This window comes from Pelophylax lessonae (assembly GCF_965119305.1).
Source record: "Pelophylax lessonae genome assembly, chromosome: 1".
In the NCBI taxonomy this organism is placed as follows: Eukaryota; Metazoa; Chordata; class Amphibia; order Anura; family Ranidae; genus Pelophylax; species Pelophylax lessonae.
Window position 1 is genome coordinate 125,084,713 of NC_138768.1, and position 144,179 is coordinate 125,228,891.

A 144,179-nucleotide genomic window follows, 5' to 3' on the forward strand; every position below is an offset into this window, starting at 1 on the left:
TCCTCCCTCTGAGATCAGTCAGCTTTAAAAAAACTTATGTATGTATGTATGTATGTATGCTAAGCTACCATTTTCATAGGAAATTTCATTTAAGGGGAATGATCTTGTATTTAACAATTACATCAGTTTTGTCATAACATGAACCTAGGCATTAAATGCAACCCGGCTACTTTCAGCAGTGATCTATAACATCCTATAAATATTTGTGAATTCAGAATTGTTCACTGTAGGGATTACATAAGATGCTGTGTGTGAGCGGACATATTGTATGTATGCAAACACTAGCCAGACGGATGCAGAAACTTGACAAAAATCACTAATGCATAATATTAAGATGGCTAACTACGAGAAAAGAAGCCTTATTTATTTGAATTTACTCAGCATTAGCAGATTCTTAAGACTGCTTTGACTTAATCCAGAGGAATACGTTGTCCTATTTCCTACGAGGGTGAAATCTGCTGCAAGGTCTTCTATACAAGGTCAGGGCCAATGATAGAAAGATTGGTTTGGATTTACCTGAAACCACAATCCAAGTTACTTGTCATCAGGAGGTAGAGACATCAGCCACTAGATTAGATTAGTTTACCCTGCAAGCACAATATCCCATCCTACTGACAGTATGATTTAGGCCCCTTTTACACGAACCCTCCAATTGGGTCCGCCTGTCCATTTTTTAGGCGGACACAATCAGAACCTCTATTCTCCTAACTGGAGCAGCGGGTGTAAACAGACCATCCAATACAATCAGCTAAAAACAGTAAACAGACCATCCAATACAATCAGCTAAAAACAGACGAATAAGGATCTGTTCCCCTTCCCTCCAGTGGATAGGATCAGATGGCAGTTGGGTGTAAATGGATAGAGGAGAGTGGGCTGTGTCCGTATATGCAGTGCGGATAAGGACCTGTCATCCACCTGCTCAGCGGGGATCAGCAGACACATCCCCTGCTGAGCAAGCAGATCACAGACGGGAGTCCGCCCCGTGTAAAAGGACCCTTATTTCAGTCTCGTCTGGGCCTCTGTTCTGTCTAGGTAGAACAATTCAATAAAGCAGCAAGTACTCGAAGAGTAGTCATTATTATGTACAGCTAGTACAAGTACAAAAAGCCAAAAGGCCAAGGACTTATTTATAAGTAGTTCTAACTTTAATAGAATAGCTCCTTATGTTTTGTCGCTTTAAATGCCTGCCCAGCAATCTATCACTAATCTTCAATTACTCAGCGCATTTTAAGTTTACTAAATGCAAAGAAAGATTCAGCCAAGCCTAAAGCTGCAAATCATAGTTCAGACAAAGCTGCTTATATAGCTTAAAAAAGGAAACTTTACTTTTTTTAAAGGTTTTTTGGACATTCACAAGAAAGTGGTCAGCCTAAAGTACATTTATATGGTGTGTGTGTGTGTGTGTAAATGTTTTCAAAACCTTGTCCATATATACAGATATATATATAGCTATATTTACTCCTTATTATGCACGATGTGCTCCCTACTTAGCAGTGCTAACAGAGGCTGTACTTTACAGTTTCTCATTCTCTAAATGCAAGACATTCAGCCCACTCAGACTGACTGAACACAAGCAACTTGCTAACTGGCAAGTTAATCTGAGTACCTTTTTAGAGATGCCCTCTACACCTACTTGAAAGAACCTACAGGACTGTACAAAATTATTACAGTCATTACAGAACACAGACATGAAAATCACATAAAAAATGCCATTCGGGTACATGTTTCAATGACAACTCAGAATAGGTTATGGAAATACACTGTAGTTTCCCTTTAATATTACACAATCTATCACTATGTTCATTCACTTCACTAGCATTTCTGGGTGGTGGTGTAAGAGTTAAGTCACTGGCAATAAGGAGTTCTTGTTCATGGTGAAAGTCCATGGTGAAAGTCCATGGTGTCACCTGGAGAGATTTTCAAGCATGTTTGAAACCCTGTACTGTAGTAGCAGCAGAAGAATGCTCAGAACTGAGGTCTGATGCCCTGACAATCACACTGAAAAACGTGCAGAGGTCAGATTTATGGCAGCAACTAATGTTTGAGCTAAACCAGAAGGCTGGCCTAAAGTCATGGTGAAATGGTCACATTTCAGCGTAGGGTTGTATCCAGTATTGATGAACAATACTGATCGAGGACAAGGTGACAATTTATAAAGGTTATATCTCAGGCGTATTGTAACAGAAATGACCTTAGTACAAATATTTGTCTCCCTGATTTTTTCGCTTTAATGACTCTACAAAAAGCTATGAGGTACCACTCTTTACTGGAGTTACTGCAAAAATGGCTGAAGTATGCGAGTCATAGGAGCCTGATAATAAGTATAGGATACATTGGACTGCAGGTGTGCAGTGGGAGCTTCATGCTGCTAATCCACACTATGCAATTACACCAGAACCATACAGTGAAATGTTTATCCTACATTGGTAAAGAATACTTTGCATAGTTGTTTAACCATTTTGTAGTAATTGAGGAAAGAAAAAATATTGTACAAATGACAAAAGTTACAATTTCATGCATCCAGCTTCAATTTACCCTATGGGGGTTCTACAGGAAGGGAATAGGACAAGTTAAAAATAATTCCTCCTAAAGCAGAGCGCTACCAAAAGGACAGTGCAGACAGACATTGGCATGATAAGCACTTTGTAACATTTTCATAGTTTTAATAAAAGTCATTCCTAACCGTTTCAATCTCTTGCATCTTTCACACACGGTGCCCATCAGGTGGACTCAGTTTTTCTCAGCGGGGGATCGATCCCCTGCTGAGCAGGTGGATGACAGCTGTGTCTCCGCGCTGTGTACATCTCTATGGGGGAATCGAATTGGAACGGACAGTCAGATCCGCCAGATGGATGGAAAATAGGGTTTCCATCAGTCTGGTTTTGACAGATCGGATCGGATGTCAGCAGACATGTCTCCGCTGACATCCGATGCCCCATAGAGATGCATGGGGTGTCCGTTCAGATCCGCTAAAAAAAGGGACAGGCGGATCCGAACGGACTCCATGTGTGAAAGGGGCCTAATTCACAATAAACAATTTTTTGTAAAGCTGCAAAAAAAGAAATGCATTATTCCTCCCATGGACACTAACTATGGAGCACTAGTTCTCCCATTATTTGACCCAAAAGATACCAACAATGGGGCACTATTCCTCCCACTGACACCAATTAATGGAGGGGGGCTCTATTCTTCCTATATTGACACCAATGATGGAGGGGGGGCTTTATTCTTCCCACTGACACCAATAAAGGGTTACTATTCCTCCCATTTGACACCAAAAATGAGGCACTATTCCTCCTATTGGCACCATGATTGGGAGGGGGGGGGTACTTTTCTTCCCACTGACACCAAAGATGAAGCTCCATTCTTCTTACTGACACTAATGAAGGAGCACTATTCCACCCATATAACACCAACAAAATCAGAGGTTCCAAAGGTGAACTTATCCTTTAACCACTTGCCGACCAGCCACCGCAGATATATGGCAGCAGGTCGGCAGGTTCCCGCGAAGTCGTACCCATACGTGGGGGCGCGCGCGTGCCCATTCGCCAGCAGGGAAGCTGATCTATGGGGCCGGCGACCGGGATTGCTCTCCATGGAGACAGAACGGCGGTCTGCCGTTGTAAACACGACAGACCGCTGTTTTGGTAGTAATGAACACAGGGATCCTGTGTGCCTCTTATTTAGGAACACAGATCTCTGTGTTCATTCAGCAACTCATCCCCCCCCCCCCCCCAGGAACACATTTAACCCTTTGGTGTTAACCCCTTTTCTGCCAGTGTCATTATTACAGCAACAGTGCATATTTTTAGCACTGATTACTGTAGTAATGTCACTGGTCCCCCCCAAAAGTGTCAAAAATGTCAGTTAGGTGTCCGATCTGTCTGCCCCAATACCACTAAAAATCGCTGATTGTGGCCATTACTAGTTAAAAAAAAAAAAAAAAAGAAAAAAAGAAGAAGAAATAAAAATTACATAAATCTTTCCCCTAGTTTGTAGATGCGATAACTTTTGCGTAAACCAGTCAACATACACTTATTGGGGGTTTTGTTTTTACCAAAAATATGTAGCAGAATACAAATTGGCCTAAAATGATGAAAAAATGTGATTTAATTTTTTTTTTTGGGAATGTTATATAGCAGAAAATAAAAAAAAAAACTTTTTTTTCCCAAAATTGTTGCTATTTTTTTGTTTATAGCACAAATAATAAAAAAAAAAAAAAAAAAAAAAAATCGCAGCGGTCATCAAATACCACCAAAAGAAAGCTCTATTTGTGGGAAAAAGGGACACCAATTTTTATAGGTACAGTATCGCACAACCCCACAATTGTCAGTTAAAGTAACGGAGTGCTGTATCGTAAAAAAAATGGCCTGGTCATTAAGGGGGTAAAACCTTGTGGTCCAAAAGTGGTTAACTTCAATATCCAATTTTAAACATATCAAAATATCACCCAATACACCTTAAATTATAATAAATGCATTACTGAGGCATGAAATCAAAAAAATTTTAAATCCATCAAACCCAGCTCTGCCCACTTTCGCAATGGTGTCATACCCGGCCGTGAGTGACGTCACTGCAGAAGTGAGCTGAGCAACTTAGGGATAATGTAAGTTTCCAATTAAGTGCTGTGTACATACCACTGTGAATACCACTTAACCGGAGAATCATTTGTCTGCTTTTATTCCTGCCTATTGTAAGTGGGATTTTAAGCAATTTAATAAATACAGTTCTTAACGACTTAAGGACTGCCCCATAGCTACTGCTACAGGACAGCCGCTCTGAGCAAGATCACATTATATATATATATATACACAATTTTGCCTTGGGAGCATGTTGCTCCTGCTGTGATCAGCAGAAGCCGATCCCGCCAATCGTTGAGGGCAGAGGCTTGACTGAGCTCCTCTTATGTAAACAAGGCAGAGCTCCATTCTGACAGTTGGGATGTGTTGGCTTTTCTCGCCCTGAGGAAATTCGATTTTTTAAAACATTTTTAATATATGTTTTATAACAGAAAGTAAAAAATGTTTTTTTTTTTTTCAAAATTGTCGGTCTTTTTTTTTTTTTGTTTATAGCGCAAAAAAATAAAAAAACACAAAATGGTGATCAAATAACACCAAAAGAAAGCTCTATTTGTGGGAAAAAGTCATACATTTTAGTTGGGTACAGTGTTGCATGACCACGCAATTTTCAGTTAAAGTAACGCAATGCCGTATAGCAAAAAATGTCCTAGTCATGAAGGGGGTAAATCTTGCGGAGGTCAAATAGAGAGCACTAGATGACCCTATTTGTTTTTCTATGAGAAATATTGGTCTCTAATAAAAACGAGACTGAACTGGAAGTGGTACTGTGAAAGGGGAAAGGCTGGGGAAAACCCTCCAATATATATTATATTATATTATATATAAAGTGGAACCTTGGTTTACGAGTATAATTCGTTCCAGCAGCTTGCTTGTAACCCAAAACACTTGTATATCAAAGCAAGTTTTCCCATAGGAAAGCATTGAAACTCAGATGATTCGTTCCACAAGCATTTATAGTAATATAAAGATATGCTGTTATATATAAAGTAGTACATTACTGTACAGTATAAGTATGCCATCTCCTCTGTTAAACATTGTGTCCCTGTGTCCGTGCTGTACATAACAGATGCCGATTATACTGTATTAGTGCTTGTCTGGCTGTTCACTCACTTCACTGCAGCCCTCTCCTTCCTCCTCCCCTCCTCCTCAGATGACGTCAGAAGGAGTGATCGGCCCCTCCCGCCGGGTAGAGCACAGAGCCGAGGTGAGAGAGAGGCAGAGAAACGAGGAGACATATACATACAGTAAGTGCAGGGACACTCTGAAACAATATAAATCGGCATGTTTATACACTGTACAAGCACTGGGACACATAATGGTATGTGAGAGAGTGCATTTACAGAGGAGATGGCATGCTTTTAGAGCAGTGGTCCTCAACCCTGGTCCTCAGGGCCCACTAACAGGCCAGGTTTGCAAGATAACTGATATACATCCCAGGTGATATCATTTGCTGCTCAGTGATTGCAGTACTCTAGTCTGCATCTAGCCAAGGTAATACTCAAAATCTGGCCTGTTAGTGGGCCCTGAGGACCGGAGTTGAGGACCACTGTTTTAGAGTATAAAACTGCTCGTATATCAAGACAGTGCTCGTATATCAAGACAGTTTTTTTAAAAAAATGTTGCTCGTCTTTCAAAACGCTCGTAAACAAAGGTACTCGTAAACCAAGGTTCCACTGTATAATATATATATATGAACATGGGGAATTGATGTTATCCTCAAAAAGCTGTCTGACCTCCTGTATCTTAAGAGGGCCATCCTTGAGGTTAAGCATTCCGTTTGGACACACACGTGGGGCAGGTGGTGGAGAAACCGGGTGTTGGCTAGAGGAAGAAAGAGGTTTGTCATGTTGTTTGAACTATGGACACAATCGGATTACAGATTTTATTTTTTGGACTGATGGTTTGATGCATTTTATTTGCTTTCATGAATCATTACTGCATTTATCACAATTTAAAGTGCATTGGGTGATATTTATATTCAATTTTAAAAAAATTATCAAGACATTAATTGATTTTTATTACTGTATTTGATACATAATATAACACATAATTTATTCAGAATCAATTTAAATCTTGCAAGTTGTAGGGAGTGCTGCACGATTTTACATACCTTATGTATTTTTTTAGGTGTTGAGGGTGTGAAACACACACGCGGTGTGATGGCATAACTCCCAAATAGTTTTACTGCACAGTGAAATGCATTCATATACATCTTTTTTGTAACATGGTAAACAACTATTTAACATACATGAAAACAAATCAAATGTGAAACTGTTAGGCAGCCAATAAAAATGTTAAATCAAATTAGAAATGTTATTGGCCATTAGCAGGTTTTGTATACATTTATTCACAAAATAAAAGTCTCACTTGTCAGGTAGGTAAAAGGCAGAATACTACTTCTCAGATGTAAAGATTTAAAACTAGGAAATACTGCACACAGCCTGAAAAAGGAAAGAACTTCATATCCTCACAAGGCAATCATTTGTGATCCAACAGAAAAGAAACACCGGCATGTATATAAAAAGAGCTCGAATCATGGTTCTACTATAATGGATATGCCAGATTACAGGAAAAAAAAAAAAAAAATCAATGACAGGATCTGAAACTGTCTTGGCTATCGTTAGCAGACGCTTCAAAGCATACAGCAGGAAACGCACTTCCACTAGAAGTTACTTTTAAGAAAACAAACAAAAGAACAATGCACTGCATTAAATAAAACCAGTAAAACAGAAGGGCTTAAAAAGACATCACAAACACACAAAGAAAATAAAAAACACAAAAAGGCTAAGGTGACCATTGAATCCACATCCGCTGTACACCTGCCAGTCTCAGCTCACTATAAATGCTTGCTGGGACTTGTAGTTATGCAAAATCAAGGGAGTCGCAGGTTTCCCACCTTTTGCTGTAGAGAATTCAGCATAAACACTGATTATGTTTCCCTTTCTGACTTCCGCCAATGACAAAACTATAGTAACCACTCTATACCAGTAGGTGGCATACCTATATTGCGTGAGCAAAGATTAAAACAGACAAAGGTCAGCAATGCTGCAATCTTTGTCACATGACCTATTCTGACAAATATATACATGCTTGAACCTGGTTTGCCTGGTCCACACAATCGAAACAGAGAGTAGACACAATACTTTAGCTTGCTTCTCTTTAGGACACATGTCAGCTCCATTTGTGCTTCAGTGTTAAATAAACACAGCTGACATGGCAACTGATTGGGACATATATATCCACATCACTGTTGTCCCTACCGCAGGGCAGATGCTGCCTAGTGTATTGTTCTTAAAATAAACTACATAACATTACAAAATGAGCAATTTCAGAAGTAAAAATCAGAAAATACTCTCTCTATTTAGGACCTTATTAGCACAATTCCAATCTACTAACGCCATATTCACACTAGAATAATCCACCAGATATTATTTATACAATGTTGGGTGCAGAAGACTGCAGGCTGAAAATAAGGATAGGGAGGGGTGTACAAGAGATCCATTATTGGTTCAGACCATGCACAACCAATATGCCCATGAAGTGCCTGAGGTGCCTGCAATCATATGTGACATTCCGATTCAAACTGGCACTAAAAGGGCCTGAATGTAGCAAATACACATGGCAAGTGCAATTTATAGTCTTTTAGTGGGTGCTGCAAACACGGCTGGAGGAGAGGAGCGTGACTGGACAGAGATAACTGGTAATGGTCACTTGCAGCTGGCTCTCTTACATCTGGTTACCCTTGAAAGCATTCTGGGCAGCATTGTTTGCGGCTGAAGAAGCAGCATTGGCTGCGGCAGTCTGCACGGTTTTGTTGGACATCACCCCTGTAGCAAATTCTTGTTGGGCCTTTTCGAAGCTGGCACCTGTTGTCCGGTACAGTCCATGTACCTGTAAGATAAGAAAAAAAAAAGTCACAAAAGTAAGCAGTATTAGATAGATTATAATAAAGCATTTATATTAGATGTTGCAGAATTCAAATGTTTTTGACTCTTCGAATGACCTTCAAATACCAACAATGCCAAGTAAGAAAAATATTAGAGTTTTTGGTTTACCTGCAAAAATCTTTTATTGGAGTATATCACATGGAACAGGGTACAAACTACTTTCTTTATGCTACCACCTTCAGTTAAATGGACACTGGCTAAAAAAAAGGCAAGATTACCTACAGAGGCATAACCCCCTCCCAGCTCAGCTTAATACCTAATTTTGTAGCAAACAATGAGGAAAACAGATAATAGGGGAAGGATACCTATGTCCTGTGATGTACTCCAAGAAAGGATTTTACAGGTAAATAACTAATCCTAAAATTCTTAATCGTACATCACAGGGTACTTCATGACTACTTGGAATGTCCCAAAGCACTGAACATCAAGGGTGGGCAACACAGCAACAAGGCCAAACTGCCGAAAAACAAAAACAGAATACAGGGGAAACCCTACTAGAATACAATCTGCAAGTCTCTTTTCCCCAAACCAGCATCCACATCAACATCTGAAAGTAAAGGTGTAAAGAAAGGACCAGATGGCAGCCTAACAAACTTGAGAAACAGAAGCTTGATACTTAATAGTTCAGGAAACACCGCAAATCCCGATAGAATGGTCCCTAACCAGGAAAGGAAGAACCTTGCCTTTAATACCAGAAATGAGATAACAAATATACCTAGAATAGCCTAACCCTTGCAAGTATCCTCAGGAAGAACATATAATAAGTCAGACTGTTGAAACAAAGCTGTAGACTTTAAATAAATTCTAAGAGTCTGAACAACCTCCAAAGAGTGAAGCACCTTCTCTTTAGGCTGCTTAGGATTTGGACAAAAAGATGACGACAAGAGAATCTTATGAAGAGGCTCAAAAAGAGAAGTCCAAATTAGGGTCCACGTGAGACAAGGAGAACAGCAAAAGCAGAATGTTCCATGTGAAACTCTGCATAAAGGTCTTTACTAAGGAAAAAGACATGGTTTCTAAATCATATCTTTCTAATAAAAAAGGTACCTGAAAAGCCAGAAATCTCTACACAAGAATGAGCTTTGAAAAAATGCTCATTCTAGTGTGAACTGGCCTTAAAGTAGGATGGAATATTGGAACCCGAGACAGCAAATCTAAAAAGCTTGCAGCTCATCTGCCTAAAGGTTCACAATGTCTGCATACCACATCCTCCTTGGCCAAGCAATTGTGATTGGAATCATCAGAATGGCCTCTAACTTTATCCTGCACAACAGGCAAGGAAGAAGCTGCAGTGGAGAGAAAGTATAGATCAGGAAAAACTGATCCCAAGGAGTCACCGGGGGATCTACCGCAAACGCACAAGGAGCCCTGGTCTGGGACACAAACCTTTCTGGCTTCTTGCTGAAACTGGAAGCCAAGAGATCCACGTTCTACATTCCCCACTGCAGGCAAATCTCAGTTAATACTTCTGGGTGAAGGGCCCATTCCCCAGATTCATTTGTTGATGGCTGAGAAAGTCCACCTATCAATTTTCCACATTATGAATGTGCTAGGTGGAGGGGGATGGAATGTAAAGCTCTGCCCAAGACAGGATCTGGTATACCTTGGTTCTGAGCAAGGTTGATAACGAATGTATGCCACTGCCGTACTATTGTCCAACTGCACACTGATGGGAAGACCCCAAATACTTAGCAGACCAGTGTAGGAAAGCCAGCTTAATCGCCCAAAGATCCAGGGCATTAATCATTGACTATCTTTCCCATGACAACAACGTTCCCTGAACACTTCCCAGGACTGCCAGGCTGGCTTTTGTAATCAAGACCATTGAATTCATGAAAGGCAGGGTCTTCCAGCATCTGTGTAAACTCCAACCATTCCAGAGGTGACCTGGTCTTGAGAGCTAGATGTATTGTCAGATCCAGGGACTCCTGATGCTGGTCTCAAACCAATAAGATATTGGAATTTTGAGTTTAGAGCTCTAGAATGAAACAGGGCATATGGACTGCATTGATTTACAATTCATGTGCTATTTTTATGGGATTTTTAAGGCAATTCAAACATCAATATATATTAAAAAATATCTTTTATTTTTTCACTTAAAGGGTAGAAATATAAAAACAATTTTCCAAATTTCATGAGGTTTATTGTATATACAATGACAAGTGAACACAATGACATCAATCATAAGAAGCATCCGGGTGGGGATATCCTCCCCTTTTGGAAACCATCTTCAGTTGTTTTCAACTGATAATGGAACTGAACAGCAAGAAGCTGGGGAATACCACTCCTATGCAATCTGGATGCTTCTTATGATTGATGTCGTGATCACATGTCATTGTATATACAACAACCCTCATGAAATTTGGAAAATTGTTTTTAAAATTTCTACCTTTTAAATTAAAATAATAAAACCTATATTTTTTTAATATATTGATGTTTTAATTGCCCTAAAAAAACTGTAAAAAGAGTAAATTGTAAATCATAAAGAAGGGTTGATGGCAATTACACCCTCAGCCATATGGGTTTTTTCCATGGGACTGCATTGAAGATGGCTACCATCTTCCACAGCACCATCACACAGACCCAAATCAATAGATTTTCCAACAACCTCATTGACTCCACCTGGAATCCAAGGGACATGCACGTCTACTGCACAAGCAGTACTCTGCCCTGTGCTCTGTCGAGAACTATGGAAATATTGTAAAATACTCCAGAAGCTGCCAAATGGCAGGATCTCCTTGCATACTGTTCTCTAAAAGGTAGCATGCTCGTAGCTGAAATTTTGAGTGCTTGGCAAATGCCCACCGCAGCCACTATAGGCTGCAAAGCCACTCCCACCAAAGAGGACAAAACCTTAAAACGGGCTTCTGACCTCTTACTCTTGACGTCTTTTCAGATCAGTATTTCATCCACCAGGACCTGCTCCATGAGGTACTGTTGAGCAAAATTGTTCCTTGGTAAAAACACCTTTTCTGAATGGTCCCAATTGGCATGCATCAATTCCACTAAAAGACAACAAAAGAAGGGCGCACCGACCTTGTGCATTACCACTAAAAAAAGGTTTATTAAGATCCAAAGACAACACATATTATACTCACAAAGGAGTGATGATATCACACATAAAAACACAATGGAACTGGTCATCTCCAAAGTATCCAGGGTACCCCTGTACTGGATGACCTGACGGTGTCAGCAACTGTATTGCTGGGCTGACACATTTCGAGGGAGGACCCTTTTCCTCAGAGCCAAAAGGTGCTACTGACCCTGTCAGCCCAGCCATACAGTTGCTGACACCGTCACGTTATCCAGTACAGGGGTACACTGGATACTTTGAAGACGACCGGTTCCAGTGTTTTTTTATGTATCATATCATCACTCGTTTGTGAGTATAATATGTGTTGTCTTTGGATCTTAATAAACCTTTTTTAGTGGTAATGCACAAGGTCGGTGCGCCCTACTTTTGTTGTTGTCTTTTAGTGTACTTTGGGTACCCTTGGTCCAGAAGGGGCAACAAGACCTCGAGCGGCGCATACTAAGACCGTATGTAAAAGCATTTTGCCTTCATTACACACGACCAGAGCGCAGGAGAATTTTTTTTTCTTTTCACATCTACATCAATTCCAGCAAGTAAGGGAGAACAAGAAAAGATTTGGATGTTAATGCAACCACCAGGACCCAAATCCAGTGGCTCTGGGAAAGAGACTCCAGAAAGGGTAACTTCAAGCTAGTTTTCGGCACCTCTGTCAAGGAATCCCACTGTGATTTTCTGTGTATGAAAAAAAAAAAACCCAAACCCTGAGACTCCTCCTGAGAGAGCTCATCTACAGAGGATTAATAAATAAAAAAGCAAGGTACTCACATTAAAAACAATATAAACAAGCAATATATCCCCATCAGTGGATGAAGTCACGTGTCTGACGCAACACGTAGGGCACCAGTACATCGGAAAGGGAGGCGAGAACGAACTCGGGGCTCGTGGATATATTGCTTGTTTATATCGTTTTTAAAGTGAGTACCTTGCTTTTATTGTAATAAATAATTCTTTACAAACAGGATTACGCTATAGACCTTTTACATCTGGGTGTTGGACGCTCAACATGTTTTGCAGGGATACCACTGCGCTTTTAGCACAGTTATAGAGCTTAATGTGGAAGACACAATATTTTGTGTATATGTCTTTTATAAAAAAAATGCATGTTTTAAATTGGTTTGAATAAAACTGAATTTTATTGAAAGAATTTGTTAAGTTTTGTACATTACCAATTTGGTACAACTGTTAAGCCTATACATGAAATGTACATGTAATAAAGAGCATATGTACATGAGTGTGTAAAAGGCATTTCTAGAAACCAATAGTAATGCACATGGGCAGCTTTAAATGCTAATGTTGCCCGCAAACATCAGAGAATGATTAGAAGTACAGGCACAATAAAACCATTTTAGGATGTCCACAGGCATAGCTTCTGCCCTAAAAGGAAGGTTCAGGTTAGTCAGGCGTTCAAGCAGACATTTTCTACACTACTTTATCCCAGAAAAAGCAGCAATTAGATCAGGTTTTCTTGTAAAACTATAATGGTTTGGGGTCAATTTTGTGTGTTTAACACGATATACTTTCAACTTAGGTTTTGTATCTATAGGTGTAAAATCTTTGTCTTCTAAATACATTTAATACATGACAAAGGATTCCCAGTGCACTATGCGTTCTCTAAAGTAAAGGAACATCAGTCTCCATTGTGGCTGGTTTTGCCTGAAATAAACTTTTGATTGAATGGTTCGAATCTCAGCCGGTTCAGCAGGGACTGGGCGAGAATTCGAGCCATGTATGGGCAGTCTGATTGTACCCAAAATGATTGGATCAACTTGGGTACAATCAGACTGTCAGATTTCTCATGTAATTATTGCCAGCCGCTAGCAATATACACTGTGTGTTCTCCCGGCGGGGATGGCTCCCTCCACCAGGAGAACATTAAAGCTCTGCGGGAGCGAATTCCCCATCAATACTGACTGCTGATTGGGAAATCAGCAATTTTCTTTCCTGCAACCTGTGATTGCAGAAGAAAATCGTTCCATGTATGGCCGTCTTAAGCCATTGCGCTGTGTATACAATGGTCTTTTTACAAAAGACTGCCAAGTAGTCTACAAGACATGAATAGGAGACCACAGATCCACTGGCAGTGGTATAGGAACAGTCCAACCATACTCCGAGCAACCTCACGCAGGAATGATTTGAGCGAAAAGGAACAAATAAGGAGACTAACTTATATATACTCCATCACACCCCATACAACCAATAGGGCTCTTGTGTAAGGGCAGGATTTATTAATTTAGAGAGCACTTGAATCCCCCTTTTCAACCAGGCAGAGATGTTAACATTCCAGACAGACAAGCATGGGACAAACCAGGAACCTACAAGAAAAAACAGGCAACAAGGAACATAAAATTTGTTTTTTTTTTCTAGGAGGCAAACAGGGGAGTTCTACGTTTATCTGATATTCACTTTCTCCCACTGACAAATTAGTTAAACAATTTAGATTTAAAAGTACAGCTTTACCAGCAGATGGGTGGGGAAGCCCTGGCCATAATGTGCAAGGATACACAGTACTGTACAATATGGCAGACTTGCATACTAGTAAAGTCTTTTCAAACGACAACAGCGTGTCCACAAGCCACTTGAATTTACTGTGCAAAAGGTTTAGGCAGGTGTGAAATAATGCTGTAAAATTAGGAATGCTTTCAGAAATAGAAGCATCAAGAAATTGGCCACCTACTTACTAATTGCTGCCACAGCGTGCAACAGCCGGGGCCTGGAAAAAGCCTGCTGTTTAGTTTGCAGAGGTGAAGAGCATCCTGACGATCCTTATGATCAATGAAAGGATCACAAGTATCCTCCATGACTCCCATGCTAAGTTTCTTAAATTGTGGGCCCCGTGTCGGTCTTAGGGCTCTTTCACACGGGCGGTCCGATCAGATCCGCCTGTCAGTTTTTTAGGTGGATCTGATCGGATGTCCCATTCAGCCCCATGGAGCAGCGGATGTCAGCGGTGACATGTGCGATGACACCCGCTGCCATCCGCATCCGATCCTGTCCGTGAAATCCGGATGGATGGAAACCCTATTTTCCATCTGTCCTGGGGATCGGATGAGAGCGGATTGGCGGTCCGCTCTCATCCGATTCCCCATAGAGAGCAGCGGGGGCTGTGACACCTCCCTCTCCGCACTGCAAGCAGAGACGGAGCCGTCATCCGTCGGCTCAGCGGGGATCGCGGATGGTTCCCCGCTGAGCAGCACGGATCCGTGTGAAAGAGCCCTTACGCTCTTCCAACCTTGCACCCAATATATTTGGGCCTCCCTAGTTGATCTATTCCACCTCCCAGCCTGGGGGATCTTTTTTTCGACTTTCCCTCTTCTGCCTTTTCTTCTTCTACTTTTCATCTCATCCTCCTGACCCTTCATGGGGATAATCCCAATGAGGAAGATTTTAAATAATTGTAATTGAAGCGCGTTTAAAGTCCTTTTTGGCAGGAATACGATCTTGGAAATTCCTATACAAAGTTTGTTACCTACCATTGTTTAAAGACATCATTTACTGTAGTTGGGGTCATATACCAGAGTTCATATTTTAAACTGTATGTGTTTTTGATCTAAAAATTTGTATCAATAAAAAAACTGGATTTTTGACTTACCATAAAATCCTTTTCTCTTAAGCTCATTGACAGACGCAGAGTCCATATCTTGATATCTGTAGGGTATACTGCCCCCTGCAGGAGTAGGATACTAGGCAGAAAAAAAGTTCTGGCCACACCTATGGGCAGTCCCAGGGGGTATACCCTCTCTCTCCCTGCTACAGGATGTCAGTTTATGTAACAAAGCAGTGTCAGAGAAATCATACCAACCCAATTCAAAATAGAGGGGCGGGTACTGCGTGTGTCAATGAGCTTAAGAGAAAAGGATTTTACGGTAAGTCAAAAATCCAGTTTTCTCTGTTGCTCATTGACAGACGCAGAGTCCAAATCTTGATATCCGTAGGGACGTCCCAAAGCAGTGCCATAAATGAGGGGTGGGATAACAAAGAAACCAATCCAGAAGGCCAAAACAGAGCCAACCAGAAAAAACAGAGGACTCATCGAAACAAACAGATGAGACCCACCTGAAAAAAAAAACCAAACAAACATAGAACCCCCGAGGTAGACCAAGGGTCCCCTCAAACAGCAGCCTGCAAAACCTTGCGGCCAAAGGAGGCATCTGCCGATGCCAGCACATCAACCTTATAAAACTTAGTAAAGGTATGAACAGACGACCAGGTAGCTGCCTTGCAAACCTGAAGCACCGATGCCTGATGGCGGAAGGCCAGGAAGCACTAAGAGCCCGAGTGCGCCTTAACAGGGAACGGAGGAACCTGACCCTTAATAGAATAAGCCTACATCACCGTCTGCCTGATCCATCTGGAGATAGTCGCGGCAGACGCAAGTAAACCCTTTCTAGGGCAATCCATGATCACAAAAAGCAAATCAGACTAACGAAAGGAGTCAGTAGTAGCCAAGTACACCCTGATTGCCCGAACCACATCCAAGGAGTGCAACGCAAACTCCCAAGGATGACTGGGCTTAGGACACAGGGAAGGTAACACAATATCCTCATTCAAGGGGAAACCACCTTAGGAAGGAAGGACGGATTTGGACGAAGAACCACCTTATCCCTATGAACCACCAGATAGGGGGAATGACAGGACAACGCAGCCAGTTCAGACACCCTGCGCACCGAAGTGATAGCCACCAAAAAAGGCCACCTTCTGGGACAAGGTAAGCAGGGGAATCTCCCTAATATTTTCAAAGGGAGAACCGACAACACCAAATTAAGGTCCCAGGGCTTTAAGGGCGAGCGCACCAGAGGAACCAGGTGCCGCACCCCCTGGATGAAATTCCGCACCAGGGAATGAGTGGCCAATGGCCTCTGGAAGAAAATCGCAAAGTCTGAAACCTGACCCTTGATAGTGCTCAAGGCAAGCTTCTGCTCAACCCCCCATTGAAGGAAGGCCAAGACCCGAGCCACCGAGTAAGAGCGTGGAGGAACCCAGAGGGACGCACACCACGCAATATAAGACTTCCATGTACGATGATAGATCTCTAGAAGTCGCTTTCCTCGCTTTAAGCAGAGTAGGAATAACTGAAGCAGACAATCCCCTGTCCTTCAGCACCTGGCTCTCAACAGCCAAGCCGTCAAAGCCAGCGTCCGTAAAGCAGGATGGAAGATCGGCCCCTGAGACAGCAGATCCTCCCTGAGAGGAAGCCGCCAAGGAGCGTCCGCGAACAGCCTGACCAAGTCGGCGTACCAGGCCCGACGAGGCCAGTCCGGAGCCACAAGAATGACCGGAATTCCTTCCGCCTCTATCCTGCGAAGAAGTTTTGGCAGCAACTTGAGAGGAGGAAAGGCATACAGCAGCTGATTCTGCCCCCACGGGGCAACCAGCGTGTCTGTGGCATCTGCCAGAGGATCGCGGGAGCGGGATACAAACCTCTGCACCTTCCTGTTGAGCCGAGACGCCAACAGATCCACATCCGGGGTGCCCCAACGAAGGCACAACTGGTGAAACACTTCTGGATGAAGAGACCATTCTCCTTGATCCAAGGTCTGACAGCTGAGAAAATCCGCCTGCCAATTTTCCACGCCTGGAATGTGAACAGCGGAGAGGGCCGGAACAAAACGTTCCGCCCAACGTAGGATGCCGGCCACTTCCACGGCTGCCAGAACACTCTTGGTGCCCCCCTGGTGATTGATACAAGCCACGGCCGTGGCATTGTTCGACTGAATCCGCACCGAGCAGCCCTGAAGACGCTCGGTCCAGTGAACCAGGCAAAGCCTGATAGCTCTCAGTTCCAACACATTTATCGGCAACCTGGATTCATCCCTGAGCAGAAAGCCTGCCGAGAACCCCTCCCCACCCAGATAGACTGGCATCCGTGGTGACAATCGTCCAAAAGATCGGATGAAATTACTTCCCCTGACTGAGCATCGGAGACTGAAGCCACCAAACCAGGGACTCCCTGGTCCGCTCGCTCAACCGGATTGTCCAGGGAATCGGGATTCCGGTTCCATTTGAGAAGGATCCCCTTTTGGAGGGTCCTCATATGAAACTGAGCAAAAGGTACCGCCTCAAAAGATGCCACCATCAGTCCCAGAACCCTCATGCAGGTCCGAAGAGACGACCAGTTGGCGGACAGCAACAGCTGAGTCGCCGACTGTATTTTCTGGAGTTTTTCCGCAGGAAGAAACACCTTGGCCAAGGACGCATCCAAAGTCAGGCCCAGATAGTCCAGCCTCCTGGAGGGAACCAGGGATGACTTCTGAAGGTTCACAGCCACCTGAACTCTTCCAAAGAGGTCATGGTGATCTCCAAGTTTGACAACAGAGCCTGTGGAGACTCCGCACGGAGGAGGTCGTCCAGTTAGCCCAGGAACGATATGCCCCACTGCCGCAACAGCGCCAGAACTGGCACCAAAACCTTTGTGAAGACCCGGGGAGCCGAGGCGAGACCAAAGGGTAACGCCACAAACTGATAATGGTCCTCTCCCACAGCAAAGCGCAGAAAACGTTGGTGTCCTGCATAAATGGGAATGTGAAGATAGGCATCCTTGATGTCTATGGAGGCCAGAAAGTCCCCCTGATGCAGGGAAGCCACCACCGTGCGAATGGACTCCATCTTGAATTTTTGCACCTGGACAAAATAAATGAGCGACTTCAAGACCAGAATTGGACGCGCCTTGCCCTCCTTCCTGGGCACCGTGAACAGATTTGAGTAAAAGCCCCAAAAACGTTTCCCACTGGGAACCGGAACTATTACTCCCTGTTGTACCAAGTCCTGCACTGCCTCCAACAGAGCCCTTAGTCGATCAGGGAACAGTCGCACATTGGAAGGGAAGAACCTTACTGGTGGAACAGACCGAAACTCGATCTTGTATCCCGACCGTATGACCTCGTGTACCCATTTGTCTTGAATCCTGGAGAGCCACGGGAGAGCCACGGGTCCGGGTCTGACATAAGTGGGGGCGCACCTTCAGGCCGAAGCGGACTTGTCCTCATGTCTGGAAGGACCGGAGTTCTGCTTACCAGACCAGGGTCTCTTGAAACCCCCCCGAGGGGGCCTTGAAGGGCTTCGCCTTATCGCCCGCCCCGGTGGAACGAAAAAACTTCTTGTGGGCTGAGAAGGAAGATCCCCGTCTGCGACGAGGTTCCTTACCCTTGGCAGCCTGTGGGAGAAAAGTGCTCTTCCCCAGTGAGACCTCTGATAATATCATCCAAGGTAGCACCAAAGAGGCTATCCCCCTGAAAAGGGAGATCGATCAAGGCTTTTTTAGAAGCCTGATCCGCCGACCAGCACTTTAACCATAGCATGCGCCGGAGGACCACCGCCGAAAACAACAAACGCCCCAGCAGTGGGGCAGTATCCAGCGCGGCGTCACAAACAAACTGCAGCCCCTGCACTATCTGGTCCAGCAACTCCACCACGGCAGGAGGGAAGCTTCTCCCCTCCAGGTCACGGCGTAACAACTTGGCCCATTCCTTCAATGTTTGCGAAACCAGAGCAATGGTAAACACTGGTCTGAAGGCCGACCAAGCCAGGGAGAACATAGTGCGGGACACAGATTCTGCCCTATGATCAACCGGATCCCTAAAGGACGGGGAATCCTCCACCGGGATAACAGTAGCCTTATTAAGCCTGGAGACCGGCGGATCCACCGAAGGCGGCACCGTCCATTTCTTAAGGAGGGACTCTTCAAACGGTTAGCGCCTAGCAATCTGTTTAGGCATCCCATGGGGGCGTTTTGGACGGACCCACTCTTTCTTAATGATATCGTCAAAGCATGTGGGAAAAGGAAAATCCTTTGTCACCCTAGAGGGCTTGTGAGTGCCAAAAGCAACCTGCGTATCAGTCGCAGCTGCATCCTCCAGCTTTAGGGTCTCCCGGACAGACACAATCAGCGCGTCCACCAGCGCCTTGTCTTGCGCGACAGCGGAGGCAGAAAGGTCATCCTCACTATTAGAGGATACGGGGCGCGAGACAGCAGCCCCAGAGGGGAGACCCGCGTCAGCAGCGACCGGATCAGAATCTAAGGCATCAGAGGATCAAGGGGTAGGCGGGGGTCGCTTTTTAGCCCCCCGCCCCTGACAGGCCACCTCCACCCAGGACACAAAGGACTCCTGGACCGCAGAAAGCGCATCAATGGTGAGCTGGGAACCGGAGGGCCCTGCGGCCACCTCGAGGGGATGAGGTGGGGACACATGTGCAGCAGGGTCCATGGTACACCACAGGAACCTGTCAGCAAATTATGAAAAAATGAAAAATAGTTTTTTTTTTAAAAATGTCTCCCAGCGCTACAGCGCCCCCCAGTGGCCAGGCAGCATGCCTAGAGACCCCCGCAGAGAGAGAGAAAGAGAGACCCCCAAAGGCTCACCACCCAGATGCACCAGAAATGTCCCAGAGGTCCGCTCAGCAGCGCTGTCCGCATGGAAAGAAAGGCCTGAGGAGCGATGTGCCTGGGTCTAGGGAGGGGCTCCACCCCCTCCACGCCTCCAGGAACTCCCACTGAAGCCCAGCTCTGAATAGGAAAACGAGCTGGGTGTACCAACATGGCCGCCGCCATGTACTACACGAGGAGGCTACAGAAAAATGGCAGCCCAGCGCACTGCGGTGGGTAAGGGGTCCCCCCCCCCCCCAACACAGACTGACGATCGATCGGTGGGTAGGCCCTGGGGAGCCAGTAAGGAAGACCCCCGCACAACAGCCGTCCGCAGTGTCGGGACCCCCCACCACCCCTTAGTGGCCTGCATGAACAGCCAGTCACCCCACACAGATGGGGGGGGGGGGGGGGGAGGGAGAGGGATACCATAGGTGGGGGGTGCACAGGGGAACAGAGGGGAATCCAGAGAAAAGGGGGTCCGGCTGTCCCAGGGAGGGGCCGGCGTCCACCCCAGAGTCAGCCATAAGGAAAAGGGGGGAACATGTACTCACCATACCGGAACAGTGCGGGCGCCACTCCAGACAAAACCACTCGCCGCTCAGTGGGGGGGTGTAGGCCAAAAGGAACGCTGCGACTCGGTCGCAGACCGGTCGTATGCGACCTGGCGGGACGTTTAACCCACGGGCCAGTCCCTGTCCAGTGGGACTATGTCGCGGCCGACCCAGCGCGGAGCTAGGGCCTGCACACGCTCGTAGGCCGGCTGGGGTGACCACTGGATTTCAGCATCCAGCCCGTCGCCCAGATCCAGCATAATTGCTTGTAGATCTCACAGGAACAATTCGGAGAAAAAAAAGCTAGCTAAAAAAAGGAAATATCTAAAAAAGCTTGCCAGGACCAGAGATCCCAGCAAGGAACTTAGGTCCTTACTCCTGACTAGGCAGAAAAAAAACTGACATCCTGTAGCAGGGAGAGAGAGGGTATACCCCCTGGGACTGTCCATAGGTGTGGCCAGAACTTTTTTTCTGCCTAGTGTACTACTCCTTTAGGGAGCAGCATACCCTACGGATATCAAGATATGGACTCTGCGTCTGTCAATGAGCGACAGAGAAATGTTTATTTTACTTTTCGGTACATTGCTAGATTTGCATTCTGCATTAAAGCCCTTGGGAGAAACTTTATTGTATTTGCAGTATATTTAACAGAGCGAGCAGCACCTAAGCCATCCAGGCTTGTGGGCACTTTTTGCTATCTTTTACCTTTGATATTGCAAAGCAGGGCAGTTTCAACTTGATTCAGCATTACATTCCTTCCTCATAGCAACTAGCAAACTGTGAAGGTTCTGTAATAGGCACATGGGAAACTTCAAGAGCCAGTTATTAAAAGTTAATTATGTAGATGCATTGGCCTAAAATACCAACTTAGCCAGAAACCAAAAGTTTCAAGGGAAGCGGAGTAAATCTATGAAAAAGATGTATGTATGCACTTACTCCTTTGTTACCGTTTAACTAAATGAAAGCTCATTTCCACAAATCAAATGACACAGACCGGTAATGATGCACCAACCCTGAAGTCACATAATATCATGACCTTCCATTCACCCAGCTGTATACAGGCTTCTCCTCTGACACCTGGCTGGTAATTTCCAGAAACAAACCACAGTACACAATCTGAGGAGAGCCTGGTATATGAATGTATCCCTTACTACCAAAATGTTTAAGATACTCACAGCTTTATCAATATTTGCCTATACAAGGATGAGACAAAAATGAAGAACATTAAAGAAAAGATTGTGCTTCCTGCACCAACCAATAACCTCTTAATACATGCACGGTAAAGAGCTTGATTCTATGGGCATTACTATTGTGTCATTTGATACATGTGGAAATGTGATGAGAAGTGTCCACAGGTATACAACACAATAAATATCTGACTGCAAGGATATGACATACTTTATATAAGAGTTCTCTCAAATTAGCAGACATGATGTTGCCAAGTATAAAGAATGAAAGTTCTTTTAAACCTCAGACATGAAATATGAACAAAGCATTTCCCTCTATAGTGGGTACTTGTCTCAATCCAGAGCACCAAGTGACATTTCTCTCTGCTGCTCGTTCCTCTGCTATCTGCACAAGTCACTTATGACAAGCTTTCCCGACACCAATGAGGAAAACAAAAAGGTGACAGGGAGGGATGTCCAGCAGATTACTGCCTTAAAGGGGTGTGTCCCTTCCCTCCGATCAGGGCTCAGAGTTACCCTCACTGACCTCTGTAGAGTAACTACAGCTCCCCACCCCCTGCTTTTCAGAGCTAAGAAATTATGTGTAAATTCTGCACTTTCAACTGATGTGGAGAAGGCAGAGCAGCAGGTAAACAGGTACAACTTACCTATGTAGGAGGATCTCTTTAATCTCTGTGTATCAACTGAAGCCTGTTACCTCACTAGGTATATGTAAGGGCTTACAATTACTTTATTTCAACTATATATAATTACCTTTACAGCCTTACCTTTTTAAACATTGCTAGTGATATTACTGCAGAAGCGGTGAATAGGGCAGCAATTATAATCATAATTATCCCCACTGGAATATTCTTGTTCAGTGCAGTTAATGCAGAAATCCAGCCACTGAAAAAAATGATTCAGCAATAAGTACCCTAATTCCAGACCGATGCTTTGTTGATACTACATCATGTTCAATATTGACCACTAACAAAAAGCTGGTTTATTTAAGAATTGTTATCAACTTTTGCAGACATTTTAGAGAAATTACAGCAATAAAAAACAATCATCATATACACAGTTTCATTACTATTTAAAGGACCAATAAACTCTTTTTACTATATTTAAATCTGACAAAAATGACACTGAATTTGGTTCTTCTATTCACCAGCAATATTATGAATCAATACCATGGTGTGTTAATATTTTTAGTGTGCATGTGCTATAACTTAATGTGACTGTTATGGAACTCTTAGAGAAAACCTAAGTTACTCTACTTAAAATAATGGGGATATTTGACTTACCGCAAAATCAAGTTCATTGACGGACACAGCACTCTAGTATTCAGAGCCATAGGGATGTCCCTAAGCAGTGCTAAACATGAGGGGTGGGACAACAAAAAATCCAAAGGCTAAACATAATAGCTAACCAGGTAAACAGGAGCTCAAAAGAAAACAACTGGAGCCCAACCTGAACAATATACCCTCAAAGAGGGAACAGACCAAAGAGGGAACAGACCCTCTAACAGCAGCCTACAAAACCTTGCAGCCATAAGGAAGCATCCGCAGATGCCAACACATCCAAATTTTGGGAAAGTGCACCGACGACAAGGTGGCCGTCTTGCAGACCTGCACCACTGACACCTGATAACAGAAGGCCCAAGAAGCACTAAGCGCCCGAGCAGAGTGTGCCGTTACAGGGAAAGGAGGAACCTGACCCCTGATAGAATAGGCCTGAGTCACAGTCTGTCTGATCCATCTGGAAATGGTCGCAGAAGAAATGGACAGCCCTTTACGTAGCCCATCTGTGCTCACAAAAAGTGAGTCTGACCTCTGAAAATACTCAGTGGCTGCCAAATCACCCGAACCACATCCAAGGCATGCAAAGCAAATTCCTTAGGATGTTTGGGCCTTGGACACAGGGAAGGCAACACAATGTCTTCATTCAAATGGAAATTTAGGGACTACCTTAGAAAGGAACAACAGACATGGGCGAAGAACCACCTTATCTTTATGGACCACCAAATAGGGGGTTACGACAATGTAACGCCGACAGCTCAGACACCATGCGTGCAAAAGCTATAGCCACCAAAAAGGCCATCTTCTGGGACAGCGTAAGCAGGGGAATCTCCTGAATATTTTCAAAGGGAGGCTTCTGAAAAACTGAAAGCACAAAGTTCAGATTCCAAGGTGGTAGAAAAGACCCCACCAGTGGAATCTGAGCTTTGAATAAAAGTACGCACCAAGGAGTGCGTGGCCAGGTGGGGGGGTCACTGAAAGAAGACCGCCAAGGCCGACACCTGGCCCTTGATGGTACTCAAGGCCAATTTTTGCTCAAAACCTCATTGAAGAAAGGTCAGAATCCGAGCCATGGAAAAAGAACGAACGAGATTGAACTCCAATCAACTCACACCATGAAATGTATGCTTTCCACGTACGATTGTAGATCTTCCTAGGCGTTCAGCAGTGTTGGAAATCACTGACCCAGGCAAATCTCTATCCTTCAATATCTAGCTTTCAACAGTCAAGCTGCCAAAGCCAGCGACTGTAAAGCAGGATGGAAGATCGGCACTTGGGACAGTAGATCCTCCCTGAGAGGCAGTCTCCAAAGGGACCAGGTCGGCATACCAAGACTGACGAGGCCAGTCTGGGTCCACTAGAATGACTGGAATCAGCAGATCACGGGTGCAATGAACTATGAGAGAGCTCACCAGCACACTCGAAGTTCTTCGAGAACTACAAGCTGTCTGCTGCAGTGGAGAAAGGGAAACCTGCTCCAGTGACTATGCCTTGTCTGCCTTAACTTGATTTGTGTGTTTACCTGCAAAATCCATTTCTTGGAATACATCATAGGACACCGAGCAGGCCTAATAAACATGACTACCTGGTTTATGAGCCACCTATAGATGAATAGACACTGGCAAGGACACTTATATAACCCCGCCTCTCAACGAGAGCATCCGTTTTTAAGCAAGCAATAACCCCAACCATGATGTACTCCAAAAAATATATTTTATAGGTAAGCACAATAGTTGGACTTTGTCTTACCGTAAAATCTTTTTCTCTGATGTTCATTGACGGACACAGCTCCAGAATGTTCTTGACCATTGGGTTATGCTGCCCCCTACAGGAGTAGAACACTAGGCAGGAGAAAGCTTTACCACACCTATGGAGCAGTCCCAGGGGGTATGCTCCCTCTTCCTGCTATAGGCATTCAGTTTTGTTGCAAGCAGTGTCAGAAGAAAAAATAACCCAACTCAATAGAGGGGCGGGTGCTGTGTCTATCAATGAACATCGGAGAAAAGGATTTTACGGTAAGACAAAAATCCAACTCTTTTGTTTATTGACAGACACAGCGTCCAAATTTTCTTGATCATTGGGACTTCCCAAAGCAGTGTCAAACATGAGGGATGGGAATAACACAGCAGAAAAAAAATCTTAAAAGGTTAAACCTAGCCAACCAGGTAACATGGAGCTCAACCAGGAACAACTGGAGCTCACCTGAAAAAAATACACCCTCAAAAGAGGACCAAGTCCTCTCAAACTGCAGCCTGCAAAACTTTGCGGCCAAAAGCAGCATCCACAGATGCCAACAATCAACTTTGTAAAATTTTGTGAAAGTGTGCACAGACGACCAGGTGGCCGCCTTGCAAACCTGCAGCATTGAAGCCTGAAGCCGGAAGGCCCAGGAAGCACTAAGCGCCCATGTAGAATATGCCTTAACAGGGAAAGGAGAAACATGACCCCTGATAGAATAGGCCTGAGTCACCGTCTGTCTGATCCATCTGGAAATGGTCGTAGCAGACGTGGCCAACCCCTTGCAAGGTCCATCCGTAAGGACAAAAAGTGAGTCTGTTTTCCTAAATGACTTGGTAGCTGCCAGGACACCCTGATTGCTCGACCCACATACAGAGAATGCAAGGCAATCTCCTTAGGATGCTTAGGCTTAGGACACAGGGAAGGCAACACAATGATGGAATTCATTCAGATGGAAGCTAGAGACAACCTCAGGAAGGAACGACTGACAAGGGCGAAGAACCACTTTATCTCTGTGAACTACCAAATAAGGTGAACGACAGGTCAAAGCTGCCAGCTCTGACACTCTGCATGCGGAAGTAATCATCACCAAGAAAGCTACCTTCTGGAACAATGTAAGCAGGGAAATCTCGCAAATAATTTCAAAAGGCAGTTTCTGAAGAACCAACAATACCAAATAGAGGTCCCACGGAGGCAACAGAGACCGCACAGGTGGAGCCAAGTGGCAAACCCCCTAAACAAAGATGCAAACCAAGGAATGTGTAGCCCAAGGACATAGAAAGAAAATCACCAAGGCTGAGTCCTGGCACCCAAGGCCAGGTGCTGTTCCACACCTCCTTGGAGGATTGCCAAAATTCGAGCAACCGAAAAGGAACGGGGAGAAACCCAGAAAGACAACACACAATGTACAGCTTCCAGACACAATGGTAAATCTTCCTAGAGGTAGATTTCTTAGCTCTTAACAGATTAGGAATCCCTGAATCAGACAACCCCTATCCTTCAGGACCTGGCTTTCAACAACCAAGCCTTTAAAGCAATCCACTGTATAGCAGTGTATTGGTCCTTGGGACAGCAGATCTTCCCTGAGAGGAAGCTTTCAAGGAACGTCAGTGACCAGCAGCACCAGATCGGCGTACCAGGCCCGGCGAAGTCAGTCCGGGGCCACCAAGATGACTTGAATCCCTTCTGCCTCAATCCTGCGTAGGCTTAAATTAGACAATACTGACCCCATGGGCCCAGCAGCGCGTCTGTGGCGTCCGCCAGAGGATCCCGTGATCGTGCCACAAACCTCTGCACCTTCTTGTTGAATCAATAGGCCAACAGGTCTACCTTGGGAATGCCCCACCGGGGACATAACTGGTGAAACCCCTCTGGATGAAGTGACCATACCCTGGTCCAATGCCTGTCGAATGAGGTAATCCGCCCATCAAGTTTCCACCTCTGAAATGTGGTTGCTGGATTGAGCGTTCTGCCCATCGTAGAATTCTGGCTACCTCCGGAGCCGCCACAACACAACTTGTGCCCCCAGGTGATTGACATAAGCCACAGCCATGGCATTTGAGGATTGAATTTCCACCAGACAACCCTAAAAGACAATCCGTCCAAGATCCAGACAAAGTCTAATCGCTCAGAGTTCCAGTACATCGATCGGTAGTCTGGACTCCTCCAGTATCCAGACCCCCTGAGCAGATTCTTTGCCGAGGATGCCTCCCAACCAGACAGGCTGGCATCCGTGGTGAAGCCTGTCCAATAAAAGGGGAGAAAGGATTTGGCCTGTCTAAGCAACGGAGAATGAAGCCATCAGATCAGGGACCCTCTCATTCCCCGGCTCAGCCGGATCAGATTGTCCAGAGACTGCAGATTCTTGTCCCATTTGACCAGAATCTCCCTTGCAGGGACCTTGTGTGAAATTGTGCAAAACGAACCGGCTTAAAGGTAGACACCTTCAGGCCCAGCACCTGCATGCAAGTCCGGAGGGATAACCGTCTGCTGCACAACAGAAGATGAATTGCAGCCTGCAATTTCTGGAGCATGGCTAGAGGAAGGAGCACTCTGGCTAAGACCCAGATAGTCCAGTTTTGTGGAAGAAACCAGAGCAGACTTCTGAAAATTCAGAATCCAGCCGAACTCCCCCATAATTCAGATAGGGATCCCAAAGTTGTTCACCAGAGCAGGAGGGGACTTACTTGCAGCTGCTTAAACGCCCATCATGCGCTTAAAAGGCTGCCAGGAACCTGGTCCAGCATTTCCAGATCTGCCATGCCGGAACACGTGCATACGCTCTTGCGTATCCTGGTCACGTTCATGCACGCCAAACTGGACAAAAAAAAAAAAAAAAAACACCCTCTGGAAGGCCATCCATTCTTGTCCAACTAGTAGAAAGTATGGATGTCTACATGTCAGAGCATCCGCAGGAAAACTGGATCAGCAAGCTGACGCTAGAACAAACTGACCTCACAATACATAGAGGAAACAGCATCCTCTAGTGTGGAAACTGGAAAGGACAGGCAGCACCATAGGGGAACGTTTACTAGGACCAAGGCTACCCTGGGGACTCTATTTCCACAGCAGCATCCGAATGCAGGAACCAGGATCCAATCTTTGCCCATCAAAGCAGGCAGTGTCTAATCAACCTTCAGAGACTCTATGCCTCAGGGGTCCACTGGGCTGGACCTTGCAGCACCTTGCCAGAAAAAAGTTTTGGTCAGTTAGACTCCACAGGGTTTCTGTTATTGCCGGACCAGTGCCGAAAAGTCGCATTACAGGCAAAATTCCACGTGCCATCCAGTTCCAAAGCGGGCCCTGGGTACCAACCATCCTCTGATCCTTTGATGCCTTGAGGGACCTTGTAAAGTTCATGCAGGGAGCTGCACATCTGTGATCATCACCTTCAGGCACCAGCAAAAAAAGATGCTCTCGAAAGGCGGGGTTATATAGAGGAGACTTCCTGTTTTGGTTTGCCAGTGTCTATTCACCTATAGGTGGAGCATTACGTAGGTGTCATGTTTATTAAGCTTTCTCTGTTTCCCGTAATGTAGGTGTAGCACCCTCCTAGGTAGGTGCTAATGAGAGAGTATAGTTTTGAGCTCTGTCTGCTTACCAGAGAAGCTGCCGGTTAAATCTTCATTGCTCTCTGCCTATCAGGGAGCAGGATCTAGTAGTGAGGTCTGCTGAATGTGCTCAGTATGCGATTCATTCAGTCTGAAGAATATTTCACGCTGGTTGAATAGGGAGGCATGTTGGACAGTGGGAGGAAACCTGACGATTGGGTGCATAGACTTTTGAAACAGTCCTGGTGATTGGAAGAGGGCAGGTCGTCTCGGTGCATTCTAGGATACTGTACAAAAGCCAGGAGCACATGTGCTGTGGGGTCTTTGGCTGGAGTCCTGGAGGGAGAGGGGCGGCTGCCTCCTCCTCTGTAGAGGTGTCATGCGGTCACAGGTGGTTGTCCTCAGGACCAGAGAAGTGGTTGAGAGAGCTGAACCCTGAGGTCTAGGAAAGCTGACTGAGAGGGGAGACACTGGAGACCCTGGGACTGCAGTATCATGAGTACAGGGACTCATGTCAAAGGGCCTGACCTGAGGGGGGACACCCCTGCTCGTGGGATAATCAGTGGACGGGTGTCAGCAGAGGAAGAGAAAACTAGATTCTTGACTTACCGTAAAATCCTTTTCACTTAAGTTCATGGACGGACACAGTTCTCTGATCCATATCAGTAGGGTTATACTGCCCCCTACAGGAGTAGGACACTAGGCAGAAAAAAAGTTCTGGCTACGCCTATGGGCAGTCCCGGAGGGTACACCCTCTCTCTTCCTGCATAACATGTCAGTTTTGTATCAAAGCAGTGTCAGAAAGGAACACCAACCCAAATTAAAATAGAGGGGGGTGGGTACTGCGTCAGTCAATGAACTTAAGAGAAAAGGATTTTACGGTAAGTCAAAAATCCAGTCTTCTCTATCATTCATTGAGGGAAGCAGTTCTCTGATCCATATCAGTAGGGAGGTCCCAAAGGAGTGCCATAAAAGGAGGGTTGGGAACAGCAGAAAAGAACAAGGCCCCAAGGCTAAACATAGCCGACCAGGCAACATAGGCCCACCTGAAACAAACAGTAAACACCCTCAAGGAAGGCCAAAAGCCATCCAGACAGCAGCTAGCAAAAACTTTGCGTCCAAAAAGAGGCATCTGCCGATGCCAGCACATCCACCTCAAGGCCAGTCCGGAGTCACAAGAATGACCGAAATCCCTTCCGCCCTGATCCTGTGAGGGATTCTTAGCAGCAACTTGAGAGGAAAAAGGCAGACAGCAGATGATCATGACCTTGGCCCATCCGTAACGACTCTCAGCATTGTTCAAGTTGAACCTAGCGAATGTTCTTGCCTATAACAGAACCCATGGTGCCACCATTACACCCGCCAGAGGGTCCCGGGAGCAGGCCACAACCCTGCACTATCCTGTAGATGCGACCCCAACAGATCCATGTCCGGAGTGCCCCCAACAAAGGCACAACTGCTGGAACACCTCCGGATTAAGGGATCATTCCCCTGCATCCAAGGCCTGTCGACTGAGGCAATCCGCCTGCCAATTTTTCCACACCTGGAAAGGGAACAGCAGAGAAAGCAGGAACAAGGCGCTCTGCCCAAGGAAAAATGGTCACTTCCAAGGCTGCAAGGACACCCTTGGTGCCCCCTTGGTGAATGACATAAGCCACGGACTAGGCGTAGGAGATTGAACGTGCACTGGACAGCTGCAGGTGCCCAATCCAGTGAACTAGGCAAAGCTGGATCGCTCTCAGCTCCAGGACAGTAATCGGTAACCTGGATCCTCCAGGGACCATACTCCCGAAGCAGAGAATCTGCCGAGGACTCTACCCCACCCAGACAGGCTTGCATCTGCGGTGACAATTGTCCAGTAAAAAGGGGAGGAAGGAGTCCAGATCAAGACTCCCTGGTCACCCAGCTCAGCCCAGAGAGTTTGGATTCTAGTCCCATTCAAGAAGGATTGCCTTCTGGGGGATCCCCGAGAGGGCGTGAGCGAAAGGGACCATCTGAAAGACGGCACCATCAGCCCCAGAACTCGCATGCAGGTCCAAAGGCAAGACCGTATGCGGGACAGTAACAGTCGAACCGCAGTCTGAAGTTCCAAGCGTTTTATTCCCCAGGGTGAAAAGCACCCTGACTGAGGACGAGTCCAAAGTCAGACCCAGATAGTCCAGTCTCATGGAAGGGACCAGGGATGATTTCTGAAGGTTCAGAACCCACCTGAACTCCACCAGAGTGCTTATGGTAACTTGCAACTTGGTTGACAACACCGTAGGGGACTCCATATGGAGAAGTAGATTGGCCAGGAAACCAGCCCGCTTCTGCAACAGTGCCAGGACCGGAGCCAACACCCCTGCGAGGACCCGAGTAGCAGAAGCGAGACCAAGGGGTAATGCCACAACTTGATAGAGATCCTTCCTTATGGCAAAAAACAGAGAACCCGTAGGTGTCCCGAACATAACAGGATGTGAAGGTAGGCAGCTTGATGTCTATGGAGGCCAGGAATCCCACTGATGTACAAAAGCCACCATCGTGCGAACAGATACCATCTTGAATTTTTGAACCGCACGGAACCATCAAAGAGCCAGTAGGTCCAGCTTGTTGAACCATAGCCTGTACTGCTCCACAGAGCGCCTGCAAGCGATCCGGGGACAGCCATACATTGGAAGGGAAAACCTCACCGGGAAAAAAAAAAACGGATCGAAACTCGATCTTGCAACTGGACCGCATGACCTTCTGAACCCAGCTGCCTGGGATCCGGGCCAGTCGCAGGCCCGAGAACCGGCAAGGTCGCCCCCCCCCCACCCCCTAGATGGGTGAGGGCGCACCTTCAGGTCGAGTAGGCCTGGTCCGCAGGTCTGGAAAAAAATTGATTTTTGTAAAATCTTACCGTAAAATCCTTTTCTCTTAGGCTCATTGACAGACGCAGTCCTCTTGATTAATATCAAATTGGGTTATACTGCCCTCTACAGGAGTAGGACACTAGGCAGAAGGAAAACGTTCTGGCCACACCTTAGGGGCAGTCCCAGAGGGTATATCCTCTCTCTCTCTGCTACAGGATGTTAGTTATGTCACAAAGCAGTGTCAGAGAATTTAACCCAACCCAACTCAAAAGTAGAGGGGCGGGTACTGCGTCTGTCAACGAGCTTAAGAGAAAAGGATTTTACGGTAAGATTTTACAAAAATACATTTTTTTCTGTCGCTCATTGACAGACGCAGTCCTCTTGATTAATATCAAATTGGGACGTCCCAAAGCAGTGTCACAAATGAGGGGTGGGATAACAGAAATCAGAATCCAATCTAGAAGGCCCAACCGGTGCCAACTAGAAGTTTTAAAGGCTCATCAGACAAAAGGATGAGACTCAACTGAAAACCCAACAGAAAAAAACCCTTGAGGTAGACCAACGGTCTCCTCAAATTGCGGCCTGCAAAACCTTGCGGCCAAAAGAGGCATCCGACGATGCCATCACATCAACTTTATAAAATTTTGTAAAGGTATGAACCGGCGACCAGGTAGCCGCCTTGCAAACCTGGACCACTGACGCCTGATGGCGGAAGGCCCAGGAAGCACTGAGCGCCCGAGTGGAGTGCGCCTTAACAGGCAAATGCAGGCAATCCCTTTTTGGGGCCATCCGTGATCACAAAAAGTGAATCCGTTTTACGAAACTAGTCCGTAGTTTTCAGGTATACCCTGATTGTCCGAACCACATCCAAGGAATGTAACGCACACTCCCGAGGATGACTGGGCTTAGGACACAAGGAAGGTAGCACAATATCTTCAGTCAGATGAAACTCTGAAACCACCTTAGGAAGGAAGGATGGATTCGGACGAAGAACTACCTTATCCCTTTGAACCACCAGATATGGGGAACGACAGGATAATGCGGCCAGTTCTGACACCCTGCGTGCAGAAGTAATGGCCACCAAGAAGGCCACTTTCTGGGATAATGTAAGCAAGGGAATCTCCCTAATATTTTCAAAGGGAGGTTTCTGAAGAACCGACAACACCAAATTAAGATCCCAGGGCGGTAAGGGCGCGCGCACTGGCGGAGCCAAGTGCCGCACCCCCTGGATGAAATTCCGCACCAAGGAATGGGTAGCCAAAGGTTTCTGAAAGAAAATTGCTGACGCTGAAACCTGACCCTTGACAGTACTCAAGGCCAGCTTCTGCTCAACCCCCTGTTGCAGAAAAGCCAAGATTCGGGTCACCGAATAGGCACGTGGAGGAAATCCAAGGGATTCACACCACGCAATATAAGACCTCCATGTGCGATGATAGACTTTTCTGGAAGTCGCTTTCCTTGCTTTAATTAAAGTAGGAATAACTGAAGTTGACAATCCTTTGTCCTTCAGCACCTGAGTCTCAATAGCCAGGCCGTTAAAGCCAGCGATTGTAAAGCAGGATGGAAGATCGGTCCCTGAGACCGCAGCCCTGAGAGGAAGTCTCCAAGGAGCGTCCGCGACCAGCCTGCCCAAGTCGGCGTACCCGGGTCGACGAGGCCAGTCCGGAGCTACCAGGATAACTGGAATTCCCTCCACCTCTATCCTGCGAAGAAGTTTCGGCAGCAACTTGAGAGGAGGGAAGACATACAGTAGCTGATATTGTCCCCACGGGGCGACCAGCGTGTCTGCTGCGTCCGCTCGAGGATCTCTGGAGCGGGCTACAAACCTCCGCACCTTCCTGTTGAGCCGAACTGCAACAGATCCACCCCCGGGGTGCCCCAATGAAGGCACAGCTGGTGAAATACCTCTGGATGAAGAGGCTATACCCCTTGATCCAGAATCTGACGGCTGAGATAATCTGCCTACCGATTTTCCACCCCCGGAGTGAATATCGCGGAGAGAGCCGGAACAACCCGTTCCGCCCAATGAAGAATGCTGGCCACTTCTATGGCCGCCAGGGCACTCTTGGTGCCCCCTTGGTGATTGACATAAGCCACGGCCGTGGCCTTGTCCGACTGGATCCCAACCGGGCTGCCCTGAAGCTGCTCGATCCAGTAAATCAGACAAAGTCTGATCGCTCTCAGTTCCAATACATTTATCGGTAACCTGGATTCTATCGGAAGAAATGACTTCCCCTGGCTGAGCATCGGAGACCGAAACCACCGGACCAGAGACTTCCTGGTCCGCTCGCTCAACCGGATCCGATTGTCCAGAGAATCGGGATTCCGATTCCATTTGAAAAAAATCTCCTTTTGGAGAATTCGGGTATGAGACTGGGCATACGGTACTGCCTCTAAGAAGGCCACCATCAGTCCCAGGATCCTTATCCGAAGGGAAGACCAGTTGACGGACAGTAACATCAGAATCGTTCACTGAATCTTCCGGAGCTTCTCCGTAAGGAGACACACCCTTACCAAGGATGTCTCCAAAGTTGGGCCCAGATCTGTTCAGATGGACTCCATCTTGAATTTTTGTACCCGGACAAAATGATTGAGTGCTCTTAAGTCCAGAATTGTACGCACCTTGCCCTCCTCTCTGGGTATTGTGAATAGGTTCGAATAGAACCCCTGAAAACGTTCTGCTCAGGGAACGGGAACTACCGCTCCCTGTTGCATCAAGTCCATTACTGCCCCCCGCAAAGCTCTTAAGCGATCCGGGGATAGTCGAATGTTGGAAGGGAAGAATCGCACCGGTAAAAGTGATCGAAACTCGATCTTGTATCCCGACCGTATGACCTCGCGAACCCCTTTGTCCGGGATTCTGGAAAGCCATGGATCCGGAAACCGGTGAAGACGTCCCCCCACCCCAGAGATGGGTGGGGGCGCACCTTCAGGCTGTATTGGTTTTATGTTCAGGTTTGGCTGAGCCGGACTTTTGTTTACCCGACCAGCGCCTTTTGAAACCCCCTGAAGGGGCTTTGGAGGGCTTCGCCTTATCGCCCGCCCCAGCGGAACGAACAAACTTTTTATGAGCGGAAAAGGAAGGTCCTCGTCTGTTACGAGGTCCTTTACCCTTAGCAGTCTGTGGCAAAAAAGTGCTCTTGCCACCAGTGAGATCCTTTATAATCTCATCCAAGGTGGCCCCAAACAGGCGATCCCCCTGAAAAGGAAGATTAGCCAAAGCTTTTTTGGAACCCTGATCCGCCGACCAGCACTTTAACCACAACACACGTCTGAGGACCACTGCTGAAACAGATGCACGCTCTAGCAAGGGAGTGGCGTCCAGGGCGGCGTCACAGATGAACTGTAGCCCTTGTATAATCTGCTCTAGCAAATCTGATACTGCCGGGGGGATACTTCTCCCCTTTATGTCACGGCGTAACAATTTGGTCCATTCTGTCAATGTTTGTGAAACTAAACCAATGGCAACCACTGGCCTAAATGTTGACCCTATCAGGGAAAAAATGGAGCGGGATTCCGCTTCCACTTTTCGATCCACCGGATCCCTAAAGGACGGAGCGTCCTCCAACAGGATAACATTGGCTTTATTTAGTCTGGAAATCGGTGAGTCCACCGCTGGTGGTACCGTCCATTTTTTAAGGAGGGATTCCTCAAACGGATAGCGCCTAGCAAAGCGTTTGGAAATAGCAGGGGTTCGTTTCGGACGATCCCATTCTTCTTTAAATTAGATTACCAAAACATTTGGGCAAGGGAAAAACCTTCGCCATTTTGGTAGGCTTGCTGGTACCAAAGGGAATTTCAGTGTCAGCTACCTCTGCCGGTGTAACCTCAAGACTTAAGGTTTCCCGGACAGACATGACTAGTGCGTCCACCAACGCTTCCTCTTGCGATATGGCGGAGGCAGAAACGTCCTCCTCACTGTCTGAGGAGACCGTACCCGAGACAGCAGCCCAAGCAGAGGGACCTGCAGCGGCAGTGACAAGCTCAGAATCCGTATCTGAAGTGTCAGATGAAATAGGGGTAGGCGGGGGTCGTTTTCTTGCCCCCCGTCCCTGACAGGCCACCTCCACCCGGGATACCAAAGACTCCAAAACTGCTGATAATGCATTAATCATAAGTGGGGCACTGGAGAGTCCTGTGGCCACCTCGAGGGGATCAGGTGGGGATACATGTGTGGCAGGGTCCATGATTAATCCAAGACACTTGCCAGCAAACAAACAAAAAATATTTGCAAAGAAAAAAAAATTTTTTTTCTTTTTTTAATCCCCCAGCGCAACAGCGCCCCTCAGTGTTACCTGCTTTGGACCCCACAGAGAGAGAGAGAGAGAGAGAGAGAGAGAGAGAGAGAGAGAGAGAGACCCCAAGGCTCACCACCTGATGCACAGAAACAATTGCAGCCCCTGCGCCAGCTGATCCAACAGCTCCCCCAGGGCAGGAGGGATTTGCCCCACATTAAGTCATTGCCCATCAGGCAGAGTGTGCGTTGCAAGGGCAAACATGAGCACTGTTTCCAGTTCAGACTCCGCCAGGGAGTACAGATCGCGGGCCGCAGCCCGCGCCGTTCTATCCCCAAGTCCTTAAAGGACGGGGATTCCTCCACCGGAGCAACGGCAGACCTATTCAGCCTAGAGACCGTACGTCCACCAAAGGCTGAACAGTCCTCTGTACCAGAGACTCCCAAAAGGGTAACGTCTAGCAGCCGCTTAAATACCCCAGGGGAACGTCTCAGACGGTCCCATCCTACATGAGCATTCTAGCAAAATAAGCTGCTCCGGATGGCATGTGATTGCCAGATGCTACCTGCACCCCAGGCGCAGCCGTCGCTGTGTCCTCCAAATTGCAGGGTGTCACGCACCAAAACAGCCAGTGCATCCACCAGCCTGTATCAAGCATGGCAGGGGAAGTAGAAATGTCATCATCATCATCCGAGGAAACAGACCAGGCAGGGAGACCACACATCTGCGGCGGCTGAGTCAGACTCAGAATCCGAGACATCAAATGAGGCAGGGGTAGGTGGAGAACACATTTCAGCGCACCTCCCACCTCCACCCGGGTCCAAATGCTTCCCGAACCACCGAAAATGCATTGATGGACAGTGGAGATCTGGAAGTCCCTGCGGCCTCCATGAGGGGGCTCAGGTGGGGACACATGGCCTGCAGGGTCCATACTGAACCTGAGGAACCCGCCAGCAAAATAAATGCGGCCCCACAGCGCTACAGCCGGCCCCCGGGAGGTAAGGCCCACGCTAATGAACCCCCACAGAGAGGAAGAGACTACCCTTATGACTCACTGTCCCCAGATAAGCAATCAGATTAGGAGGGTCTCAGCGGTGGCTCAATAAGAGAGAGTGAGCCAGGGAACTGCCCGGAGTGAAGGGAAACCCAGGAGTGTTCCCAGGGAGGGGGGGCCTGCGTCCACCCCAAAATCCGCCAGGGAAGGGGGGGGGGGAGGGGGGAATGTTTACTCACCATACCGGGAACACTCAGGTGGGTGCCATCTCCTGACAGGACCCCACGCCACCCAAGTGTGGGGGCTGTCGGCCAAATAGGAACACTGCGACATAAGCCTAGACCCTGTCGTGTGCATCCTGGCGAGACGTTTAACACGCGGACCAGTCCCTGTCCAGTGGGACTATGTCGCGGTCAACCCAGAGCGAAGTTAAGGCCTGCATGAGCTCACTGGGGTAAACACTGGATATAGAGATCCAGCCCGTCGACCAGCCCGGTATAGCTGCTTGAAGATCTCACAGGAAAAAGCTAGCTAAAAAAAAAAATCTACATAAAAAAATAAATAGTTTTATGCCAGGACCAAAGATCCCAGCAAGGAACTAGGTCCTTACTCCTGACTAGCCAGATTAAAACTGACATCCTATGTAGGAAGAGAAAGGGTGCTCCGGGACTGCACATTGGCGTAGCCAGAATTTTTTTCTGCCTAGGGTCCTACTCATGTAGGGGGCAGTATAACCCTACTGATATGGATCAGAGAACTGCGTCCGTCAATGAACGATAGAGAAAGAGAACACTGGGGAGAGTGTCCCGACAATAATTATTTGTTCACCGAGTCGTCTTAGGAAAAAAGAGACTCAATCCAAGTTCATCCAAAGTGGCAGGGTGAATCAATAGCCTGGCTGTATCAGAAGATAGGAGTCCTCAACATTGTCTATATTTAAATTGGAGTATCCCACTAAACCACAAACCAACCAAATACCCCTAGATTGAATATTGGAGTGAGCCGAGTGAAGGAATTAAGGACTTGTATCTGTCATGACTATGTGCTGGTAACTCAGGGGGACCCATAGAGTGAATAACTGAGAGTCCTTACGGGGCAGTGCTACGTAGGAAAAAGGATTTTTACATTTCCTCATACACTTTTTAATGTACACTGTCTATCTGGATGAACAAACTGCCATGCACATGCATTAAAGTTACATCGACCCTGCCTAACCAATTAAGATGACCGAAGTATGAAAATCCAGAAGAGGCCAGCAAGAGGACTTTGGTACCTGCAGGGGAGAGCATAAACATAGCTTTCTTAGAGTGGAGGCGTGTATATTGTATACCCCAACTCCAGGAATTAAAAAAAAAAAAAAAAAAAACACCTTTGCAGTGGGGCCACTGCTCATTGTGTCAAGGGGTTAAAATTGTAGGCTCTAATACCTTACACTCCTGCTCTGGTCAGCCCAAGTGCTCTCCTCCTCTTCTGGAAGTTTTTGTCTGTTGACTTTAACCCTGTTTTGTATGCTGAGGAGGCTGAAGTGCAACCAAAGCCGGATGCAACTTACAGAGTAGGTTGCGGGGGACCAGTCCAAGTGCTTAAAAGGACACTGCTAGAGCGAGGTAGAAAGCAAGTATTAACACCTTATTCATGCACTCCAAGACATAATAGGCATTTAATCCTTGCAGTGTGGAGGGTTACCACGGCAAGGATAGATTTCCCATAAATTCCTGGAGTTGGGCTTTACCTCATACTATGATTGAGAATGCCATGAGTAATGTTAACATTAAACATCTTGCACTCTGACAGGTACATTGGTTATGTATCACTACAAGAACAGAGTAAGAAGGTACAGAACTGATCCTAAAATCTGGAGCAAAAGAAAAGTGAAGGTGTTTAACATAACAAATTCTTTATTATAACAGATGTACAGAGCATTCAAACCCCAAAACAAAGTTAAATATTGTAGCTTAGCAATTCTTAGATATGGTGACTACATTCGTTTTCTTTTCACTTTTTCCCTTTATTTTCATCTGGCCAGTATGTTCATTTTTAAATCCCTTTAACAGACCATCAGAATTGGCAGTTAGAGGGTTGAAACAAATCATTTAACACCGACACGGTTGCTTACAATGCACAGATTTTGTTCATTTATGTAAAACCTTTATCCAAAAAAAACAAAAAAAAAAAAAAAACGGTTTGCTGTAACTGCTTAAAAAGTGTTAGCTTGAGTTCAGCTTAAAATGTGCCTACCTAAATCTGCTAGTGCTAGTACATCTAATACTCCCCTCTCCCCAGACTGAAAATGCTGATTGTCCAAATTTGTTTCCGTTGTTCTTCCACCCAGAATCAAGACACCCCCTAGATGGTAAGTGCATTACTAGCCAGATCACCAGGTTAAAATAAAAAGAAAAAAAAACAAAAAAGGAAAACTAAAAACAGCCACCTCATGGAAGGACTGGTAAGCTGCAGTATATTACATTTTTGTTTCTGGGTTTAGATGCACATCCTTCTATTGTCAGTGAAAAAATAAAAAGGGCTTTTTTATTAGTACTGGTTCTCCCTCTTCCCTTGGCTTCAAAACCCTCAGAAGCCTGCAGGTGACATTTAAAAATCTTACAAGGAGGAAGATTTGTGTTTCGTGCATTAAAGCGGAGTTCCACCCTAAATTTATACTTACCTCCATCTTCTCGCTCCGGGTCACCTGAAAAACAAATGGATAATCGCAATTTTTTTTTTTTTACTTACCTCGTATAGAAGAAAATATACTTACCTTACTTCCTCCTCCTCCCCTCGGCCTCCCCCCTGAACGTCATCGCTCCCAGGAATCAATGCGCCTGCACCGTCCCCGACGTCAGTTCCGGTGCGCGCGCGTCATTCCCTTCTAAACAGAAGCCCAGAAGCTGTGCAGGGATGACGCTGCGGCACCGGAAGTGACGGTGGGGCCGGTGCAGTGCATCGTGGGACCGAAGAAGACGGAAGAGGACGCAGAAGAGGATCACGCTGGCTTCAAGCTGCCCACACCTGAGATGGCAGCGCTGGACAATACTTTTTCAAGGTAAGTATTTCTCCTAAAAGGTAAGTGCAACCTGGGACAGATCAGAGGCTATCCATTGTGGAATGTACTAGCCCTGACTGTCCCGGGGGTATTTTTATTAAAAAAAGTATTCCCAGGGTGGAACTCCGCTTTAACTTATAAGTAACCGATTAGTAAAACTTTACATTTTGTATTTTCAACAGACTTGCAATAAATAAAAAGCAATGAAAGAATTTGGCAACTATAATATGCATATCCACTTTAAATATTCAACTGTTTCTTTAGAAATCCATCCCAGTGTAACGCAATGCTTGGCAGCAGTACAGCTGTAAGTATTCCTGGGTGTAAAAACAAATTTAAGTGGAAGTTTATCTAAAAATTCACCTTCGTTATCATCCATAAAATATTTTCATATGATACCTGCAACTACTACAGAAATGCTCATGCAAAAAGGACCTCAGACTGGGGGGGGGGGTGGCTTACAGGCCTGTATCAAGATATTGTGCACATTTCAGAGACTTCTAGTTATTGGGCACAACCCTTTAGGGCTTGTGGGTGAGGTTCCTAGTCCTCAGAGGGCTACACCTTTTTATTTCTGTAGAGACTGAAGACAACACAATTACCTATTACAGATATTTCAATACTGTATCTGGACATTCACTTTTTACTCCTATAGCTACTGTATCTGTAGGAAAAGGGGAAAGCTATACCAATACCAAAACAGTGATTTTAAGCTTGATAGCAAAGTTCAAGTAGACCTGTCTTGAGGGACATAGGGTGATACCTTGGCTGAACACCATTTTGAAATGCCAATTGCCTGGTTGTCATAATGACACACCAGATTCCATACAATTTGTCACTGCCCAAAGCTTCCTATCACCTCCAAGTACTGAAACAAGAGGCTCAGCATGACAACCTTGCAACTTGTTCTTTAAAAAGGAAAGTGTGGCAATGTCAGCATCCATGCTTTTCTCATAGTAGGTTTCTTTTAAGTTCACATGTGGTAAATGAACACTTCGCTTAGCATTACATCTTTAATGTAATAAGTATGGATTTAGATGACTCAAGAGATCATCAGAAACATTCCAGCTCTAATTTTTCAGACCCAGGAACCATACCCAAATAAATGACTTACCAGTTACCCCAGCCTTTAAATCCAGCAGCTTGAAGGACATGCACAGCAAACTGACAGATATACACAAAGAAGAACACAAAGAACCTGAAAGAACTGTCACTCCTGCAGAAAAACAAAGGATGGGACATTATAATATATTCAGACTAGGAAGGGGAAGGGGGAGGGGGGTTAAAACACATCTATAAAAAGGGACATTTGGTTTAAAGTCACAAATAAAGATAACGCATGGTTTACAACTTATAGAGAATTCAATAGTGACATGTAATTAAAGTGGGCTCATCATGTTGAATAGGAGGTCTGCTTTTTTTCTCCAGCTCCCTGCACCCACCAACAAAAATGGCTTTTAGAATCAATTTGTAAACAACCCTGTTGACCCCTGCCCAAAAAACGGTTTAAAAATGGCTTTTGTAATAGGGAAAAATACCTGGGGTTAGAATTTTCCTTCACTACCTGTGCTTAAGCCTCCTCAAAATAAATCTACGTGGTAATGGTTGTCACCAAAACAAGCCTTAACTTAAGTTGGCCATAGATGGATTGAAATTAGATCTGTTCAACAAAGATCGCCCACATTTCGAACCCTTGTGTGGCTGTTCCTGCTTGACAGAACAGGAATGTTGGAAAATTTTTCTCAATCAGCGGCTGCATAGAGTTGGAGGATTCCTCTACCCACCTCACTTGTGTGGATGGAGGAATCAACTGGTTGCTGAACAAAAAGCGGTAGTAAACCGCATAAGAAAAAAAACAAAAATACGCACCAGGCAGGTTATTTCATAATGTGCCAGTATGCATCACATACTAGCACATTATGACAGACTTGCCTGAAAACAAAGCCAACCAGCGACGCGCTGTCACCGCTGAAGGCACTTCAATCGGCGCTCCGGAAGCCATCCGGTACGGACGATCTTTGTGTTATCAACCGCTTGTTTTCCACTGCTTATTTTATCTTCATTTTATACACGATCGCCTATTCCATGAGGGTCAATGGGGCATTGGATATGAAATACATTCCATAGTGAAGCTACCAGAGGATCTCCTGCTCTGCTATGCTCTGCTCCTGACACAGCTTGTATCTGAAACCCTGGCCGCTGTCAAACAAAGTCCGGCCTCCTGGACCGGCTCCTATGATAGACAGCACACTGGTCCAATGCTGGGGAAAGTGAAGTATTGCAACGTCCATCATTGAAGCCAGTCCAGGAGATGGGACTTTGACAGCGGCTGGCATTTTAGATACAAGCTGCGTCACAGTGGGAGATCCTTTCTGTGATCCAGCTGGCACTCCTCCCTGTGATCCCTGTGCAGAGATAGGCTGCATTCATGGACACCGATGAGGCTGCGCTGATGGGCACTAATGGACTGCATTGATGGGCACTGATGAGGCTGCACCGATGGGCACTTTGAGGGCACATAAAGAACCGCTGGGACATCACCACCACACATGGTGTCAAGTATGGGGCCACTTCCGGACAGGTCACATCCGTTAACGTCACTTTCTGTTCCATGCAGACCAAACCTCAACACGTTTCAAGAGATCCCTTGAAATTCCTGTGTCTTGTGTTAGGCTTTGTGGTCATGCTTTATTAGTTCATATGTTGTGTAATATTGCAAGAGTTGTTCTGGTGAACAATTTTCTTATTTTATTGCACTATTGGAGCGTTTCTTTTTTACATGATATGTGGTAACCTATCCTATGGGAAATAGAGCTTATGTGGAGTGTTGACCTGTGAATATAGGAGAACCATTGAGGGGATATTTCTACAAGCATGTATTGTATCTATTACAGGCATATCTATCTGGCGAGTCATACTGGACTGGGGAGAAAGTGTATCAGTCACAAGTGGCGTCATCATTCGGAAGAGGATTTATTATTTAACTTTTTTCACTTATTGAAGTACTTTCTCTACACAGTTTTTTAGACTGTGCAAGTTGTAGCATTGGTGTTTTATTAATCTAAGGACCTTTATATTTTTTTTGTATGAGAATTTTATTTTTAGTATTATTGTAATGCGACAGCGTTACTGTTAACCGAATACTGAGGCGTTTGGTTGCAGGTAAAACATCCATTTTATTTGTTATGAAGCCAGTTAAAAAAGTAGCTTTTTTTGGTGAAAGCAATGGACCCCAGGTATAGGTAAAGTTGAGATTTTTTTTAAAGCTACTGTCACCCAAAAAAAAAAAACCCAAAAACAAAAAAAGAAAACAGTTCCTAAAGACGCCCGCAGCCCTCACGCCTATGTCAAAATCCTAGCTGTTCTATCAGGCAAAGCTCCAGCACCTTTACTGTTATTTGGGATAGCCCCCACTTGCTTTTGATGGACCTACAACAGCGAACATGAGTGTGCATAAGGCAGGATGGGGTGGGTGATCTTAAAATAGCACCACATCGTTTTCCTTGGAGTTTGACTGAAGCAGCAAAGACTGCAGGCAGTTCTCTCCCATATGGCGTTTGTCTGCAGCAGCTGAGTTCTCCAGCTATTTTTATTCAGCATTTTGCAGAAAGGATCAGGGAGAACACCGATACCTGCCATTGTAGTTTTTGCAGCAGTTGAGCAGAACGGAGGGTTTATTTCACCACTGAAGCCCCAATAATATAAGAGCTTAGCACGTGATTCAACCTGGCAGTGACTATAAACTTTTTTAAAGACCTTCAGAAAAGTAATGGCTTTAAAAAACAAGTACAATATCAGCTTAAATTGTGTACTGTACCTGAATGCTCCATAAATTGGTCTGTACCAGCAAACAAATGAGCAGGGAGTGAAAAGCAAAAACCACAGGATCGCCAACCCAAAGTCAACCCCTCGGGTTGTATCAACGCAGAACCAGGCCAGGCACCCGAAAATATTTACAAAAAGAGTGACTGTATGAACTGTAGAAAAAAAAGCAAAGAAAAAAAAGTTAAAACCACAAAAACCAAAGTTGATTTCAGTGATTAATTTACGGTGACATATCTGAAAGATCCTCTGCCTTGTCTTTGCCTCAACATGCATATAAAAATTTTGTGACTGGAGGGGAATCACAGGACAAAGAACTCCAGGCACAGACTAAAAACACCCAATCTAATAGCGAATATTTCTAATGAAAAGAATGTAAAATGTTAGCAAAATTGTCAAAAATATTATTTATTAGTATATTCTCAGAGTTACCTGAACAGTACAAAGAAAGTGGCAAGATTATGCATTGTGAGCCAGTCAGGCTTAAAGTGTATCTAAACCCAAGGGCAAAACTGTAATATACTGCCGCTTATTAGTCCTTAGATGTGGTGGCTAAATTAGTTTTCACTTTTAGGCTAATAACATTTTAAGCAAGTGAAGAGAATATATGTTGATATGGCAAGAAATGCAGTGCCCTTATCCCTATTATTTAAGCCAGCGTTTCCTTGAATTATGAATATGAGCGATACAAGCGAGCCTTAAAAAGGCATACATACAATGCAGACATACAAACACAGCCTTGTTAAAAATTGCAGTACTGCACTGCCAAGTCCTGCCTTGTAGGAAGAGGCGGAGAGATCAGGACTAAGGAAGCCGCCTACCCCTTCCACTGCTTTCATTTCACTGTCCTGACTGAGCTCCTGCTGCGCTAATGTACAGTTCAGCCAAGGAGCGGAAGCTGTCCGATATGACAGCCTCGCTCAACCAGAATGCCGGAGCACCCCTGACAATTTCAAGTGGCATCCCAGGGTGTTGCGTCACCCCAGCTGGGAGAGGCTGGTGTAAGCTATTAGTCCATGAATATACCAATATACCATGAATATCAATATACCATGAAAACAAAGGCAGACATGTTGGAGGTCAAGCCAGTACAAGCCTGGCCCTCTCCATATATAGTGTAAGTAACTCTACCCATGGGCTGAACATGTGTTATTTGCAGGACAACCAGATGAAAATAGAGGAAAAAAAGACCTGAAAAGGAAGAAACCTAGTGCAGACACCACGTCTAAGGACTAGAACGCTAAAGTGTGTTACATTTTTGCTTTGGGGTTTAGATATGCTTTAATTGCTATGCATAATGATTGGTATATGTCCAGTGAGCTAGAAAGATAAATAGGATGCTGTTAAAATGTTCAGTAGTGAAATGAGATATCAGCACTTGGCTATACAATATGACAGTTAAACGTACATAAAAAAGTGTGTACGTGTTTGTCTGAGTGCGAATTTACCCCATGTTCTCTGGTACTTCTCTTGTTCTTGTCCCCCGAACCACCCTCTTCAAATCCTCTCCTCCACATATTAGCTGTTGTCATACTCCCTACCCTCCTAAACTGCCTGATATGATACTCTCCACACGTCTCTACTGCAAAAAACTGGAAGCACTCATACCCTCAACATTTCTCTTTTGCATATACTGTCTTATGTTTTTGAAAAATCTGTTGTGCTCACAGTGCAATAGTGAATGACATGTTGGTCCAGTTAAAGCTGTAGTAAACCCTGCCTTTTAAGTTGTACCTACAGGTAAGGCAATAATAAGGTTTACCTGCAGGAACAATGAATATCTCCTACATGCACCATTCAGGAGATAGTCAGATGTGTAGCAGCTGGTGATGTCACCTGCGAATGGGCAATGCACTCGGAAAGACGGGAATGACATCATCACAACTTGGCCATTCAAACGGCCGAAGGAAGACCTAGTGAAGATGGAATCCCCGTCACTGGTGACAGTATGTTGCTAGAGGGATCGGTTTAACAGGTTAGTCCTTTATAATGTGCTAGTATGCAGTGCATAATAGCCCATTATTATACCAAAGTGATTCTACAGGCTCAGTTATTTTTTATGCACGCGGGCAAAGAAGCATGCTTGCTCCCAGGACGCGTGGCGTGGCCCCAACCCCTGCTCCCTCTTCACTGGCTGTGGTTGACAGCAATGTCTGCTGTGTCCGAGTCAATGAGAAGAGAGAGAGCCGAAAGAGCCTCTGCTCTTGTGCACATTGCTGGAGCTACTTGAAGGTTTTTTACCTTAAAGCAGATGCTCCGCTTATCTGCCTCCTCCCCCCTCCAGTGACACATTTGGCACCTTTCAGTGGGGAGGGGGCAGGTGCCTGTTTTTGACAGGTACCGATCCTGACTTCCGAAAGACCTCACCGCGGCAAGATAACTCTGAATTTCCACCCCCCCCCCTCCTCCTTCCCCCGCCGCCTGGCAATTCAGAAAAATGCAGCACACTTTGCGCATGTGCAGTAGGGAACCTGCTGTGAAACAGAAAGGCTTCACTGCAAGGCATTGGCGGCGGCAGCAGCACCCGAGAGCCGTTGGAAACATTAGGTGGGGTGCCGACATTACTGGATTCCAGGACAGGTGTCCTAATATTAAAAGTCAGCAGCTACAGTATGTTTAGCTGCTGACTTAATTTTTTTGTGGGGGAGGGGGGGCTGGACCTCCTCTTTAATGCAAAGAATGCATTAGGGTAAAATTTCTACAGCCTTCAGAACCACTTTAACTTGCAGGGGACCAATTTTTTTTTTTTTGGGTCTACAGTGTGTCCAATTCACCATCACCTGTCTGGTTAATAATTATGGGCCCCAAAATGTATGGAAATTATTTTAACTTTAGGTGTTTTGCCATTATGAGTTGAACCTACAATTAACAAATCCAGATCCCCAACTTACTCTGCAGTGTATAGAAAGCTGAGAGTAAGGTGCAGAACAAAGAGCATTGATTTTTTTCCACTTGACTAAAACTTGCAAACATGCAAAAACCAACATGCCTCTAGATACAGGAGCCGAGGAAACAAATGGTAAAAGTTTACAGCTCCAGTCAGTGCTTTGCTATTCTTACTCAATACTACACACATTCCCTGATTGCTGACTCCATAGAAACCCACCCCACCCATGTGGATTGTACTAGGGGAAAACCAAGAATTAATGTGCATCATGGACATAACAGACCATGTCTTCCTGCCATACTTACACATCCACAGGTAGTACATAATCTTCACAGTCTTCTGAAATTCCACAGGAATATCCACTGAGAAGTCCTGGTAAAAACATGGACCGACTGGGAAGTTTGTAGGAAGTGGTGGCCAATTATTCTTTCTTCCTATAACATGAAAATGGGCATTATTTTATTATAGACGAAGAAGCAACCATCCAGCCAACAGCTAAATACACAGGTAAAGTAGAGCTTCAATTTTAAGAACATTTTGTAAACTTTTCCCACCTAACCACCCTGAAAATGCGAAATAAGAATGTGTACCTCTAATCAATAAACACTGACTTCGGCTTCTATAAACTTTAACATCAGCTTTCAATCAAATTGCGCAGTGCAGTACAACACCTTCTTTGCCTGCCCATACATTAGCATGAATGAAGCAAAATACACGCACAAAGTGACAAGGGTTTTAATAATTTCCCACTTTATCCAAATCTGCACCCCCCCAGTGGTGGGGTTGTACTGAATGTTACTAATAACTGTACGTTCCTATGCAACATTCTCCCATGAGACCTGAACAGCTTCATGATATACTGCCACAGGGTAGGACCCTTATTCTCTGGATTCACAGGAAGTAATGTGAATGGTGCTGGACAATAAAGAAGCCTGACACCTTGCTGGGGAGGGGGGTTGCAGCATCAGAGATAGGATGGGTACTGCAGTGAGTTTTTTTCTTTTTTTCAGACCATTGCTTACAAAAATGAATGGAGTTGGGCTTACACATTAAATCCAACCAATGAAGGCCACATTGTTTATTAGCAATAACACAAATTATGTGATAGTGCCTTCTTCTATAGAAATCGATGCAAAGATGACACAGACTCACCGCCAGGTTGGTTTAGACTCTGGATCTCCCGTTCCCTGCGATCCAATTCTGCTGCTTTCCTCTCCAACTCCTCTTGTCGTTTCAGGAGTTCAGCTTGGGCCAGAGCATGTTCCTAAGGATAATTCAACATAGGGTTACATGTAAATCAGGATTTGACAGATTTATCTTAGAAAGTTATTACAACTGCAAATAAAAAGGTATACTAACTTTTGCAATTTGAGTATATGCTGGAGGCTCTTCTGTAGGCTTCATTATAGCTGGCTGTGTGCTGGGGGCTGCCGTTGGCATTTTTACTTTCGCTGGTGGAGGCTTAAAAAAAAAAAAAAAAAATAGTCATATTTAATATTCAAAGTAACATACAACCTGCTGTGCAAATGAGCAGGTAACAAAGATTGGCAAGTCCAAATTTTATGAAGTGGGGCCTGATTCTGGGGCAGGCAACAGATATCTGTAGTAGTGATCGACCGATATTGTTTTTTTTAATCCCGATACCGATATTTTGGTCATTGGATATCGGTATCGGCCGATATTTTCAGACATGTAAAAAAAAAAAAAAAAATTATTTTCTAAAAGGTACTCCTTGTGGAGGGATCTGGGGGGGTAGCTCTAAAAGACCCAAACCCCTCCTTGGCACCGAAAAGCATTCAAAACACCAAGTTTGGCTGTTTGTTGTCAATGTTGTCAATTTTTTAAATTCGGCGCAGAGTACCCGGAAGTGATGTCATGACATCACTTACAGGTTTTTTACATGGAGACCTGGGTCTATTCTTCAGCGGCGGTGGAGGTAAGATGCCCAGGTCTCCCGGTGGGACTGGAGACCCGGGCGAGCCGCGGGTGGCGGCAGGAGGGAGGGAGGGTGGGGGTACGTCCTCTCCCGTTCCTTGTAATGACAGCTGCGCGGCTTCTCAGCCGCATCGGTTGTCATTACAAGTCAGCTGACCTTCGGCTATGGACCCCGGTACCGGGGTGATGCCCCTAGCTGCCGGCATCACTCCGGTACATGCACTTTCCCTAAATAATCGGCAATATCGGTAACCTCAGGGGCCGATTCGGATATATCGGGGAAAGTTCATATCAGCCCCCGATATATCGGTGTTGCCGATATCGGTCGATCCCCAATCTGTAGGACTTTTAAAAATACCTGGCAGAATGAAGAGGGCAAGGGCAGGAGGGGTAAAAGCTTTATGGTGCAAACATGCGCTTATCCTTTAAAACTCCAGAGGACTTTTAGCACCAATAAATTTGCACCTAGGTTCCCAGCACAACTCATGGGCTACACAAATTAAAGCGAAGTTTCAAGCTCCAACAAATGCATTACATGTTTAAATGTATCAGGTGACTGAATCCCACAGTCTCTGAAAATAGATGAGGGTAGGGAGTTTGGTCTCAGCTTCTATAAAGGGATTCTCAAGTGAAATGTATTGAGGGATTAAATCAAATAGTCTATGGCAAGGAATGGGAGGGTCTTAACCCAGGAATGTTTGGCTATAGATTGTTGAGCAGACAGTGCTGAGTATTGTAGTAGGTTCGCCCAGTTCTAAACTGGAAGAGAAGCCTTAGCAGAACCAGGATTTGTGACTATTGAAATGTATTTTGGTGCCTACACTTTAGCAGTATCATATTTTTAAACACTTAAAAGGATAGGTTAATCTTTCCACCCATTTTTTTTTTTTGAGGGCACTATTTTTTAAAAGAGGCAGCTGTGCGGGGCCCTGCCCACGTCATTCCCCAATTCATTCAATGGAAATCTACAAGTACTGACAGCTTTTGCAGCTGTCGGCTTGTAGTTTTCAAGTACAACCATGGTGCTTGTTGAGCTCTCTCGTAGTCCATGCTCTCCACCTGTCTGTGTGTATCTGCCTGTCTGTACGATATACAAGCAGACACACACAGACAAGTCTGCAGGAGTCCTGCATGGCACCTGCAATCTGCGGATCGTGGGTGCACTGCTTAACCGGTTGCCGACCGCCGCACGACTATATACTGCGGCGGTCAGCCCCGGCCAGGCAGAGTGACGTATCGGTACGTCACTCACCTGTCACTGACTTGCGAGCCTATCGCGGGCGGGCGCGCGCCCGCCGAGGCGCGCGCCCGCCGCGGCTCGTTCACAGGCAAGTCAGTGCGTGTGACCGGCGGACTCGATGTCCGCCAGTCACACTGCGATCGCTCCTGTGAAGGGAGAAAGACAGAGCAGCTTGTGTAAACAAGCTGCCTGTCAGTTCTCCCTGTGTAAAAGTAAAGATCTGACCGTTCTACTATGTAGAACGGTTGATCTTTGCTTTTACACCAATAGGAATGTCCCTACACAGTAGAAAGCACGCCCCTAGGACACACTTAACCCCTCCCTGTCCGATAAAGTTAACCCCTTCCCTGCCAGTGTCATTTTTGCAGTAACAGTGCATATGTATAGCACTGATTACTGCAGTAATGTCACTGGTAACCCCAAAAGTGTCAAAAATGTCAGTCAAGGGTCCGATCTGTCCGCCGCAATGTCGCAGTACCGAAAAAAAAATCGCAGATCGCCGCCATTACGCGTTAAAAAAAAAAACACCAAAAATGACAAAAATCTTTCTCTTTGTTAGTAAACGCGATAACTTTTGCGCAAACCAATCAAAATACGCTTTTTGCGATTTTTTTTACCAAACATAGGTAGCATAAAACAAATTGGCCGAAAAATGTTAAAAAATTTTGATTTTTACTTTTTTTTTTGGGGAATTTCATATAAAAAAATGTGAAAAATATTGTTATTTTTGCAAAATTTACGCTCTTTTTTTGTTTATAGCGCGTGATCAAAAAATCGCACAGGTGATCAAATACCACCAAAAGAAAGCTCTGTTTGTGGGAAAAAAAGGACGTCAAATTCGTTTAGGTACAGCGTCGCATGACCGCGCAATTGTCCGTTAAAGTCACGCAGTAAAAAAATCGCAAAAAAACCCCTGGTCCTTTAGCAGCCAAATCCTCCGGGGCTTAAGTGGTTAACAGGCTCCAAGTAAAAAAAAAAAAAAATAAAATAAATGCACATTTTTTTTTTACCTGCAAAAGGATGCGCATTTATTACATTTTTTTTTAAAAAAGGTAAACTTAACCATCAAAGTGCCATTAAACCCTCAATTTTTAAGCACTTTCAATAGCCGATTTATTCACTTACATAGTATGCAGGTGCTACATTATTTAGTCCTTGCCCAGCTTAAGTGGGTGCCATGACCGCTGCACCCCAGGTATCCTTTTTTAGAATGACTCTTTTCTCTTGTAGCATTCGATAGAGTAACCCTTGAACGCAAACACTAAAGTTGTGTCTCTCTAAATTGTGTGCATGAATGGAAACACACAGCCCTATAGCCTAGGATGGCAAGGTACTCCCCTGCTCCTCCCATCTCCCCTTCTCCAAGTAACATTCTGAATAAGGATTTCACAACTGTCCACGGATAACTCTTTCCTAGAAGAGAAGTGGTGAAGGGAAGCAGTACTGAGAGAGCAGGAGCAAGCAGCAATAGATAGGGTAAGAATTTAAACTGATTGTAAACGAACACCTTGTAAAACAACCCATTCAGTTTAAAAAAAAAAGTAAAAAAAAAAAAGAAAGGCAAACATTTGTGTATAGATATAAAAAATACCTTTTTTCCCTTTTTTAGAAGTAATCACGTTCCCTCTGTATTGGAGCTGGGGGGAGGAGAAGCAGCAGCAGCACACTGAGCTTCCCAGTGAATGCTGTGCAGGGGGGGGGCTGTCTGATCATTGGAGGAGAGCAGCCTGAGTTGCCAGCATAGCTAAAGAATTGACCACAGTGTGTTTTCCTACTTAGTGTGGTCAGTTTTTAATCAGAAAGCAAGGGGACTAGCAGGAATGTCAGGGATTTTACACAAAGTAAGCAATACAAAGAGAACAGGGTACTTTCCCATACAGGTACATGGTACAGCAGGCACATATCAGGAATATGAAATGGTGGGGTAACAAACGCTTTAAACAAAGAGTTTACCGGGGAATTTTATTTGTGTTAAGTAAAACATGCTGAGAGGTTAATACTACTGGAATTCAACGTGACCATGTCTCTTTCACAATATGAAGGTGGAAGCTTAACATTACACAAATTCCACAGAAACACAAGGGAAGTGATTACCTTTGCTAAATTCATTCCTTTTAACATTCTGCAAAAACTGCAGATACTCTTTGAGAGAATTTATGGAGCAGACTTACGGTTTTGGAATCCGAAAATGGATTATACTCTTCTAACCCGGGGGGTACATTTCTGGTCACCTGTGTAACTGAAGGATCCTGTAGGAAAAGTGACATTTAGTATATGACTGCAAACTACTATCGTATACTTACAGAATATGTGTCTGTCAGTGGCTACCTGCAACTATTTTTTTTTTTTTTTGCTGCAATAAATGGATTAAAACGATCTGAAATGATTACGAATAATTGTCGTTCCAACCTGCAGCCAGTGAAACTGCTGTGTAATGACCACAACCACATAGGTGCTGAAACTCCATTCGCTATGCAGCTAGAGCAGTGGGCACCAACCTTTCGGACCTCACAGAATTTTGAACCCCACGGACCAATAACATGAATTGTACATGCTTTATACACACACAATGCTCTGGCTCGCTGGCACACTTCCCCTGGAGCACACTGCAGCCATATACACACAATGTTGTGGCTCCCCCCCCCCCATCCCCCTCGAACTCTGCATCACACTGCTGACTTACACAGACAGCCATGTACTCAAGCTCTGTGCTCATTCCCACAATTGGTGATCAGCACGGCCACTGAAATTTCCCTCCTTCTTTACCTCCCACTCTCTGCACTACTCCAGGCGCTTCCCTCTGAGTTCACAGGAGCCGCAACTACAAAAGAGGCATAGGGTATCAATGTGCGTTGACAGTGCTGACTGTCAGCGTGCACTGGGAACAACACTGTAAAAAAGAAAAAAAAAAAAAAACATTGGCCGGCCAACGTTTATACACCCGCCACACTGATGATTTGTAGTAGAACCCCTGGGGACCACCAAAATTTTCTCATGGACCATCAGTACTCCATAGACCACCACTGAACTACATGGTCCAAATGCTGTGGCTTCTCTGGAATTAGATTAAAGGCCCCTCCATGATGAGCAATAGATCCCACATCTTTATAATTTTTAATGACATGTTTTTTTGTGAGTTAAACGGAGCAGGGGGGCCACTAACAAATACGTAACCCAGAACAAACTAGCACAATAAAACAAATTGGTTCTCAAACTGCTGACACGAGTGAAGTCAAAGAGACAGTTTTACAAATTCTGGGTATCAAACTTTTTATCTGTCTTGGCAGCAAAGCTTATAAATCAAGCAGAAACCTTTCCCTGGCACATTTCCATTTTCTAATCACAGTCACTGACCTTCCCAATCATTATTTATTCAGCAAAATGTTGTGCATGGCCTATGTGCTCTTAATAATAAAAAAATAAATACATTTGGAAAGGCATTCTTTATTGTCCATATGATAAACACAGCCTCAAACTGGTGGGGATAGGAAAACATAGATAAACCTTTACTACAATGGGAGTAATAAGTATTCAGAGATTACTTCTGCATCAAAGAAATTACTTTGAAATACTCAAGGTTTTAATCAGTAAAAGAAATTTGGCATTTTGTACTCCCAAACAAAAAAATTACATCAGCGAGTACAGGGCCACAATTATCGTTTGCTAAAAAGGACCTGACTGGTGGTTGTGGGTTACACAGGTCAAATAAATGTTGAAAACTGAGGCCACAACAGGGGCTCTGGATCTACACCTAGGCCCGCAAAAGGTCAGATCATCAGGACCAATAAACAAAACCTACACCCAGTTCTGCAGAAGGTCGGGACATCAGGTCCTTTAAAGCTGGAACAATAAACAAAACCTACACCCAGTTCTGCAGAAGGTCGGGACATCAGGTCCTTTAAAGCTGGAACAATAAACAAAACCTACACCCAGTTCTGCAGAAGGTCGGGACATCAGGTCCTTTAAAGCTGGAACAATAAACAAAACCTACACCCAGTTCTGCAGAAGGTCGGGACATCAAGTCCTTTAAAGCAGGACCAATAAATAAAACCCAGATCTGCAAAAGGTAGGGAAATCAGGTCCTTTAAAGCAGGACCAATAAACAAAACCTACACCCAGGTCTGCAGAAGGTTGGGACATCAGGTCCTTTAAAGCAGGAACAATAAATATGAAAACCCTGTGATATTTTTATTTTTGAAATTTGACAAATGGAAGTAGGTATTTCACACTTTTACTGTAAGTAGATATTTATGTGACCATTTCATAAAGAAATGCCGCCATATCAGTGATAAGGAAAGTGGTGATAAAAAAGGCCTCTACCTTTTCAAGTAAATTGTTTTGCACATGTACTTATTGTATCACATCTTTGGGACAATTCTGCAATAAAAATGATCTTTAAATAGGGGTTCTGCGGTCTGCTTACATAATCTGCAACTTCTCTCCAACCACTTTGCATAATGTTTTATATGTACTGCGATTCTGTACATGGCAAATATGCTGCAGAAAGTCTGGCTACAGCCATTTTAACTGTGGGCAGCAGATGCTGCTGACGGTTCACTTCCTGGATTTACACACACACACACACACACATATATATACACATATATACATACACACACACATACATACATATACACACACACACACACACACACACATATATATATACACATACATACATGCATACATACACACACACACACACACACACACATATATATATACACATACATACATGCATACATACACACACACACACACGCATAGACAGTCACACTGCTGCTTACCTGCACAATTCTCCTCTCTTGATGAAAACTCATGGATCTCTGCAGTCTCCTGTTATCTCCACCCCCATCCAGCTCTCATTGGCTTTCCTATGACTCATCCCTCCCTCCCTTGCTGGCAAACTGGCATGAGAGTTAGAGAGAGCTGTGCATGATGTCATTAGCCTAGGCTAATTACCAGACAAGAAAGAGAAATTGGGCTGTAAAAGATATTTACTGGTTGAAAAAAAAATGTTTAACTATCCAAAGGTAAAACAGCAAATGGCTTTTTTACCATCCTCCAACAGCTTCCCTTTTAGCTGTAGAGGCAGCAAACCGGGGTGTTCACGTCACAGCAGGAGTTCTACCTTATTGCTTACAGCGGGTTTAACACCTGCGGAACTGGATCCTTTCAAGTGAATGGGGACTCAAAGGGAACAGCCCTGTGTGCAATGCACAGGTTGTGGTGCACTAGTGTGGGGTACAAGGGGTTAAGGCAGGCCTTCTCACCGCCTGTCAAATGCTCTCTGAAGAGTGTAATACTCTTCACAGACCAAATCAAGAGTGATCAAGTCCTCAAACTTCTCCAGTTTGCAAAAGAGATGCTTGCTACAGGTCTATAAGAGTTGTGACATTCTTTTACACCCTCACTGACTTGTACATGAATCTGTCTCATGTCCCGCCACCTTTACCAATTCCAGGGAGTGTTTCCCAGTGTAAAGCTGTGACAAAGCGACAGAGGACCATTTGCCACTAAGCACAATGAATGTTTCAGGGCTCCAAATTTTGTTCTTGCAGCAATGTACATCTTCAATAAGAGGAAAACTCTGATCAAAGCACACAATCACGTTACACAAGTTTTTATATTATACAGTTTACTCCTCTGTGCTCATTTAGTGCACATCACAGCAGAAAAATTAGAACAGGAAGGCTTTTTTGTTTTTACTTTTGACAGCAATACGTGATCTGAACAGTTTACATAGACAGTCTGTTTAAAATGTCCCTGCATTTTCCTAGAATTGAAGTGGAAGTCTAGTCTAATACAATCTACACTTAAACCAGCCTACACCCCCATTCTAAGCCCTAAACTAACTACCCTGTAAAGCGGGGGGGGGGGGGGGGTTCATTTTCCCAGGGCGGCCACATGAGGAATGGCGACTGTTGTGGAAGGCTGAACCTAATTCTGCTCATTATTAATTTTGGACTTGGGAAGGTCCATAGGTATGTAAACATATGGAAAACAAACACCTGGCACTGGGAATATTAGGTACCAAATATGTCTCTTTCAGATGGGCAGTGGGGGAAAGGTGGTAGGTAAAAATCTGTCTGTGCCATGGTACAACTGCCAGACCCCCCCCCCCCCCAGGAAAAAACAGCTGGACGCTGTTGTTCACGTGCCGCAGCATTTTTTAACTCGATCGCTTGTCGAACGCTCCTATTAAAATTAATTGGGCTGCTCCACAACCGTGTGCAATGCGTGGTAGTGTGACATTAGAAGGTTAAATCAGCCAGTGAGAAGGCGATATAACACCTCCTCACCACCTGTCAAATGCCCTCTAAAAAGCACTGTGATTGGAATGAAAGAGAGGGAGAGCTCTACAGTACAGTGGGGATTTCCAGAGATCCTGAAAAGGAGTGAAGAACAGGTGCATGGCTCCTGTGGTTTGCAGCATGTAGGCACTAATGCAGGTAGAACTTGGCCAGGTAACAGATTGGCAAGAGAGTATTGGGAGGTCTTCTAGGCAACGATCTTCCAGAAATCAGCCTCCTAGCTCTTCCATCCAGCTCCTCAGGCTCTCGCCCTCTAGGTCCTGCAGCTGTCCCCATGGACATCTGTCAGTGGCCCTGCTGAGAGTGGAGGCATGGAGGGCCGGATAGAGACAGCCAAAGTGCTGGATGCGGCCCTGGGGCTGCAATTTGCCCAGGTTAGAGATGCACGATTAATCTTTAAAAGATTGCGATTGCAAATAAACCCCCCCACAAGATCTTAATCCAGCATTTCCACGATTCATGTAACAGATTCAGAGCAGTTCCCTGCTCACAGCTGTCAAAAAAAAAAAAAGCAGTCAGCAATGTTTATCAACAACATTGCTCAGCAGCTAAGAGCTGGTTCACACTACCACTACCAGAAAGTCGCCCCGTGACTTGAAGAGACTTGGAAGAGACTTGGAAGAGACTTGGAAGAGACTTGGAAGAGACTTGGAAGAGACTTGGAAGAGACTTGGAAGAGACTTGGAAGAGACTTGGAAGAGACTTGTGCACTACTTTGAAGAAGTGTGGAATGCCTGGCTAATCTCTTTCTTCTTCCTGGAAAGTCTGATAACAAGGCGTGTCAATTAACCACTTAAGCCCCGGAGGATTTGGCTGCTAAAGGACCAGGGGTTTTTTTGCGATTTTTTACTGCGTGACTTTAACGGACAATTGCGCGGTCGTGCGACGCTGTACCTAAACGAATTTGACGTCCTTTTTTTCCCACAAACAGAGCTTTCTTTTGGTGGTATTTGATCACCTGTGCGATTTTTTGATCACGCGCTATAAACAAAAAAAGAGCGTAAATTTTGCAAAAATAACAATATTTTTCACATTTTTTTTATATGAAATTCCCGTAAAAAAAAAAAAGTAAAAATCAAAATTTTTTAACATTTTTCGGCCAATTTGTTTTATGCTACCTATGTTTGGTAAAAAAAAAAAAAAAAAAAAAAATCGCAAAAAGCGTATTTTGATTGGTTTGCGCAAAAGTTATCGCGTTTACTAACAAAGGGAAAGATTTTTGTCATTTTTGGTGTTTTTTTTTTTAACGCGTAATGGCGGCGATCTGCGATTTTTTTTGCGGTACTGCGACATTGCGGCGGACAGATCGGACCCTTGACTGACATTTTTGACACTTTTGGGGGTACCAGTGACATTACTGCAGTAATCAGTGCTATACATATGCACTGTTACTGCAAAAATGACACTGGCAGGGAAGGGGTTAACTTTATTGGACAGGGAGGGGTTAAGCGTGTCCTAGGGGCGTGATTCTAACTGTGTAGGGACATTCCTATTGGTGTAAAAGCAAAGATCAACCGTTCTACATAGTAGAACAGACAGATCTTCACTTTTACACAGGGAGAACTGACAGGCAGCTTGTTTACACAAGCTGCTCTGTCTTTCTCCCTTCACAGGAGCGATCGCAGTGTGACCGGCGGACATCGAGTCCGCCGGTCACACGCACTGACTTGTCTGTGAATGAGCCGCGGCAGGCGCGCGCCCGCCCGCGATAGGCTCGCAAGTCAGTGACAGGCGAGTGATGTACCGATACGTCACTCTGCCTGGCCGGGGCTGACCGCCGCAGTATATAGTCGTGCGGCGGTCGGCAACCGGTTAAGATAAGGAGGCGACTCCCATTGAAGTATATGGGACAGTCGGATCACAGGTCGCCTCAAAGTAGTACAGGACCCTTTTCTGAAGTCGGAGCAACTTCAGTAGTGCCAATTAAGACGGCACTGATTGATTAACATTGCTTTTGTTATGTCAAGCTACCTGGGGCAACACAAGTTGCCTCACAAGTCGCGCTAGTGTGAATGGGCTCTAAAAGAAATAAAAATAAACATTGCATCTTTCTGTTGTTCATTTACAGATCAAAGGGATGAACTTCGGTATGCAAATTAAGTTTGGTTTGTTTTTTTTTCTAAATGGTTTCTCTGTTTAACCACGTATTAACCCTTATTAACTCCTTATTCTCCTCCATTTAATTATTATTTTTAAGCTGATTTTTTTTTCTTTTTTTACTAACATTTATAAACTATTTATAATTAAAACTTTGTTTTTTGTTTATTAATATTTTTACACATTTCACACTGAAAAAAAGCGCAAAATTAAAAATACATTTATTTTAAAATGTGTAAAAATAACTCTTCAATGCTTTGTGCCATTTCGGACAGCTGAAGTGTAAACAAAAAAGTTGCGGTAGCTATTTGGTAATTTTTTTATTTCTTTACACGTTACATTATTTTTCATTACACTTCTTTACATTTGATTGAAGTAAAGAGTATTAGGTCTTATTTTATTGCCATCCTGTTTAACCACTTTAATACAGGGCACTTCCCTCCCTTCCCGCCCAGGCCAATTTTCCCCTTTTAGCGCTGTTGCATTTTGAATGACAATTGCGCGGTTATGCAACACTGTACCTACACCAAATTTATGTCATTTTCCCCCCACAAATAGAGCTTTCTTTCGGTGGTATTTGATCATCTGTGCGATTTTTATTTTTTGCTAAACAAATAAAAAAAGACCGAAAAGTTTAAAAAAAAAAAAAAAAAAAATTTTGTTTATGTTATACAATTTTGTAAATAAATAATTTTTTTCCTGCACTGATGAGCACTGATGAGACTGCACTGACAGGCACTGATGAGGAGGCACTGATGGGGTGGCACTGATGGGGTGGCACTGATGGGGTGGCACTGATAGGCGGCACTGATATGCAGCATTGGTGGGCACTGATAGGCGGCACTGCTGGGCACTGATAGGCGGCATTGATGGGCACTGATAGGTGGCACTGACGGGCACTGATAGGTGGCACTGACGGGCACTGATAGGTGGCACTGATAGGCGGCACTGGTGGGCACTGATGGGCACTGATGGGCGGCACTGATGGGCACTAATGGGCACTGATAGGCGGCACCGGTGGGCAATAATGGGCACTGGTGGGCGACACTTAAGGATGGCAATGATGGGCACTTGTGGGCAGCACTGATAGGGAGGGCACTGGTGGGCAGCACTGATGGGGTGGGCAATGGGGGGCTCCCTGAGCCCTGATTGCCATCCCTGGTGGCCATAGTGGGCATCCCTGGGGTCATAGTGGGCATCCCTGGGGTCATAGTGGGCATCCCTGGTGGATCTAGTGGCATCCCCCCCCCCGAGGGTCTGCACTGGTAATCAATGATCTGATTACCAGTGCCGACCCCCCCCCTGTCAGGGGAGCCGCCGATCGGCGCTCCTTTACTCGTGCCTGTCAGGCACGAACTAAGGAAAGCCGATCAACGGCTGTTCCTATTTACTATGTGACCAGCCGTGATTGGACACGGCTGATCACATGGTAAAGAGCCTCCGTCAGAGGCTCTTTACCGAGATCGGAGATGCAGGGTGTCAGACTGACACCTCGCATCACCGATCGCCGCTCTGCGCGCCCCCGGGGGGCGCCCAGAGCGGAGTTATCCTGCCGCCGTCATATGACGTCCGGTCTAGGCTTGTGACGGTATCAGATTTTCATGCTGCGATTAATTGATTAAGGTTTTGCCACGGTATACGGTATTATCACGGTATTCTTTTATTAAATTTAAATTATTAAATTTCCACCTCACTTCAATTTCATTGCTGAATTTAGGGGCTTTGGTTCACTTATGCACATTATTATATAGTCAGTCAGTACAGACTCTGTGAACCAGGCCTAAAATAGGTCATCAAGCAGTGTCTGGCCTAACTGGTGATAACTGGTCCTGGCGCTCGGCTCCGATCCGATGGCCTGGTCATTAAGAGGGCAAATCCTTGTGGTCAAGAAGTGGTTAAACCTGAAGGAGGTGTTGTTTATAAATGACTTTACTATTGCTTTAGGCCTGGTTCACATGTATGCGGGTTGGTGGTTCACATGTATGCGGGTTGGCGGCCCACATTTGCACAGGCATAGCAGCCCATTGATTTGAACGGGCTGCTATGCCCTCATTTTCCGCAGAAAAAAGGTGCATGCAGCATTTTTTTAAAATTCAGTGGCCTTGAAATCCATCCTGCTTTTGCACCATGCGACTAACCTGAAGTTCCTGCTCTGGCAAGCTTTCTGCATTTTTTGTAGACACTGCTTGATGGCTATATAATAATGTAATGTGGGCTGCTATGCGTGTGTGTGTGTATATATATATATATATATATATATATATATATATATATATATATATATATATATATATATATATATATATATTTATTAGAGCTGCACGATTCTGGCCAAAATGAGAATCACGATTTTTTAGCTTGGAATAAAGATCACGATTCTCTGTGTAACAAAAAAAAAAAAATTGGGATAACTTTACTGTTACGTTTTTTTTTTTTTTTTTATTCATTAAAGTTTATTAATTGCGTTTGAAAGACTGCTGCGCAAATACAGTGTGACATAAAATATTACAACAATCGCCATTTTATTCTGTAGGGTCTCTGCTAAAAAAATATATAAAATGTTTGGGGGTTCTAAGTACTTTTCTAGCAAAAAAAAAACTGATTTTAACTTGCAAGCAACAAGTGTCAGAAAAAGATCCAGTCTTTAAGAGGTTAAACTTCCTTTCTCCCTGGCAGAGGGAAGGAAAAGATACAAATGTAATCATTTTTGTTTATAGTTAGGAGACTTAATGATGAAAGGGGTTAGCTGTGTGAGTGAATGAGTCATCCAGCTCACTGAAATGTATCAATTCACAAGTCAGGCAGACTTGACAGAGAAACTCGGTATTTTAAAAATGCCACAATAACAATACCGTGGCTATGCAATACCGCAATATATCGAATTACCGAAAACCGGCATATGTCTAGTCCGGTCAGGATAACTCAACCACATTCCCGCCGTCATTTGCCTATAGGGCGGGCGGGAAGTGGTTAATAACCTAATGTTCAGGGGTTGTAAATCTTTAAAATAAAAAAGTTCTTTAGAGTCGGGAGAGAATCGTGATCTTTATTCTAAGCAAAAAAATGAGATTCTCATTTTATCCAGACTCTAGACCAGGTCTGCTGTAAAGGAAAGAAGTGCATACTTCCCTATCACCTGTGAGCTTCGGTTTGATCACGTGATCAGCTTCCAGACCTGGCTTCAGGGTGGAAGAGGAGCAGCCAACAACAGATACCCTATTGTAGATCTATACAGTGGTCGTCAGCGAGCTCGCTTCTTCACTAAAGCCAACCGCTGGGAAAATCAAGTGACCGAATTAGTGATTGCAGTAAAGACAATTGCTCAATTCCCCCATCAACACTGACAGACCTGGCGGGGGAAACTGTCCTGGCCAGGAGAACACAGTGAATATTGCTAGTGGCTGAAACAGCTGCTAGTGATAGTCAAATGTAAGATCCCACAGGCTGGTTGTACCAAGTTGATTGATCAACTTGGTACATTAAGCCTGCCCATACATTGTTCAAATTTTGGGCACAGTTCCTGTTGAGCCGACCGAGATTCGAAGCGTCCATGGCTGGCTTAAGGAACGCAATTGTCAGGGTGAGTACTGTGATCTCAAATGCAAGCTACCTGACAGGTGATAAAAATCTGTAACACTGAAACTGGCCATAAAATTTACAATCTGACTATACACTTTTAGCATGATCTCCTTTAGGTTTTTCAAAAACTACAACTCTTCATTCAAATCCATATAAAATCAGAATGAAATGATTAGCAAATCTCAAACCCATATCTAGAATATAATAGAAAACTTTATATCAAATGTTTAAACTGAGATGTACCAAATATAGAAAAAAATAAGGTAATTCTGAAATTGATTGCAGCAACACATCTCAAAAAAGTTGGGACGGGGCCATGTGTACCTTGGTGTAGCATCCCGTCTTTGAACAACTCTCTGTAAATGTTTGGAACAGAGTTGTTGGAGTTTTGGGAGAGGAATGTTTCCCATTCTTGCCAGATAAAGGATTCTAACTGCTCAAAAGTTCTGGGATTTTGTCATGTTTTTAGTTTCAAGATGCGCCAAATATTTTCAGTTGGTGAAAGGTCTAGACTGCAGGCAGGCCAGTTAAGCACCCAGATTATTTTACTACGAACCCATGCTGTTGTCATAGATGCAGTACGAGTTCCAGCATTGTCCTGCTAAAATATGCAAGGCAAATTTGCAAATCAGAAAATGGCATTCTCTGGATGGGAGCATATGCTGCTTTAAAACCTGGATATATTTTTCAGCACTGATGGTGACTTTTCAGATGTGTGGGCTGCCCATTCCATACACACTAATGCACCCCGATACCATCAGAGATGTAGGCTTTTGAACTGAGCACTGATAACAAGCTTGAAGGTCCCTTTCCTATTTAGTCCAGGGGACACAGCACTCATGGCTGCCAAAAATAATGTTGAATTTCAATTTGTCTGACCACAGAACAGGTTTACACTTTACAACAGACCATTTTAGCTTTGACTTCGAGAAGACAGCAGCATTTCTGGACCATGTTCAGATATGGCTTCTTTTTTGCATGATAGAGCTTTACCCTGCATTTTTGAATGGTAAGGCAAGCTATGTTAACAGACGGTGATTTCTAGAAGTATTACTGAGCTCATGCAGTGATGGCCAATCATGCCTGTTTTTATTTTAGTGCTGTCTCAGGGCCAGAAGATCATGGTCATTTAATATTGCATTGCAGCCTTATAACTTGTGTACAGAGATGTCTACAAATTCTCAGAATGTTTTGACGATATTGAGTACTGAGTGTAGATGATAGTATATTTAGTATATTCTTTCCAGTTTTATGTTAAGGAACATTATTTAGTATTTTTTCAGCAATTTTTAGACAGCTTTTCACAGAATGATAAACATCTGCCCATCTTTACTTTTGAGACACTCTGATTATCAGATACCCTTTTTATACCAAATCACATTACTGACCTGTTACTAATTAACTTAATTAGTTGCAAAATGTTCTTCCAGCTCTTTCTTGTTAGTACCACTTTGCCAGCTCTTTGTCGCCCTGTGCCAACTTTTTTGAAATTGATTGCAGCAACAGGTTCTCAGTTTGACCACTTGCCGCCAAAACATGATCCTGGTACGTCATTTGACTTGAAGTGGTTGTACCATGGTGATGCCTGCAGCTGAATGCTTTCAAGTACAAAGGAGGGATTTGGGGTCTTATTGACCCGAGATCTTTCCTCTTTCCATAAAGAGAACCTGTCACATGCCTATTGCTGTAACAAGGATGCGACTGCAATAAAAAAAATTGAAGCAACAATGTAAAAATAAAAAATACATTTGAAGTGCCCCCGTCCCCCCGTGCAAAGGTGAACGTGTGTTGGTCCCGCATGCACACAAACATATCCCAGATGTGAGGTATTGCCGTGAACATCGGACCATGGGCAGTAATTCTAGCACCTCTGTAAATCTAAAGTGGTAACCTAAAAAAGACTTTTAAAGTGTCACCAATGGATAGTAAAATTTATGTAGTTTATCGCCATTGCGTGGGTGTGTGCAATTTTAATGTGCGACATGTTTGGTATCTATTTATTTGGTGTGACATCATCTTTTATATTTTACAAAAAAAATTGGTTATGAATTTTTTTTGCATTAAAATTTAACAAAGTGTATTTTTGAAAAACCGCTGCGCAAATACCGTGTGACAGAAAAAAAATTGCAAAACCCACCAATTTATTCTCTAGGGCAGGGCTTCCCAAACTTTTTTGGGCCGAGACCCACTCCTGAATACAGTTATTTTTTGGGACCCACTTGCTTGTAATTGAATATTGTAAAGCGCTGCAGAATTTGTTGGCGCCATATAAATGCAAATAATAATAATAATAATGCATATTTTAAAAGGGAGGGGGATGTTAAATTAAAAACAAATTTACTACTTTTCAATTTATTATTGAATACACTTGCCAGATGTTCTAAGTGAGGGGTCAGAAACCTGTGGCATATAAGCGGAGTTGTAAGTAATCAGCACCCTCATAGACAGTAGAAGGCAGGCAAAGGGCAGAAATAAACCACCCCAGGACAATGATCAGCAGGCTATATGGCACTCGCCCTCCTTCCTCTCCTAGCAGTCTGTCATGGTCTTACCTTCTTGCTGTTCTCCTTCGTTTGACATGTGCTGGCGGCCATCTTGGTTTCTGGGTTTCTTGTAGCCTCCTACTCTGCGGCTCCCCCTTCCCACTGGGAGGAGCTGGATGCCTAGCTCATATATATATATATATATATATATATATATATAGGAGGTCTGTGGCTTCAGTTCCTTGCTTGGTCCTCCTGTGTTCACATGCTTCTAAGACTGCTGCTGCTTCTGGTTCCTGATTCTGGCTTCGTCTGACTACCCTGCTGGTTCCTGATCCTGGCTTCGTCTGTCTACCCTGCTGGTTCCTGATCCCGGCTTCGTCTGACTACCCTCCTGGTTCCTGACCTCTGGCTTCGCAAGGACTTTGCCTCAGTTTCGCCATCCGTTTGGACTTTTGCTTTACAGCTTGATTTTCAATAAAGCCTTCTTATTTTCACTTATCTGTTGTTGTACGTTTGGTTCATGGTTCCGTGACACAGTCCACAAAGAAGGTGAAGCCCCTATTTGCCCTCTCCAGGGCCCAGCACACCTCACCCAGAGTCACCATGATGAGGAGCTCTATGCTGGTCTTGGTGTCCTGGCTCTTCTCCTTCAGATCCTCTACTGGGGTCACAGAAGCTGCCTTGAACACCGCCAGGCCACCTAGTCCTCCTATGACATCGGTGCTGCCATCTCTGTCCGCTATAGCTGAGAGAATCCCGATGCCAGTCTAGCCAACACCGCTGCTGCCAACAGGACAGAGGAGCTGACTCTGCACCCCATGAACATATCCTACATAACAGTCCACATACGTTCTTACTGATGCAAGTATCCTCCTCATGGGAAATGCAGACCAGCCTCCGTAAACTGCGTGGGCAGGGTCCTGAATCCATCAGGATTTAACTGCTCTGGCTCTCTGTAATTTGCGTGGGCTCGCACCGCACAATTTAGGCGGGCCCGCTCTCAGTGATTTCTGGCTCAGCGCGACCCACTCAAATGCAGCTCGCGACCCACCAGTGGGTCCCAACCCACAGTTTGGGAACTCCTGCTCTAGGGCAATGTAAATATTAGAACATCCCTGGACTTCAAGTGGATAAACATTTGATATGATTTCTTTTTTACTATTGTGAAAAAATACGGGTTTATGAGGAGATTTGCAAATCATTGCGTTCTGTTTTTATGTAGAGTTCACCGAGCATCCTAACTTTTTTGGAATTGAGGTTGTATGTTACAAGGGTCAGCCCAAACAATCCATTTAATCCCTTTTTAATTAGGTAGGCCCTTGTACTGCATTGTTACTGATTCTAAAGAACATTGTACAAGAAGATTGTACAAGAAGTATTGCACACAGTACTGTAGCAAGGGCATGCCCATTCACTATAAAAATTCTGTATTCTTGGAAAAGTTCCTGGCTGTATGCATGTATAAAACACAGTGTACCAGCGCCACAGCCCCCCCCCCCCCCAAAAAACAAAGAAAAAAAAAAAAGATTCCATTTTTAGCCAACTAGGGGCGCTGGACTCATTGGTGACTATGGGGGGAGGGGGGGGGTTTTCAACCCGGCAGAGGCGCCAATTGGCTGCCTTCCGTGGGTCACCAGGGCGCAGAGCTCTGCGCTACAACACTCCCCCTTTTGTGATGTCCTGGATCATGATTGGTCCAGACTTCAGCCTGGACCAATCATGATTCAGGACATCCCTGCTGACCTCGTTGGGGGCGGGGGCGGGGGCGGTGCGTGCATCAGTCATTCACCTTCACCGCCCGGTCACCTTCCCGCCGCCGCAGAAGAGGAGTCTCGAGAAGAAGCCGGTGCCGCTCAACTTCCCGCCGGTTCCCGCCGCAGAAGAGGAGTCTCAAGGAGAAGCCGGCGCCGCTCACCTTCCCGCCGCCCGTCGCAGAAAAGGACGGAGTATCGAGGAGGGGAGAAGCCGCCGCCAGGAGCCGAGCCGCCACCAGGTAAGTTCATTTGGATTGAAGGGAGCACGCACGCTGGTCTCTGCATTGATGGGGGCATGCTGTGGCGCTCTGCATTGATTGGGGGCATGCTGTGGCGCTCTGCATTGATTGGGGGCATGCTGTGATGCTCTGCATTGATTGGGGGGCACGCTGTGGCGCTCTGCATTGATTGGGGGACACGCTGTGGCGCTCTGCATTGATTGGGGGGACACGCTGTGGCACTCTGCATTGATTGGGGGGACACGCTGTGGCACTCTGCATTGATTGGGGGGACACGCTGTGGCACTCTGCATTGATTGGGGGGCACGCTGTGGCACTCTGCATTGATTGGGGGGCACGCTGTGGCACTCTGCATTGATTGGGGGGCACGCTGTGGCACTCTGCATTGATTGGGGGGCACGCTGTGGCACTCTGCATTGATTGGGGGCACGCTGTGGCACTCTGCATTGATTGGGGGCACGCTGTAGCATCTGCATTGATTGGGGGGAACGCGGTTGCACTCTGCATTGATTGGGGGGAACGCGGTTGCACTCTGCATTGATTGGGGGGCACACGGTTGCACTCTGCATTGATTGGGGGGCACACGGTTGCACTCTGCATTGATTGGGGGGCACACGGTTGCACTCTGCATTGATTGGGGGGCACACGGTTGCACTCTGCATTGATTGGGGGGCACACGGTTGCACTCTGCATTGATTGGGGGCACCTGGTCACTCGTGTTTGTTTGCGCCCCCCAAAAATTTTGAGCACCAGCCGCCACTGCAGTGTACACAGTTCCGGACTGCAGAATGCATCACATAGCACAATGTGCAGAGTGTAGCAGTGTGGGATATGTAGTAAAGGGTACAGATTACACTGGTTAGTAAGTAATATGCACTACATAATGCAGTGGTTCAGATGTAAAGAATAAGTTGCACATGCTGAAACGTACAAAACAGGATGTACTGAGCCTGGTGGTTAAGACTGTATGGCTTAACGTTCAGAGTGCATCAGTTGGAAATATGGAGTATACAGCATGCCAAACTGGAGGGAATTTACTTAAACTAGAACAGACAGAATCTGGAGCAGTTATGCATACTAACCAGTCAACTTCTAACTTCAGTACATTAAGATAAGCTTTGAAAATTGAAGGTTAGAAGCGGATTGGTTGCCATACACTGCTCCACTTTTAGTAAATTCCCTTCACTATATATAGTAGACTATGCAATGTACAGAGAATGTAACGTACAGCAGTGTGCAATGTACTGAAGTATTGTAACAGAAGCAGCAAGGTTCTAGAATTAGGAGATCTCTTCAATGGATTCAACTTACCATTTAAATCCAACCTAATTCACTGATCGTGTGCATTAAAATAGCCTGTGGACTGCAGTGTCACATCAATGCTCAGCATAAAAACACCAATCCTTAGAGTTCATTTACGCCCAATTTCCCTGTGAATCAATAACTAGATGATGAATAACCGTCTCACCAGTCAGCTTAAGTTACTAATTAATTACCTGCAGATGATCTAATGAAAGTCTCACAAAAAATTATGTACAGAACCACTAAAATATGGAAGACATTGCAATATTCAGAGCTTTTCAGGGTAGCATGAAAATAAAAAGCAAAGTACGTCAACTTCGTTACGTAACATTACCATTATTTATGCAGGCTAGTAAAGGAGACCAAATCATCGCTATGGAAACATGGGCAAGCTAATTTTATTATGCAGTCATGTGGCCAAGTTCTCATCTACCCAATCTGGCTGCAGTGAGATATTAAATGTAACATACCATGGGTGGTTGGACTTTGTGTTGGAGTAGTTCTCCATCGGATGAAGGATCCAGAGTCTTTGTTCTTTTTCTACCCTTTCCTGTTGAAGGTGTGCTTGTTCTGCACGCAGTGATCGCAGTGATCGTTTGCTGACCTGCTTCAGTTGTTATCTCAGATAAGAATACCAGATGACACTGAATAATCCTCCAGCATCACATGCTCTTAGATAATGAGCGGCACGCAGGACAGGCTGTAGGCACCGCTGCGGCTCTCATCGCACTGATGCCAGATAAAAGTACACTAGAAATGACTAAATAACTAGCAAACTTTCAAATTGGTCATAGGCAAGCTATAGGCATGGGGGGGGGGGGGGGGGGATATCTACCCACTTAAAAGGAAAATAGTCAATATTACTGGCATTTTGTACTGCTCCTGCACTCCAACAGGCTCTCCCTACCTGTCCACTTGTCACTGCCACACAATGCCCAGCTACAGAGTACAGCTGGCTATGCAAGGCTCCAATTTCAACTGATTGATGCTAAAACTACAAAAGTTCAAGCTGTGGGTGGCCCTGTCGGCACCACCCAGCTTGAGAAACTAAAAAAAAAAAAAATCAAATAAAAAAAAAAAAAAAAAAGCATAGAGTGTGAAAATATATCACAAAAATGCAAGAAAAAAAATATGTGAACCCCTTGGAATTTTCTTCAGTAAGTTCCCATAAAATCTAACCCTTATCTGAAGTCTGCTACAGACATTACGTTTTTTTTTTCGTTCAACCCAGTGGGCTGAGCAGGAAAAAAGCTGAGAAGCTTGCTGTACTAACTATGCAAAGCAATCTCCCCGCTGAGCTATTGTGTTCTGACTGCCATTGGCTGCCAACGTTGATACGATGGCAATTGCATGCTGGTTTTCCAGGATGCCAGTTTAGCTGGCTTTTGTTGGACCAGCGGATGTACACATGGGCCAAATGTCGGCCGGTTTCAGCTGAACTGGCCAATATCTGGCCTGTGTGTACCAGGCTTAGAGTAACTCCACTTTTGTTGAGAAAAAAAACATTCCCCTATGGGTGATCTACGTACATTACAAGGAAAAAAAACATTCCCCTAAGGCTGCATTCACACTTGAGCGTAGCGTTTTTTACCGCGATTTTACCGCGATTTTTTCAGGCGTTCTTCATTGACATCTATCAAAAACGCTGGTAATCAGCCCAAAAAGAAGCTCATGTACTTTTTTCAGCTACAGGCGTTTTGCAAAACGCTCAGATGTGAACAGGGGCCATTTAAATGAATGGGGTTTTACTTGTTGGGCGTTTTGGAAGCGTTTCTTTTGAGCGTTTTTGGAGCTGAAAACGCCCAGGTGTGAATGGAGCCTAAGGGTGATCTACGTACATTACAAGGATTTTAACAAACGTTGTTGCAAATTCCTACCTTTTCTTATTGTGAAGAAATAATTGTCCCTCTGTGCTGAGTGGGTCAAACGGGAGCGGTTTCCTAATTATTTTTTGTCAGCTGTGGCAGCTGCAGAGCTCTAATGATTAAATCTGCTGGGCCTGCATCCCTTTAGATGTGTTCCTTTTGGGAATATCTCACCAAAAATGCCAATCACACAAGCAGGAAATGATGTTTCTGGGGGCGTGGTCAGTACACATTCTGTGTACAGAACACCTCCAGGTAGCCATATTGCATTGAATTTCTAGAAAATTACAACAGCTGGAGATTGAAAAGGAAAGGTAATTTTTGATAACATCCAATTACAATATGATTTGTGTTGCAATTGTATACGCTATATTGTTTTTTCTTTATTTGCTATTTCCCCTCCTATCTCGTGCCTTTAAGTCACACTACAAAACACACAGAGACAAACACAATGTGCTTAAACTGTTAGAACACAAATAACTCTGATTTCTCGTGTCTTTATTGAGCACACCCATTAAATATTCAAGTAAATAGTAATGAAAAAGTAAGTTAACCATAGACTAATTATTTCCATGAAAGCGAATTCAAGTCAGTAATCCAATTAATGAAAGGTATAATTTCCCACACCTCCAGCACTGGATGTATGAAATGGCAAGGGGTGCTGGAGGGTCTATTAATGCTGGCTGCTGGGTGATCTATTGTTGCGGGGGAGGGGGGTCTACTGTTGCTGGTGGAGTCTGATGCTGCTAGCGGGTCAATTGTTGCTGAGAGAGATCTGCTGTTGCGGGAGGGCTCTAGTGTTGCCAGCTGCTGGAGGGTCTATTGATACTGGCTGCTGTGAGATCTATTGTGGCTGATGGGGGGTAATTTTGTTTTCAGGGGTTCTACTGTTACTGGGGTTTCAATTGTTGCGGAGGGCGATATACTGTTAAGGTGTTAAGGGGGGTCTGTTGTTGCTAGCTGCTGGAGGGTCTATAGATGCTGGCTGTTGGAATATCCATTGTTGCTGGCAGGGGGCTATTGTGGCTGGGGGGTTATTTTGTTGTGGTGGGCTATTTTTGCTGGGATTTGGGGTCTATCATTCTTGGCTGCAGGGGAGATATTTTACTGATTTTCTTTTCTTGTATTCTCTAAAAAGGGGCAGTACTGGGGGAGGGGGGGGGGGGCTACCAAGGCACAATGCTAGGCGGTCAGTAGGGGGCGGCGTTAAGGGGGTGATTTGACAGCGGAGAGTACCTGCACCTATTCTTTGAGAAAAAAAGCTGTGTGTGTGTGTGTGTGTGTGTGTGTGTATGCAAAACTTCTTTTTTCTCCAATTTTGGATAAAGTAAAGGAGGGATATAACTCGTTTTTTTTTTTTTTTGCCATTTGTGTCCCATTGGGGAGATTTCCCTTCACTCCCTGTCCCATAGCCAAAACGGGAACCAGAATTAATGCAAATGAAGGGAATTTATGAATCAAGCTACAATCTAAAACTCAGTAGGGGCCGATACACACGGGGTGTATGATTTTATGTAGAATCCAGCTGGCAGCAAGAAGGCTGACCCCAATCTAACTAGTAGAGGCCTACGGATTTACACAAACTATTTAGGGAAAAACTTTTTTTTTTTTTTTTATTAAGTACAGCTGATCACTATAATTGTGCCATGTTTGCATTTGCCAGCCTAATCTAGATATGAGCGTTACAGTACATGTAACTATTAAAGGAGTTTTGCCAAGAAAGTATAAAACAAATATTTCTTAAGAGCACCAACACCCTCCACCAAAACAAACACCATCTGCTCAGAAAGAAGTGTCCCAATAAGCCGCACATCGAAACAAAACCATGTATGTAGAAAGTGAAATCAGCCTCAGCCCAGGCTCAATCCAGGCCACACACCGCCTGCACTGCCAGGAGCTGATAATAGAAGAGGACCTGTCTAAAGCTGGATACACACTATCCAACTTTTGTTGTCAGATTTCCTTCAGATTTACCTTTTCTATGTAGTGCAAGGGCCTGCCAGATTGCATACAAATTGAAAGTGTTTAGGTTTGATCTCATATTATATGGTTTTGGTAAGTCTACAGACAAAAGTCTTCAGATAATCTTATAGTGTGTATGGCCCATAAGCGTTAAACAGCACTCCTAGTTTTGGCATTGAAACACCATCTGCTGTATAATGTTCACTACCCCAATGTTGGTATATGGCATGGAAGGTTGAGCACTGGATATTTGCTTTGTTACCAGTTTTCTTTAACAGGAAACCATAAACAATTGCAAATGGATTCTGTGGTTGTGTGGGCAAGACCAGAATTAGGCTCCTATACAGTAAATATGGCACCAGCATCCCATTGTGTTAGAAACAAACAAAACTGGAGATGCGGGACTTTTAAGGTGCAACTTAATGGTGTTTCAGCCTTTTCTGTGCTTATTAAAAGTAAGCAGCTGCAAAAAGTGTAGCTGCTGACTTTTAATAAACAGACACTCACCTGTCCCACGACTGAGCCATGCGGCCGCCTGAAGCCTGGTCTCTGCGGCGCCAGCATCACTAGTGTGGGCACCCGGCTGTGACAGCTTGCAGCTTCACAGCGAAGTGGGCACTGCACATTCACGAGCAGCGCTGTGCGTCTTGATTGGCTTGGAAATCTTTTGGGACCTCTGATGTGTCCCAGAAGATTGCAGGGAGGAAGGGGGAGAGGAGAACTCTTGCTCGGGGCGCCATGGTGCTCCGAGCGGAAGTGGGAGCAGGTACCTGTCAAAACTACATACCCGCTCCCCCCCCTGAAAAGAATGGCATGCCAAATGTGGCATGTCAGGGGGTTAGGACTACTTAAAGCAGAAGTTCCACTTTTGGGTGGAACTCCACTTTAAAACTAAATACATTTCCAGAATAAGTAAACATTGCTATAAAAACATTGGCTCGTCCTATATCACCATACAGACTGTATAACATTCAGAAGTTATTTTAGACGTTTTTCACAATATTATTTTGCCATTTTTCGCCATACTGGCTTCTTCAGGAAAACGCGCGGGTGCATTATAACCTCTAAATAAGAAAAGTATGTACATACAAGTTAGAAAATTCCATAATTTCTTACACATACCACCCTGATGGGTGGAATATGCATACAGAAAAAGATATGCAACGCATTCAATTGTACAGAAGATATCAAACAAACAAAGGTATATGTATACATGTCAATCATTCACAGCATAAGCTCCCTATTAAAAATGGCTTCATACTAATGGAAGGATGTAGCCCTCTAAAGATTGAGTGCAGAACGTCTGCTTGAGATCTGACATGCCAGCCAAACGGGGGGGGGGGGGGAACACCCCCATACGCCGAGTTTCCCACAGAGGGGACTATAAACAGCCCAGAAATCCTACGTAGATAAGTGAGCAAGCAATTATAATAAGGCCAAAACTATATTAGGCCTATAATAAAACGAATGAATTATCCTACTGTGATCCATACTTCTAATCAAAAAAGAAATGGCGCACGTAGGGAGCTAAGATGTCCAATGAAGGTTTTGAGTGTCCCACAAAGCATTCAAGAAAGCTGTAACAACATGTACAAACATACATACATGTATATGTATATATTTCCCAATGTGTTACCTTAATGTCATAAAGAAGGGTTAGGGTACATATGGAGGAATACTCCCAAAGGGTAAGTATAAATTGGTTAATTAAATACGGGAAGAGTGGAGTTACATGCTTACAACCCCATTTGTGCCGTAGTGAAATACTGCCCACCATACCTTTATTAAATCGATATTGGGCTTACTCTGCCCCAGGCCTCAGGGTCCTCATAGCCCAGCCAATCCTGTGGTCCTGATAGTCCTCATAGGGTCTGATTGGGGAATAATATAAATGCTTCGTATCAATAATACACTCTCTTTGCTTTAAAAAAAATTGGTAAAGTATAGCCATGGAGTTTTAAGGTTCTAACCTGCCTTCCGTGGTAGACTGTCCAGCTCTCTGTGCTCCCTCGTTATGCTCTCTGCCTTGAGGGTCTATATGTACCCCCTCATCCCCGCGGCACGAACGCATGACGAAGGGATGAGGATGTGACTTGGGGGGGGGGGGGCGCGCATGCGTGGATCCCATCAGCCCAAGACCCAGAAGTGCCTCCTGCCCATCTGGAGGTCAAAGGCATGGGAGCAAGAGGGGCAGGGCGCATCATGGGCATCTCCGCCTTGACAGGCTACCCACACCCACCGGCCCCTGCCCTCCGCCCCTGAATGCCTGGATGCACCAGATCAAGGCCCGGGCTCTGCCCCGGTGCACGCCTCCCTTTGGGTGGCATGCGATCATCCCACCTAGGTTCGGCAACCAACTGAGGTGCGCCGATTTGGTGACCCCATCGCCCATGGGGCGGGTTGCATGCCTCAGGTGTCCGTACGGGGACCCATGGCCAGTTGAGGTTGTCCCCAAAGTAGGCCCGCCAGAGCAAGCAGACGAAAAAAACTGTGCTGTGTGATCCTGAAAAAAATGAAAAATAGTAATTTAAGCCTAGCTGAGTGGAACAGACCTGTACACATTACATTAAACAATTCTCAGTTTCATATGTCAATGTGGCAATATTAATACATAATACAGAGGTTACTACATACAAAACAGGCCCCCTGCTATATGCATGTTGGGCCATTGCATAGTACAATACAACAAAGCGATATTAAAATGATATCTCAAAAATACAAAACATTTGGTTAATCCACAGGTAAACTTACACATCTCTTCCAAATGGACACTCCTCAAAACAATGCAAAAAAGTGTAGCCCTCGCAGATGGTTTATAGAAACAGCTTAAAACATAACCCCTCATTAAGCCCAGGATATCTCGTGGCCTGTAACAGGTATATCCATCTGGTTTCCAGTTGGCTATGGGAGAAAGGTATGCTTCCTCTTATGCTAACCTGTACCGGGGGGGGGGGATTGTGACCTATTTTCCGACGAAGATGGGATGGAGGAACCTAATAACAGCCTGGTACCATTTAGTGCATTACCCATGGTCACTGTTTGTATCATTTTAATAAAATGCCAAATGCATACTCACAGACATGAAGATAAATAAAATCGTGTTACAAGAGTCCACCATACATGAACTGGAACATGTCCTTGAAGTCAGGACCACTAACGTGTTTCGGGAGTCAAGCTCCCTTCCTCAGAGCTGGTCTTGCCAGTAGTAGATCAAAAATACCACGGGTAATGCACTAGGTGTTTGCGCCTCCTTTCTCTCTTTTTTTAATGTACCCATGTTGGAGTTCCCTGCCTGAGGAGAGCAGCACGCCAGTCTTCCCCTTCGGAGTGAGCGCTTGGCTGAATTGTTTATCCTGGTACCATTATATAGACAATGTATTTATGGTGTAGGCAGGATCAAAGGAACAATTAACACATTTTCTGGAGAGTTTAGGACAGAATACATACAATTTAAAATTCACCTACAATTACCATTTGGAAAGGATTACATTTTTGGATGTGGAAATATTCACTAATGAGATGGGTGTTCTGTGCTTAACTCTGTATCGGAAGCCTTCGGCTGGCAACACTTTGTTGCATGCTACCAGCTCGCATCCAGAGCCTTTAATTAGAAGTATCCCCTATAGTCAATATCTCAGAATTAAACGTAATTGTACTACAGACACAGATTTTCAGAGGGAATCTAATGCCTACGGGAATGCCTCTTGAAAGGAGGCTATATTAAGACATGCCTTAAAAAAGCTTTCAATAGGGTTAGGACCCAGGACAGATCATTCCTGATATACAAGGCCCAAAACCCTACATCAGTCTCATCCACTAGAATAGTTACTAGGTATAATAGGCAAAATGATAAAGTGCAAGCCACTTATAAAAACAACTAGTACTTATTAACATCAGATCCAAAGATGAATCGTTATATAAAATCCTATCCGGAAATTACTTACAAACTATCCCATTCACTCAGAGACTCCCTGGTAACTAGTCACTATTCATGTGATAATCACACGGACAAAAAAAATTCAGGGAACTTTCCCGTGTGATAGATGCAATTACTGCAACCACATTTTAAGGGGTGAGAGTATTGCCCTACCCAATGATACCACATGGACACCAAAACACAGAATCACATGTCAAACGGTGGGGGTGGTCTATATTATGAAATGCCAGTGCAAAGCTTTCTATATAGGGAAAACCAAACGTCCTTTTTTTTTTTTTTTTTTTAAAAGAATCAGGGATCATGTATCCCTGATTTCAAAGAAAAAAATGGAGATGCCAATTAGTAGACATGTGGGGTTATACCACAATTTCAATTTAAACTCAATTGATTTCTATGCATTGGAACACATTCCCCCACATGAGAGAGGAGGGGAGAGCAATAAAAAATTACTACAACTGGAAACAAGATGGATATGCCTGTTACAGGCCACAAAATATCTTGGGCTTAATGAGGAGTTAAGTTAAGCCATTTCTATAAACCATCTGAGAAGGCTACACTTTGTTGCATTGTTTTGAGAAGCCCCAGTTTGGAAGTTTACCTATGGATATCATACTTAAATTTTAGTATTTTTTATACAGTATATAATTTTAATGTCGCTTTGTTATAGTGCACTAAATATATGTATACAAAGGCCCAACATGCATATAGCAGAGGGGCCTGTTTTGTATGTAGTAACCTCTGTATTATGTATTATTATTGCCACATTGACATAAGTAACTGAGAAATGTAAAGGTCTGTCCTACCCAGCTAGGCCTGGAACAGAGTAAGCCCAATACTGATTTAATAAAAAGGTATGATGGGCAGTATTTCACCTAATCGTTCGTGGATTAACTTTTCCTTTTGATGTTGGATTATTTCATAATATTTCTAGTACAGTGGAAAGTCAAGCTACATATTGGTATCAACCTTCTTTCCCTATATACTTGGTCTGGATACACAACTGCCTGTATTGACCCATTAGGCATACGCCAAACTAGGTCCACCATTTCTGGTAAGCCCCCTAGATGTTGGTGGTGGCTGATCTACTCACGCTTTTCTTATACTACTAATTATTACCTGGATCTGCACTGCTGAAGACTCACTTTTTCATCACAGACTTTTTGATATGTTGTCACTTTTGTTATATTTTTAGTTCAAATTAATTATCATATGTTTATATATCATTCACATTTCTTAGCGCTGCACTTTTTATATATTTTTATGGCTACAGTTTGTCTTCTGTTGTGCTAGCTGCTCCTACTTATCCAAAATACTAGACTAATAAGCGCAGTACTCTAAGAATTTGCACATGTATACATCTACATATACCTTTGTATGTTTGATATCGTTTGTACAACTCAATGCATTGTATATCTCTTTCTGTATGCATATTCCACCCATCAGGGTGGTAAGAAATGAAGGAATTTGCTAACCTATATGTACATATTTTTCTTATTTAGAAGTTACAATGCATTGCGCATTTTCCTGAAGAAGCCAGTATGGCGAAACATGTCGAAATAAAGCCAGTATGGCGAAACATATCGAAATAAAAGCGCAAAAAACTTCTAAAATAACTTCTGAATGTTATACAGTCTGTATGGTGATATATGACAAGCCAATGTTTTTTAACAATGTTAACTTCTTGAATAAATCCTAAAAAAATATTTTTGAAACTCTGGAAATGTATTTAGTATTAAGTCGCACCTTAAAAGTCCCGCATCTCCACTTTAGTTTGTCATTAACAATTGCAGTTGATGCAACAATCTGAGTAATATGTCAAACTATTGTACACCATGTCGCTAAATGTTTGTGGACCATCCCACTCCACAAATATCCCTTTCTTAGCACCTATATCAGCCTCCACTCTTCTGAGAAGGCGTTCTACAATGTTTTGCCTTAGGTCTGTGGGAATTTGTGCTCATTCAGCCAAAAGACCATATGTGAAATCAGGTACTGATGCTGGACAAGATAATCTGGCTTGCAATCAGCATTCCAATTAATCCCAAAAGCATTCAGTAAGGATGAGGTCAGGGCTCTGCCCAAGCCGCTCAAGCTCCACACCAAACACCTCAAACTATATCTTTAAAAATATTGGCCATATACAGTCATGGCAGAAGAGAAAAAAGCATTCCCCTAACTGTTAACACATGGTTGGAAGCACACAACTGTATAAAATGCATTTATATGCTGTAGCTTACCTAATATACTGTTTAGTGCAAAAGCTTGAATTTATCAAATGTGAGAATGCTTTAAAAAATACTGAAATAAGCAGCTTTTTATTATCTCACAGCATCCACTGTGCATTAGTTAATGTGTGTTGCATTAAAGTGGAGTTCCACCCATTTTTGCAAGCTGCTTTCATCCACATTCCCACCTGCAGTGCAGTCCTAAATGGATATTAAAGTAATACTAAAGTCTCTTATTTTCCTAAAAATATCAAACATGTTATACTTACCTGCTCTGTGCAAAACCACTGCACAGATTCTGTGTGGGAGCCAATGGTTTCTGCTGATGTCAAAAGCCAATCAGGAGTGGGAGCCCCTAGAAAGGTAAGGCTCTCGCTGCTTTTTACAGATTAAAAACAAAAACCACAACAATTACATTTGCAACAGTATCCAAATAGTAATGTACAATCTGTACCAATAATCTGTACCAATAATGGGGGTTTTTAGAAAATGGTGACTGGAGCTCGGCTTTAGGGGCAGCCTCTTTCATTTGAATGGGCTGCCTATGCTGGCGCTTCCCCATTTGCTTGAACATGTAGTGATTGGCATGCGGTAAACTTTGTAGCGGTCGTGATGCTTGTAAACACCCTGGTGTGATGCCTATTGCAACTTAAAAGAGTAACTCCAGTTTTGTTGAGGAAAAAAATTAATGTACATGTACACTGCAAGAATTAAAAAAGAAAAAAAAAAAAAAAGCAGATTCCTACCTTTTGTTATTTTGAAGAAATTGTTAGTTTGTCTGTGTCCATGTGCAAAGTGAATCTGTATGGTAGTTGTATTCTAATTAACAATCAGCTGCTGCACCTGCAGAGTTCTGATAAGGAAAGTGGCAGGGTTTGCATCCCTTTAGACATGCTTTAACTTTGGGAGTATCTCACCAAAAATTGCCTTTTTGTTGCAGGGGATGCCCAAAATCTGACTTGTATCTTAGTGCAGGCTTCTGGGAAAATCAGTGAGCCAATTACGCAACCAGGAAGATGATTGGGGGTGGGAAAAGTAACCCTAGGCTAAACACAAGAGCCCTAACCGGTTCACAGTAGCCCCATCTGAAATAAAAATATAAAGAAAAACAACCCTCAAGAGGGAACAGCCTATCCTAAACAGCAGCCTGCAAAGCCTTGCGGCCAAAGGAAGCATCCCCAAATGCCAAAAAATCAACTTTGAAACTACTTTGTAAGTATTCACCGACGACTAAGCGGCCACCTTGCAAACCTGAGAAACGGACGCTTGATGACGTAAAAGCCCAGGAAGTACTCAGCATCTGAGTAAAATGCGCCGTGACAGGAAAAAGGAGGGCCCTGACGTTTAATAGAATAGGCCTGAGTAACCGTCTGTCTGATCCATCTAGAGATGGTAGCCGAAGAAGCAGCCAGATCTTTCCTTGGTCCTTGTGTAAATCACAAAAACCAAGTCTGACCTCCGAAAGGACTTCATAGCTAACAGATACACCCGAAATCGCCCGAACCACATCCAAGGTATGCAAAGCAAATTCCTTGGGATGAGCCGGAATGGAACACAGGGAAGGAAACACAAGGTTCTCATTCAAATGGAAGTCAGAGACAACTTTGGGCAGGAATGACGAACACGGATGAAGAACCATTTTATCTCTATGGATTACTAAATAGGGAGTACGACAGGATAGTGCCACCAACTCTGATACCCTGCGGGCCGAGGTAAAAGCCACCAAGAATGCCACCTTCTAGGACAACGTAGACAAGGGAATCTCCCAAATATTTTCAAATGGAGGTTTCTGGAGAACCAAGACCACTAAGTTTAAATCCCATGGCGGCAACAGAGACCGTACAGGTGGAGCAAAATGTTGAACCCCCTAAATCAAGGTACGAACAAAAGAGTGCGTAGCTATGGGTCGCTGAAAGAAGATTGCCAAAGCAGACACTTGGTCCTTAAATGGTACTCAAGGCCAACTTCTGATCAACGCCTCGTTGAAGAAGGGCTAAGAGCCAAACCACAGAAAAGGAGCGAGGATGAGCGCCAATCGTCTCACACCAAGAAATGTACGCTTTCCACGTACGTTGATATATGTTGCTAGAAGTCGACTTCCTCGCCTTCACCATAAGAGGGATCACTGATCCAGACAAACCTCTATCCCTCAGTACCTGGCTTTCAATAGCTAAGCTATTAAAACCAGCGACTGTAAAGCAGGATGGTAGATCAGCCCTTGGGATAACTGGTCCTCTCTGAGAGGTAGCCCCCAAGAAATGTTTACAGCCACCAGAATGATTGGAAGACCCTCGCCCTTAATTCTTAGCAGGAACCGTGGTTTGAGCTGGAGAGGATACTGGCCTTTACCATGCCCCTAGGATGCCTGTGGCGTCTGCCAGAAGAACCCGGGACCTCGCCACAGACCTCCATTGGAGCTGAACCTGTTGAAGGAACTGCATGCAGGACTCTGCAAACAGAACTGTCTTGAAGGTGCATACCACCAGACCGAAAACATCGGGAGAGACAACTGTCTGCGTGACAGCAGCTGATGAATCACAGCCCGTGGTTCCTGAAATATGTCCAGAGAAAGGACCACCCTGTTCAGAATTAAAACTAGACCTAGGTAATTCAATTTCTTGGACAGGGATAGGAGGGACCTTAGGTAATTCAGACATCACTCGAACCTTTGCAAAAATTATATCTGCATAAGGAGACTCAGGGCCTAAAAAACCCAAAATGGACAAACTTTGTTCCTCTTTTTTGGTAAACGCAAAAGGATAGTTGTGGATCTCCTTGACGCTCACAAAAGAAGATACATGGGGCCAGAAATCCGCAAAGATGTCCCCCCACCCCAGTTATAGGGGAGGGCAGACCTTCATGCTGAAGGGGTCTTGTCTGTGGGTCCAGAGAAGCCAGCTCAAGGCTTACCAGACTAAGGTTGCTTGGAACATCCCGAGAAAGACATGAAAGATCCATTTTCCTTATCTGCAGTCCCAGAAGCAAGGAATATTTTTCTATCGGCTGGGAAGAAGGGCCCACATTTGCGACAAGGCTCCTTTCATTTCCTAGACTGTGACAGGATGGTATGGTATGGTATGCCCCCCCCCCCCCCTTGAGACCCTTAATGATGTCATCCAGAGTTGCCCCAAACAGGCGATCACCTTGAAAGGGAAGATCAAAAAGAGCTTTCTTAGAGGCTTGGTCTGCAGACCAATTTTTAAGCCATAGCACGAGCCTATTCACCACTGCTGAAACAGAAAGCTTGGACAGCACAGGAGCTGTAGCCAAAGCTGCATCACAAATGAACTGAATACACTGGACCAACTGGTCCGCTAAATCAACATTCCCCTGCTAATTCCCAAGACCCTGGCACAAAAACTTGGCCCGTTCAGTTAGGGGCTGAGACACCAGGGCAAAGACTGGTCGCAATGCCAAACCAGCCATAGTAAACATGCTGTGTGCCACAGCCTCCGCTTTTCTGTCAGCCGGGTCCTTAAAGGATGGAGATTCCGCTGCTGGTTGCTTTATTCAGCCTGGAAACAGGAGTGTCCACCACTGGTGGAATAGTCCACTTTTTTTTAAAAGTGATTTCTCAAAGGGGTAACATACTGAGAAACATTTGGGGACCACAAAAGGTTGCTTTGGTTGCTTCCATTTCTTATAGATAAACCTGTCAAAATAAGAAAGATAAGGAAACACCTCAGCTCTGTAAGGTGACTTGTGTGTACCAAAAGAGACCGCCACATCCTCCATTTTCAAAATCTCTCACACACTGCAGTAATAAGTGCCTCCACCAGCCCTTTCTCATTCCCTGCTGCAACCGTGGAGGAATCTTCTTCATCAAGTCCCCCTGGACAGGCTACATCCACAGCGGCACCAGGCTCAGAATCAGATGAAACAGACAGAGCAGGAGAAGGCAGGGGTTGCTTCCTCCTGGGCCTTTGTCCACATGCCACTTCCACCAGGGATACCAAGGACTGTAGGTCCACCATCAGCGCAACAAATCGGGAGCGGAGGTTCTGAGGGACCTGCCACCTCTATGAGGGGTCTGTGGTGGAGATGTGACCCTGGGGCTCCATCAGTATAAGGAAAAACCCCACAGCACAAAAAAGATTTTTGGCACCACTATGGATCCCCCACACTTAAAGCACCTATTAGCAGAGAGAGAGAATAGGGACCCCCAAGCACTCACCGCTACCAGCCGGAGAAGCGCCCAATATTCAGACCCAGCAACCACCATGAGTTTATCCAGTTCATATATTCCCGGAATAAGAAGAAGAGGACGAGCCCCAGCATCACCACGCGGCTCCGACCATCTACACTGGCATGGCGGGCTGTGAAAAAATGGCCACCCTGACATTTCGGACTTCCCAAACATGGTCACAAAATGCTCGGAACAAGCTGTCAGAAACCTCCCTGCACCCTCTGCATTGAGAACCCCCAAGGTAATGTACACTACACTGCACACGCCAGGACATGCACCCAGGGGTCTCTGCTGCGCCCTCTGCACTCGGACCTCACCCGACTCAACGTACTGCACCCCATACTGGCAGAGCAGGAGATACACCACCCCATGGACTCTGCATAGGGGGATGGAGGGGAGACACCCAGGGATCTCCGCTGCGCTCTCTGCACTGGGAACTGGCAGCTCAGCTAAACTGAGGCATTTTAGGATTGGAGGGAAACTGCAAGCAGGTCTGACAATCCCTGGACGGTACCCACGTCAAAAACCGCACAAAGGGGGAGAGGGGGGATTGTACTTACCGCCCCCATGGTGCGGGTGACGCTCCAGACAGAACGCCTCGCCACCAAAGTGGGGGAGCTGTTGGCCAAGGGGGCGCTGTAACTCGGACCAGCGTCTGGTCATATGCGGGCCAGTATCTGTGAGGCTTTAGCTGCGGTCTGCACACGCTCGTTGGCTGGACTGGGGGGGGGGGGGGGAGTGGACTACTGGATCCAGATTATCCAGCTCATCAGCCAGCCCAGCCGTTGATTTTAGATCTGCCAGGAGAAAAAAGCAAAAAAGATGCATAGAAGGAGAAAAAATGACTAGGATAAAAAGATCCCAACAGGGAGCCTAGGGTCTTTACTCCTGACTAGACAGAATAAAACTGAATACCTCTAGCAGAGACGGTGTTATATACCAGCTAAGGATAGTCCATGGGCATAGCCAAGCTTTTTAATTCTGCCTAGTACTACTCCTGCAGAAGGTGATATAACCCTGTAGTTATAATTTATGGAGCGCTGTGTCCGTTGATGAATGAAAGAGAAATTACATTTTTAGGGGGCGCTCTGACTGCCATCTGTATACAGAAAGCCTCCAGGTAGCCATATTGCTTTGGGTTTTACAGAAAATTACAGTGCTGTAGATTGAAAAGGAAAGGTATTCAAAAACAATACCTTTCCTCTGTTTTGCTCAGCAGGGATTGATCTGATGATCCCCGCTAAACAGGCGGATGACAGCTCCATCCCTGCTTACTTTGCAGACTGAGCTGTCAGAGCCCCGCTCTTCTCTATGAGAGATCGGATAAGAACGGACCGCCTGTCTGTTTTTATCCGATCCTATCCCCCAGACGGAGGAAAAAAAGGGTTTCCATTGGTCCAGATTTCACGGACAGGATCGGAACGGATCGGATAGCAGCAGGTGTCAGCGGAGAGATCTTCGCTGACATCCGCTGCTCCATAGGGCTGCATGGAGCATCCGATCAGGTCCGCCTGAAAAACTGAAAAGCGGACCAGATTGCAAAGCCCATGTGAAAGGGGCCTGAGGGATGCCTGAGTAAAAAAGGTAAAAATATGTTAAAAATGAAACAATCTAAAGCCTGTCATAGACGGTTCGAATCTCAGTCAGTTCAGCAGGGGCTGGCTGACTGATTGCACCCAGGTTGATCGATTGATCAACTTGGGTCACCCAGCCTGTTGAATTTTACTTGCGATTATTGCCAGCAGCTATTATAGCCGCTATCTGCAATCACGGTGTTCTCCCACAGGGATGACTTCCCCCTGTTCCTCCAGCGAAAGAAAGCAATGGCTCAGTGGGAGGTTGCAGGAAAGAAAAATTGCTCCATCTATGGCCAGCTTTATAAAAGAAGATATTATGTAGATGCGGATTGCACATTATAAAATAATTAATAATAAATTAAAACAACGCTAGAATAAATACAAATTGGATGTTAAAAAATAAAACATTAAAAAAATGGAATTTTTGTAAAATCTTACCTGTAAAATTCCTTTCTCTGAGTCCTCCGACAGTCGCCGCATCTCCATATTCGTCACAATGGGGTTATTGACCTTTGCTCCGTAGGAGTAGCTAGGCAACAGAATATGTCAATAAAAGCTTTTAGCATATCCCACCCCCAGGGGGTGGTCCCCTCAGTCAATACCCTCCTGCTTCCTGTATCCATACCTCAGTTTCAGTAGAATAGCAGTAGAGTACATAAACAAACCCCAAAAGAGGGGCGGGGGCGGCGACTGTCGGAGGACTCAGAGAAAGGAATTTTACAGGTAAGATTTTACAAAAATTCCGTTTTCTCTTACGTCCTCTGACAGTCGCCGCCTCTCCATATTCGTCACAATGGGGACGTCCCAAAGCAGTGCATACATGAGGGGTGGGAAACGCAGCCGCGCCTAAGGCAACGCCGGACCCACATCAGAGAAAAAAACCTTACCAAAGGAAGGAAACCAGCTGGGCAGCATGAAAAAAACTTTGCTCAACAGGAGCAACAACCCAGGAAGAACAAATAACCCAGGGATAAAAACATCCCAAACAGCCAAGGGCCCAAAAAAAAAAAAAACAAGGGACCCTAGGGTACTGCCGCACTAAGAACCTTGCGGCCAAAGGAAGCATCTGCCGATGCCTGAACATCCACTTTGTAGAACTTTGAGAAGGTGTGAACGGACGACCAAGTCGCCGCCTTACACACCTGGGCCACAGAGGCCCGATGATGACAGGCCCAAGACGTACTCAGCGATCTGGTAGAGTGCGCCTTCACAGGCATAGGGGGAACTTTTCCCCTCAAAGCATATGCCTGCTCAATAGTCTGTCTGATCCATTTGGCGATGGTAGAAGCCGACGCCGCCAAGCCCTTCCGAGGCCCCTCAGGAAGGACAAATAGAGAATCCGTCTTGCGAAAGGATTTTGTCGATGACAGGTAAACCCTGATCGCCCGAAAAACATCCAAGGAGTGTAAATCCACCTCCTTTGGATGTTTAGGCTTCGCGCAAAGCGAAGGCAAGACAATGTCCTCATTTAGATGAAATTCCGAGACCCTCTTCGGAAGAAAAGAAGGGTTAGGTCGCAAGACCACCTTATCCAAGTGAATCACCAAATACGGAGACCTGCAGGACAAGGCTGCCAGCTCCGACACTCTGCGAGCCGAAGTGATCGCCACCAAAAAGCGACCTTCTTGGACAACAGGGGCAACGAGATCTCCCTGATCTTTTCAAAAGGAGCACGTTGCAACACGGACAGAACGAGGTTCAAGTCCCATGGAGGCAAAGGCTCCCTCCTAGGAGGGACCAGGTGTCGTACCCCTTGAACAAAGATGCTAACCAAAGAGTTAGACGCCACAGGACGTTGAAAAAGAACGGCCAGCGCAGAAATCTGACCCTTAATCGTGGCCAACGCCAAACGCTGGTCCACACCCGTTTGAAGGAAAGTCAACACTCTAAACACCGAGTATGAGCGAGGGGAAAACCCCCTGGACTCACACCAGGCAAAATAGGCCTTCCAAGTACGGTAGTAAACCTTCCCCGAGGAGGTCTTTCTAGCGTTGATCAAAGTGTGAATGACCTCAGGGGAGAGACCCCTATCCCTCAGGACCTCGGTTTCAACAGCCAGGCCGTCAAAGCCAGTGACTGTAAAGCAGGATGGAATACCGGTCCTTGAGACAGAAGATCTTCTCGAAGAGGCAGACGCCATGGAGCGTCGACCGCCAGATTCACGAGGTCTGCGTACCAAGACCGGCGAGGCCAGTCTGGCGCCACCAGAATCACCGTGAGCGGTTCCGAGGACAACCTGCGAAGGAACCTGGATAGCAGCTGAATCGGTGGGAATGCATACATCAGGCGATATTGATGCCACGGAGCCACTAACGCGTCCGACGCGTCTACCCGAGGATCGCGCGTCCTTGCCACGAACCTTCCCACCTTGTTGTTCAGACGAGAAGCGAACAGGTCCACATCCGGAAGACCCCACCTCGCGCACAACATCTGGAAGACATCCGGGTGGAGTGACCATTCCCCCTGGTCCAGGGTCTGGCGACTCAGATAATTCGCCTGCCAGTTCTCCACCCCCGGAATGTGAACTGCCGTGATCGCCGGGACGTGCGTCTCAGCCCAAGATAGAATGTCGGCCACCTCCCGAGCCGCTCGGGGACTCCTGGTGCCCCCTTGGTGGTTGATGTGGGCCACCGCTGTGGCATTGTCCGTCTGCACCCGAACCGGACGGCCCCGAAGCCTGTCCGTCCAACGCCGAAGGCAGAGATTTATCGCCTGCAATTCCAGGATGTTGATCGGAAGGGAGGATTCCCCCTCCGACCAAGTACCCTGGGCGGACAGAACGCCCAGAACACCACCCCAGCCCGACAGGCTGGCATCCGTGGTGATCACCGTCCACGAAAGAGGGCGAAAAGACTTGCCCCCCGACACCGCCAGGGATTGTAGCCACCACAGAAGATCCCTTCTGGTGCGAGGACTCAACGAGATCTGAAGATCCAGAGATTGAGGTCGCCCGTCCCACCTGGACAGGATCTCCGCCTGGAGACCCCTCGTGTGAAACTGTGCAAAGGGAATCGCCTCGAAGGCCGAGACCATCAATCCCAGACACCGCATGCTCGTCCGGAGGGACGAGCACGGAACGTCCCTGAGGGACCTGACTTCTTCCCGAAGTGTCCTGAGCTTGTCTTCCGGCAGGAAGACCTTCGCCTGAACAGAGTCCAGAATCATTCCCAGGTAGGGAAGACGAACCGACGGACACAGCGTCGATTTTGGAAAGTTTATCGTCCAACCAAACTCCTGTAGAGTTTGCATCGTGACGGACAGGTCTTTCACCAGACCCTGACTGGTCGCAGACCGAACCAGAATGTCGTCCAGATACCCCAGGACCGAGATGCCCTGGGCCCTCAATAAGGCCAGAACCGGTGCAAGCACCTTGGTGAACACCCGCGGAGCCGAAGCGAGACCAAAAGGAAGCGCCACGAATTGGTAATGATCCTCCGCAATGGCGAATCGAAGGTACCTCTGGTGACCCTCGAAAATGGGGATGTGAAGGTACGCATCCTTCAAATCGATGGAGGCCATGAATTCTCCCGGAACTAGAGCAGCCACCACCGAGCGCAGGGATTCCATGCGGAACTTGCGAACCTGCACAAAGCGGTTCAGAGCTTTTAAGTCCAGAATCGGACGTACTTTGCCCTCCTTTCTGGGCACAGTGAACAGATTGGAGTAAAACCCCCGAAATCTGTCCCGATGAGGCACCGGAACCACCACTCCCTGAGCCCGCACCGCCAGGTGCAGATCCCGCAAACGCTCCGGAGACAGTTGAAGATTTGAGGGAAAAAATCTGCTCGCCGGCCGAGAGAGAAACTCGATCTTGTAACCGGACCGAACGATCTCCTGAACCCACCTGTCCCGAACGCGGGCCAGCCAGGGTTGAAGAAAACCGAGCAAACGTCTCCCCACCCCAGAACTGGGTGAGGGCGCCCCTTCAGGCCGCATTGTTATGGGCAGCGGATCCGGACTAGCCGGACTTTTGCTTACCTGTCCACGGCTTCTTTTGGGAGCCTTGGCCTTTGAAGGGTTTGCCCTTATAGTGCGACCGAAAGGCACGAAAGGACCCCTGAGCGGGTCTAAACGAAGCATGCTTCTTACCTTGAGCAACCTTAGCCTTGTGGGACTGGGGCAAGAGCGTGCTCTTACCCCCAGTGATCCCCTTAATCAGCGTATCCAAGGAGTCGCCAAAAAGGCGGGATCCCGTATAAGGTAGATTAGCCAGAGTTTTGCGAGAGGATTGGTCCACAGACCAACATTTCAGCCAAATCAAGCGGCGTGTCAACACCGCCACGCTGTGCACACGTGCAGCCAAGGGGACTAAATCTAAGTCCGCATCACACAAATACATGACACCCTGATGAATTTGATCTACCATAGCCAACGTTGTCGGCGGGGCAGAATCAGCTACCAGGACGCGCCTGAGCACCTGCGTCCAATCCGCGACAGCCTGAGCTGCCATAAGTGAAGCAAAAATAGCTTTTAGCATGGAACCGGTAACCGAGTAAGTATGGCGGGCAAGAGACTCCAGTCTCCTGTCCGTGGGATCCCGGAACACCGGGGTATCCTCCGCCGGAATCGCAGTAGATTTATTCAAAACCGCCACCGCGTGATCCACCGGAGGCGGCACACACCAACGTTCATCAGTGGCGGGTGTGAAGGGATAACGCAGCTTGAACCTACTCGGCACAGCAAAAGGCTTCTTTATATTGCGCCATTGTTCACTAACAGCGCGCTGAAAATCCTCAGTGCAAGGAAAAACCTGTGAAGATTTGCGTCTCCGCTGCGTCCCATAAGAGGCCAGGACGGCAGGGGGACATGGTTCATCCTGCAGATGCAGTGTTTGTTTGATAGAAGCAACCAATTCATCCATGATTGCAAGCTCCTCAGACAAGCCAGGGGGGGAATCATCAACCCCCTCAACCTCCGCCTCCCCTTCTGACCCTACAAGGTCCAGGGACGAACGGGACCCCGATAAGGGGACCCCAGCCATAGCAGCCCCATCACCATCGCCCTCTGAATCAGAGGAAGTTGAAACTCTGGGCCGTTTTGTGGATTGAGCAGCCACAAGCATCTGCACCTGAGCAGCTAGGTTAGCCACAATGGTAGCCAAATCGCCCCCCTCGGGGGAAGCAGCAGACCCTTGGCCCCCCACTAAAGTGGGAGGAAAATTTGCATTCCTGAGAATCCATGCCCCAAAAGTTTGCAGGAAAAAAAGGGGTACTGTCCCTTTAAGAGCGCGGCAGCGCAGCCCACCGCACACACACAGCACACACCAACCCCCACAGGGAGAAGTACAACAAACTTAGGCAATGAATACAGGAATAAGGAAGATAAACCTGGAGAGATCCCTCAGGATGCTGCATTGATCGCTGGTCTCAGGGCAAAGGAAGTGATGTAATACAGACCGCTCCTATAAAGCCTATGGAAGGCTCCACAAACATGGCCGCCGGTGGGGGACTGCAAAGGCAGAGCATGCAGCGCTGACATGCGGTCTGAGCGATCGCCGCCAAAATGGCGGCGCTTGGCGCCAAAAGCGCCGCTCTCCTCACACAGGAATGGCCAGCATATGCTAATAATAAAAAAAATGGCGGAACGCAGCAGCGGCCGCCGCAAGTATGCATAACATGTCTCACACCATGCCCCACAGCATACAGCCTGTCACATAGAGAAAATACACCACTTGCAACACAGCACAGTGCAGGATGGCCCCCCTCCTTGCAGCCCACAGAAGCAGCAAACCAGACAGGGAGCCCAATAGTGTGTACAGAAAAGCAGGGTTACACAATCCCAGACTGACACCCACTAAACAGACAGGTCCCCACACAGAGTACACTTACCTTCTGAATGGCGTGGGGAGCCCGCACAAGCGATCAAGCCGCTGCACAGAGGACAGGGAGAGTCGCAGCCAGGACGCAGCAGAACTGCGGTGCGAAACCGCATGGCGTCCAGTGAGGTAGCCACCTCACCGCAGCATCCCTGCAGCGAACAGGGATGGGTCGTTCACACATGCCAGGAAAAAACCTGACTGAACGCTCGATGGCAGGCTGGGAAGCCACTGGCCCACAACCTGCGACCAGGGGGGCCATCCCGAGACCCAGCCCGCACGATAATCTTCATCAGAAGAACTAACTAATGCTGAAAAAATTAACAGCTAAGTAAAGATAGAGAAAAACACTCAAACAAAATCAAAAATAAGATAAAGGCTGAGACAAAAAGCCCCAGCACAGAAACAGCCTGCTACTCCTGATAGCTAGACAATGAAACTGAGGTATGGATACAGGAAGCAGGAGGGTATTGACTGAGGGGACCACCCCCTGGGGGTGGGATATGCTAAAAGCTTTTAATATTGACATATTCTGTTGCCTAGCTTCTCCTACGGAGCAAAGGTCAATAACCCCATTGTGACGAATATGGAGAGGCGGCGACTGTCGGGAGGACGTGAGAGAAAAAATATATATATAAAATGTGCATATAGTGCTATAAATCATACAAGTGTAAAAAGTCCTTTCATTAGAAGTGATCAATAAAATCCAAAGTGCTCCAGTGCAAAATAAAATATAAGGTGCTCCAGGTGACGGTGACCCCTCTAGGTTCCCCACTCACCAGAGCAGCAGATAGAAATAGCCTGTAGTCACTGGGATATTGCACAAGGACTTCTCCTATGGAATGCCACATGGTACCAGGTGTTTTCTTAGATAGCGCTGGCCCGAGTCACCTCCATGGCCCCCAAATTAGAAACAAAACACCGCATATAGAGAAGTAAGTTTCAAACGCTTTATTAATAAGCTCCAAGTGGAGAAAAACATACTCACAAACGGGGATATAAAAACGAGCAGTGTATAAACTACAAGTTGTTGTGGACGCCGCTGTTAAGCGTGCGTTCCACGGCCGATCCAGGAAGTGACGATGCGTCAGAGCCGTACCGGAAGTGCGTCAACGCGTTTCGCCCGCCTATTGGCCATTTTCAAAGACCTTCAAAGATTGCACATTATCACCATGCACACCAGTAAGGTGAATAATTCTTAGGCCTTAGGACATTTTTACAGCTACTGTTTTTGGCGTCAGATGTTTTCCTGTGTGTCCATGCACACATAGGCTGTTATCAGCAGTTTATGGCAAGGACGTTTTCTGGGAAAAAAAAAAAACACACAGAACTAGTGGGTTTTGAGAGGAGTTTTTTCAGCTGTAAAAACGCTCTAATAAAAGCTGGAAAACACGGCTTTTCTGCATTTATCAACATTTTTGAGCCATAAGCTTTTGTGGAAGTATAGTTTTGCTATAAAAAAAAAACAAACGCTACAGCTGAAAAAAAAGCTAAAAACCGCTGAGAAACGCTACTGAAAAAAAAAAAGCAGCTGAAATCCTCCTATAGCTACAGTTTTCTACTGCTACTGGATAACGTCCAGTGTGTATTGAGGCCTCAAGGCATCGTTTCCAGTTAGCTCTGATGAACTGTGTAGGTTTTAAATTCTTAGCCCATGCACGATTTTGTGTATCACAGTTTTGTCCCCCCTTTGTGCGCGCACAGTTTTTAGGCCTGATCTCTTTGGAATTTATTTACATGACATAGACACATACAATTAGAAATTATATTGGGTTTGTGTGCACTAAAATTCATTTTGGTGTATTTTGTACTGAACATATAAGTTTGTTAAACATCTGTGCAAATATTGAACAATATAAATTGCAATTACCACCTTTTTTCAAACCGGTCTTCTTACTTTCAGAAAAATATATAAATTTGGGTGCATGCTAGCTAAAACCCCCAGCAAAGCAAAGCAGCAAAAACATTGCAAAAGGTTGTCTGTAATGAAATGAAGCCCTGAGCCGACCCCTGCGATAGATAGCAGGCTAATTAAAGAAGCAAGGGTGTGAGAATTCTGGGTCTCCCTGACTACAAGCCAAATACTGCTGCAATTGTTTCAAGAAACACAAAAGTGATTTTCGTAGGCAGTTAGAGAAAAATTTTGCTGCATTTGGACTAAATCTGCAATGTTGTCCCTTCCAACCAAGCATGCCTGCATAAAACAGTAGTGAGATAAAGTGTTGTAAAGAGAAGCTGTCCTGACACTAGATATAGGTTGTTAAGTGGTTAGCTTAGCCTTATGGCCGGAATACACGATAAGAAAAATCGGCCGAAAATTTCTACTCGTTAATGCCCAGCCATCAGTGACCGATATCGATATTGTGAACGAAAAATCCAGTTTGAAAAAAACCGAAAAAATTCTGTCGTCTCGTTTGCGAACGAACGATATTCTATACGTTGGTGTTAAGGTCGTTAATTTAAAATCTGTAGAACATCATCACGCATGCACTGTTTCGATGGTTGGCGGTCAAACGGTCGGGCGATATTGGGCCTGTGTATGTTGGCAACGTCTTCGACCAACGAACACTTTTTCATAAGTCGGTGGTCGAATGATCAGGCGATATTCGGCCCGTGTATTCCAGCCATTAGACAAATTCGCTTTGAACACAGGAGCGAGGCTTTTTAACTAACAAAGCTTTCATTTTCAACAAAACCCCTTCTCTTATGTAGCCCTGACGTGAATCTTTACAGATGCAAGACCGACAGTTTACACATGGAGAATACATGGAGGTGCTAGTATGTGAAAAAGAAGAAGAAAAAAAAAAAAAAATGTTAGCTCTGCTGCGGGTAAGCAAGTTTATAGATGTTAACCACTTGCCTATTGGGCACTGTCACCCCATTCCTGCCCAGACATATTTTTAGCTTTCAGTGCTGTCGCACTTTGTTTGACAATTGCGCAGTTATGCAGCACTGTATCCAAATTACATTTTTATATATTTTTTTGAGACAGATAGAGCTTTCTTTTGGGGGGGGGGGGGGGATTTAATCACAACTGGGATTTTTATTCGTTGCAAAAAAAAAAAAAAAAAAGATTGAAAATGTTGAAGAAAAAAAAAAAAAATTTTTTTCTTAATTTCTGTTCTATTCACACCTGATCATGGGTGGAATCGCCGCGATTGCAAATCACTGAAAAACATGGGATGCGCTTGCAATGCCATTACTTCTATTGGCACCCCAATCACACCATGATTTTGCCACGATTGTCACATGCCAAATCGCAACATGCGACACCGTCGCCCAAAAAAAGCTTATGTTGTTCCTTTTTGAGCGACAAGCGTGGCAAAATCAGAGTGATTGGGATGCCATTAAGAAGTAATGGCATCGTAAACCCGCCCCGCGTTTTGCAGCGATTCAAAATCATCAGTTAAGAAGAAAAATTACTTATTTGCAAGATTTTCTAAAGCTTCATTCACACCTGATTACCTGCATAATCGCCAAAAACCTGCCCGTGATCAGGTGTGAATGGAGCCTTAGAATGCTTTGCAAAAAAGTATTTTTCTTTCTCACTAATGGGCATGGATAAGGCAGCACTGATGGGCACGTATGAGGAGGCACTGATGAGCAGCACGGATAATCAGTGTAAATGTCAGAATTGCCAGTTTCCAGCTCTACTTTTCTCATGCTGTGACAGCGCATGAGGAAAGAACTGCCGATAACCAGCAAATCTGTTTACAATATGATCAGCTGTGATTGGACACATGGTAAAGGGTCACTGTGATTGGCTCTTTCCCTTGATCTGTGATCAGCTGTGTCCAAAAGGACACATCGATCACAGAGCATGCCCGATGCATGCAGAGGGGCAGGGTTCTTGGAGGACATCAATAGACTTCCTCCTGGAACCAGCCAACTGTGCAGTCAGCAACCAGCTGCCTGAAACCGCATGTCCGAGGCGTCAGGCAATAGGAATAGGTCAAACCTGGGAATGGGCTAACAAAAGCCCAGGTGTCAGGACCCAATTTCTACTCGCCATAGCAACCTGGTGCCTGGGATTTGTCGAGCCCTGGCTTAGGTATTCCATTCTATCCTTGTATATTTTTCTTCCTGAGCTCATGCACAGAAGAAGCCAGACACCGAGCAGTATTGCCCTGTAAGCCAATGAAGTCCTACTGCAATTGAAGGTCTTGTTAATCTAACCCATTCATATATACTGAAGGAGGGGTGCATTTGTTATTTAATACATGTATTTAGATAGTGCTGATAATTATACAAAATTGGCCCAATATATACGGGAGCCAATTAACCTACCAGCATGTCTTTGGAGAGTGGGAGTAAACTGGAGTACCCAGGGGAAACCCACATAGGCACAAGGAGAACATGAATACTCCAGGTAGGTAGTTAGTATCAGGGTTGGGATTTGAACCGATGACCCTAGTGCTGCACGGCACATGTGCTAATCACCAAATCTATCTAGCCCACTAGCAGGAAGAAGGGATCAAGAGGAAGATCTTATCATTTAGTTATTCCTAACCCAATAAGCAGGTAAGTGACCAAAGAAGCTACAAAAGGTAAATAGTGGGGCTATCCTCCTTGCAAAAGCAGTTGAACAAAATGACCAATATTACAGCAGGCACAGTAGTATTTTGCAAATGTGTATTCAGCTGTTTGGTTAGGCTTCACTCTTATTTGCTATTAGTGACAGAATTATTCTCCTTGCAATTACTCCCTTTAAGGCCCCGTTCACACTGGGGCGATCCGACTTCCCGGGGCGACCTCAGAGGTCGCGGAGCGGCCGGCACGGACTTCATAACATTGAAGTCTATGATGGTCGCTCCGGGACGCCCCAAAGAAGCTCCGGGGCGACTTGTGTCGCTCCTATTAGAACGGGTCCGCAGCTTCCCTAAGGAAGGCGACCTACGGCGACCTGTGAGGCGACCAGGTCACCAGACAGGTCGCCCCAGTGTGAACGGGGACTTAAGCAAGTTTTTTTTTTGACTCATTTAAAATAATCGCACACAGGAAAAATTCATATGGAGCACCAACATATATTTTTCATTTAGTGCCGGTTCACATTTATGCGATGTGGGAAGGCTGCGAATATACAGCGTGTTCCCGCATCGCATCCGCAGCACAGGCAGTTCACACTGCCATATACGAAACGCTGGGGGTGTCAATTCAAAGTTAACGACACCCCCAGATCAGATCGCATATCGCAGTGCGATCTGAGAGTTTGCACAGAATCGGATCGCACTAGTGTGAACCACCATGTGATCCGATTCTGCTGCAGACCAAAAAAAAGGGTCCTGTGCGTGTTCAGTGCGATTGCGGTGCGAATTCAGCCATACAAACTGTATGGCTGAATTTGCACCGCACAGACATTGCATGTAATTTTAGGAGCAGTGCGCTCCGAATTACATGCAATCTCTGATCGGAGAAATGTGAACCGCCACTTAGTCATCAACAGGATGCAAAAACATTTTAGAATGTAACTATGTATTAACAGCTGGCTGGCTTAGCGGAATTACATCAAAGGAATTCTTTGAAATGATAGCATGTCGCATTAGCAGTAGTGCCATTTAAAAAAAAGCAGATTTTTATGTAATTAAGATGATTAAACATACCTCATTATGAAACTGAGAAGAAAAAAAAGGAAGCTGGACAATGAGGGAGTATCAATGGCTTACGTCTATTGGAATTAACATTAATTAGTACTTCTATATAGGACTAAAGACAACGGGATGGCTCAATACGGGAGCGGTTTCCCCATCAGCACCGTGTGTATTGATGGCAACATTTTCACATAGAACTAAAGACAACGGGATGGCTCTATACAGGAGCGGTTTCCCCATCAGCACCGGGTGTATTGATAGCAGAATTTGCACATAGAACTAAAGACAACGGGATGGCTTATTACAGGAGCGGTTTCCCCATCAGCACCGGGTGTATTGATGGCAGAATTTGCACATTTTTTTTTTTTATTCAGCCTGCTGGTTGAACGAAAAAAATAAAAAAAAAAAGAATTGTATAATTGTATGGCCTGTCTAAGGCTGCCCATGAATGACTTGAGCCGAGCTCTGTCCCCAGTACAATAGCTGAGCCATTTGGGAATATCCCCATAAGACAATAGCTGATGTCTGAGGCACTTGTCAGATTTTCTCACATGCGACCATTCAAATGATGCTGATGGAAAGAGGGAAGGAAGATGATAACGGTCCATGGGTCACCAGGTAAGTGGCATGATCACAGCAGCTTTCAATGAATGAGTAGAAAGGTCTCCTGTTCCATTGTTCTAAGGGAGAAAACTACCCATCCTAACATCACAATGCATATATTTTATTATGGGTTCGCAATTGAACAACCAAAGTCTCAGTTTTTAAAACGGTCACAAAAACATTGCCAAAAATGCCCCAGGAGAAAATGCCCTTGGTATTAAAAGAGAACTATGGGGTATCGTTTGTTTTTTTAATCGTACTTGTGCTAGAATTATTGCACTTGCTCTAACAATCGCAACGATACCTCACATGTGTGGTTTGAACACCGTTTATATGCGGGCGCGGCTTACGTATGCGTTTGCGTGCGAGCACCTAAAGGACAGGGCGCTTTACATTTTTTTTTTTTTACCCAATTATTTTTTGTTACACAGTCCGTTTAAAAAAACATTTTTTTGATCACATTTATTGCTGTCACAAGGGATGTAAACATGCCTTGTGACAGTAATAGGCAGTGACAGGAACTGTTTATGGAGGGATCTGGGATCTAAAAGACCCCAAATCTCTCCACTGCACTTCAAAGCATTCAAAATACCAAGTTTGGTTTTTTTGAATGCTGTCATTTTTAAATTTGGCCCCTTTAAGTCTCCAGTCATGACATACTGTAGTTCCGGGTTTTTACATTGGAGACCTGATCAAAGCTGAATCCACCTTTGTTTAGGTCTTCATCCAGCCGACGACAAGCTGGTGGGACGGGAGACACGGGCAAGTCGCGGAAGTCGGCCAGGGGGGGTGACGTCCCCTCCCGCCCCTTGTAATAACCACGGAGCGGCTGCTCAGCCTCATTGGTTGTCATTACAAGAAAGCTGACTTTCGGCTCTAAACAACGGTACCGACGTGATGCCTCTAGCTGCAAGCATCACCCTTGTACAACCCCCTGAAGCCATGCTTCAGACTTTTATTTTTGGGCCCCCCGGGTGGTTTATGCCATATTGTGCTAGAACGCACCACATAATAACACCATTTTGACAGATTTACCTGTCAAACAAAGCCCTCTAGCACTGAGCTGTCACTGCACTCACTGATCACACGCTCTTCCATATTTGCCTGGTGGTCCTAAATGTTCAAAGAAAGTAGTTGTTGGGCGCTTCTGACCAAGCAAGAGGAGAGAGAGTCCACTGCTGTAAGAGGGAGGGGTGCAGGGGATGTCTCCAGATTCTTGTTATGAACTGTCCCGAATGGGTACTAGGCAGCACTGGCAGGAATAACTCAGAGGAATCCGCTAGTAGAAGTGAGAAGAGAGACAGGCGCCACTGTAGTAAGCCAAAAATATTTATTGCACAACGTTTACATAGTAACTTACACTGTAGTAAGCTCCAATCCGTGTATCAGCATCTCCAGCCGCACGATCCGGCCGTCCACCGGCCCGGAGGTGACGTCACAGGAAGCTGGTCCGAGGAACTGGTAACACCGGAAGCCGCAGTGGAACGCAGGCTCCCGAAAATGACGCTTACTACAGTGGCGCCTGTCTCTCTTCTCACTGGTGGTCCTAAATGTGTTCACTATCTGCAGCCACTTCAGTGGCCGGGATAATGTCAACCCACACATGCGCATAGGAGTCACATCATCATGAGCCGCTCAGTGCACATTACAGCTGTCAGTGAAGGAAAAGCTTTTTTGACATTAGATGCCGAGAGGGTCTCTTCTGTCATAAAAAACCCTGCCTGTAATTTTTTTTTTTTTTTTTTTTTAAATGAGAGTTTATTACCATTTTAAATAAAACATACTATTATAAATTAGCCATTGAGGGAATAGATACACTTATATATATATATATATATATATATATATATATACACACACACACACACACACACACACACACACACACACACACATACATACTGTATATGCTAGAAGATGAGATACAAGTAACCCACAAGACTTGGATGTTGCACACACAAAGAGCCTCCATTAATAATGTGTGAAGACAGGCCCGAATGTAACCAGAGACAGTACTGCTAAGGTGACAACAAACATCGGAGCCTGCAGCCGTACAGCTAAAAACAACGACTGAATGATCAGTCTTCATAGAAGATGGAAAAAGTTGATACATGATTATTAGATTAAAGTATATATATAATCCTAAATGTAATATTACAGCGTGCATAAACTGTTTTACCAATACGGACAACAAATAGGCAAAGGTTTGGTAACTGTCACATTCCAGCATCTTTTGGAGTAACTGTTGAATCCTGTATAATCATCACACCTGACAAATAAAAATGTACATTTAGAGTCATAACAACAATGGCTGCTCTCAATAGTTCACCTTTTGCAATAAAACCTAAAGGGCCTCATATTTGCCCAAGTAGATTAAAAATCATTGTGCTGTTCACAAAAATGTTTCACCTCTGGGGCTCATGCACGCAGATCAAAAAAAGCTGCTTTTATAGGCATTTGAGCTTTTATTTCTCTGCATAAAAGCTTTAAAATGGTTAATTTTTTTATCTATTTGCATTTTTTATTGAGCATAAGCGTTTTTTTTTTCACAAACCCTCCCCTTCAGCAACTTTTTTTTTTTTTTTTTTTTAATGTGCTTTTTCACACAGGCGGACCGTTCAGAAACGCCTGTCCGTTTTTTTTGGCGGCTCTGAACAGTCCCCCCATGCATCCCTATAGGGCATTGGATGTCAGTAGAGACATGTCCGCTGACATCCGATCTGTCAAATCTGGACGGATGGAAACCCTATTTTCCATCCGTCCAGCGGATCGGATGAGAACAAACCGACGGTCCGTTCCCATCCGATTTCCCCCATAGAGATGCATGGGGAACTCACAGCTGTGTCTCCACACACAGCACAGAGACACAGCTGTCATCCTCCTGCTCAGCGGGGGATCGGATCGATCCCCCGTTGAGAAAAACGGACTCCGTCCGAAGGACAGAGTGTGTGAAAAGGGCCTTAGGCATCTTTTCTGCTCAACAATGCGAGTTCGGTGGAGGGGTGTTTATTCTGCCTGTAAACTCCTGAAAAAGTCATAGTGTGCATGGATACATTGGCTAACATGAAGGGGAGTTTCCAGGCAGAAAAAAACAAAAACAAATGAGAGCTCAAAAGCCTGTAGGAGCCGCTTCTTTGAGATGCAGTGTGCATGAGCCCTAAAAACTCCCACCTGTGGGCTAGCCGCACCTCCAGCAATGCCCCATTACAAAGATGGGTATGGGGGGGCAAGTATGGAGCATGTTACACCCTAAGGCCTCTTGCACACGATACTCCTGTTTGAGCATCTACTTTTTCAGAGGTTTTTTTTTGTATGCATTTGCCCGAATTATCGCGTTCTTGTTCTGTACTAGATGTAAATGGACATTTGTGCACACTCGTGTATTTGCACGCATGAGGCGTAAATTACTGACCAAAAACGCAGATTTTTAAATCTACACATTACAATTAGTGAGCTGTATTTTAGCTCAGTAAAAAAAAAAAAAAAAAAAAAGAAGGAGGTACCAAGCTTTTTCAAGCTGCAGTGTGCAAGAGGTCTAAGGCCATGTTCACACCTGAGCGTTTTTCAGCCCATAAAACGCTCATCTGTGAAAATCCAAAACGCCCAACAATCAAAATCACATTCATTTCAATGGCCCCTGTTCACATCTGAGTGTTTCGTCCCGTGAAGCAAAACGCCTGTAGCTCAAAAAAGTACAGGAGCTTCTTTTTGGGCTTTGGGCTGATCAAAGAGCTGTTCTGGTCCCATAGGAAAACGCCGTTATCGGTGTTTCGTGGGCGTTTTTAAAATACACAGGTGGTCTCCACCCCTTTTAACACACCCATTTTTTTTTTTTTTTTTAAAAGCCCAAAAAAGCTCCTAAAACTCCCTAAAAACGCTCATAAAACGCCCAACAAACGCCAGAGAAACGCCCAAAAAACGCCTACAAAAACGCCTGAAAACAATACGCTCCAGAAGGTGAACTTACCCTTTAAATGAGTTTGCATATTTTGATTGCCATCGAACGTGTTTGCAATCATTGCAGAGATTGTTTATCTAGTGAAAAATATACTGCGTTTCCTATGCCTTTTTGGCCTGTAGGGAGGGTTCTGGGTAGGACATGCCCGTCACCATAGGGGCGAGTGGTTACTGTAATGGTTACTTTAGCTACTAAGGGGTGGACTGACTCAGGGTTCAGAGGTCCTTGAAGTCTTCTGCTTACATGACCACTCTTATTTTACCCTTCCGGTTTAAGATATATACTTTGATATCCGAATCTTCCTACCTTTTTATTGTTATTGCACCTCTGATATATGAGCAATACTGTGCTATTGCTTTTTCTGTTATTAACCACTGTATATATACACGTCATTACTTTGACATTATATATTGTCGTTATGGCAGCAGTTTTTTTTTTTTTTTATACAGTGGTTGATCCTCTTTCACATAAAAGCAGTCCTGGTGGGAGGTTCACCACGGGATCACTTTTATAGGCTGCGGGAGAGGTGCCCCCCCAACGCTTCCTGGACATTTCCCCACTTACGGGAGTCGTCGGTAATGGGGGAAACCATCCGATCCCCTGGAGCGATGGGCAGGAAGTCGAGTAAGGGCAAGATAGTCCCCACTCAACTCTATGCCCTTGGAGGACCGCAGCAACGTCTGATGTCACTATCGCCCAACGGCCTTAAAGGGACGATTTTTTTTTTCTTTGTGGGGAAATGTAAAATCTGAGGTCTTTTTGACCCCAGATTTCACAATAAAGAGGACCTTTCATGCTTATTTCTACTACAAGGGATGTTTACATTAAGGATAGACTGATATGTTTTTTTCAGGGCCGATACCGATATATTGATCACAACATATCGGTATCGGCCGATATTTTCTACATCCTATGTCAGGGTCCGAGACTAGTCTTCTCCTCCTCCAACCATTAGGTGGCGATGTTCATGTAAGGGTAAAATGATATCACATAGCATAATTTCGTTTACAAATGTTATTGAATATGCCACTCACATGTGTACAAAAGATATAAGCAATTCCACATTAGCAGATCTGCTGGCAGATCAGTATTGCTCACCCACTTGCCGTAAGTGATACCCGGCTGATACCGCTCTGTCCGGCACCCACTCAATACTGCTTCGTCTCTCACCCACTTGCCATAAGTGACACCCGGGTGATACCGCTTCACCATGTGACCTCCGAGATCGTATGCCTGACATAGCGGTATCACCCAGGTGTCACTTACAGCAAGTGGGTGAGAGACGGAGCGGTATTGAGTGGATGCCGAACGGAGCAGTATCAGCCGGGTATCACTTACGGCAAGTGGGTGAGAGATACCGATCTGCCAGCAGATCTGCTAATGTGGAATTGCTTATATCTTTTGTACATATGCGAGTGGCATATTCAATAACATTTGTAAACGGAATTATCCTATGTGACATCATTTTACCCTTAGAGCCCATTCACACTAGCACGACTTGTGAGGCGACTTGTGTAGCCCCAGGTCGCTTGACATAACAAAAGCAATGTTAATCAATCAGTGCTGTCTTAATTGGCACTACTGAAGTGGCTCCGACTTCAGAAAAGGGTCCTGTACTACTTTGAGGCGACCTGTGATCCGACTGTCCCATATACTTCAATGGGAGTCGCCTCCTTATCTTAATTGAAGCGACTTGTTATCAGACTTTCCAGGAAGAAGAAAGAGATTAGCCAGGCATTCCCCACAGACAAAGTCGCCTGTCTCTTCACAAGTCTCTTCACAAGTCTCTTCACAAGTCTCTTCACAAGTCTCTTCACAAGTCTCTTCACAAGTCTCTTCACAAGTCTCTTCACAAGTCTCTTCACAAGTCACGGGGCGACTTTTTGGTCGTGGTAGTGTGAACCGGCTCTTACATGAGCAGTATCTGGAATATAGGTACTATCGGCCAGTTCTGGGGCCGATACAGATTCAAAAGTGAATACCGATAATTGGCTTTGGCGATAATCGGTTGATCCCTAGTTTACATTCCTTGTAATAGAAACAAAAGTGATTGAAAAAACAGGAGTACTGTCAGTCACAGCAAGGGAGCGGGTCACAGGAGGGAGCGGGTGGCAGGGCCGAAGCCTGCTCTGTGTGTCTCATGGACACACAGAGAAGGGCTCGAGTGTGAGTACGCATGAGTACCACCATAGCAAGCGGCTGGCTATGTCAGCACTTACCAGGGGGGAGGAGCCAGGACTGCTGGTAGGGGATTTGAGAAGAGGAGGATTGGGGCTACTTTGTGCAAAACCACTGCACTGTCTCCAAGACTGAGAATGGAGCGATCAAAGACCACAAATCACCTAATTATTGGTCTTCAGTGAGCAGAGAGCCAATTACTGTTAGTTACCTGCTTTCTGCTCTGCCCCACAGGCGCACACTAGAGTGCCAGGCTTTGCAGGGGATGGTAGCGGCTGGCTCAAGCACTCAGCAGCAAGCAGAGACTGACCCAGCTGTTACTCGGGCATCTGGATGGATCCCAACATTAGTCAGTCAACATTAGTCAGTCAGAGTCTGGACCAGCTGAGTGATGTCAGCCTGCTGTCACCTGAATACAGGTTCCAGGAGTGCAGAACTAAGTGCACTCCTGTAACCCACAGGAGAAGTATGGCCAAAAGAGCTTTGGCCATACCACTTCTACACCCAATCAGCACTGTCCAGACAGAGGGTCAGGGGATTTGCATACTGATAAGACAGTCAGTGCAGATTGAAAACTCTGTCTACAAGCTTTAAACAGACACTCATAGAAGTCACGGGGCTGCCATATACTGCTGATGAAAAAAAGGTATTGAGCAGTTTATATTTAGTGAAATAATTGCATTCCCATGTTCATTGTACTGTGAGAGACCAGCTATAGTGAATGCAGAGTCCTGGGTTTAGTAACACTTTAAACAGGATAAAGGTGCATTGTTGTCTGTGACTCAGTTTTGGGGCGCCCGGACCTTATTACTGTCACAGTCATGTCCCGGTTTTTGATTCTAGATTATGCAAATGTAGTTACGTTTTCAGTGAGCATAGCTTTAATAAAATCATGTCCAGATGTTGCCATTTTATTGCATACCATTTCTACTCTCCAAAGATAATCTACAATTTCTTGTATTTGCATTTTAAATGACATCACCTTTACTTTATCTATGAATACACACTGGCAATACTTCATGATTGTATGTGTTCAGTATTACCACACAGATAATAAAAAACATGACAGCGATTATTAATACAAGTGATCAGTATAGCTGGCAGAGTACACAGTTCCCAGCCTTTATCTACCTCTGATCAATATTACATACTAAAGCCATGAATCATTCCTGACCACAACACCATTATACTGTTCCTCCAGGGAATCTCCCAAATTAAATCACTGCACAATCTATACCAAAAGTCTGATTTATTGGAACAGCACCCCAAATTTAAGTGCCAACCTCTGGCTGCATTGCACAAGCCCCCATTTTCTTTGATTGATCTCCTACCTCCTTTTCAGGATGATTGCATTTTTTACATTACTGTGTATTAGGAAACACATGAAAAAATGCAAATAAGTCATTACATTGTGCCCACCACTGTGGCAGAGACTAATGAGAATGGTATAATATTCACTGTAAAACTGGCCCCAAATATTACAATACGATTGTACAACCTCACTTAGGTTTACCAGCAGCTATGCAGCATGAAGAGCAATCAAAACACGGCGTTTGGTAAATAGAAAGAAAATTGTACAATCATTTTGTAGAGCCCCGATGCCCAGCCTGTGGCCCTTTCTCACCAACTTTGCAGCCCGTGGTCTGTCTTTTACTGCTTACTCAGGCCAGCAAAGAAAAAATATTCTTTAAACTGGTTTCATATCTTTCACATTTAAGTTTACATTTTTCTGTGCGGTCCATCCAGTGTCGCTTTGTATGTTTGTATGTAAGTGTGTGATGTCAAAATATCAAGTAGTAATTGTGCATGTCGATGGTCTCTAACAATCTCTGGTAGCATGCCCATAGTCTCCTCTCTAACCATCTCTGGTAGCATGCCCATAGTCTCCTCTCTAACCATCTCTGGTAGCATGCCCATAGTCTCCTCTCTAACCATCTCTTGTAGCACGCCCATAGTCTCTAACCATCTGTTGTAGCATGCCCATAGTTTCCAACTATCTCTTGTAGCACGCCCATAGTCTCTAACCATCTCTTGTAGAACATCCATAGCCTCTTAACCATCTCTTGTAGCACATCCATACTCTCTAACCATCTCTTGTAGCATGCCCATAGTCTCCTCTCTAACAATCTTTTGTAGCACGCCCATAGTCTCTAACCATCTCCTGTAGCACGCCCATAGTCTCTAACCATCTCCTGTAGCACGCCCATAGTCTCTAACCATCTCCTGTAGCACGCCCATAGTCTCTAACCATCTCCTGTAGCACGCCCATAGTCTCTAACCATCTCCTGTAGCACGCCCATAGTCTCTAACCATCTCCTGTAGCACGCCCATAGTCTCTAACCATCTCCTGTAGCACGCCCATAGTCTCTAACCATCTCCTGTAGCACGCCCATAGTCTCTAACCATCTCCTGTAGCACGCCCATAGTCTCTAAACATCTCCTGTAGCACGCCCAAAGTCTCTAACCATCTCTTGCAGCACATCCATAGTCTCCAACCATCTGTTGTAGCACATCCTTAGTCTCCAACCATCTGTTGTAGCACATCCTTAGTCTCCAACCATCTCTTGTAGCATGCCCATAGGCTCTAACCATCTCTTGTAGCACGCTCATAGGCTCTAACCATCTGTTGTAGCACATCCATAGTCTCTAACCATCTCTTGTAGCAGGCTCATAGGCTCTAACCATCTCTTGTAGCACGCCCATAGGCTCTAACCATCTCTTGTAGCACGCCCATAGGCTCTAACCATCTCTAGTAGCACACCAATAGTCTGAAACTAACTCCTCTCGCATGTTTTCAGTCACTGACAGCATTCTGTAGCATTACATTCACTGATTATGAGAAGACCTTTGGCAATGTCAGGGGCTGCACATGAGGGTCCCTTTAACATGTACATTGACCACCATTGTTGTAATGTGTGTGTGTCAAGCTCCAGGAAATTGTCCCCCCCCCCCCCATGCAGTGGGGCTGTGCTCACACTTCTGAGTTAAATACTTATTTTGTTTAGGAGCACACAGAAAAGCTACACTTACCCAATCATTCGATCCTCTGGAAAACCACATTCCCCCCCATGTCCAGCGGTAGACTGTTCCTGCCGTCATGTCCAGAGCCAGTCTATGGGAGTGATGACGTCAGGAACAGTTCATTCATAAGACCGCTACCGTGGGGGGCAGGTGCAGCAGGAACCGGTCTTGTGCACGGAGGATTGGAGAATTGGCAGATTGGGCAAGTATCTGCAAATCCAGAGACAAAAACAAGTACAGCACAGCCTCACTGCATGGGAAAATAAAAATTTTGCTCGGAGTTCTAATAATGCAAAAAACGGAAAATGAATAACAAAAATGTAGTATATTGGAGAATATTAGTATAGAATATTAGTAGTATATTGGAGTAAATTAAGTCCTACTGATTTATATTCATGCATGAGTATCCCAGATGCACAGGCGTGGCTGCAAATAGCTAGATTTACTAAATGAAAAAATAAACTCTTCACTTTGTAAGGGAAGTTGCACTTTATAAAGGAATTTTGTAAATTGAAGAGATTAGGGAATTAGGTGAAGATGTGCTGGCTTCCAACATCCAAAAAAGTGGAAGCAAAAATGTAGTTTAATATTTATCTTGCATGTGATTGGGTATATTTTTGAAAATTCATAACACTCACTAAGCTGTGGGCTAATTCCCTTGCAAAGTGAACAGCCTATTTGCTTTTAGTAAATCCACCTCAAAGTATCCCTGAAAATTGTTCCAAAACGCAGTGTAAAAAGGAGCTGAACACTACAATCTACAACACGGTTTACTAGCAGTTACCAGCTTGGGGTACGAGTATCCCCCAGAAGTACTTGCATATATTTTTGTAACAGCAGAGAACAGCTGTGGCAGTGGGGAGTCAGAAACCCAATTCTGTTTCTTGGGTCCACTGAGTAAAAGGCTGTGGCAGGGGTAAGGCTACATTCTCACCGGTGATAAAGGCCGGTGCGAATTGTAGTGGCAGTTCCTCCTGCTCCTGTCAGCAGCTCTTAGCGGGTGGGTGTGACCCCCTTCACTACAATGACAGATCGCCGGCGGCCACATCTATTTGCAGCTGTCTGCACAGCCAGCAATGACCTGCGGTGATCGCTGCTGAAGGCATACAAAGGGTGTCTAGCAGCTGTGCAGCTGTGGCCACCGGCAACCTGTCTTTATACTGAACGAAGCTGCTAGCTGAACCTACCCGCTGAGATCCACAGGAGGAACTGCTGCTACAATTTGTACCAGCCTTAATCACTAGTGTATATTAGGGATCGACCGATTATCGGCAAAGCCGATATATCGAGGGCCGATATGCAATTTTCCTGATATATCTGAATCGGCCCCGGAGGTTACCGATATTTCGGATAGTGCATTTCCCGGAGGCATCAACCCGGTACCGACGTCCATAGCCGACATTCGGCTGTCTTGTAATGACAACCGATGTGGCTGAGAAGCCGCTCAGCAGTCATTACAAGGAGCGGGAGGAGACGGACGTCCCCCGCCCCCCTCCCTCCAGCCTTCCACGGCTCGCCCGGGTCTCCCGTCCCACCGGGAGACCCGGGCAACCAGCCTGCACGGCTGCCGAAGACCCGATCAAAGCCGCATTCGGCTCTGATCAGGTCTCCATGCAAAAAACCGGAAGTGATGTCATGAGTGACATCACTTCCGTGTACTGTCTGGCGCCAGATTAAAAAAAACATTACAGCATTCAAAAGAGCCAAACTTTTGAATGCTTTTAAGAGCAGAGGAGGGGTTTGGGGTCTTTTAGACCCCCAGATCCCTCCACAAAAGTACCTGTCAAATAAAATTTTTTTTTTTAAATGTACAAAAATATCGGCCAATACTGATATGCATTGGCCAAAGTATCGGTAGCGGCAACTAAAAAACGATATTGGTGGGTCACTAGTGTATATATAGCCTAAGTGTGCACCGACACTCATTTTATAAATACCAGGTGCCACCACCCCAATCAGTCCCCAGTGGAGTGATATGCCCTCCGTATATCTAAGAGAGGATACTGCCATTTGGAGGAGGAAGTGGCATAGGCCAGAGACAAAGTCCTGGCACCAGACTCAGCCTGATCCACCTCTCCTCAAGTTTGCACCAGCTACCAGTCCATTAAGGTGACTCCATCAGATGAGACCCCACTCCACACTCCACAGCATTGTTCCCAACCGCTACAATCTTTACAGACTACCAAAAGCCCTGCTAGGGCCCTCCCTTAACTACAACATACAAATGAGCCACCAGACTGTACCCTTGCACCATCTGCACACACTGGTCCCAAAATCCTAAAGTAGCCCCGGATCCAGGAAATCCAGTGTCTCAGGCCACACCCCATGCAGGCCATGGGATAACACTGGATATGCCACAGCAATATAGTTCACCTCAAAGTGTCCGCCACTCAAGACCCCTCCTTTATTACATTGATACCAATGCTGCGGCATTTTTTCCTCCCACTGACACAGCAGCATCTTTCTCTTTCCCAATCGGCACCACCGCCTATTCTGCCCTTGGCCCCACCCACATGGGGGGGGGGGGGTACAATTTACACAACCCAAGTGAAGAAAGGTTGGGAAGCATTGCTCTATGCCTAGAATGTTGGTCACATATAAAAAACAGAAGCATGTACATGTTTGAGCTAAGGATAGCAGCAGAAGTACCAGCACTCCCATCCATCTACTATATGCATAGAATGAAAAGCATCAAATTCACAGTCAATATGCATGACATAATATACAGGCTGTGTACAGTATGGAAACTGCAGATGTACATTCTGTGTGTACGTTATCAATGCTACACAGCATTATAGATCTATACACAGAGTACATGTCATATGCTGCACTGGCTGCGCACTGCCTTTACATGATCAATGTACAGGCTGTGTCTGTATACAATACACAGTATATACTGCAAAGACTATGTGCCTATAGAGTACATGGTAGATAATAGACAGGCTGGGTATGTATTGATTATGAAGGTTGGAAGGAGATATGATATAGTACATGGTGTTCTGTAGGTGGGTTTGCATGGTATAGAATGTTTAGGTGGGATATATACAGATTACATGGCATAGAATGTATAGGTCAGGAATGTATATAGTACATGGTACGGTTGGATATATGATATTATATATATATATATATATATATATATATATATATACACATACACACACACACATACATACATAAATACATATACAACCACGATATAGTATAGAATGTATGAGCTGGGTATGCATATATTATGATATAGATCGGGTATATACAGATTACATGGTATGGAATGTATAGGCTGGGTATGTATTGAGCACATAAAGTGTATGGGTTGGAAATAAAATACACTGTATATAATGTATAGGCTGGGGTGTGGAGAACATGGTATGGCATAGGTTGGGTTGGGTGTATACAGTAAATTGTATAGGATTGGCATATGTATACAGTACAAAGTGTGGAATCTATATGATGGAGATATGTATACAATATACAGGATTGAATGTATGGGATGGGAATATGTATACTGTATGGAACGTAGAGGATGGGGATATGTATACAGTACACAGTAAGGAATGTATAAGTTGGGTGTATACAATATGGAATGTATAGGATAGAGGAATGTACACTGTACACCAAATGGAATATATAGAATGGAGTGCACCATATGGAACGTATAGGATGGAGGTATACATACACACTGCACAGTATGAAATGTATAGGTTGGGTGCATACAGTACACAGTATGGAATATAAAGAGTATGGAATGTACAGGTTGGAGGTATGCATACACTATGGAATGTATTGGCTGGAGGCTTGTACACAGTATGAAGTGTACAGGATGGAGGCAAGTATACAGTACACAGTATGGAATATATAGGCTGGACGTATGTATACGGCATGGGATGTATAGAACCGAGGTATGTATACAGTACACAGTATGGAATGTATATGATAAAAGAATGTATACAGTACGGAAAGTATACAGTGTACAGTATACACTATGGAATGTATAGGATGGTGCTATGGATACAGTACACAGTATGGAACATATATGCTAGGTGTACACAGTATGGAATGTACAGGTTGAGTCTATACAGTACACCGTATGGAATGTATAGGGTGGAGTAATGTATATAGTACACCATGTGGTAAGTATAGGCTGGGTATACACAGTATGGAATGTATAGGTTGGGTGTATACAGTACACAGTATAGAATGTATAGACTGAATGTATATTTTAAGTATGGAATATATAAGCTATGTGTACACAGTATGGAATGTATAGGGTTGAGTTATGTATACAGTACACAGTATGGAATGTATACAAAATGGAATGTATAGGATGGAGGGATGTATACAGTACACAGTATGGCTTTATAGGTTGGGTTTACACAGTATGGAATGTATACATTGTGTTTATACCGTATGGAATGTATAGGATGGAGAAATGTATACAGTACACAGTGTGGAATGTATAGCTTAGGTGTATACAGTATGTAATGTAAAGGGTGGATGAATGTACACAGTATGGAATGAATAGGATGGAGGCATGTATACAGTATGGAATGTATAGGATGGAGGAAAGTATACAGTACACGGTATGGCATGTATACAGTATTGAATGTATAGGATAGAGGAATGTATACAGCATGGAATGTCAAGGATGGAAGAATGTACACAGTATAGAATGTATAGTTTAGGTGTATACAGCATGGAATGTATAGAATGGACAAATGTATACAGTACGGAATGTATAGGTTGGTTGTATACAGTATGGAATGTATAGGATGGAGGAATGAATACAGTACACAGAATGGAATGTATAGGGCAAGTGAATACAGTATGGAATGTAAAGGATGGAGGAATGTATATAGTACACAGTATGGAATGTATAGGATAGGTGTATACAGCATGGAATTTATAGGATGTAGGAATGCATACAGTATTGAACGTATAGGTTGGGCGTATACCATATAGAATGTATAGGTTGGGTGTATATACAATATGGAATGTAAAGAATGGAGGTATAGAGTACACAGTATGTAATGTATAGGATGGAGGAATGTATACAGTACACGGTATGGAATGTAAAGTTTAGGAGTATGGAATGTATAAGATGGAGGAATTATACAGTATACCATATAGAAGGTATAGGTTGGTTGTATACAGCAAGGAATTTATAGGAGGGAGGACTGTATACTGTACACAGTATGGAATGCATAAGATGGAGGAATGTACACAGTATGGAAAGTATAGGATTGGTGTATACATTACAGAATGTAAAGGATGGAGGAATGCATGGAGTACACAGTATGGGATGTATAGGTTGGGTGTATAGGATGGAGGAACGTATACAGCAAAGAATGTATAGAAGGGAGGATTGTATACCGTACACAGTATGGAACGTAAAGTTTAGGAGAATGGAATGTATAAAATGGAGGAATGTATACAGTACACAGTATGGAAAGTATAGGTTTGGTGTATACACAGTATGCAATGTATAGTTTGGGTGTATACAGTATGGAATGTATATGGAGGAATGTATGCAGTACACCTTATGGAATGTATAGGTTAGGTGTACACAGTAAGAAATGTATAGGATGGAGGAATGCATAGGCTGGGTGTATAGAGTATGGGATGGGAAAAAAAAACGAAGGACTGTACAGTACACCATTTGGAATGTATAGGTTAGGTGTATACAGCATGGAATGTATAGGATGGAGGAATGTATACAGTACAAATTATGGAATGTATAGGTTGGGCATATACAGTATGGAATGTATAGGATGGAGGAAGGTATACAGAATTGAATGTAAAGGAAGGAGGAATGTATTCAGAACAAAGTATGGGAGGAATAGGTTGGGTGTGAACAGTATGGAATGTATAGGTTGGGTGCATACAGTATGGAATGTATAGGATGGAGAATTGTATACAGTACACAGTATGGAATGAATAGGATGGGTGTATACAGTATGGGATTTATAGGATGGAGGATTGCATATAGGGCACAGTATAGAATGTATAGGTTGAGTGTATACAGTATGGGATGGAGGATTGTACACAGTATGGAATGCATAGGTTGGGTGTATACAGTATGGGATGGAGGATTATACAGTATGGAATGTATTGGATGGGTGTATACAGTATGGAATGTATAGGATGGGTATATACAGTATGGAAGGAGGATTGTACACAGTATGAAATGTAAAGGTTGGGTGTATACAGTTTGAAATGTATAGGGTGGGCATATACAGTGTGAAATGTATAGGATGGGTGTATACAGTGTGGAATGTATAGGATGGAGATGTATATCGAGTGCATACCGTATGGAAAAGTATAGGTTGGGTGCATACCGTATGGAATGTATAGGTTGGAGGATTGTATACAGTACACAGTATGGAATGTATAGATTGGTTATATACAGTATTGAATTTATATGATGGAGGATTGTATACAGTGCACATTATGGAATGAATAGAATGGGTGTATACAGTATGGAATGTATAGGTTTGTTGTGTACAGCATGGAATGTATAGGATGGAGGATTGTATACAGTACACAGTATGGGATGTATAAGATGAATGGAGGACTGTATACAGCACACAGTGTGGAACGTATAGGTTGGTTGTATACAGTATGTAATGTATAGGATGGAGGAGTGTAAACAGCACAAAGCATGGAATGTATAGGTTGGTTGTATACAGCATGGAATGTATAGGATGGAGGATTGTATACAGTACACATTATGGAATGTATAGGATGGATGTATACAGCATGGAATGTATAGGATGGAGGATTGAGTACAGTACACATGATGGAATGTATAGGATGGGTGTATACAGCATGGACTGTATAGGTTGGTTGTATACCGCATGGAATGTATGTATAGAATGTATAAGTTGGGTGTATACAGTATGTGATGAGTATTGTATAGATTGCACAGTATGGAATGTATAGGCTGGTTGGATACAGTATGGTATGGGTATTGTATACAGTGCACAGTATGGAATGTATAGGTTGTGTGTATACATTATGGAATGTATAGGATGGAGGATTGTATACAGCACACAGTATGGAATGTATAGGATGTAGGAATGTATATAGTGCACATTATGGGATGTATACAGTATGGGATGAGTATTGTATACAGTGCACAAAATGGAATGTATAGGCTGGGTGTATACAGTATGGAATGGAGTATTGTACACAGTGCACAGTATGGAATGTATAGGTTGGGTGTATACAGTATGGGTTGAGTATTGTATACAGTGCACAGTATGGGATGTATAGGTTGGGTGTATACAGTATGGGTTGAGTATTGTATACAGTGCACAGTATGGGATGTATAGGATGGGTGTATACAGTATGGAATGGAGTATTGTATACAGTGCACAGTATGGGATGTATAGGTTGGGTGTATACAGTATGGGATGAGTATTGTATACAGTGCACAGTATGGGATGTATAGGATGGGTGTATACAGTATGGGATGAGTATTGTATACAGTGCACAGTATGGGAAGTATAGGTAGGGTGTATACAGTATGGGATGTATAGGATGGAGGAATGCATAGAGTATACAGAGCAGCGCCCAGGCGGATTCTCACCCCTCCTCCCCGGTTCACCTTAAACGGGTTGTTCAGGTCAGGATCTGCGAACGGGTTGCTGTCGAAATCGGACATGATGCTGACAGGTTACAGGCAGCTCGCCGGGCTCCCACCCGCACGAACCGCTAGCCCTAGCCGAAGAAATGGCCGTCCCGGATATGACGTCACCGCCTCAACCCGACTGCAAACGTAGCCGGTGGAGACAGGGTGAGGATTCCTGGAGAGACTTCACTTCCTGCCTGAGCTCTCCATCTCTCCCTTCATACTGCACCGGTGTACGGGGACATGGCTGAGTCCGGCTGTCTCTGTGTGCCTGCCCCTCTCCCACTGTATAGAGAGCAGCACACCTCTCAATAGGGAACACACTCCTCCATAGGGAACACACTTCTCCATAGGGAACACTCTGCTCTATAGTTTGCACACTCCTCCATAGGGAACACACTTCTCCATAGGGAACACTCTGCTCTATAGTTAGCACACTCCTCTATAGGGAACACACTTCTCCATAGGGAACACTCTGCTATATAGTGAGCACACTCCTCTATAGGGAACACATTTCTCCATAGGGAACACTCGGCTATATAGTGATCACACTCCTCTATAGGGAACACACTTCTCCATAGGGAACACTCTGCTCTATAGTTAGCACACTCCTCTATAGGGAACACACTCCTCCATAGGGAACACTTTGCTATATAGTGAGCACACTCCTCTATAGGGAACACACTTCTCCATAGGGAACACTCTGCTCTATAGTTAGCACACTCCTCTATAAGGAACACACTTCTCCATAGGGAACACTCTGCTATATAGTGATCACACTCCTCTATAGGGAACACACTTCTCCATAGGGAACACTTTGCTATATAGTGATCACACTCCTCTATAGGGAACACACTTCTCCATAGGGAACACTCTGCTATATAGTGAGCACACTCCTCTATAGGGAACACACTTCTCCATAGGGAACACTTTGCTATATAGTGATCACACTCCTCTATAGGGAACACACTTCTCCATAGGGAACACTCTGCTATATAGTGAGCACACTCCTCTATAGGGAACACATTTCTCCATAGGGAACACTCGGCTATATAGTGATCACACTCCTCTATAGGGAACACACTTCTCCATAGGGAACACTCTGCTCTATAGTTAGCACACTCCTCTATAGGGAACACACTCCTCCATAGGGAACACTTTGCTATATAGTGAGCACACTCCTCTATAGGGAACACACTTCTCCATAGGGAACACACTTCTCCATAGGGAACACTTTGCTATATAGTGAGCACACTCCTCTATAGGGAACACACTTCTCCATAGGGAACACTCTGCTCTATAGTTAGCACACTCCTCTATAAGGAACACACTTCTCCATAGGGAACACTCTGCTATATAGTGATCACACTCCTCTATAGGGAACACACTTCTCCATAGGGAACACTTTGCTATATAGTGATCACACTCCTCTATAGGGAACACACTTCTCCATAGGGAACACTTTACTATATAGTGAGCACACTCCTCTATAGGGAACACACTTCTCCATAGGGAACACTCTGCTATATAGTGAGCACACTCCTCTATAGGGAACACACTTCTCCATAGGGAACACACTTCTCCATAGGGAACACTTTGCTATATAGTGAGCACACTCCTCTATAGGGAACACACTTCTCCATAGGGAACACTCTGCTCTATAGTTAGCACACTCCTCTATAAGGAACACACTTCTCCATAGGGAACACTCTGCTATATAGTGATCACACTCCTCTATAGGGAACACACTTCTCCATAGGGAACACTGCTATATAGTGAGCACACTCCTCTATAGGGAACACATTTCTCCATAGGGAACACTCGGCTATATAGTGAGCACACTCCTCTATAGGGAACACACTTCTCCATAGGGAACACTCGGCTATATAGTGAGCACACTTCTCCATAGGGAATACTGCTATATAGTGAGCACACTCCTCTATAGGGAACACACTTCTCCATAGGGAACACTCTGCTATATAGTGAGCACACTCCTCTATAGGGAACACTGCTATATAGTGAGCACACTCCTCCATAGGGAACACTCTGCTATATAGTGAACACACTTCTCCATAGGGAACACTCTGCTATATAGTGAGCACACTCCTCCATAGGGAACACACTTCTCCATAGGGAACACTCTGCTATATAGTGAGCACACTTCTCCATAGGGAACACTCTGCTATATAGTGAGCACACTCTTCCATAGGGAAAACACGTCTCCATAGGGAACACTGCTATATAGTGAGCACACTCCTCTATAGGGAACACACTTCTCCATAGGGAAAACTCTGCTATATAGTGAGCACTCTCCTCTATAGGGAACACCCTTCTCCATAGGGAACACTCTGCTATATAGTGAGCACACTCTTCCATAGGGAACACACTTCTCCATAGGGAACACTCTGCTATATAGGGAGCACACTACTCTATAGGGAACACTCTGCTATATAGTGAGCACACTCCTCTATAGGGAACACACTTCCCCATAGAGAACACTGCTATATAGCGAGCACACTCCTCTATAGGGAACACACTTCTCCATAGGGAACACTCTGCTATATAGTGAGCACACTCCTCTATAGGGAACACACTCCTCCATATGAAACACATTTCTCCATAGGGAACACTGCTATATAGTGAGCACACTCCTCCATAGGGAACACTCTGCTATATAGTGAGCACACTTCTCCATAGGGAACACTCTGTTATATAGTGAGCACACTCCTCTATAGGGAACACACTCCTCCATATGAAACACATTTCTCCATAGGGAACACTGCTATATAGTGAGCACACTCCTCCATAGGGAACACTCTGCTATATAGTGAGCACACTTCTCCATAGGGAACACTCTGTTATATAGTGAGCACACTCCTCTATAGGGAACACACTTCTCCATAGGGAACACTCTGCTATATAGTGAGCACATTCCTCTGTAGGGAACACACTTCTCCATAGGGAAAACTCTGCTATATAGTGAGCACACTCCTCCATAGGGAACACACTTCTCCATAGGGAACACTCTGCTATATAGTGAGCACACTCCTCTATAGGGAACACACTTCTTCATAGGGAACACTCTGCTATATAGTGAACACACTTCTCCATAGGGAACACATTTCTCCATAGGGAACACTCTGCTATATAGTGAGCATACTCCTCTATAGGGGACACTGCTATATAGTGAACACACTCATCTATAGGGAACACACTTCTCCATAGGGAACACTCTGCTATATATTGAGCACACTACTCTATAGGGAACACACTTCTCCATAGGGAACACTCTGCTATATACAGGGAGTGCAGAATTATTAGGCAAATGATTATTTTGACCACATCATCCTCTTTATGCATGTTGTCTTACTCCAAGCTGTATAGGCTCGAAAGCCTACTACCAATTAAGCATATTAGGTGATGTGCATCTCTGTAATGAGAAGGGGTGTGGTCTAATGACATCAACACCCTATATCAGGTGTGCATAATTATTAGGCAACTTCCTTTCCTTGGGCAAAATGGGTCAAAAAAGGACTTGACAGGCTCAGAAAAGTCAAAAATAGTGAGATATCTTGCAGAGGGATGCAGCACTCTTAAAATTGCAAAGCTTCTGAAGCGTGATCATCGAACAATCAAGCATTTCATTCAAAATAGTCAACAGGGTCGCAAGAAGCGTTTGGAAAAACCAAGGCGCAAAATAACAGCCCATGAACTGAGAAAAGTCAAGCGTGCAGCTGCCAAGATGCCACTTGCCACCAGTTTGGCCATATTTCAGAGCTGCAACATCACTGGAGTGCCCAAAAGCACAAGGCGTGCAATACATGGCCAAGGTAAGAAAGGCTGAAAGACGACCACCACTGAACAAGACGCACAAGCTGAAACGTCAAGACTGGGCCAAGAAATATCTCAAGACTGATTTTTCAAAGGTTTTATGGACTGATGAAATGAGAGTGAGTCTTGATGGGCCAGATGGATGGGCCCGTGGCTGGATTGGTAAAGGGCAGAGAGCTCCAGTCCAACTCAGACGCCAGCAAGGTGGAGGTGGAGTACTGGTTTGGGCTTGTATTATCAAAGATGAGCTTGTGGGGCCTTTTCGGGTTGAGGATGAAGTCAAGCTCAACTCCCAGTCCTACTGCCAGTTTCTGGAAGACACCTTCTTCAAGCAGTGGTACAGGAAGAAGTCTGCATCCTTCAAGAAAAATAGGATTTTCATGCAGGACAATGCTCCATCACATGCGTCCAAGTACTCCACAGCGTGGCTGGCAAGAAAGGGTATAAAAGAAGAAAAGCTAATGACATGGCCTCCTTGTTCACCTGATCTGAACCCCATTGAGAACCTGTGGTCCATCATCAAATGTGAGATTTACAAGGAGGGAAAACAGTACACCTCTCTGAACAGTGTCTGGGAGGCTGTGGTTGCTGCTGCACGCAATGTTGATGGTGAACAGATCAAAACACTGACAGAATCCATGGATGGCAGGCTTTTGAGTGTCCTTGCAAAGAAAGGTGGCTATATTGGTCACTGATTTGTTTTTGTTTTGTTTTTGAATGTCAGAAATGTATATTTGTGAATGTTGAGATGTTATATTGGTTTCACTGGTAAAAATAAATAATTGAAATGGGTATACTGTATATTTGATTTTTGTTAAGTTGCCTAATAATTATGCACAGTAATAGTCACCTGCACACACAGATATCCCCCTAAAATAGCTAAAACTAAAAACAAACTAAAAACTACTTCCAAAAATAGTCAGCTTTGATATTAATGAGTTTTTTGGGTTCATTGAGAACATGGTTGTTGTTCAATAATAAAATTAATCCTCAAAAATACTCATTTGCCTAATAATTCTGCACTCCCTGTAGTGAGAACACTCCTCTATAGGGAACACCCTTCTCCATAGGGAACACTCTGCTATATAGTGAGCACACTCTTCCATAGGGAACACACTTCTCCATAAGGAACACTCTACTATATAGGGAGCACACTCCTCTATAGGGAACACACTTCTCCATAGGGAACACTCTGCTATATAGTGATCACACTCCTCCATAGGGAACACACTTCCCCATAGAGAACACTGCTTAATAGCGAGCACACTCCTCTATAGGGAACACACTTTTCCATAGGGAACACTCTGCTATATAGTGAGCACACTCCTCTGTAGGGAACACACTTCTCCATAGGGAACACTCTGCTATATAGTGAGCACACTCCTCTATAGGGAACACACTTCTCCATAGGGAACACTCTGCTGTATAGTGAGCACACTCCTCTATAGGGAACACACTTCGCCATAGGGAACACTCTGCTATATAGTGAGCACACTTCTCCATAGGGAACACTCTGCTGTATAGTGAGCACACTCCTCTATAGGGAACACACTTCGCCATAGGGAACACTCTGCTATATAGTGAGCACACTTCTCCATAGGGAACACTCTGCTGTATAGTGAGCACACTCCTCTATAGGGAACACACTTCTCCATAGGGAACACTCTGCTATATAGTGAGCACACTCCTCCATAGGGAACACACTTCTCCATAGGGAACACTCTGTTTTATAGTGAGCACACTCCTCTATAGGGAACACACTTCACCATAGGGAACACTCTGCTATATAGTGAGCACACTCCTCTATAGGGAACACACTTCTCCATAGGGAACACTCTACTATATAGTGAGCACACTCCTCTGTAGGGAACACACTTCTCCATAGGGAACACTCTGCTATATAGTGAGCACACTCCTCTATAGGGAACACACTTCTCCATAGGGAACACTCTGCTGTATAGTGAGCACACTCCTCTATAGGGAACACACTTCGCCATAGGGAACACTCTGCTATATAGTGAGCACACTTCTCCATAGGGAACACTCTGCTGTATAGTGAGCACACTCCTCTATAGGGAACACACTTCTCCATAGGGAACACTCTGCTATATAGTGAGCACACTCCTCCATAGGGAACACACTTCTCCATAGGGAACACTCTGCTTTATAGTGAGCACACTCCTCTATAGGGAACACACTTCGCCATAGGGAATACTCTGCTATATAGTGAGCACACTTCTCCATAGGGAACACTCTGCTATATAGTGAGCACACTCCTCCATAGGGAACACACTTCTCCATAGGGAACACTCTGTTTTATAGTGAGCACACTCCTCTATAGGGAACACACTTCGCCATAGGGAACACTCTGCTATATAGTGAGCACACTTCTCCATAGGGAACACTCTGCTATATAGTGAGCACACTCCTCCATAGGGAACACACTTCTCCATAGGGAACACTCTGTTTTATAGTGAGCACACTCCTCTATAGGGAACACACTTCACCATAGGGAACACTCTGCTATATAGTGAGCACACTCCTCTATAGGGAACATACTTCTCCATAGGGAACACTCTGCTATATAGTGAGCACACTCCTCTATAGGGAACACACTTCTCCATAGGGAACACTCTGCTGTATAGTGAGCACACTCCTCTATAGGGAACACACTTCGCCATAGGGAACACTCTGCTATATAGTGAGCACACTTCTCCATAGGGAACACTCTGCTGTATAGTGAGCACACTTCTCCATAGGGAACACTCTGTTTTATAGTGAGCACACTCCTCTATAGGGAACACACTTCACCATAGGGAACACTCTGCTATATAGTGAGCACACTCCTCTATAGGGAACACACTTCTCCATAGGGAACACTCTGCTGTATAGTGAGCACACTCCTCTATAGGGAACACACTTCGCCATAAGGAACACTCTGCTATATAGTGAGCACACTTCTCCATAGGGAACACTCTGCTGTATAGTGAGCACACTCCTCTATAGGGAACACACTTCTCCATAGGGAACACTCTGCTATATAGTGAGCACACTCCTCCATAGGGAACACACTTCTCCATAGGGAAAACTCTGCTTTATAGTGAGCACACTCCTCTATAGGGAACACACTTCGCCATAGGGAACACTCTGCTATATAGTGAGCACACTTCTCCATAGGGAACACTCTGCTATATAGTGAGCACACTCCTCCATAGGGAACACACTTCACCATAGGGAACACTCTGCTATATAGTGAGCACACTCCTCTATAGGGAACACACTTCTCCATAGGGAACACTCTGCTATATAGTGAGCACACTCCTCTATAGGGAACACACTTCTCCATAGGGAACACTCTGCTGTATAGTGAGCACACTCCTCTATAGGGAACACACTTCGCCATAGGGAACACTCTGCTATATAGTGAGCACACTTCTCCATAGGGAACACTCTGCTGTATAGTGAGCACACTTCTCCATAGGGAACACTCTGTTTTATAGTGAGCACACTCCTCTATAGGGAACACACTTCACCATAGGGAACACTCTGCTATATAGTGAGCACACTCCTCTATAGGGAACACACTTCTCCATAGGGAACACTCTGCTGTATAGTGAGCACACTCCTCTATAGGGAACACACTTCGCCATAGGGAACACTCTGCTATATAGTGAGCACACTTCTCCATAGGGAACACTCTGCTGTATAGTGAGCACACTCCTCTATAGGGAACACACTTCTCCATAGGGAACACTCTGCTATATAGTGAGCACACTCCTCCATAGGGAACACTCTGTTTTATAGTGAGCACACTCCTCTATAGGGAACACACTTCACCATAGGGAACACTCTGCTATATAGTGAGCACACTCCTCTATAGGGAACACACTTCTCCATAGGGAACACTCTGCTATATAGTGAGCACACTCCTCTATAGGGAACACACTTCTCCATAGGGAACACTCTGCTGTATAGTGAGCACACTCCTCTATAGGGAACACACTTCGCCATAGGGAACACTCTGCTATATAGTGAGCACACTTCTCCATAGGGAACACTCTGCTGTATAGTGAGCACACTTCTCCATAGGGAACACTCTGTTTTATAGTGAGCACACTCCTCTATAGGGAACACACTTCACCATAGGGAACACTCTGCTAAATAGTGAGCACACTCCTCTATAGGGAACACACTTCTAGCACAATGCTCTATAGGAAACACACTGCTCTATAGGAATTACACTACTTTATAGTGAACACACTGCTGTATGGCAAATTGCAGTATAGTGAGCACACTGCTCTATAGGGAACACACTGCTATAAGGGGAACAGCTGTTCTACAGTTAAAAATACTGCACTGTAGTGAGCACAATGCTCTATAGGGCACACACTGGTCTATAGTGAGCACACTCCTCTATAATGAGCACACTGCTCTATAGGAAACACATTGCTATATAGTGATCACACTGAGGTATAGTGAGCACATTACTCTGTAGTGAACACACTGCTTTTTAGTGAGCACATTGCTCTACAGGAAACACATTACTCTACAGGGAACACACTCATGTATAGTGAGCACTTTGCTTTATTGTAAAAACACTCCTTTGTAGTGAACACACTGTTCTATAGTGAGAACACTGCTCTATAGGAACACACTGCTCTATAGGGAAAACACTGCCATATAGTAAAAAGGCTGCTCTATAGGAAACACACTGCTCTATAATGAACACACTGCTGTATAGTGAACACACTGCTCTGTAGCGAACACACTGCTCTATAGTGATCCCACTGATATATAGTGACCACACTCCTCTATAGTGAACACATTGCTATACAGTGAGCACACTTCTCTATAGGAAACACACTGCTGTATAGTGATTCCACTGATATATAGTGATCACATTGCTTTATAGTGAACACACTGCTATACATTGAGCACACTCCTCTATAGTGAACACATTGCTATATAGTGAGCACACTTCTCTATAGGAAACACACTGCTATATAGTGAGCACACTTCTCTATAGGAAACAGATTGCTCTATAGTGAACACACTGCTATACATTGAGCACACTCCTCTATAGTGAACACACTGCTATATAGTGAGCACACTTCTCTATAGGAAACAGATTGCTCTATAGGGAACACACTGCTATATAGTGAGCACACACTGATGTATAGTGAGCACATTGCTGTATAGTGAGTACCTTGCTGGAAAGTGAGTACTTTGCTCTATAGAAAACACAGTGTTTTATTGGAAACACACTGCTTTATAGTGAGCTCATTGCTCTATAAGACATACACTGCTCTATAGGGAACTTTCTGCTATATAGTGATCACACTGGTCTGTAGCAAACACACTGCTGTATAGTGAGCACATTGCTCTATAAGAAATACTTTGCTCTATAGTGAACATTCTGCTATATGGTGAGCACATTCCACTATAGGAAACACATTGCTCTATAGGGAACACACTGCTACAGTATATAGTGAGCACACTGATGTATAGTGAGCACATAGCGCTGTAGTGAACACACTTCTCTATAGTGAACAAACTGCTCTATATTGAGCACAATGCTCTATAGGGAACACAAATCTCTATAGTGAGCTCACTTCTCTATAGTTACACCTCCTCCCATGCTCGCCTCCAGGACTTTTCCAGAGCCTCTCCAATCCTATGGAACTCCTTACCCTTATCTGTCCGATTATCTCCTACTCTATTAGCTTTTAGGCGGTCTCTGAAAACCCTCCTTTTCAGAGAAGCCTATCCTACCAACACCTAATAAATGTACCTCCATTTCCTCCACCAACCCATCCCCCACGGTTATTGCCATTTGTTTCACTTGACCCTCCCTTCTAGATTGTAAGCTCTAACGAGCAGGGTCCTCTAGTTCCTCCTGTTTTGAACTGTATTGTAACTGTATTGTCTTCCCTCACATTGTAAAGCGCTGCGCAAACTGTTGGCGCTATATAAATCCTGTATAATAATAATAATAATAATTAACACACTGCTGTATAAGGAACACACTACTCTATAGTGAGATCCCTGCTCTATAAGAAACACACTGCTCTATAGTGAGCACCCTGCTCTATATGCAACACACTGCTCTGCTCTATAGTGAACACATTGCTATATAGTGAGCACACTGATCTATAAGGATCACACTACTCTATAGTTAGCAAACTGCACTATATGGAACACATTGCTTTATAGTGAACACACTGCTCTATAGGGAACACACTGCTGTATAGTGAACACACTGCTCTATAAGGCACACACTTTTCTATATGCAACACACTACTCTATAGTGAGCACACTGCTCTATATGCTCTAAAGTGAGAACATTGCTGTATAGTGAGCACACTGTTGTATAGTGAGAACTTTGCTGTATAATGAAAATACTGCTCTATAGTGAGCACACTGCTCTATAGTGAGCAGACTTCTGTATAAGAAACACACTATATAGTGAGAGCCCTGCCCTATAGTGAACACAGTGCTCTATAGTGAACACCCTGCTCTATAGTGAGAGCCCTGCCCTATAGTGAACACCCTGCTCTATAGTGAGAGCCCTGCCCTATAGTGAACAAAGTGCTCTATAGTGAGCACACTGCTATATAGTGAGCACATTGCTCTATAGTGAACACACTGCCCTATAGTCAGCACACTGCTATATAGTGAGCATGCTGCTCTAAAGTGAACACACTGCTATATAGTGAGCACATTATTCTATAGTGAGCACACTGCTCTATAGTGAACACACTGCTCTATAGTGAGCACACTGTTGTTTGCTGAGAACTTTGCTGTATAATAAACACACTGTTGTATAGTGAGCACACTTCTCTATAAGGAACACTCTGCTCTATAGTGAGCACACTGTTCTATAGTGAGCACACTGCCCTATAGTGCGCATTCTACTCTATATGAAAAACACTATCCTATATGGAAAATACTGCTCTATAGGGAGCACCCTGCTCTATATGGAACACAGTGCTCTATAGTGAACACACTACTCTATAGTGAGTACATTGCTGTATAGTGAACACACTGCTCTATAGTGAACACACTGCTCTATAGTGAGCACACGGCTCTCTAGTGAACACACTACTCTATAGTGAACACATTGTTGTATAGTGAGCACACGGCTCTCTAGTGTACACACTACTCTATAGTGAGCACATTGTATAGTGAGCACATTGCTGTATAGTTAACACACTGCTCTATAGTAAGCACACGGCTCTCTAGTGAACACACTACTCTATAGTGAGCACATTGCTGTATAGTGACCACACTGCTCTATAGTGAGCACACGGCTCTCTAGTGAACACACTACTCTATAGTGAGCACATTGTTGTATAGTGAGCACATTGCTGTATAGTGAACACACTGTTGTACAGTGTGCACACTGCTCTATAATGAGTATGAAGGTTTTCTATCCATGTAATAAATGTGTAATTTGCACAGTGGGGAGAAAGCGATTATGAAATTAACATTTCTCCTCGGCTGTTACAGGAAAAACTCTGACATGCAATCTTTGTGATGTAGGAGCACGGAAGCGTATGTATTTTGATGGGATAGGTGGTTTGTGGTCCTAGGGGCTGCTCACCAGCAACTATGGGGTCTTGCTGGACCCCCAGAGGGGTTTGTTAAAGTTGTGAAAGAGCGCCACACTAGCTTGTATAAACTTTTAAAAGATTTTTATTTTTGAACAGCCAACGCATTTCAGGGGCTCAGCCTCATCAGGGCTAAAAATGTATTGCTGTAAGGTAACCACATTGGATAAAAACTATTGATGCAAATCCTTCAATCCTTGCAACTCTAGGGGTAAAAATGTCACCTCTGCGGTCTTTCCAATCCAAGTGCCTGCATCACCCTGAATAAAGGAAGAAGACCTCAGAGGTGACATTTTTACCCCTAGAGATGCTGAGATTGAAGGATTTGCACCGAAAGATTATCATCTAATAGCAGTAAGTTTTTAGCCCTGATGAAGGGGGAGTGCTGAGCCCCCGAAGCTCGTTGGCTGTTCCAAAATAAAAATCTTTTCAAAGTTTATACTAACTGGTGGGGCACTCCCATCCTTTCAAAACATTAGTTCTTTCATATTTTTCGAAACTAGGTTTGTAAAATGGAGTGCCCTTGTGAGAAGCAATTAGTGGGAAGGACAACCAGGAGACATGGAGATGGGCTCAGGGAGCACGTGTATAATATTAAAACCACAGCATCAGCACATTTTGATAAGTGTGTGACCCAAAGAAATACTCCTGTGCTATGTGGACTAAAAGGATTATCTGAAAAGAGAACTGCAGCACCTGAATCACAATCTAGGTATAAGATGTGCTAATTATAATAAAACCACTTGAAGGTGCGCTGTCCCTTTAAATAAAAAATCACTAACAAATACGTGAATAAAAATGAATAACCAAATCATTAACAGTTATAAACTGTAAAGTGTCAAATAAATCATGAAGTGAAATTTCATAAACCTTAAAAAGTGCATGCAATTCATAAAGTGCAATTATTATATAACATATAAAGCGCAGACAATTGATACATTTATCAAAATAAATGAGTAAAAAATCCCAGTGCATGAAAATCAAAATGTAAAATACTGTGTGAATTAAAACTATGTAAGTGACTAGCGGCTTTGATTTGTATATGTTTGGCGATATTTGTTTTTATCTGGGAGAAGGAACATTCTGGTGGTTTGCGCTTGTGGAGAAGTTTTTGTTAATAAATACTCCACTATTACGCCTATTTCTTGTATTGGCTGATTGTGTTTCATGAGCACAAATGTATACTGTTGCCCCCCAGTGGAGGAGAGGAGGTACTGGTGACCAGATCCTAGGTCAGGGGTAGGCAATCTTAAAGAGGTGGAGATCTACCTGAACAAAATAGGAGAAGTCAAAGATCACTGGGCACAGTGTCGCCCATTGTCGCCTCCTCACACCTGATTTAAACTTCTAATTGCCATACTGCTGTGTCGCAATCGCATGCATTGCACGGCAATCATGGGTTTAAATCAAGTGGTAAGGAGGCAACATATCGCCTCCTCACCACCTATCAAACACACTCAAATCACTTTTCAGAGGAGCAGTAGTGCCTGCTGCACTTGTAAATGAGACCTTAGTTGCATTTGGCAACGGCACCCTTAGGGCTCATTCACACGTAAAGCTGGGATGTGGTAAAACCCTGAGATTGGCTTGCGGTTTTACCGCCTCCAATTCCTTTAGCTGCTGAGGCATCAGCTGAAGGTGTACACATGCTGCAGCAGGAATTAAGCCCCCTGTTGCTTTTGGTGGGTGCTACTGGCTGCCAATCATGACCTATTCAATAAATGGTGCCACTCTGCAAGTGACCCGCAACTGCATGCTTCTGCGGGGTCCAAGGGATCAGGGCAAGTGGTGAGAAAGCAACACAACGCTGTTTGCTTTAACACCTTGTTTGCTGTACTGCACAAGGTTGCAGGGCATTTGCGGAGTTGTCTCATTCACTTGAATGGGTCATGCTTGGCAGGGGCTACACCCGCCAATCAAGACAGGGCGTATAACTTCTACTGTGGCTGCAACATGTGTACACCCCTAGCCACTGCAGCTAAAGGGGGTGCATTTGGGGTGGGAGTAATAAAGACACGTCTTAACTATGGGGTTTTACCACCCCCCAAACTGCAAATGTAAATGAACCCTTACTGTTCAACTATAATGCTGCTTTCACATTGATATGCACTGGTGCAGTGCATCTGCAACTTTCCTGGGATAGCTGCGCTTTGCCATAGACTTCTATTATATCCTACAGGTATGGTGCATTTTCTGAAAGCTCACCAAAACTCCTGCATTCAGAATTTTGGTGAGCTTTCAGAAAGTGCACCAAACCTGCAGATATAATAGAAGTCTATGGCAAAGTGCAACTAGCCCAGGAAAGGTGCAGATGCACTGCGTTGCACCTGTAGCACTGTCCCCGTAGGGCCTGCTGAATAATGACTTGCTGGGATCCCCTGATTACCAGCACACCGTAAGCTTGAGATATAATTTGTTGATCCCTCCTTGCTCCTGATTGCTCGTCACACAAATAAACAGTCCAAGGCTCCATGTATACGGGACGTTGTTAAAAGTCCCTTTGAATGCTGGAATTTTTAGGACGTTTGAAACGTCCATTAGGTCGCGTTTGTACCCGCGTTTAGCGGGCATTTGTGGGCATTTCCGTTTAGAACCGTTCCTAGAGGTAAAAAAAATGATTCCCCTTTAAAATGGAAAAACGCGAACGCTAAACGTGGGTCATCGCATTCGGTCGCGTTCGGTCCACGTTCGGTCGCGTTTTTGCATTTGAAACTGCCGGTAAACACGCGTTTGAACGCAAATAATTGCGTTCTAAAAAACATCCCTGAACGCAACTGCCTGCAAATGACTGTAAACGACCATGTGTACATGGACAGATAAGATAACATGGAGCTGTGTTCAGGGGCTTCTGAAAAAAACGCCCAACTGCTCCTAAACGGCCATTTCCAACGTCCCGTGTACATGGAGCCTAAGGGTGTTGTTTTTTTTTTTAATGTTTTTTTGGGATAGGAGAAGGGAATAGTGGGATTCTCCAGTTTGAACTATTCACATTAGCTTAGGACTTCTATCTCTAAGCCTTCTAGATTGATTGGGAACAGCTAGGCTGCTTAATCCACTCTGTCACAAGTGTAGAAAGGGTTAATTCTCTTGCTCTTCACTTCCTAGCAGAAAGACTTAGTGGATGATAACTTATCTTCACGACACTCTCACTAGCATCCCCTTTCCACTGACACCCATTCACTGACTATTCTAGAAGCAGGGGTGGACCCCCTCAGGTCAGGCCCCTTGACACGATATTCTGTATTCACTGTACTGCAGTGACAGATCTTCCATTGTCTCCCCTCTCAGTCAGCTCCCCTGGACCTCTGGGTTCAGTTCCTCACTGCTACTCTCCAGGCCCTCAGGATGACCCCGAGGCCGCATGGAACCTCTACAGAGCAGGAGGCAGCCGTCCTCCTCCCTCCGGGACTCTTCTATCCAGACGAAAGACCCCAAGCATGTGCTTCTGGCTTTTATACAGTATCCCAACATGCACCAAGGCACTTTCCTCTGCCAAATCATCAGGACTGTATCAAAAGCCTATGCATCCATTTTTCAGGTTTCCTACCACTGTCCAACATGCCTCCCTATTGGACCAGTGTGAAACACTCTCCAGACAGAATGAGTTGCATCCTGAGCACAATGAGCAGACCTCGCTAACAGATCCGGTTCTGTGGTAGGCAGAGAACAATATATATTTACCTAAAGCCCCTCTGGTAAGCAGAGCAGACTGAGCTCAAAACTATACTTTCTCACTAGCACCGACCTAGGAGGGTGCTACACACCCATGGTGCAGGTAAACCGCAGCACATCAGTGTGAAAGCAGCCCTATACTATTATGCCCAGTTTATTGCTTCACACTGACCTGAAGATCTCTTCGTCCCTGTTATTGGCACCTCTCTGGAGACCGCTAGCTGAGATGGGACAGGAGCCAGCACTACAGAGGAGGCATCTCCCTACTACAGCTCCAACTTTACAAGTTGTCCCTCTACATTGCTCTGGAATAGTGGGTCAGCAAGCCCAGACCACGATCTACCAGTCACCTGTCCACAATCTACTGGTAGATTGTGATCTACTGGTTGCTAAACCCCATCCTAGGTGAATGAAGGAGAGCCTTATCCAAACTAATGTGAATGCTGTTTGCTGCTTATCTCTTGGCAGCATTGTGTGAGTGAGAATTATTTTTGTTTGGTGAGATGAGATTCACACTGGCTCTGGTGGATATTCCAGCATGGTGGTGGAAGACATTTTAGATGCACAGCTTTGGACAGTCACATGTTTATGTTAGTGGACTTTAACCCCTTTTAGCCCGGAAGGATTTGTCCCCCTAAAGACCAGGCCCTATTTTGCGATTCGGCACTGCGTTACTTTAACGGACAATTGCGCATTTGTGTGACGCTGTACCTAAATAAAATTGATGTCCTTTTTTCCCACAAATAGAGCTTTCTTTTGGTGGTATTTGATCACCTGTGCGATTTTTATTTTTTGCGCTATAAACCAAAAAAAAGCGACAATTTTGAAAAAATATATATATTTTTCACATTCTGCTATATGACATTCTGAAAAAAAAAATTTTTTTTTTTAACATTTTAGACCAATTTGTTTTCTGCTACATATTTTTTGGAAAAAGAAATTGCAATAAGCGTATTTTGATTGGTTATCGCGTCTACTAACTAACGGAAAGATTTATGTAATTTTTATTGTTTTTTTTTTTTTTACTAGTATCTGCGATTTTTTGCGGGACTGTGACATTGCAGCGGACAGATCGGACCCCTAATTGACATTTTTTACACTTTTGGGGGTACCAGTGACATTACTACATTAATCAGTGCTAAAAATATGCACTGTTACTGAAATAATGCCATTGGCAGCGAAGGGGTTAACAGTTAACAGTAACAGTTAACAGTTAACAGGTGATCAAGGGGTTAAATGTGACCCTAGGGGCGTGATTCTAACTGTGGGGGGGGCGTGGCTTCTGAAATGACCATAGAGACATGTGATCCTATATAGAAGGATCACATGGACTCTATGGTCATTGCAGGGAGAAGAACGGCCAGCTGTGTTTACAACAGTCGACTGTCCTTCTCTCTTAGCGGGGAGCGATCGTGGGTGTCAGGCGGCAATCGAAAACCATGCATCGGCTTCCCCGCTGCCAAGTAGGGGTGGGAGCGCGCCGCCGTCGGCGCCCGCTCGCCCCCTAGCTTCCCACGCTTGACCGACGTAGACCTACGTCAGTTTGCACAGGAGATCCACCCTGCCGCAGTAAAAAGGCGGCGGTTGGTCAGGAAGTGGTTAATGGTGGAACACTTAGGCCCTGTTCACACTAGCATTAAAAGTAGGAGTTTGAGGTATGTTTTTAATTCCTAGAAAAGCAATCTGCAGTTGATAATATGGACAGCACACCGAGCTGTTCACATTATCAAATCATTAAGAGTTTGCATTGCGTTGTGTTGCTGCACTTCAAAAATGAAGCTTCATGTGGAGTTTGGAAGGAGTTGAAGCATCTCAACTCCTTCCATTCAAGTCTATGGTAACACACCATAAACATCCCAGCACACATTTGTGATGCGTTTGCAGCGCCTTAGGCCTTGTTTACAACAGCCAAAAAAAAAAAAAAACAGGCACCTGGGTTGAGTTTTTAATGAGCTGTCAGGGAAGGCACATAGTTATGCTGTGCTCAGGCGCATAATTATACGCAAATGTAGAGTTCCTATTAGCCACTAGATTCATGTCCGTGGTCATGCTCGTGTGCATGCGTACACGTTCGCCACTAAGACAGATGCCAAGTGGGCTATTTAGGCGGCACAGATGCACTAGAACCTTGCCTTAATGTCTACAGCGTTTCCTGCATATCTGCTACCTGTTTCTGTATCTGATCTCCTGTTGCTGACCTCATCTGCCTTGACCACACGTGAACTCTGCCTGTACCAACCCCTGGCTTGCCTCTGGACCGCATCTCTGCCTGCTCCTTCTGCCTACCTGCCTCACTATTGCTGACTCCAACTACCCTTCTACCTGCTGATTTGTTTCTGACCTGCCCACTAGTTACTGACCTGACTTGCCTGACTTTGCTCTATGCCCTGAGCCCATGGCTATCATCTGTACACCTGCAGCCTGCTGAGTACCTGCTATCTGTCTGCCAGTGACCTTCCAGGCTGCCATATCTGCTGCCCTGTGTCCACAGTCCAGCCTGCATCTGGGTGCATACAAACAACTCATCCACATCTGTCTTCACAAGAACTGTCAGGCACTCATGCCACTTTGGACTCTTGTGCCTCCTGTTACCTTACCAGGGGTACTGAGCCGGAGGTGTAAGAGATGCCTACCTGTCCACATCAGGCTTCATCACCAGGTATGTGACACGCACCTTTAACATGCTGTGGCAGGGCAAGCCTATGCCACTGTTTAATATGGAAGTCTAGGCCAGATTCCGGGGCTGATAAAGAGCTGGGAGGCTGAATCCTATATTTGATTCATATTGATGGTGAGAACCCCCTGCGTGGGATGCTTTTCTTTTGGGAACTTTTCTTTTGTTTAAATAAAAGTGGGCAGAAAAACCCTGAAAAGACACTTCTGGCGTGGAGTAAACTCACTGTTTTGCATTACCAATGAACTAAACAACACCCAACTTGTTTATGTGCGGTAAACGCACATAACGCATTTGGGGAGCCTTTTTTAATGCGCCTTTAATGCGCATTAACTGCTAGTCAAACTCAACAAACAACTTGCATTAAAGTGAATGTAAAGATTTTTTTTTTAAAATAACAAACATGTTATACTTACCTGCTCTGTGCAGTTGGTTTTTTCACAGGGCAGCCTGGATCCTCCTCTTCTCGGGTCCATTATTGCTGCCCCTGGCCCCTCCTTCCTGTCGAGTGCCCCCACAGCAAGTAGCTTGCTGTGGGGGTACCAGAGCCGAGCTGCAGCTCCCTGGGTCCATTCAGACACAGAGCTGCTGTTTGGCCCCGCCCTCTCTCTCCTGATTGAACTGTCTTTGATTGACAGCTGCCAGGGCCAATGGTGCCACGGCTGTGTCCCAGCCAATCCGGAGGGAGAGTCCCAGATGGCAGAAGGACTTGTTGACATTGCTGGACAGAAATGGACAAAGAATGCATTAAGATAAACAACCTTTTGCCTTTACAACTTCTTCAACGCTGTAGCATGTTTGTTAAGCGTTAGTATTTTGAGCAAGCGTGAACAAAGTCTTAATAAAGATTGGTTGTGGCACATTTAGAATATATAGTTATTCTTTGATTCAGCACTGCAATTTTTTTTAAGTTTATGTTATAGGTGTGTTTATATCAACCTAAATTGTTAAACTGCTGCCTCCCGTGCAGCTGCGATTTAGCAGGGGATCTGCTCACGGTTCCCCTTCTGAATACAGCTGAGCGGCACAATATGAAAGGACCCGTATACTTATCCTGCTACTTCAGCTTTGTGACATGAGCCAGCCTGTATTCTCAACTATATGATCTCAATGTCCTTGAGGGTTCTTATATATAAGGGCTCTTGCACACAGGCCACCTAAGCCCGATTAGCGTAATTCCAGCGAATTTCCTCTGCCCAGGTGCAGCATTCATTGTACTTTGTGCTTACGATCGCACCGTTGTATACATGAGTACAGCAACACACAGCCATTCATGTTAATAACAGGCTATGCGCTGTACCTGGGTGGAGGAAATATGCCCATAATTACACCAAAGGGTCTCAGGTGGCCCTTATAGTATATCTGATAGTAGTTAGTCGCACTGTGGCCAATGTGGTGCCTATTTTTAAAAAAGGATCAAAGTATTTACTAAGCAACTACAGACTGGGTATAGTTGGGAAGATACTTGAGAATTTAATAAAAGCCCCCACAAAAGACCACATAGAAGAGTTTTTGTTAGAAAACAATATTTTGAAGTGTTTCCCATTACCCTGCGTTCACTTTATCTGGTCCAGACAGTACACAGAACATGGAAATGCAATTATTTTAGCAAATATCAACTATGCCCTTTGCCCTATGTGATGATCTACATCATCTAAACAGAATTTTCAGGTCTTCCATTTGGGCTTTTCTGGCAATGAGAGAGGGAGAGTTGTAAAAGGGGGTTATAAACCTGGGACTACACGAGGCTAGGAAGAGTCTAGCAGAAGGAGATTGTCAAAAGGTGATGATTTGGTTTTCAAGAGGGCACAGTGAGAAAGTGACATAAAAAAAAGACAAACTGCTTATGGGCCAGCTACTTGAACAATGTATGCAGAGGTTTCAACTGGTTCAAAGACAGAGGGAGTAGTTCTCCTCAAGATAGAATCCATAAAGTTTTGAAGATTTGTTCCAGATGCCTAGAGTGGAACGATGCATGATCAGGGGGGAAATCATTTGGAACATGTTGATCTTATGATGGGAAAGTAACAGAGAAGGAAGGGTCCATCCATGTGTATCCACAGTCATATTACCACCGCCATAGAGTGTCCCTTATTTGCTTCTCCAGCCACTGGACGGCCAACCGGCCCAGGGGTCAGCTGATGATGTCACAAGACCCGATGCATAGGGTCGGTGCATGCGCGTTGCCATTTGTGAGGCCATAATAGGTTGGGATAAAGTCCATCTGTCATCAAGGCAAATGCCTGGCCATTGACTGGCCCAGTTTCCATCCCTTGCTGACAGACGGCATCTCGCCCAACCTATTACGGCCTCACAAATGGCAATTTCGGTGTATGCGCGATTGGGCATCAGGTCCTGTGACGTCATCAGCCGGATGGCTGGGCGTCCCAGGGCTGGAGCAGCATATAAGGGCCACTCTATGGAAATGGTAATAAGGCAGGGGTTACACGTGGATGGACCCTTTCCCATCATAAGATATGGCTGCATATGGACATATGGAGTAATATACACTGGTGTATTTACACCAGTCTGCATCATCATACTAAGACATGTAATTTGTACTTTGATATAGGCTATACTTTGGGCAGGATTATGATCTTGTCCCTGCCATTGTGATACACGATTAGCCATCTACTTGCTGCACAGACTTTCGGGTGAGTTTTGTTGCTTCTTGTGTCTGTGTTTATGCCTTAATCTATGGTGATATCTATGCATGGGGAATTTTAGTATTCCTTGAATGTGGAGATATTATTTCTATGCCATTATTTATACATTTCTAGGTTTGCTATATTTTTAAGCAACTTTAACATATATATATATATATATATATATATATATATATATATATATATATATATATATATATTCACTTTGAGGACGGAATATTCCACCTCCACTACTTGGAGTCCAGCCTTGGTCTATCTATCCCACTGCCTCCATAATTAGGACCACCTCACCTATTCCAAGTAATATCATGCTGGTATGTAAACTTTTACCTTACATCCAATAGCCTGCTTTCAAATACTCTATATAATCTATTTGGAAGAAAATTATTTCATATATAATACACACAGAGAAATTTCAGCAGCCCTGGTATTTCTGCTCCCATGTTCACCCAAGGACTTTTGTCTTCATACCCTCATGCGGCTGTCAGCTGGCTATGGTTAAATCTTTGGGTAAGTGTCCCCACACCACTCTGATCAAAAATGTTCGAAAGAACTGTAAGGTTTGCATTCACCATGACTATTTTGTATACAGTACATATTTATGCTCTTTATTTTTTTTAGTGTTCCCTCTTTATTCGCCTGAAGAAGCGAGCAACTGTGAGACATGTCGAGCCTGACGGCCTACACTAACACAACTTCTCTGGAGAGTAGCTTTCCAGGTAGAGGTGACTCCAATGGTGGGGGGTGTAGAAGCCGTACGGAGGGATTAATTTGTACTCTTTATCTCCTAATGGACTTTTTTATATATAGCATTTTGTACACAAATAAAATGAATTGATTTAAACAAAACTTTGTAAAGTCCTTTGATGGTACTGATAAAATCCTGTTGCCCCACTTCATCCAATTTTCTCTATTAAATAACAATGATAGTGCTTTATTGGTGCAGTAGTACTTTAACAGCTGTTATTCAATTCTCACTAAAATGTAGATGACTTTTTCTGAAATCCGTCTTCTATTTTTGTTAGTCTATGTCAGATAGTCCATGCATTAACATAACACCCGGTGGAGATCAGCACGGTGGTTGCAGTTACACAGGAAGGCGAATATGGTTGAAGACAAGAAACAAACTGTCACCACACCTCGTGGAATCCTCTCCCCTTGGTAATACACTCACCACATAGCAATCCTATTGAGTCACAAATCTCACATCACCAAGGCACTATCCCTGATCTCATATTCGATCCTCTCCGGATGGATGGAGGTTGTACAGGGGGCCACTAATCTTTAAATCACCAGGCACCAACCCAGAACTCCCAAAGGATCCTCTCTGGATGGATAGAGGTTAGCAGGGACCCCAGACCATAAAAGAGTGAGGACAGCTCATAGCACAACAAGTATGAACTTTATCAACCAACAAAGATTGAGAACTCCGTAATGACAGCCTCCAGGTTTATGTTAAAAAAAAAAAAACTGTCTAAACTTCCAGCTTTTATTATTTTAAACTGATTTATAAATATGCATCAAATATCCGCTTCCATTTGTGTTCAATTATATAAAAAGCTTGACAGATGTGCAGGGGCGGACTGACCATTCGGGGATTAGGGCACTGCCCGAGGGCCCAGGGTCAGTAGGGGGCCCCATGAGAGGCTACACACTGCAGGAAGAAGCCAGGAACTTCCATGCAGGCTGTGCTGTGGTAGATATTAAAATGCCCACTCTATGTGGCTGAGCTGCAATTTGTAGGTGGGGCTTTGTGTGGCTTGAGTGTGGACACAGGGGGCCCCATGATCTCTGATTGCCCGGGGGCCCCATGAGTTGTCAGTCCACCCCTGCAGATGTGTGATTTCTGCCATAGTAAAATCCGCCTGTAAATACTCGTTGAAAGAAAGGGTTCTTCATCGCCTCCTGCTGGTCACATGGGATAAGTGGTGTAATTCTGGCAAAACTGATGTAGAAATGACCGATTTTGCCATTAGCTAAGTTTTGCAGAAGCTGAAATCTGAATTTTTCATTTAGGCCCCTTTCACACTTATGCGAAGCGATTTTACCGCGATTTTGCCGCGAATCGGGGCACGATTTTGACGCGACTTTGCCGTGATTTTGACGCGATTTTGACACGATATTGAGCAATGGCTTAGGGCTATATACCTCAAAACGCATTAAAATCATGCCAAAGTAGTGCAGGAACTACTTTGAAGTCGGTGCGACTTCAAAACGCACTGATATGAATGGGGCTCATTGAAAATAATGGAAAACGACTTGTCATGCGATTTTGCGGTCCAAAATCGCGGGACAAGTCGCACTAGTGTGAAAGGGGCCTTAGTCTCTCTTAAAAGTCACAGCTCTGAACTGAGAACTGTGGGTGGTACACACTTACCAACTAACACAGTGGGGGGAGGAAAACAGGAGGAAGGAAACAGAAAATAAAATGAGAAAAGTGTTAGAGAAGGTTCTCAGACCTAGCATGTGCTTCAATAGGAAACATCACAATGAGAGCAATTTCATCCTCCAATAATGCCATTGAAGCTCTGGTCACTACTGCTCTAATAACCGACACATATCCTTTAACCACTTAAGGACCAGGCCTATTTCTGACACTTGTTGTTTACAAGCTAAAATCTGTTTTTTTTTTTTTGCTAGAAAACTATTTAGAACCCCCAAATTCTATAATGTGAAAGATAATGTTACGCAGAGTAAATAAATACCCAACATGTCATGCTTCAGAATTGCGCACGCTTGTGGAATGGCGACAAATATTGGTACTTAAAAATCCCCATAGGCGACATTTTAAAAATTTCTACAGGTTACCAGGTTAGAGTTACAGAGGGGGTCTAGGGCTCAAATTATTGCTCTCGCTCTAACGTTTGCTGCGATATCTAACATGGGTGGTTTGACCACCGTTTACATATGTGGGCGGGACTTGAGTATGCGTTCGCTTCTGCATGCGAGCTAACGGGAACAGGGTGCTTTAATTTTTTTTCCTATTTATTTTATTTATTATTTTTTATTTTTACACAGTTTCTTTAAAAAAATTTTTTTTTGATCATGTTTATTCCTATTACAAGGAATGTAAACATCCCTTGTAATATAAATAAGTATGACAGGACCTCTTTTTTGTGAGATCTGGGTCAAAAAGACTTCAGACCTCACAACTACACTAAAAAACAAACAAAAAACAATTGCTGAAAAAAATTGGCTCTTTAAACCGGTTGCTAGGAGATGACGTTTCACGTCGCTCTGGTCCTCCAAGACCATAGACTCGAGTGGGGGGCCATCTTGCCCTCACTCGACTTCCTGTCTGTGAGGAACGCGGACCGGATCGTTTTCCCCCCTGCAGGCGGATCCGGTAAGCGGGGAATACGACCTTGTTCTTGGGGCATTTTCCCTTCAGTTTTGTCTTCAGCAAGTGAAATGCATGCTCAATCGGATTCAGGTCAGGTGATTGACTTGGCCATTGCATAACATTCCACTTCTTTCCCTTAAAAAACTCTTTGGTTGCTTTCGCAGTATGCTTCGGGTCATTGTCCATCTGCACTGTGAAGCGCCGTCCAATGAGTTCTGAAGCATTTGGCTGAATATGAGCAGATAATATTGCCCGAAACACTTCAGAATTCATCCTGCTGCTTTTGTCAGTAGTCACATCATCAATAAATACAAGAGAACCAGTTCCATTGGCAGCCATACATGCCTACGCCATGACACTACCACCACCATGCTTCACTGATGAGGTGGTATGCTTTGGATCATGAGCAGTTCCTTTCCTTCTCCATACTCTTCTCTTCCCATCACTCTGGTACAAGTTGATCTTGGTCTCATCTGTCCATAGGATGTTGTTCCAGAACTGTGAAGGCTTTTTTAGATGTTGTTTGGCAAACTCTATTCTGGCCTTCCTGTTTTTTGAGGCTCACCAATGGTTTACATCTTGTGGTTGCTCACTCTGGTGAAGTCTTCTCTTGATTGTTGACTTTGACACACATACACCTACCTCCTGGAGAGTGTTCTTGATCTGGCCAACTGTTATGAAGGGTGTTTTCTTCACCGGGGAAAGAATTCTTCGGTCATCCACCACAGTTGTTTTCCATGGTCTTCCGGGTCTTTTGGTGTTGCTGAGCTCACCGGTGCGTTCTTTCTTTTTAAGGATGTTCCAAACAGTTGATTTGGCCACACCTAATTTTTCTCTGATGGGTTTGTTTTGTTTTTTTCAGCCTAATGATGGCTTGCTTCACTGAAAGTGACAGCTCTTTGGATCTCATATTGAGAGCTGACACCAACAGATTCCAAATGCAAATAGCACACTTGAAATGAACTCTGGACCTTTTATCTGCTCCTTGTAAATGGGAAACTGAGGGAATAACACACACCTGGCCATGGAACAGCCGAGCAGCCAATTGTCCCATTACTTTTGGTCCCTTAACCACTTGCCTACTGTGCACTTAAACCCCCTTCCCATCCAGACCAATTTTCAGCTTTCAGCACTCTCACACTTTGAATGACAATTGCGCGGTCATGCTACACTGTACCCATATGAAATTTTTATCATTTTATTTCACACAAATAGAGCTTTCTTTTTGTGGTATTTAATCACCTCTGGGTTTTTTATTTTTTACAAAAATTACAGAAAATTTTGAAAAAAAAAAAGTTTTTCTTATTTTCTACGAGTAAATTTTGAAAATAAATACATTTTTCTCCTTCACTGATGTGCGGCACTGATGTGCACTGATAGGCTGCACTGATGGGCACTGATGAGGTGGCAGTTATGGGCACTGATGAGGTGGCACTTATGGGCACTGATGAGGAGGTACTAATATGCCGCACTGATGAGCACTGATAGGCGGCACTGATGAGCACTGATAGGCGGCACTTATGAGCACTGATAGGCGGCACTGCTGGGCACTGATTGGTGGCACTGCTGGGCACTAAGAGGTGGCACTGAGAGGTGGCACTGCTGGGCACTGAGAGGCGGCACTGATGGGCACTGATAGGCGGCACTGATGGGCACTGGCGGATTGGCACTGATGGACACTGACGGGTGGCACTGATGAGCACTGATGGGCAGCACCATCAGTGCCCACACTCAGTGCCCATAGTGCTGCCAGTCAGTGCTCATCAGTGCCTAGATGAGCCAGGCACTGATGGGCACTGACTGGCAGCACTATGGGCACTGATTGTGGGCACTGATGGGGGGCACTGATGGCGGGCACTGTGGGCACTGATGGTGGGCACTTTGTGTATGTTTTTTACCTTGTGTAATCAGGGCACTGGTTATCAGTGCCCTGATTACATTCTTCTGTGTCCCCGGTGGCTGATCGGCTCTCCTCCTTCCTCACACTGCAGTCTCCGTGTGAGGAAGGAGCGCTGGCGATGAGAGAAGATCTCATATGTTTACATATGAGATCATCTCTCATTGCATGGGCCGATCACGTGGTAAATGGCCGCTGTGATTGGCCATTTACCACTATCTGTGATTGGCTGTGTCCAAGGGACACGGCCGACACAGATTTTCCCCGATGCGCGCTCGCGGGAGCGTGGGGAGCCTGTCTCTGGGAGGCCGTTTAAAGACGGCCTCCCGAAAATTATAGTCCGCGCTGCAGCCGTCTTTCGGCTATAGCGCGGACCGGAAGTAGTTAAAAAGTGGGAGGCACATATACAAACTGTTGTAATTCCTACACCTTTCACCTGATTTGGATGTAAATACCCTCAAATTAAAGCTAAAAGTCTGCAGTTAAAGCACATCTTGTTTGTTTCATTTCAAATCCATTGTGGTGGTGTATAGAGCCAAAAAGATTAGAATTGTGTAGATGACCCAATATTTATTGACCTGACTGTATGTATTAGATTTATTAATATATATATTATTACAAATGCTTTAGCTTTATTAACAGATATATTATTACAAATGCATTCGATTTATTAACAGATATATTATTAGAAATGTATTAGAATTATTAATAGATACAGTATATTATTAGGAATGTATTAGATGAATGCTCCGTTCACACATATCTGGCTGCGGGTTCATGCCTGAATTCGTACCTGAATCACACCAGAAGACGCACACTACCCTTTTTAAATCTGGACCTTATTAATGGATAATATCTGGATTTATTAATGGATATATTATTACGTATTAAATTTGATATAAGATATATTATTATAAATTTATTACATTTGATATAAGATATATTATTATAAATGTATTCGATTTGATATAAGATATATTATCATAAATGTTTTAGATTTTATATAAGATATATTTTTATAAATGTATTAGATTTGATATAAGATATATTATTGGACATGTATTAGATTTGATATACGATATATTATTATAAATGTATTAAATTTGATATAAGATATATTATTAGAAATATATTAGATTTTATATAAGATATATTAAAAGAAATGTATTAGATTTGATATAAGATATATTATTAAAAATGTTTTAGATTTTATATAAGATATATTATTATAAATGTTATTAGAAATGTATTAGATTTTATATAAGATACAGTATATTAACAGAAATGTATTAGATTTTATATAAGATATATTATTTAGTGATCGACCGATATCATTTTTTTATCACCAATACCGATATTTTAGTCATCGGATATCGGTATCGGCCGACATTTACGGACATTTAAAACTTTTTTTTTTCACAGGTACTCTTGTGGAGGGATCTGGGGGGGGGGGGGGTCTAAAAAACCCCAAACCCCTCCTCTGCACTATAAAGCATTCAAAACGCCAAGTTTGGCTGTTTTGAATGCCCGCATTTTTTAAAATCTGGTGCCGAGTACCAGTCATGACATCACTTCCGTTTTTTTTACATGGAGACCTGATCAGAGCCGAATGTGTCTTTGATCGGGTCTTCTCTTCAGGGGCCCTGCAGGTAGGATGCCCGGATCTCCTGGTGGGATGGGAGACCCGGGAGAGCTGCGGAAGGAGGCGGGAGGGGGGGGGGGGGGAATGTCCCCTCCTTGTAATGACAGCCGAGCGGCTTCTCAGCCGCATCAGTTGTCATTACAAGACAGCCGACCGTTGGCTATGGACGCCGGTACCGGGGTGATGCCTCTAGCTGCAGGCATCGCCCCGGTACATGCGCTTTCCCAAAATATCGGCAATATCGGTAACCTCAGGGGCCGATTCCGATATATCGGGGAAAGTGCATATCGGCCCTCGATATATCGGCTTTGCTAATAATCGGTCGATCCCTAATATTATTATAAATGTATTTGATTTGATACGAGATATATTATTATGAATTTATTAGGTTTGATATAAGATATATTATTAGAAATGTATTAGATTTGATATAAGATATATTATTAGAAATGTATTAGATTTAATATAAGATAAATTATTAGAAATGTATTTAATTTGATATGAGATATATTATTAGACATGTATTAGATTTGATATAAGATAGATTATTAGACATGTATTAAATTTGATATAAGATAGATTATTAGACATGTATTAGATTTGATATAAGATATATTATTGGACATGTATTAGATTTGATATAAGATATATTATTAGACATGTATTATATTTGATATGAGATATATAATTAGAAATGTATTATATTTGATATGAGATATATTATTAGACATGTATTAGATTTGATATAAGATACATTATTAGACATGTATTAGATTTGATATAAGATATATTATTATAAATTTATTAGGTTTGATATAACATATATTATTAGAAATGTATTAGATTTGATATAAGATATATTATTAGAAATGTATTAGATTTAATATAAGATAAATTATTAGAAATGTATTTAATTTGATATAAGTTATATTATTAGACATGTATTATATTTGATATAAGATATATTATTAGACATGTATTAGATTTGATATAAGATATATTATTGGACATGTATTAGATTTGATATGAGATATATTATTAAATATAACTTTTATTTATTTATTTTTTTTCCCAAACACAAAACAAATATTACAACACAATCCAGTTGTACAAAGTTGCGGCTTCTACATACATAAAAGATCATTCCAGTCCTATCACCTCAGCTATATGTCTCTTCGGAAAGGTCTCACAAATTATTAAATTTATATATCTATCTCGCCGTCTGTAGACGCTTCAACCATTAGGATGATCTATTCTAAGTCCCCAAACACAAACAAATTAACAACCGCCAAAACACACATAAAAAAAAAAAAAAACAAAGGAAAAAGCAAAAGAGAGAGGGAGGGAAGGGGTGGAGGTGAACAGGGGAAAAACTCCCCCCCCCAAATCCTCCCCCTAAAGTTTCCCCCCTCCTCCCCTACCCATCCCCAGTCCTCTAAGTTACACTTCCCTCTCCATCTATATCTGCCGCAGCCTAGCCCCCTCCTCTGACAGGATAAAAGTATTCCAAAGCTCCCAGGTCTCCATATATAGCCCACGTTTGCACTGTGATGTCAATACTAAGTCTTCCATTCTATTAATAGCCTCTACTCTAAATAGCCAGTCTTTTATTGTCGGAGGATGCGGGCTTTTCCATAACACGGGGATACAGGCCTTTGCCCCGTTTACCAAATGTCGCACCACTGACTTCTCATACCTCTGTATGGGAATATCTGACAGATGAAACAAAAAAAAAGCAGGGTCTTCGAAAATAGTGTATTCCGTAAATTTTTGGATAACGGATTTCACCTCAGACCAATATCCCAAGAGTTTCGGACAGGACCAAAAGATGTGAAATATGCCTGCATCTTCTCCTCCACATCTCCAGCAATTCGCTGGTGTGCCTGTAAATATCCTATGGAGTTTATGAGGTGTATAATACCACCTGCTCAATACCTTAAAGTTAGTCTCCTGGATTTTAGTACAGATAGATGTTTTGAAAACCAGCGAAATCATCTTCTGTTTTTGTGATGCTGTGAAGGTACGGTTTAAATCGTTTGCCCATTTGGTCAACCAGGGCAGAGCAGAGTTATCCGGAGGTAATATTAATAGGTTGTATAGTAGGGAGAGTGTGTGTGCTAAAATTCCTTCCCCTCTACAATATCCCTCAAATTTAGACAGACTCCTTAAGTATTCTGTCGGATTTGACAGGGCGCTCAGGAAGTGGTGAAGTTGTATAGCCGACCAAAAGGTTAACTTAAAGTCACCCTCCTGGTTCGTTAGAGTCTCTACTGTCGGCCAATTACCTGCTATCAGAAATTGCTCAGCTCGAGCACACCCGGTTCTACCTAACGCGCTTAGGTCTGGGGATGAAAATCCAGGTTTAAATCGAGGATTGCCAATCACCGGGAACAATGGAGAGCTAGGTGGAATAATAGAGTGTCTCACATTAGCCAAATGACCTATACGCAACGTGGTACCTATAAGAGGATGTAGTCTCAATTGTGAAGGCAAGTCTGCATAGCACCAAAGTGCTCCTCTGAGGGGGATATTTGTCTGTGCTTGCTCTACATTAGTCCATAGTTTAAATGTTTGATGTCTGCACCAGTCAACTACCCTACTCAGATGGGCTGCCTGAAAATATTTTTGCAAGTCCGGGAGAGCTAGACCTCCGCATTCTTTTGGCCAAGTTAATTGCTTCCGCGCCAAGCGGGGTTTTTTCTTTGCCCAGACAAATTTAGTAAAAAGAGCATGTATCAGATGAAAGTATCGAGCAGGTAGTTTCACCGGTAGAGCTCTAATCAGATAGACATGTTTAGGCAAGATATTCATCTTTATTAGATTACACCTACCGAACCTTGAGTGGAGGCCCGTATACCACTTTTCCAAAAGTGTACGTGTCTCCACTATCAAAGGAGGAAAGTTCAATTCCTACACCCTAGCTAGACATGATGGGATATAAGTGCCAAGGTAACGTAGGGCTCTATTGGTCCATCGGAAGCCAAAGTTTACCTGCATCATTCGTAGAGATGACACAGTCGACCCCACTCCCATCGCCTCCGATTTACTATAGTTGATTTTAAAATTCGTCAAGGATCCGTATCTGGTTAGTTCCTGTAGTAAGTTCGGGACTGAGATAGTTGGATTTATCAGGGAAAACATAAGGTCATCAGAATAAGCGGAGATCTTATACTGACCCTCGCCCACATGCAGTCCCTGTATATCTGGATTCTGTCGAATCGTACAGAGAAGGGGTTCCAGCGTAAGTACAAATAAGAGAGGAGATAAGGGACACCCTTGTCTTGTACCGTTATTAATGGTGAAAGAATCCGATAAGAATCCATTCACCTTGACCTGTGCAGTGGGGTTTGAATAGATACTGGTGATCCATCTCTGCATATTACCCGACAAGCCTATATGCTTGAGGACCGAAAACATAAATCGCCAGTTTACCCTATCAAAGGCTTTTTCTGCGTCTGTGTTGATAAAGACGCTTGATATTCGGGAAGTATCAGCAACGTGGATCAGATTTAATATTTTGGTGGTATTGTCTCTAGCCTCTCGTCCTAAGACAAATCCCACTTGGTCAAGGTGAATAAGATCGAGTAGGTGTGGAGCCAATCGAGTAGCTAAAATTTTTGAAAAGATTTTTAGATCCGTATTAAGTAGGGAAATGGGTCTATAGCTACCACAGCTTGTGGGATCTTTCCCTTCTTTCAGGATCACAGTTATATGTGCCGCTAAAGTGTCTCTAAGCATATTGGGATTTTCTCTTGGTGAATTAAAAAGTCTAACCAGATACGGACCCAAGATGGGGAGGAAGACCCGAAAGTATTGGAGCGTATAACCATTTGGGCCAGGGGCTTTCCTTAACTTCATGGTGTTGATGGTCTGTTGAACCTCTATCAAGGTAATTGGCTCTTCTAGTTGTTCTCTTATCTCGGCAGGAAGAGTAGGTATGTGAGATTTTCCGAGATAATCTTCCATCTCTGAGTCAGAGGCCGTAACATCTGTCAAAGAGTATAACGTGTGATATAACATATATTATTAGAAATGTATTAGATTTGATATAAGATATATTATTAGAAATGTATTCGATTTAATATAAGATAAATTATTAGAAATGTATTTAATTTGATATAAGTTATATTATTAGACATGTATTAGATTTGATATGATATATTATTAGACATGTATTATATTTGATATGAGATATATAATTAGAAATGTATTATATTTGATATGAGATATATTATTAGACATGTATTAGATTTGATATGAGATATATTATTGGACATGTATTAGATTTGATATGAGATATATTATTAGGGTAATGATGAGAATTGGGCAGCACTGACACCAAAACATTGCATGGAAGAGTTTTTACAATGAATGAAGGAGTTGGCTCATCGCCACGTGTAATGTCAACAAAAGCACGTCACGCACTGGCCTCATAATGAAACGTTTTATTATATTCTATGATACTTTCATTATAACATCGCCGATCCCCGGCTCCTCCCCCTCACTGAACTCCGCTAAAGTTGACAACTACCTGGCACGTGACGCCCACTTACACACGGGACGGCACGCCCATAGAGCGGTCTCAGCGTGCGATTGGTTGTGTGATGGTAAATCCGGAATTCGGAGTCAGGCGCTACCCCGCCCTCCTCCTGTGCGCCGTGTCAGCTCTCAGCCCCCGTCACGTGACCTCTCTCCCCGCTTCCGTAGTAGACAGAGCGCTGTTTTCGGTCCCCGTTATCGGAGAAGTCACCGGCATCCCGCCATGTCCACTTCCAGCACCAGCCTCACCTACAATGATTACAACTCGGGAGGAGGAGGCGGGGGGGATTCGGCGGAGCTGGGACAGGAGGCCACACCGGGCGGCAGCGGCTCCACACCGGCCGGCTTCGGGCTCTTCAGTGTTGACCTGAAAAAGTAAGAGGGGAAGGGGGGAGGAGCACCACACTCACACTCACCTACCTACCTACATAACAACCACACTGCTGAGAACTCTGCACACCCCCCCCGTTCAGCTGTGCCCCCCCCATTGTCTTTTCTTGTAGTTTATTTTGGGGTGTGTGAGACCCATGGTAAAGAGGAACTCCACCCTTCCTATCATTAACCACTTCTGGACCGGAATGATTCCCCCCCCCCTTAATGACCAGGCCATTTTTTGCAATTCGGCACTGCGTGACTTTAACGGACAATTGCGTAGTCATGCGACGCTGTACCCAATTAAAATTGAGGTCCTTCTTTTCCCACAAATAGAGATT

The 144,179-nt window shown here is 44.4% G+C and overlaps 1 protein-coding gene across 1 annotated transcript; it reads right to left on the minus strand.

Moving 5' to 3' along the window:
- Positions 1-6,873: 6,873 nt before the first annotated feature.
- On the minus strand, positions 6,874-111,705 carry SCAMP1 (secretory carrier membrane protein 1). Its single transcript, XM_082253347.1, has 9 exons — positions 111,569-111,705; positions 51,445-51,522; positions 47,458-47,559; positions 47,251-47,362; positions 46,404-46,532; positions 43,207-43,366; positions 40,504-40,605; positions 22,489-22,606; positions 6,874-8,471 (listed from the first exon to the last, which is right to left on the minus strand). Exons 1-9 carry the CDS (start codon positions 111,623-111,625, stop codon positions 8,307-8,309), a joined length of 1,023 nt encoding a protein of 340 aa, XP_082109473.1. The 5' UTR covers positions 111,626-111,705; the 3' UTR covers positions 6,874-8,306.
- Positions 111,706-144,179: the final 32,474 nt, after the last annotated feature.

Excerpts from the sequence above, each read along its gene's own strand:
- SCAMP1 (XM_082253347.1), bottom strand. The coding sequence starts at position 111,625 with ATGTCCGATTTCGACAGCAACCCGTTCGCAGATCCTGACCTGAACAAC. Across the intron at positions 47,363-47,457 it reads CATATACTCAAATTGCAAAA|GAACATGCTCTGGCCCAAGC; the intron begins GTTAGTATACCT and ends AATTATCCTTAG. Across the intron at positions 40,606-43,206 it reads CCAATTTATGGAGCATTCAG|GAGTGACAGTTCTTTCAGGT; the intron begins GTACAGTACACA and ends GTTTTTCTGCAG.